Source organism: Sitophilus oryzae, unplaced genomic scaffold, assembly GCF_002938485.1.
Source record: "Sitophilus oryzae breed Bouriz unplaced genomic scaffold, Soryzae_2.0 scaffold_1576_pilon_pilon, whole genome shotgun sequence".
In the NCBI taxonomy this organism is placed as follows: domain Eukaryota; kingdom Metazoa; phylum Arthropoda; class Insecta; order Coleoptera; family Curculionidae; genus Sitophilus; species Sitophilus oryzae.
The window spans coordinates 4,200,035-4,321,930 of record NW_022146254.1 but is presented as its reverse complement, the minus strand read 5'-3'; the positions used below and the strand labels follow the sequence as shown (position 1 = coordinate 4,321,930).

The window sequence follows — 121,896 nt, the reverse complement described above, 5'->3', positions numbered from 1 at the left end:
TGGAATAAAAACGGCGTCAGCGATCGCTATGAAGATCTCTGTCATTTTATATGGGAAATGTCATCGACCGTCATTTCCCAGCCAACTGGACGCCGTTTTTTTTTCGATCATAAGGTATTAAGCATTAGAGGACTTTTAGAGAATTATTGGCTACCAACTGTTATTTCATGCGATGACGTAACTGCATTGATTGATTGATGATCTAGTACTTTAATTTTCCAACATCAAAAACCGCCAATGAGAAATATTCCAAATTGTAGTGTTTAATGGATAAGATCTCGTTAAATAAATTCAAATTGAATAATAACTTTACACCTTTGGCGTTATAACAGCAAAATATTAATTTACCACAATACACCAAGTCACTAGCTCTATTTAAAACAGATACCGTACGAATCGCTAAGCATATTAGCAACATCAGCATTATGAATTTCAAGTGTTTTAGAGTATTGTTAAATTAATGTTAAGGTGTGTCTACATGTAACGTTTTACAGGCCAGTCTTATCTGTTCAGGCTTTAAAAGGTATCTAGTAAAACATTGTGTATAGACGAAAAAACGGACATTTTGAACTGAATTGTTGAATTGAAATTTAAACCATGAATACACTTTGTAGTGAAATTTCAGCTTTTTTTCAACTTCACTAAACACAATGCTATAATTAATTGACAACTGCAGGTAAAACTGTAAAAAAAACTGTCCGTGTTGAAGAGTTTTTGATCCGTCTTATCTGTAAAATGATTTGTCTAGACGCGATCAAGACGTCTATGGAACTGCCGCACCCTAGACACTCTACCTTTTTAACTGACAGGTACGACGTTCTGTGTAGACTAAGCTTTATTTTGCTCAATTTGAATACCCCCCTTTTGAAATCCAGGTACATATAAAATTTAAATATCAGTTAAAAATAGTAAATTTTAACCAATATGTATAAAGGACACTGAATATTATACATATAACGAATATAATTTTGAAACTATCTGAACAAATATGCAAAAATATATATTTGTACAATCTCTATTTCCATTTTAAGGCCTTAGCAAGCAGCTTTCCCGATAGATATGGTCAAAGGTTAATCGTATGTACTATGATACATTTAAACTACTTATCAAGGGAATAAGTGCTTGCAACTGAGAAATAACTTTAACAACGGTGTGCCACATAACAATTTTTACCAAGGAGAATGCATTAGATGGTATTGATGGTTTTATATACGCTAATTGGGTAAAACAGAGATACCCTCGTTCGCTGTTGGTAGTACTACGGTGCTGGCTTGGGGCGATTCGCCATCAGCAGTAATTTGAATTTGATGTTGAGGTACTTGAATTTGTACGGGTATTTGGATTTGACTGTTGGGACCCTAAAATATAGTTGGATACATAGAAAAATGAAATAGAAGTGTTTTAAAGTGTACTTACCCCTGTACCGACTTGAATGGTAACTTGAGCGGTACCATTCGTGATGGGACTGCCGCTCAATTCGGTAGCTACTGCCTCCGGATTGCCGCCTGCTCTTATTATAGCTTGTGCCCTTTCTGCTTGTTCCTATTCAATATAATTATATAAATTATAAAAGTATAAGTATATATCATACGATCGGAAAAAAAACCGGCGTCAAAGACGGCTAGGGAACGACAATAATTGACGATAATTTTGGCGAGGTCAAGCCCTAGACATCATTACTTGGCCCGTACTCTTATCATTACTTTATTTTTTAGTGGCTCTTACTGAGAGTGGCCTTAAGAAGATTGAAATTTATTTTTATTTGAGTAAAAATGATTTTTAAATGGTGTAATTTGGTAAAATTCGAGAAAAAAATATGTTTTAGAAATAGATTTGTGTCTGGAAACGTTCAATCCTTCTTTAATCTTTATATAATTAGGTTAATTTTTGACAAGTTTTATGTCAATTTTTAGTAAATGATGTATAGAGGTTGACCTTGCCAAAATTATCATCGATTATCATTTCCCAGCCGTCTTTGACGCTGTTTTTTTTTGGGATCATATGGTATTTTACTATAAAATACAAGTAAGTATATATTTTTTAAAATGAACAGGTTTTTTACATTTTTAAAGGTTGTTTTATTAGGTATTTACTCTATTTTAAAGTCGATTAACTTTCCTTCTATTTTACTACTTTTACTAAAAATATCAGAAGTTACACATCTAGTGATTTATGTTAGTGAAATTTATTTACTTGGTATGCTTGGAATTGCGTAATGCAATTATAAGTACTACAATATACCGGGTGTGTCTCAAAAGTGGCTCACCCCTATAACTTTTTTATTTTTTCGAATAAAAAAACGAGATTTGGTATGTTAGTATATGACATAAATTAGGATTGATTGACATATTCAATTGTTTTCGGTTACTTTCGGTTTCACCGGAAATGAATACAACTTTTGATTTTTAAATGACACCCCCGGGTTTTTTTTTCTTTATTCGATAGAAAATGACACTCTGAATAGAATGACATATCACATGTCAACTTTTGACATTTTCGCATATGATTTATTTGAAATAATAATATGTGGTTCATAACGACAATTTGACTCGAAATACCAAGTGTGTGGTATCAAATTATTCGTAAAAAAATGCTTTTTGCAATTATGCTAATGAGCCACCCCCGGTCCATTTGAAAAAATTGAGATATGATTAAAAATACGATTTTGACATCTTTTAACCGACCAGGACAAGACACTAAAACATTAGACGATCAAATCTATTTTTCCAAGACTCTTTGAATAAATATTAGTGTTTTTAACACAGTCATGGCACTCCAGATTGAAATTTAAAATACAAATTTGTTTTAAGCGAACGTGTCAAAAGTTGACATATAATGTGTCATTCGATTCAGAGTGTGATTTTCTATCGAATAAAGTAAAAAAATACCGAGGGTGCCACAAAGGGTACAAAAATCAAAAGTTGTAGTCATTTCCGGTGAAACAGGAAGTGACCGAAAACAATTGAATACGTCAATTAATCCTAATTTATGTCATATACGAACATACCAAATCTCGTTTTTTTATCTGAAAAAATAAAAAAGTTATAGGGGTCAGCCACTTTTGAGACGCACCCGGCATACTTATCATCCAACTCAAAACTTTTCCCTTATCTAGGATATGTTAAATTCTTTCAGAAGTCACAAGACCCTTGTATATATTTTGGACAAAGAAAGTTCAGGGATCAATTAAATTGAATCAAAATGCAGAAAATTAGGTAAAAAATGCAGCATCAAAATTACACAAGTAGGTACCAGCTTGGTTGCTACAACTTTTCTTGCATGCAAGTAAAATTGCCAACTGTAAAACGGCCTTTAGATTCAGAAAGAATTAATTATTGATTTATTGTATGGCAGTTTGTGGTCCTTTACCAGTTCAAACAGGCAACAACATACATACCTTTGCTCTTCTAGTAATATGACTTCTTGTATGTTTACGTAGGTGATCTTTCCTGTAAAAACCTTTGCCACATTCACCGCATATTTCTGTTTTTTCGCCCGAGTGAATTACAAAGTGAAGATTCAGATGTTCCTTACGTTTGAAACCTTGAATAAATATACCAAATTAATACAGGGTCATATACAGGGTGGTCCGAACTGTATTCCGGAAACTTCGGCAGCATATTTTGCAGATGAAAATAATTAAAAACGTTCGTATAAATGTATGTCCTAAAATGCTTAGTTTCAGAGATACAAGGTATAGAAGTTTCATTTTTATTATGATTTTTTCCAAATACTTTCTGAAGTAACGTCAATATTTGCATGAAAATTGGTGTCTGGGAGTTTTTTGACATGAGAAATTTCATTTTGATATCTCAATATGATTCCTATTTTTTTGTAGGGGGAGCCACCTACATGTTTTAACTGTTTTGAAGAGTAATAACTTTTCATCCGTACCTGTTGGTTATAACTTTTAATTTTATCTAAATGGCTCAAAACTATGAAAAAACTTATTCGGATCATTTTCGAATGGTGACGGAGTATATGGTGGACAGTTTTTATATAGACAATTTAAAATACTTAAGTGCTGATATCAAGAAGTTAAAATATCGATTGGATACGTTCAATAAAAAGAGGGCTTCTGTACATTCAAACAAAAAGTACACCTGAACATTATGTGACTGCAATGGTAAAAGTATACAGAAAGTGGAGGGAACTAATTTTTAAGCTGTGGAGCTAACACTGGTGATTTTTAAATTATAACTAAATATGTAGGTTTTTATTTATCTATTTATATTTTAATTTTAGGCGGCATGTAAACATTATGTCATACATAACAAATAAAATCAAGAAAGGTACCACGCTATGATTTATGTAGAATGAAGGAAGATAACATCTTACTTTCTAGCAACTTTTATTGCCATTCTTGCCTTCTCATAATATTTATATTTTAAGTTCTTGTAGCGGGTTAATTGTAAATTGACTGCCCTGATATTCAGTAAGTCTTATCACCATCAAAATGTAAATTATTACAATATTGTAATTAAAACACTTTATATTTACTTCCCTTTTAATTTAATAAATTTAAAAAATAATAAAATATGTAAAATATATATATGTAATACACTGTCGCTACGGGGTATCCATGAGAGGGGAAACGATATTCTCTCGATGTTTTTCGTAAAAAAATAGACGTCTATCAATCCCCGTCCCATCAATAAAAATTCAACAAATTTGCAAGTAGCCAATAAAATGAGTGGGCGGAGCGATTTGCGGTGACGCACTCGTCAAATCGACGTATAAAATATATTGCTGTTTATTTAAATGTTTTTTGTCCGCATTCCTTTCATAGACACACATCCAGCAGATGTACTGTATGTTTCCTTCGAATCTTCCTGATATATATAACACTCTTAAAAAATAATATTTTATGCTTATATAATAAACATTATTGATCACATATTAATACATTTAATAACAAAACTTTCAAATAAAATATTTACTTGATTTTATGTAAAAAGGCACTGCATTAGAGCCTTATTTTATCTATACAATGTATTTTATTAATAGTCTTCTGAAATAACTTAACCATGAAGGTATTTATTAACATTCTTGGTGCCAATCATCTTCTCTAACTTTTCTTGGTCAGATACTAGACGTACTTTTCATGATCAGATTGTAGCGTACCTGTTTTATACCATAACTGTGAATACTGTGATTTTCCGGAAATACTATTAATCTTAGTTATCAGGAATTACATGTTTTTCAAATTAATTTTTCCCCACCTTCTTCCACATGTAAAAAACAGGCCATTAATGATTTAACAAATCAAACATAATATAAACTAACTTTGAAATGTTTTGAAATCACATTCATAGCTTAAGAGAAATTTTCTGAAAAAAACATCATTTACGATTTTCCGTCTTTTTTCGGCGCGTATAAAAACATTTTATTATAGTTACTGGTAAATGTTATCCAACAATGGAACAATTAAATTTTTAGCGTTATTGGAAATAGTTTAAATGCAAATTTAATTTAAAATCAAAAAAGTTTATTTCGAGACGAAAACCAGCTAATCATATTGGCGAGGGCTACATACGTCATAGAAGCGCGCGTAAGTGTGAAATTCAAACTTTTCCCCATTTTTTGGCATAATATTAAGTTTTATATAAAAAAGGCTAAGTAGCAAGCACTAATTAGGTTGAAATCTGTTTAATTACGTGGAATTTGAAAAACATGAAACATGCCCATTTATGTCAATGATACTTCAGGAATCGTTATTTCAGGAATTATTCGGAAAAAATCGAAATAAAACTGAAACTTCTACACCCTGTATCTCCGAAACTAAACAATTTAGGACAGACATTTATACGAACTTTTTTACATATTTTATCTGCCGAAGTTTCTGGAATACAGTTCGGGCCACCCTGTATAACGCAATGCAATTATATTACCTTTCATACAAACAGAACAAACAAAAGGTCTCTCTGGATTATGTCCCAATTTATGCCTCTCCAAGTGTTCCTTTCTCTTTAATCCTGCTCCACAAATATCACAAATAAATCGCCTTTCGATCTTGTGTCCCACGAGATGTTGTTCCAGTAACTCCTTCTCTGGGTAGGCCATGTGACATTCCGGACAACAGAACAGAGTCGTTCCGTCTAAAGCTGTCGCAATATGAACCTGTTTAAAATATTTGATGTTAGGTTTTATCGGCAAAGTTTTTAAGAAGCATTTACCTGGCCTGGCTTAGGTTTTTTCGGCTTTGGTGGTTTTTTCTTGTACTTCTTCTTTTTCTTGCCAGTTTCGGGAGTTGTTTCTTCGGGAGTTTCTTCTTGTGTCATTTCAGAGAGACTACCCATTACTAAGTGCTCCTGAAAGTTGAACTAATTTTTGGAGGAAACGAAAACCCAAAATTAAAAAAACCAAACAGGATGCAAACTAAATCAAATCGTATAACCAATACTTTGCTACATAATACAAAATATAAATATTAAGAAATGCAAACTAAAACTAAAAACCGACACCCAGATACAATATATTTATCCAGATTAGATTTATACGTATGTAATACCTACATGATCATCGGGATTGTTTAAGCTGACAGCTTCGAGAACGCCATCTTCCGTGATAAGTTCTCTCTTGATATCGTGGGTGTTGAATTTTAAAAACTGATGAAGGGAAGTCAAGGGTAAAGGCGTCTGCACCTGTTAAGGTTGCGTACAAATATTATATATTTTACCGAAAAAGAAATTTTAATAAAAAATATGAATTTTCCGAGTAGTCAGTGTTAAATGTAAACTAACTCTAAGTTCTTTAACCCTCTAAGTTTCTGTTACTACTTTTTTTTTCCATATAGGCATGACTATTGTCTCCATAAAGCACTATTCACCATAAGGCTTTATAGTGCTTAGTCTTTTCAATGATAGTTTGTCAAAAACTTTTGTACTAGATCCGAGATTGTACATGTTCTTTTACCAGGTTACTTTAAAATTCTGGATCTACTTTTCATTACAGCAACAGAGTATTTGTAGTGTTTTATGCGTGTTATACTGTTTCTGTTTTTTTTTTGTTACAAAGGTAGCCCCCCAGAGTAAGGATTCTAGTTCAAGTATGAGAGATATACCGGGTGCTTTTTTTTCCAAAGTGGCTTACGAAATTTCACAAAACGAAATCGGGATTGATTGACGTATTCAGTTACTTTCGGTCAGTTGCTGTTTCACCGGAAATGACTATAACTTTTGATTTTTAGACGATACCCATGATAGAAAATGATATTCTGAATAGAATGACATATATTATTATAGTCAACTTTCAACATATTCAATTAAAAAAAAACTGCATTTTAACAGTCTAGAGTGTCATAGCTGTGTTAAAACCATTAATTTTTAATCAAGGAGCTTTGAAAAAATAGATTTAATCGTCTAATGTTTTTTTATGTCATTTAAAAGATGTCCACATCGTATATTTAACCATAACTCAATTTTTTTCCAAATGGAACGAGGGTGGCTCATCAGCATATTTGAAAAAAGCATTTCTTATGAATAATTTGGGGTACCACCTACTTGGTACTTCGAGTCAAATTGTCGTTACATTTATGGCTATGGCACTTCAGATTAAAATTAAAATGCTATTTTTAATTAAAAATGTCAAAATTTGATAATATGTTATGTCTTTCTATTCAAAATGTCATTTTCTATCAAAGAAAGTAAAAAATACCGAGGGTACCATTTAAAAATCAAAAGTTGATGTAATTTCCGGTTTAACAGTGACCGTTGGCAGCGAATGAAAATGATCAACCAACCCTTATTTATGTCATATAGCAACATACCAAATCTCGTTTCTTTTTATCTGAAAACATAGTGGCGAGTAACTTTTGAAAAACACCCTGTATAACATATTTCATACTTTTTGTCTTTACGAGAGGAAATCTTTTTTAATACTATCATTTTGAGGAAAATGCGATACGTTAACAACAGAAAAAAATATGACGTTAATCACAATCAATCAAAATTAATAATAACAATCTATTAAAGAATGAAATCGAAATTATATTACCATAGAAACGCCTTTTTGTTTTTAAAATTCAACCATATTTTCATGTTTTTTTTCCTAATTTTCTCTAAAACGGTATGGAAATTTGGAAAAGTATAAACGGGATTACCCATTTTAGAACAAGCAAAAATTTTTTGTGAATGCATTTTTCTCAAAATATCAATAAAAAAGTGTTTCCTCTTGGAAAGACAATCCGGAGACATACTGTACATGTATCGTACTAGAAGCTCGTTATGTTAGTCGTCGCCAAAAAAAAAATTCGATTAAGTATAGTCTGTTCAATGATAAAATAATGACAGTGACAGTTATTGTCTGTTATTTTTGGATGTTGTCTGACGAAATCATCCCTTCTTTCGTTGGACAGACTTTATCCATCCATTAGTACTAAAAATTACATGTTATATTTAAGCCAAAAAAATCCGTTATTCTCTTTAAACCCAATAAAATAGTATCTACCTTCAAATCTAACCCTCATTAAAGAATAAACAAAAATGTTAGAATACTCGTTAATAATTCCTTTTAGAAAATTTGTGGTAGTTTATTTATAGAATTTGAAGACTTTTTTGTGTAGTGTATTTATTTGAATATAAAACAGAAAGATAAACAATTATTTTTGATATTTTGAATGACTTCATGTAATATTATAATGAGTATTCAATAAAAAAGGACAATTAAAAAAATAATAATAGGGACACCAACAAATATAATACTAAGATAAAACAAAACAGAAAAAACAATAATATATTTATATCATACAGTGCGTAGACCAAAAATTTCGTAACAAATGGAAATAAATGAGTTCAAGAAAAAAAGTCAAAAGTCAATTAATTATAGCCAATACCAAAAAAAAATAATTTTGTCATATTATGTCATGGGCTAGATGATAAATATCGAAAAATGTCAAAGAGAAAAGTTGTTCAGAATTCGATTTTACATCCATATGTTAATTTTCATTAATAAACAGGGACTTTCAAAATTTTTATTTTTTCGGTAATTATTCCAAAAACTCTTATTTTTTCAGATGTAAGAAAAACGGCATATATTATAAAAAACAATTCATACAGCAGTAATTTTTCTTTACTCCTATACTGCCTACACTGTATAGTATATCTTAAATAATATAAGCTTTATAAGTTTAGTATCTAAAAAATTGTAAGAGAAAACAAATATATACGTATAATAAAAATAATTCATACAATAGTACTTTTTTCATTATACTGTCTATACTACTCCACTGTATACTACTATACTATCTGTAATATAAACCATGGTAATAAGCTTAGTATGATGAATATTGTAATTTTATTTTTTAGCGATTATTTACAGTAAATAAAAATTTACTGTATTAGATTTTTAAAATATATATTTTTTTGAAAGTCCCTTTATAATTATAAAATTGTTATATAGATATAAACCGAATTTGAAACAACTTTTCTCTTTTGGTTGTACACAGTAAAATAAAGCCGGATAATAACTGAGTTTAATAATTGTTTACAGTAATTTTACTATTTTTAGCACATTCATTTTTTAAATGAATAATTCGTTTTCACATAAAATAAGAAGTTAAAAGATAACCTACTCTTATTTTATTTGCTTTTTATATGGCCTGTATGAAAGCAACTACAATGTTCCATATAACAAGTGATGTAAAATTACCAGTAATTTACAAATTGGTAATATTACCAGTAATATTACGGTAACATTTGTAATTTATAAAGAACAGTTTTTTAAATAATATTAATTTTCTATTTCAAAACTAAAAACATTACAAAAAAGACACGAACGTTTTCTAAACTTGTCAGTCAGAGTGGTCTATATTATAGTACGTAATAAAAACGTTGGGGTCGCACCACTCTGGCACTTTGTGCCATTGTATCGGTTTTTTAATCGCGGTGCGATCCCTTTAGACACACATTTATTAATACTAATATTATTCTGTAAAACTTAATGGGGTCTAATAAAGAAATTTGAATTTGAATTTGAATTTAATAGAGTGGATAAAGGTAAAGCATCCTTAATATCGTCATTTCATTTCTTTCTTCCACCATTCTTGGATGTTCTCCATAGTAAATTATAATAATTATAGCCAATATATGTAAGTTTTCCGGCCCTTTCTACGGTAAGTCTCTCTGTGTTTCTTTTTGTACTAAAGGTTCTTTAGTTTGTGGCCGTTGACGATGGTAAATTTAAATGTCTACAGTACTTATTTTCAGGGTTGGAAAAAATGATGATTTTTTTTAAAAAATTAAAAAAATCAGATTTTTTTATTTAAATCAGATTTTTTTGATTTTAATTCAAAACAATATTTAAATCGGATTAGGGAGGACTTATTTCCAATTAAAGTCCTATCCTAGATAGCTAAATCTTTATAACTGTCCGATACCGATGACATCAGTTCTACGGCGCGTATCATTTTTCCACATCGATAGGTCACCAATATATTCCGCAAAAAAAGTCGCTCGCTTCAGATCAAAAGGATTTTATTTCCAAACATCTCAAAAATATTAACTTTTGTGATTTTAACGCCTAAGCACAAAAGTACAACAATATATTATTAAACAGATATTGAGTGTCAAATTCAACGAGTGTACAAATTGTTGCTCGATTACTGTACATATTATTTGCAATGTTTAAAATTTATTAAAAATTATTTGTAATGTTTTGTAAGAAATAGTATGTTCTAATCGGAGTAAAAATGTGCCTCTCTGTAATAATCTTTTATTTTTTGTGCCTCCCTGATAATATATCGTCATCGTCGGAATAGCTTTACGATGGTCCTTTAAAGGTACAGCATCGTCAAAAAAAGTATAGTTTTTACTCATAATAAAACAATACACTATTGTTCGGAAATAGTCTTAAGTCAATAAAAAAAAAAAAATAATTGCATAAAATCAACGGCGGATGATGCATTACGGATGCATGCAAACCCACACTTGCTCTTTTTGATATTGTATCACCTAAACCCACTTTTTACATGTTCAAGGACATATTTGCCACCCTAACAGGTAACACATGACATATATTTTTTGACCATATTTTTTAGAAATACATTAATATTTTTCCCGTTTGTTGCGATTTTTTTAACGAGCACTGTATCAAAATCAGATAGGCTTTTGCTAAATCCAGTGTACTTAAAATCAAAATAAAGCAAAAAAGCATAACCATATAAAATAAAAGGTGGACTTTAAAAATACGACATAACTACACTAAAACATAAAATTTCCATATGCTCCACGAACCTACCTTTTGAAAATATTCTTGTAAACTTGTCATGTTCTGCAAATATTGGGCAGGCACAGCTATTGCTTCTGGTTCTTGCTCCTGGTCAGTTTGTTGACCCATATCTTGATCTTTACACATCTCTGTCAAGAAGAATGACAAGTAAATAACATAAAAAAAAGTTTGCTAATTTTGTTCTTTCGAAGATTGTCACACTTGTTGATGTTTTTCAATTCTGGCAAGGCATAAAATTGTCCGTACCTGTTTTTATTAGAGCTACTGGCACAGGATGAATCGGTTCTTTATCGTCGTTTTCTTTGTCCTGTTGATCACTTTGCTGCTGCTGTTGCTGCTGTTCTGCTTGGGCCTGCAATAGCTGTAAGTCTTGAGGCTGCAAAGCTGCAACTACTGTCATTCCTTCGAGAGCGCTCTGGCCATCCAGCTGGTTTATACCACAATTATTGATATAGTTCTTTGATATGAAAGGATCAATTTAAATAGTCGATAATCCGAATGTGTATAAATTTCAGAGAAATAAGTACATCTAGAGGAGTTCGAACCGTCACGTTTTTGTTTAGATCTTTCAATGTTGCTACATTTATTTCACTAGTGGAATATTCATAAATGAGAATTAACTAAGTAGTAAAATATAATTCAATATTGAATATTATACAGTGTGGTACGAATTGTATTTGGAAAACCTCGCCAAAATATCCTGCAGATAAAAATAAGTGCATATAAATTTACATCCAAAAATTCATCGTTTCTGAGATACAGAGTGCAGAAATTTCATTTTTATTTCGTTTTTTCGAAATAATTGAACTAAACTAACGTTGATACTTGAATGAAAAGTGGTGTCTGGGTGTTTTTACATGACAAATTCGATTTAGATGTTACCAAAGTTTCCTAATTACAATTCGGTCCACCCTGTATATTAGTATAATGGAAAATGTCTAGATATAGCACAGGTTATTCAGTACTAGCAGGTCAAAATCAATCAAAACATTAGCCTCGGTCCTTTTTTTTAAGTGAAGGCTCAATACAAGTAAGAACCTGACTTTTTATATAAAATAAGGGAATATCTAAGTAGGCAGCTTTGCCATGCAAATAATCGTAAGTCGGCAGGCTAGTTATGAATAGGCTGTGGATATAGTCTATCCAAAAAGAGAAGGCATGTCATTGACAATTATTGTCTGTTATTTAAGTAAATAAACCAGTCATATAGTCTATAAAATGAATAACTTTGAATTTTGACCGTTATTTTTTACCAACATGGCAAATATAAAATCCCTCTGTCAAAAAAGTTATTGATATTCTTTAAATTGAGTGCCTGAACGTATCAGATAGGTAACTCTTTTTACTTTCGTGAAATAGAAAAGGAAAATAATAAAACAAGTGACAGTTCTTCCTTTTCTTGCAAATATCAACACAAAATGTAATAATTGGAATAATTGTCAAAGGTAAAATGTCATCAGCTTTTGACATTTCTAAATATCAGACCAATGCCGTCTCTAATAGAACAGCCTCGGAGCGAGATTTATGACGTCACGCTAGTTAGATACTTACGGATTAATAAATATGCTGTAGAACATATGGAAAACATAATTATTTCTCGTATTTTTGGTTTGTATTTTAAAAATGATATAGTTTACATGAAATATACATAATATACAGTTAATAAATACCTACAATATATATACCTATTTATAGCAATAAATACTTTGGCAAATAAACTATGAACCATACAAATGCAGCAAATGATTTACAATATACATATAATGAATAGGTACATAAGATAATAGGTATAATGTAAAATATATTATAAATTTTGGGGTTCGAAAATAGATCTAATTTAACAAAAAACATTCAATATCTACTAATAGTGATGTATTATTATTTGCATTCACAAAATTTATATGTATATTTTGCAAGTATCAAAGTTCGAAAAATTATATTTGCAAATAATAAAATATCATAAAAAAAGGCGTCAGCGGTGGCTATGAAATAAAGATCGCTGTCATTTTATATGTAAAATTATTCTAAAATTTTTGATTTTTTTGGGGTTTAGGTTCGGGAAAAACGCTGATTAAGTTTTTATTAGGATTTTCATTATTTTTTTTTTGGTTAAAAAAAAAGGTTTTGGCTAACATTATAGCCTTCATCAGTGTTGTGTCATATAAAAAAAATAGTGTCAAATATAATCCAAAAAATTACATATAAAATATTCACAACCTAACCTAACACCTCATAATGTTTACTGCAATTAATAAATTAATATAAACTTGTCAAAAGATGACCACATATTTTTTAAAATTATTATTCTTAACACTAAAACTATCTACATTGACTATAGAGTACGATTTCAGCCATAATCAATGTAACCAAAAATACGAGGAATAATTATGTTTTCCATGTATTCTACAACATATTTATTAATCCATAGTATCTAACTAGCGTGACGTCATAAATCTCGCTCCGATACCGTTTTATTAGAGACGGCATTGCGTCAGCATGGCCGTAAGTTGCTAACCTAATAAAATTAACACTAGAAAAGCCCGCGCGAACTGTCAAATTCAAAGTTATTCGTTTCACAGACTATACCTTAGGTACTTCGGGCACATTTTGAGAAGAACAGATGGAGTAGAAAAAATCATAATCGAAGGGAAGATTAATGGCAAACGACCAAGAGGAAGATCTCCGACGCGCTGGGTGGACCAATCCAAAAAAATTATTGGTCACGGCCTGCAAGAGGCTTCTATAGCCGCTCAAGATAGAGATGGATGGAGAACAACGATCCGAGCAATTGAGACATGATGTCTCCATACTCTTTCGAGGTGGGGCTGCATTACAATGGCGCAAACGGATCGTGGCTATCTTGATCGGTTTCGAAGCTACAGGGGGATTCTCAACTTGGTACTTTTTGAAGATGTTCGATAGTTTGTTTAATTCAGCAACCACGGAGAAATGAATTATACATTCTAAAGGCACTTTTCTGTGCAGAATGCAGTGGCGTAGTCAGACTTTTTTCGAAAAAAAAAATATTTTTTTAGATATTAACCATACTTATGTTTTTTTGTTTAAATAGAACCCCCTGTATATTTTTAAATTTCCTGATTCAGCTTGACATGGGCTTCTCGAAAATATATAACACTATATATTTATTTTCACTGTTATTCCAATTTATTTAAAGAGGTCTATTTTCCTCTTGGTAGGTAATGCCAAATATTAAAGGAAACAAGCGAATATCTACTTTCAAATTAATCCATGTATTAGCAATTAAATAAAGTCGAACAATACAAAGCAAATAAAAAATAAGTGTGACAAGAAAAACAAAAGAATATATTCTAGTAAAAACTCAACAGGTTGCTTCAATCGGGCTTCTCAGTTAATATTTAAAAAAAAATAAAAACACAAAGACTACATTAAATGTTCAAACTGCTGCCCATTATTATCTAGACAGAGTTGGCACCGTCTCCGCACGCTGCCGCTAACAGCATTTCGAATGAGTATGTTGGTTACACTTTGCAAAGCCACAACAAAACTATCTTGTAACTCTTCTAATGTTCTATTTGCATTTCGATAAATTTCGTTTTCAGAAAGCCCCAGAGAAAGAAGTCCAAGGGAGTGATATCAGGTGACCTAGGTGGCTACCTGATTAGTCCATTGTTTGAAATCCATTTTTGTTCAAAGTTCGCGTTGAGATATTCGACTACAACTACCGCAGTATGAGCTGGAGCTCTATCTTGCTGAAAGAATATTTGTTCACCTTCCCTCAAAGGGAAGTTATCTAAAAATGGAACAATGTGTCTTTCCAAAATTTAAAGATATCAGTGAGAATTTAAATTCTCTTCGTAGATTTCATAGGCAAGAGCTCTGTTACCCAGTAAAGCAACACATACGTTAAATCCAAATCGTCTTTGTGCTACCCTGTTTACTTGTTGATCGGGATTTTGATCTGCCCAAATATGATTATTATGTGGGTTGAATATAACATCACTTGAAATTCTTGACTCATCGCTCCAGATAATCTGATCAAACAACAATTCATTTTCTTCTAACATTCCCAAATACCAATTACAAAACTCGATTCTGCGTTCTGCGTCTCGAGGATGTAGAAGCTGAGTTTTCCTTGCTCTATAGCATTTATATTTATTTTTCTTTAAACTTTTCAATGTTTTTTATGACAAACATAAGCATGGTTAATATCTAAAAAAATATTTTTTTCGAAAAAAGTCTGACTACGCCACTGCATTCTACACAGAAAAGTGCCTTTATAATGTATAATTTATTTTTCAGTGGTTGCTTTTAATAAAATAAACAAACTATCGAACATCTTCAAAAAGTACCAAATCTGTGAATCCCCCTGTAGCTTCGAAATCGATCAAAATAGCCACGACCCGTTTGCGCCATTGTGATTGTTTCAAAAAAAGAACCCAAGACTGCAGTGTCAAAATTTGAATATTTCTCACAGTTTCCTAGATACCCCATAGAAACAGCCAAAATGGTCCACCCTGTACAGACAACCGCTAACAGAAATTACGATTGCAGCCAAAAATTTGCGTGTATAACATTGCCTTATCTTTACACCAATTTTTCATTAATAATATCTAGTAATGACCCATCTATTCCTATTAATATCTTAGAACATTAAAAACAACTTCACACTAATTAAATAGACGACAGCTTATAATAGTGTTGGTTCATTTGACTACAAACCAATGTTACTTGTACATTAGGACCCCTATATGTTACCTATACTTATTTCTGTTAGATATGAAAGGTTTATGTTTGAAAAATCTAGCTTTAATATCAGAACTCTCTAAAAAGAAAATATTCGGATGATCGACTAAGATCTTAGCGGTTTACTATGAATATACTTACGATTTGAAGACCTTCCTGGTTGCCGTTGTAAGCTACAGTTAGCACAGTGGCACCCTGACCAAAGGTATGCAATGGTATTTGTGATATTTGATATTTTGGACTGTTTCCACCACTGGATTGTGTTACAGCTGGATTAACAACCTGGAAACGAGTTCGGAAACGTTATACTTTAAAATTCTCTAATAGGAATAGCAAATACCAGATTTATAATTCCTTAATTTTGATTTTTATAAAATATTACCAAAATAATTGAAAGAAAAATAAAAAAAGTCGAACAAAGACAAAAAAAAATATATATACAGTACGTCCCTGGATTGTCTTTAGAGAAGGAAAACTTTATTATATATATATATATATATATATATATATATATATATATATATATATATATATATATATATATATATATATATATATATATATATATATATATATATATATATATATATTATGGATATCTTGAGAAAAATTCATTCTTCATAAACATTTTTGCTTGTTCTAAAATGGTTAATCCCGTTTATACTTTTTCAAATATCAAGACTATTTTAGAAAAAAAAAACACGAAAATATGGTTGAATTTTTTTCATAAAATATGCATTTCAAACCGATACCATAGAAAGATAATAGAAAGAAACCAATACAGAGAAGTTATTTTTCTTGTCAAAGAAATTTGTTTGATAGAGCCATATGTCGCCTCCTCTTAGACATATTTCTTTTAAATAAGGGAATACTTAAAAATAATCATTAGTACTGGATCGTATCAACCGATTTTAAATCAGTTTGGACGATCCAAGTGAGACGGGCGCAACATCATAGATAAACGAAACAAGTTTAGATTGGAAAGTGCCCATAAGGACAATGTAAACACTATTTGGCGCTATTCTTGCAACGGTCGAGACCCAAAACTTTTGAAAATTTCGGAGCGGTTCGGCTTTTTCCAGAATTATATCGCCAAATATTGTTTATTGAAATTTATTATTATTTTCGTTTAATTTTATAAATAAAATACAGTGTGTGGCATACAAGAAACTTTATTTTATATAAGGACGCATGTATGAAATACCTATGAAACATTGGAAACCGACGTTATGCCACGATCCACGATGGTTTTTGCAGTTCACAGTTTACAGCACACCTTTTTAAGTTTTTAATGCCACTTTTTCACAATTATCACCGGTTGGAGTAAATAAAACTTGAATTAAACTCACAAGATAGCAATAATTACTTTGAAAATGGACGCTATAAACACTTTTCGGAATTTCTTTAATGAGAGCGGTTTAGATTTTGAAAGATTATTATGATTTTTGAACATAGACTAATTTTTTGAAGATTCTGACTTTGACAAGAGAAAATTATTTCTGTTTTTGTTTGCCGTCGTTCTTAGCGACCGCTATAGCAGCGCCAGATCGCGCGTATAACGGTCGCGACCCAAAATAATTTCGCGACCTAAAATTTTTACGGGCTTTCCAATCTAAACTTGTTGCGTTTATCTATGCGCAACATCCAAGTGTATTTTATCCCAGTACACTTTGACGGTGTCTACCAAGCTTAATACCTATACTACCCAATATTTCTAAATAAAATATAATATTATTTACCTGAATTTGTACGGTTTGTTGGGGATCACCAGGCTTGGCTCCGGGCATTGTTATAGGCAAAGTTATCACGGTTTGACCTTGCTGCGCGGAATTGGGAGAGTCTGGTCTTCCTGACGCAGACTGGGCAAAGATATTTGCATCCAATGGACGAATATAATGTACCCCATTTTCACCTCCTGAAAAGTAAATACTTAAGTATTCCTTTAACAGTGTAACTGATTTGATATTGATATTTACAGATGCCCCATTTTCGTGTGTTTTACATATGAGTAGAGGTACAAAGATGCGGTTTTCAAATTACTTCGCCCTGTATTTCAGGACCTAAGAGGGCTAGGACAAATATGTGTGTAGCATCTTTAATTTAATAAAAAAAGTAGCACAGTGATGTGAAAACCGCATCTTTGTATATACTCATAAACGAGAAATCTCTTAAAACACGAAAATGGAACACCCGTTATTGATAGAACTTAAAGACAAAAACATTTAGTAATATTTTAACCGGCCAAAATAAATCGCTGTAAATTACTTTCAAGTTCGAAATTTAGCCGCTAGGAGGCATTGAGGAGTTGAAATGCCAATTTGCTCTTATATTTCTCTAATTGAAGTATGTTCCTTTCCATTCCTTTCTATTTTCAAAAATTATGTGCTACGAGAAGATCAATCTTTTTTTTCCATATATTTAATTCTGATTTGGATGAATAAATTTATTAAATAATCTCTCACTATAATAGCGCTGGTTCAGAATACTGACGAAAATAATACTGATTTTCTTAAAAAAACCCAATAGTATTGAAGAAATAAAGAGCTGCGCAGTCTTATGGGCGATTTCGTGGCACAAAATATGTCAGAGATGTAGCTGGCGTTACCGTTATCTGTTTACCCGAGATTAAGTTTAGCTCTGCGCCGCTGCACGCTGATAGTCGTTTACAGCACAGCGGATAAGTTTCATAGTTATGAAAAGCAGTAAATAGTAAAATTATAGCTCCAATTTGCAATTTCCAGATTATTAACCTCATTGTGTCATTACAATCTCGATTTTTTATAAAAACTTGAAAAATATGGAATCACATAAAATTCTAAATAAAAACAATAAAAAATTTCACAGAACGTACAAGTAGCAGCATCAAACCAAACATCTGTCGATACCAGACCTTTGACCAGACTTTCCTGTGCGTTGAGGAAGCATTGTAGCATTGAATTCTTACATTTATAAAATCATACCTTGAAGAACTCCGACCACTTGTCCACTAGGCGTTGTAACACTTTGTGTTATTTTGCCCGCTGAGAATTGAGTGGCTACTGGCATTGCAGCCGACAAGGGAACTCCAAATGGTGCGAAATTCATTTTAGATCAAATCTGAAAAAAAAAAGAAGGTAAGACCTAGTAACTGCATATGTATTATGTAAAATATAATTGAAGGCTTCCCTCGAATAAGGGGCTATGTAAAGTAAGTTTTAAGTAAATAAAGAAAAACGATTTTCTACAGTTTGCGTATTGATAATCATATTCAAGTGGTACTAACATCAACTTTATTAATCCCCAGATATAAAAAGTTGAACAACACAATAATAAACCAGTATTAGAGATATACATATATAATAAACTCTTGAGTCCCGGGAATAAGGGTTTATGTGAAATGTAACATAAACCCTTATGGCAGGCAACCAATTTAGATTACATTTTTTTTGTGTACAAGTTGTACATTTCTTAACCGTTTGTTTTTAATACACCTCCATTCAGTTACATTTATTTTTCGTTTTCGACCTTTATTTAATGTTTTGCAAAGCGACGGCGTGACTTGAACGTTCGACAAATTTACGATATTGAATAAAATGTGACAACATATACCCTTATTCCATGCTAGAAAAGATGATGCCGCATGTTGTTCATAGATGACGGCACATTATCGGGTATTTATTACTGCAAAAGGATAAACTTGTCTACACAGACCCTTTTTGTGCAAAAATCCCAATATCTGAAAAATGCAACATAAACCCTTATTCGAGGGAATGCTTCAATTATAAAATTTACCTAGTTTACTAATTTAGTTTATGCTTTATCGAATTCATTTTTGTCCAACAAAAAGAATAATACTATATGCTTGATACTAACTAGTAGTTAATTTTAACTACATTATCCAATCCTTTTTCTAAAGTCTGATTATCATTAAAAAACTGAAATCATACTCTTAAACTATTTTTTGACAACTTTAGCATATGTATTGATTAATAAATTCCTATTTAACAGAATGAAAATGTTTTACAAAATGTTATTTTTCTCGTTTTCACTGTCAGATATTATCACAGCCTATTCACTAGACTTAAGAGCATTTACCTAGATATTCGCTTATCTTCTTAAGTAACAAGTCGGATTCTGAGATCCATTGCAGCTCCGTTTATGAAACCTATCTAGAATGGTGCTCTGACTACCTGTATTCTTGTATAGGCTTTATGCAGTTCAGTCGATTTAAAAAATTCCGACCGCAGCGCTCGGTACGGCAGAAATCAGAAGTTTTCGCTTGTATTTCACGCAGTTCCGAGGTTGATCGCATTGAAAAATAATGGCAAAATCGTAGCTTTGTCATAATATTTAAGTATTTTAGTCTTTAATAGTGTAGTTATTGAAACTATAAAACACTCAGGTACGAGGTTTGTGAGATGTAACGCTGTTTTGGGTAGTAAAAATGAAGCGAAAGAGAGCCCGACCCTGCTTCGCTTTGCGTTGTGACAATTTCAAAATTATCGAAAAAATGTTAACACGTAAAGGAGCATGATTACGTAGTTGGGTGCAATAGCATTCAATAATTCAACTTTCCTGGATATTCATCTCTCCCGCAACAACATTTTATAGCTTCACAACTTCTCACACCGATTTGATCAAAAGCGAAAATTGATTCAAGCAGCTCGACGAAACAAGTGAGTAAACAAAGTGCCCATTACATAATCAAAAAATTAAATAGGCATATACTATGAGAGGAAAAATTATAATTTGCAATATCAATGGTATACTTGTTTTAATCAACTAGTGCTTAAATTTTTTATGAATATCTTCTTAAATTATAATTATGTAATCGGGAGATTAATATATTTAACATAACAATTATGTACCTTTAAAAAAATCGCTATAACCGTAATAGCCCCAGTTATGTCTCCGCTAGCAAAGTCGGTTAGTAAAAAAGGGTAAAACTATGCTAGCTACTGTATTATTTGAACTCATCTAAAAACATTTATTGGATTGAATAATAAATTATAATACAAGTTAGACCTTCTGAAGATATCAAAATATTTAATTTATTTTTATTTGTAGGATCTTCGCAAATTATACTTCGTAACACTTTTAGATTAATTATTATATAATAAATTTTTCGTAAACTGGCTATTTAAACCCGTGTATTTGTATATGCGCTTTGATTTTTTAACATTCTCCGATGGTGGCAGCACTTGAGGAAAATGCACCAAGCGACCAAGTCTATATCCAAAAACTAGCGAAGTCGACTGGCTGTGATCAAAATAAGACAGTATAGTAAATTTTTGACTGTTCGCTTATTCTCTTTGACCATAGATATAATTGTATAGTGTAGATCACTGTATGTAGTAATTTTGAAATAAACATTCTTCATGTAAGTACCTAGTGTAAATATTTCATTGACCACGTCCTTGATATTTACATAATAATGATTCAGGACTCGTAATAGTAGTTCTTTGGAATTAAAATAGAAAATAAACCTTGATATCTCAAGCAAAACAGACGACATTTTGATTTGATTTGGAAACAATAAAGGACTAAAATAAAACCAATACTGTTTTTTTTTTAACTTTTCCGTAAATATCATAAGGTATTGGTGTAACTCTGTAATACATAGTGTTTGTCTTAAGAATTCTCACGAGCTTTTTCAGAAGTATCACGCTTTATTTTGCACAATTTTACAAAAAGCGTGAGAGTGTTTTCTATTTTCAGTAATGAAATACAAATTTCCCTTGTACCGCGTTATAGAGATAGTTGAAATGTTTTGGATCAATTCTCAATTCCTCATGAACCAATCCTCAATCAACATATTGTGTACAAAACAATTACTAGAATGTGTGAAAGGAGGGTTAATCACCGCGGCCTTTTACAGATCTATTCCCCTTTCTTGAGTTAACGAATTATAGCTCATCATACAGTCTCAGGGATTTGATAAAAGCCAGTATCTGAGACAGTTTCACAGAGGCTAGTTCTCCATCTCCGATATCAATTGTACCAAAGTTTATGGTACGAATGGTTGTTGTCTCGGCGCACTCAGTGATGAAGTATTCTGGTGTTCCTATAGACTTAAAATGGTGTTCCCCATTTTCCCCACAAAATCTGTATTTGCCGTTATTCTATCTAATTTACGAAGTGTTCGTTAAAGAGACTGTGTCCCGTTAAAAATCCGGTGACAATTCGAAAATTGTTCTTACTTAAATCAAGGAAAATCTTTAATTGAAAGTGATTTTTTTAATAAATAGGGCCATTTCAAATAAATTTTTGATTTGGCGTTTCCCTAAAAATTTATTTGATTCTACAAGGTGATCCAAAACCATAGTTTTATCGAATTTTTCAAAAATGGTCCCAAGACAAGAGTGTAAAATCTGTTGATGCACACTGCTTATGTGCTCATTCACGCGGCTTAGAGAGCGGATGAAATCGGATATTTCATGAGTAAAACTCGAATTTGAATGGAGTGTATATCACAATATTGTATTATATATACCAACTAACAATGTAGTTGCATACCAGATATATGACCTAAAGAATTTTAAGGAATGTTTCAAGTGATGGTTGTTAGGGCTGTAAACACTGTAAATAACTTTCTGTAAACGCTGTAAATAAAATATTGTACCAAAGTTCAGTGGATGATACATTGTCATCTGTTGAAATGACTGTATCCCATTAGGATAAAAAAAAGCACCACCAGTAAATAGTACCCTCTACACTAGTGAAAATAAGTATACTTTCAGGACATCGCCATTGGTTTTGGCACTAAAATATGTGTGAAATAGTATTTCAAGAGTCGGTTTACCATGTTCTTAAAAATAAAAAAATACCGGGTGCGTCTCAAAAGTGGCTCACATTTATAACTTTTTTATTTTTTCAGATAAAAAAACGAGACTTGGTATGTTAGTATATGATATAAATTAGGACTGATTTTGATTGCCGAAAACAATTGAATATGTCAATCAATCCTAATTTATGTCATATACTAATATACCAAATCTCGTTTTTTATCTAAAAAAAATAAAAAAGTTATAGGGGTGAGCCACTTTTGAGATGCACCCTGTATATTAATATTATTTACCCTTTCGAGGGCTGTAACTTCATTTAGGGAAAGCATTTAGGGTATATGCTCATGGACACCTTTTGTTTTATTTGCATCTGTAGAATCACCCACCAAAGTTAGATACGCCATTTTTTCACACCCTGTATATGTGAGGTATTCCAAACAGATATTTGTAGTGTTTGCCACTACCTGTATTACGTATTAAGAAAGTGCATTTCCCGATGTTATGGCACGGTAGTAGATTTATATTGAATTTATCTTATCTCTTGGCCATATTCTAGGCATATACGGGGAATGATATCAATTTTATTTCAAATAAAACTTTATCCAACACCTTTAAAATGTTACTTGTGTTAATATGAAAATTAAATTAGCATTTAGGAAGGGCAGTTCAACGATATGTTAAGTCTTAAGCTTACTACATACTAGTCAGCTTCGGAACTAAGGGGGGGCAGACCGGGGCACCTGCCCCGGGCGTCAATGTCAGGGGGCGCCAAAATCATAATATAATATGGTTGAAAATCAAAAAAATTGCTCCACAAAGCGCCTAGCATGCACCTTACCTTCTTCTATCAAGTATTCATTTTACTTTAAAACGCCCAGTTAGTTTTTGGACACATTCTAGAGTTTCATTCAGAACCTCGCAATTAGTGGAATAAATTAGCGGTTTCAATTAGCGTAGAAGATTGTCCTTTAAACTTTTTAGTTTACGATCATTCACAATGTTTAAAAAACACAATTAAAATTAATAGAATATCCTATCAACAGCTTGCGGTAGTCAGTTGTGTCCTTAAAGAAAGCCCTTAGAAAGCCAAATATTTAGCTTATAAAACAATAAACTTTTGATTTCTAACCACGATTTCTCTTGACGGATGCTAATCAATGGCCAAAATGACATTTCCCGCAAAATTTGAAGTATAATTAGTGGAAAAGTCAAAAGTTTGTTTACTTTTTCTACTAATTGAAAATGACTAGGTACCACTAATTTAGACGTTCTGAATGCTTACATTGAAATTAAAGGAACAAACTTCTTCGCTAATTGAAACCACTAATTTATTCCACTAATTCGGAGGTTTTGAATCAAGCTTAGTGGCTCATTCTGTCCCGTTTACGAAAAATGCCTACCTATATCTAGATATTTGTAAGTTTTTTAAATTAATTTATTGCAAACGCTGGAGAGAGGGGGCGCTACTATCAATTTTTTGCCCCGGTTCAAAAAAATTGTAGATCCGGTGCTGATACTAGTACATACTACAGTACGGTGTGCTATTTTTTAAATTTTTGACATATTTATATTATTCTATTACATAAATTAATGTCATAGAATATTTTTTGTACTACTCTCGTATATCTGCTATTACTGTTGGAACCTTTGGTGTTGCGTATGATCAAAAAAAGGTTTAATCCTCTGCTGATGATGCTAACATGATTAGCAAAATGCGCGTCCAGTGTTAAAAGTAAAGTGTTTTAATGTATTGCAGCAAATTAGTGTTTTATTTTGCTACATTACTATCTACTATTTTCTTCTATAAACAATGCTTTATTTTACAGCATAAGTACTGTCCCATTAAGTTCATACTGAATGTTTCTTATTTCTTTGGCGAGGTCCTTGGCATTTTCACATATGCAATAATAAACAACTGGTAACAGTACTTTTCTTAGAAATTAAATAAAATGCAACTAGAAGAGAGAGAATCTATATGAAAAAAATAGCAATAGTACAAACCAAATCATCTGTAGTCGCGTCCACTGCCGATCCAAAGGAAAAACCGAAAGTGTCGCGCCGATTCAAAATCGAAAAACCAGAGCCGATAGTACCGCCGGATACGAACGCGCGTCCTTGAGGAACCCCTGCCCTTATCACTTTGACACCACTCTTTCTCACATACACACACACCACGAATAGGGGCCCACGAAACAGGGGGGATGCTTAATACAAAATAGTAGGACCGCAACGGCGTCGCGCAGAACGACCTCTGCGTTCGGGTACCGCAAAGGGGGGCCCCGTTCCAACGGTACCCGATGCACGCGCACCGTTTCTAACGGGTCACGTGACAGCGGGCGCCGCGCTCGCTCCTTGTCTGGCGCACGGGGACGCCCTGAGACACCAACATCGAAGAGAAATCGACTCGAGCGAGACCCAGTTACCCAGATCCCGCGGCGGTACTTTCACCTTTTCGCGGCGCGGCTGTTCGTCGTGTAGATTGCGGCTTAAGTTTTAGAAGCCGTCGAATGAGGTCCATGATGACGTTATAGTGGTCGTATTCCCACGAAAAGTCTTAGGGATTAAAGGTCTTTTTGTCCTCGCTATCTTTTTTTCCCTACAGGCCCTGCAGTTCTATCCAATCACCGTTACTGATGTATTTTTATATAACGTAGCAGATAAATTTTTTTTTACAGGATCACTTTTTAAAATATCTGGATCTGCTTATTTCTAGAGTATTTGTAGAATGTTTAGGAGGGGGGTTAAACACCGCGACCTTACAGATCTATTGTGTGTTCCCCTTTCTTGAGTTATACTCATCATACAGTCTCAGGGCTTTGCCAAAAGCCAGTATCTGAGATGGCTCCACAGAGGCCAGCTCTTCATCTTCGACATCAGCAATACCAAAGTTTATGGCACGAACAGTTGTCGTCGAGGCGCACTCAGTGATAAGGTGTTCTGGTGTGTCCCCATTTTCCCGACAGAATCATTCGCCGTTGTTTCTCAGCTTCAATCTACTAAGGTGTTCGTTGAGGAGACAGTGTACTGTTAGAAACCCCGTGACAATCCGAAGATTGTTCTTACTTAAATCAAGGAAAATCTTTGATTTTTCTCGGTGGTATGTTCTGAGGAACTTCTTCAAGTGTATTAGACCGTGGGAGGATTCCTATTCCAGTTCCGCTTTAAGTTGGTTTCCGCTTGGAAAGCAGAACGGTTCTGGTCCAGTTAATGGAGTGTTCGCTCCTTTTCTAGCCGAATCGTTTTTGTTTAACCAAATTAAACCCAAAGTAGGAGGGCTTTATTTTCTTTGCTTAATTAGTGCAGCTTGTCTAAGCATTCTTCGACCAACTTCGAATTGATGGTTATTGAGTTGATCGCTTTTAGTGCTGCTTGACTATCGGATAAGATGACTATTTCGTGTTTTCGATAGTTCCTATCTAAGATAAATTGTACGCAAGTACGCATCTTTCAATAGCGTAGATTTCTGCCTGAAGGATGCTGGGGTATTTAGTTTTAGACCCAAATACTCCTATCCCTGTCCTTGCTTTGGTTTTGGAAGCGTCATTATAACACGTTATGGAGTCTTTTACATTATGAGCAAACGTTTCTCTCTTCCAATCCTTTTCCTTGCTCAATACTACAGTGATGTGTTTCCCAAAATTGTAAATTCTTGGTATGTGATTCACTGCTTATAGTTCTTGAAGGACAGAGCTTCAGTTATAAGAAGGTTGTCTTTTATATTTTTCATATAGAGGTAGAAAAAATAGTAGATAACTTTTAAATACTATTGTTTTTCGAGGTATTCTCCGCGAAGAAAAAATGCATTTTTGCATCCGTTAGAACCAATTCTGAAATCAGTTATTGCACTCGCTTGTTGGTATCTTCAAAATTCCGTTTTTGAAGACGCCGGCTGCATCTTCCGGAGGCTGGAACCTTTGACCACACAGTTCGTAGTAAAAAAAAAGTAAAAAGTTTGTTGTTGTTTTCTTGCTTTAAAAACTCAATTGTTTTTCGAGCTGTGTGGGCACTTGCATTGTGTTTTTGGATGATGATTCGCCGTTGAGGGTTGGTTTTTCGAAACTCAGCAATTACTACCGGCAAACAAATAGATATGTACCAATCAGCAGTAGCAGTTATTTAATCTTACAGATGAATTGTTGCTACATGACCCTCTGTTGAGGCAAATGTCACCACCATTATTTTGGTGTCACCATCTTTAGTCAAACTTTCGTCTGATTTGGTTCATCTCGGAGCACCCAAACAGCCGACTGACGTTACTTTTCAGATTCATAAGAGCAAATCCAGGATTTATCACTGAAAGTATTATTATGTAAAATTTTTGAGTTTTCTGTGTTAAACCGGTGTAGAGTTTTGACACCAATTGATTCTAATTGATTTCTGTTCTTCCGTCAACAGATGCGGTATCAAACGAGAAACTATTTTTTACAGATAATTCATGTAAAATTTTTTGAATTTGCAGTGGTTTAACATTTAGATGATTTTCTCGAATATGGCTCTCCACTACTTTCTCCATCGTTTTTTGTATGAACGATGTGTGACTAATAGGCCTAGATGATAGGGTTGATCCAGTCAGTTTTGCCTATTTTGTGTATGAAGATTACTTTTGCTCTTCTCCAGATGGTTGGTATACGTAATTGAGGGGTATATCCGCTGGGTATTAGCTTGGTATTATGGCGACTGGTATTAGCGATGGGTGTATCCCATCGCTAAGCTGCTTCTTGTATGTATATGTATGTATATGAAGTAAATGACTAAAATCAAAAACCTTAGATTTTAGTCATAAACTTGTCTAAGAACTCTTTTTTTTCTAGAAACCGAAAATCAATTAATATTATAGGATGTTCCATTACAAAACACACAACTTTGATGTGGAACTTTTTTTGAGAGTACCCTGTATAAATAATTTTTAAAAATGCTCTAAATTAACAAATAATACCCTAACTAAACATACATAATATGTTCCACAATATTTAGGTGCAATACAACTGTCGTTCTCCTTGGAACCTCTGCCTCCATGTCATATGGGAGGCGCCAGCCTGTATAATTGAGTAAAGATTTTTTTATGTTCTTTTAATAAAAATTTCAAATGTTAAGCCAAACTCGGTCTCTAGGCGCAAACATCGTAAGAGTGGTTGAAAGAATTTCGGTTAAAGAAACGAAGCAAATAAAATCTTAGAAAGTAGTAATGTCTCCGTATAACTCTTTCTCAGCGTCTTCAGATTATTTTGGCCAGTGTCGTGCTTGAATGCATTGGAATTCCGAAATTGTATACAGAGAATCAAGCGGTAATTAAAGGAGTTCTTGGTTCTGAACATTAGTAAGATTTTTTAAAACATTTCAGTTAACGGTTCTGTAGATTGTTCAACTACTACATATATATTTTTTAATTTTGGTTTATGGTCCTACCAAAAACATATAAACATTTGGTAAAAATATCTTCAGACATCGCATCATTTTAAAATATATTGAAACCTTAAGTAGGAATAATTTGTAATAAAATTATAAAAAGGCAAAAAAAAAGATTATCTGGTACTTTTAAAAGAGAAAGACAACCTACTTCTCTCGAAAACTTAGCGGCAATTGGTGCCAAATCTTTTAAGTATATACCGGGTATGTCTCAAAACTGGCTCACCCCTATAACTTTTTTTTTCAGATAAAAAAAAAACGAGATTTGGTATATTAGTATATGATATAAATCAGGATTGATTGACGTATTCAATTATTTTCGGTGACTTCCTGTTTCACCGGAAATTACTACAACTTTTGAGTTTTAAATAGCACCCTAGGTATATTTCTACTTTATTCGATAGAAAATGACACTCCGAATAGAATGACATATATCATATGTCAACTTTTGACATTCTCGCTTAAAAAATCGTATTTTAAATTTCAATCCAGTGTGCCATGGTTGCCCAAATCACATTTTTAATCTCAATGTTTTCAAATGAAACGAGGGTGGCTCATTAGCATATTTGGAAAAAGTATTTTTTTACGAATAATTTATGGCACTTAAAACATTAAAATTAGCGTTTTTTTTTATTGAAAATGTCAAAAGTTGACATATGCTATGTCATATTTTAGCCTATTTTTAGTTAATGTTTTTTTTAAGTTAATGTCTCTTTTTGCTGCTCAGACTAATCAGGACGGGGCCTACTTTGTTTACGCGGAACCCGAATCGCGGTCCTCGGCCATATCATTCTCAATGGCCTGCCGACTTGGCAAGTGTCTAAAATCGACTATTACGACGTATCCGATCTCATACGGCCTCGAACCGCCGTGAAAGAGCAGTGTGTATAAATAGATTTTACTATTGTCACGGAACAACAGCACAACACCACCCGTTCATTCACTCGCATCGTCTAACGTCGCTTAACGTCGGTGATCTATTGGGAACCGGTGCTCGACGTAGATGAGCACTTGCCTTATTTTCAAAGTGTTGTACAAAAAAATCAGAAAAATCAATCTACTTTTGAATTAAAATCATGTCAACTACTGTCACTGTTACTATGTCCAATACTTGGATATTCTTTTGTTGACCGGCCATACTTTGTAACTAGGGTTTCCGGAACAGGAGCTGTTTTTCGGAACCGGGAATTTCGGAACCGGGAATTTCGGTACCGCGCACCGCGCCTCTTAGGAACCGGGATTTCCCGTTTTTCGGGTACTTTTGGTACTTATTTTCGTCTTTCGGTAATTTTGGTACTGACTAATTTTTGTTCAATGGTGGTACAGTTCATCAATCAGAAAGTAAGCGATGGTTTTTGAAACTAAAATGGATAAAAAAATTGAGATTTTTAATGAAAATAATATCAAATTATTAAGTAATCAGTCATGAAAAAATTAGCGTGAACACAAGTAAAGAAAAAAGTATAGGTAACTTAAATTTCACATCAAACTCCATAAACCAACTTAACTAAATTTGAGTCAAAGTGCAAATATCTATTAAAATATAACATAATAAATATTATAAGAACTTCAAAAGAAAAAAGAAGCAAGAACAATAAGAAATAGCATCATTACTTATTTAGAAGAGTTTGTAAAAAGTATCCAAGGACTTTCTCACGTAACAAAAAATAATTTTTTAATTATTGCTACTGAGGCCCGGTTCTGTGACGGGCAAAAAGATCTGAACCCTTTAATTAAAGTTTCCAGAGCCGTACCAAAGAATATCTTAATACCCGCCGTACTAAAATATTTTCGTTCAACGATTGTGGAGTTCGTCAATTAGCAAGCAAGGGATGGTTCTCAAAAGTAAAACCGATAAAAAAATTGAGTTTCAAACGAAAATAATATCAAATTATTAAGTCATGAGAAAGTAAACATGAACACAAGCGAAAAAAAAAGAAAACACAGGTAGCTTAAAAATTACATCAAACAACATCAACCAACCTCGAAACCAACTTTAATTACTTAACTAAATTAGAAAAAAAACTTAATAATAATAATAATAGCTCCCGTATATAGCGTTTAACGCTTTGGGAGTAGCAAGGTACAGCTTGCCAAGCTAGAGCCGTTCGGTATACAAGGAAGGTAATGTGGCTAGCACTACGCTTCAACCGTCTATTATTACCTCAGGATTGTGAATCCCAAGTACTCATTTAAGGCTAAGTCGACCTAGGTAGCCAAACTATTTTTATTTTAATAAAAATAGTCGGCTGATGAAATACCGGGTGTAGGATTCGAACCCACTACCTTGAGATTAGTAGACGAGAGCCTGTACCTCTACGCCACCGGGCACCCTCCCCCCCACCCCTTAAACTTCAATAATTGCTAATCAAGATTATAGAAACTTCAAAATAACTTCAGAATAAGAGACAGCATCACTACTTATTTTTTAGAAGAGTTTGATTTCGACCGCTAGAAAGTATCAAGTCTATCGCACGTAACAAAAAATATGTTTTTAATTACTGATTCCCGAAAGTACCGAAAGAACCGGGAATTAATAGTTTCGAGTCCCGGTTCTTTGATGTCTCAAAAGAACCGGGAATTCCCGGTAATTTTGGTACCGGGACTTCCCGGTTCCAAACCCATTTGTAACCAAATCTATGAATCACAAATAATCCTCATAATTTTTACGAATTGGAAAAATTATTCTTTTCATTGAGTGTTTTCAATATTTTCACTTAGTTAACCTAAATAGTAGGAAACCTTTATAACTATACTTGTTTACCTTAAAAGTCGTATAGTTATAAAAAAAACTTAAAACATTTTTAAGCAGTTTTAAACGCAAAAGTAGACTACAAAATTGGAATGAATATTACATCTAGAAAAGTATACGTGGCAACGATGAACTCTTTCTGTATCGATCAATCATTTTTTTAGTTTCATTTTTTATTTGTGAAAAGGAAAATATCTATGAGACCACGTAAACCCCGGAATGCAAGTTTTCTTCATGAAATTAGATTTCGGATTTCGGCAAACCCCTCCTCCTAATAAAAGAATTTCCCCTACACAATCACCCCTAAATTTGAGCAGTTGGAGGGTGAAGAAGTCTCGGTGGGGGGCAACTCCCCTCCGTTTCTGCTCGAGAACAAAAATGTAGCGACGTTGCCAATTCAACACAATTTCCTTTTGAAATGTTATTTTCTATGCATACTAGATTGAAAATTTTAAATAAGCGCTCTTCCTAGAAAAAACATATTGATTAACGGAATTGACTCATAGATTAGACGTCATACATGCAAATGCACTCAATTGCATTATCTTCTCGTGCAACTAAAGAAAAAACAAAATAGTTAAGGCGTAGGTTGAATTGCGATGTGAGCCTTGCGAAATGCGTTGGCCTCAGATATTGCCTTGAAATAATTCTCCTGTAGCTATTAGGATTAGGTATATCGGCAAATAAAAACACCACAGGAATCATAGTTTTAAAATCAATAAATTTATATTTAAAATGTGTTAACAAAACAAAATAATTCAAACTGGGCTTGACTGGACTAAACAACTGTGTTGTTTGTTATTTAACAGTCGTAATACACCTGTGCAAAGAACAATACATGAATGAAATTGTTTAATTTTCAAGCATAAACCTATTTAAATTTTATAATATACCAGGGAGTAATTCTTTGAAATATTTACATAACGACAGAATTTATTTTGGTATTATGATAACCTCAAATTTAGTAACTTTTTTAAAGAGCTTTCCAGTTTTTTAGTAAAGTTCGTTCACCTGACTTCTTTGTTTAGCAAAATATTATGCAGGAATAATTATTGAAAGATGAGAATTTATTATTAATAACTAGGTAGTTCAGAATAACCTAGGAAGCAGATAGATATTTTTGTATCAGTAGGTACCTTCAACAGAGTCTAAAAATTAACAGCAATCGAAAAAATGGCCACTGGAGATAACACTTTGGAATTTCAGATTTTAGGTCGTTCACCTTGAGAGTTCCAAGCAACAAAATCAGAAAAATATTTCATCTGAGAGCCGAGCTGTATCTATGACGATGACGCTTCGCTGCCTAAACGTGGTGGAGGAAATCCACCACCACTTTCCTATCCTAAAGATTGTGGGGATGAATACGTATGTTACGAGCACCCCTTCCACAAATTTCTACATCACAGCGACGAAGCTCCCTACCCTTGGACATACGCGACCCGCGAAAACCTCTGTGTTATCTCCAGCAGTCACATCACGGTAATTTTGCTTCAGATAAAGTACTTACCGTCGTTTAAAGTTTTTAAAACACAGTCTAAATTCCATAAAACTTCACTGAAACACTACTTCATCATGTCCGCTAGTCTCCGTACATTTCCGTTCTACTTGGCTTTGCCAAGAATTCTTGTTCAAACGTCATCATAGAGGGCATTTTAACTACAGTTATTTTTCATTCAAATTTTTCGCGCGTATTCCTAAACGTATTGATTTTTTTATATTTACATTTTCTGCATCTATTTAAGCCTTTTTTAATATTAAGTTACATAAAGTTTTAAACTTTAATATCTGTAGTAATAGATATAAGGTGGTTTTTATAAACTTGAGGTTATATATTTATATTAGGTTATTTATTTATTCTAAAATAGGAAAAAATATAATGTATTTTACTGGAATTAGAATTTTAGAAATTTTTTTGCTTAATGTATTAATGTTTCTTGTAAATAATTATATTTCTAATTTAATATCAATATATGTCGTGAATATATTGCAACTAGTAATTATCTCTATACATCCACAATAACATGTAACCCTGTTTGACAAATACTTTAAAATTAAATTTCTAAAATACTAAACAGAAATAAAATTACAGAATATATTATAGTAAAATTGAGATAAAATATAAAATACCTTCCTAATACATAATCATTACAATAAATTATATTTTGTACAAAATGTCATTTATAACTAAACCTCAATATTACAATTAAAACAAACTTATTTATTGGCAGTACAAAAAGAATGTATCGATCACTTTTTACAGCATAAAAATACATCTAACACTAGTCAATAAATGGCTATGCTGTATAAAGTCACATTTTGATAATGTATGTATCTAAATTTGATGGCATCCTCTATTTAATCGTTCAAGATACATCTCATATAACACTTTATTAATATTGAAATAGTGAGGATTTTGAGATTCATTTAATGCTGGTGAATATGGAGGACTAAAATTTGATTCTATACTCCTTTCAGATTCACTAGGAGAATCTGGTAGCCTGACATTTTGTGTATTTGATGGTCCTTGTAAATTCCATTCTGCGCTTATTAAAGGTCCTTGTTCACTTAACATATTGTGAATATGTAAATTATTAATTCTCTTTGAAAGAGGCATAAACTCTGTCTCATCTTGAAAACTTCGTGTTCGCTTCCTAAAAAACAATTCTCTGTTGAAAGAAGAAAATGACAACTCTATTTCTATAGAGAAATAAAAAGTAAGTTATACAGAGTAAAATAGCACTATACTTACCTATTATGGGTCATCTTAAGTTTTTGTTCGAGTTGTTAATTAATAATCGCTAAAACTGAAATCTAATGATTTTTTGATTCAAAGAGAAAAAAATTGTTGTCAAATTTGACAGATAAACATGCTCGGTTTGTTGACAAGTAATAAAAAAGTGAATTATTTAAAAATATAATCTTTGGTTTTACGGCCTGAGCTGCCAAGGATAATTTGAACCATGATTTGAACTAGAGCCCTCAGCTATCCCACAGCCTTTGGCCTTTGGCCCAGACTTTGGTCTTTGCCAGAGCCTAAAAGTAGGTTTACTTATTCTATGGTAGGTAGGGTATTCTTTACTTTTTGCCACAGCGGGAACTAGGTATATTAGCCATAGATTAACTTATTAATATTCTAGGGATATTTATTTCAAAAAAATCAAGTTTTCTTGTTGGCTGTGTTGGTCACACTGCTTTCATTTTGGGAGGTTATTATTTATGTTTGTCAAAAGATGCGTGCGGGAAGAAAACAATAAACGTTCTTTTTTGGAGTGTAGCATTGACAGATTTCCAAAAAACGTGGGTCATAGAATGAAATAAATATTAAAGTTTAAGTTTTTAAGTGGTAGTCTGCATTCGCGTGCACAAAAATTATAGTTTTCATTCAATCAGATATCGGCTGAAGAACCTCGTTATGGCCCACAAAATGCATGAAGTTTTGGTGTTTTTAGTTAAAGAAGAAAATTTTAATATACCCAAATACAACAGAAAAGTAAAACTTAGAACAGATTATGATCCACAAGGTATAAGCATGAGAATATTCGAAATGGATGAAACTACAGAGCTATTAGAGTTTCCTGTAGATTCTAGTAGTGAATGCTGTAAAGTTGGAGCGAAGTCATACATGTTTTCATTTGACAATGAATCTCTGCTAATTAAATTTAATACTACCGAGGAAGCGCGTGACTTTGCCGTAGCAATAACAAAAATCAAATCTGGCAGAGATGCTTCAGTTTTTTCAGTTAGAACAGAAGATTCCTCTGCAACTCAGTATTTCCAGTTTTATGGATATTTGTCACAACAACAGAATATGCTACAAGACTTTGTTAGGACTTATACTTATCAGAGAGCGATATTATGTAACATGGAAGATTTTAAAGATAAAGTTGTATTGGATGTGGGTGCGGGTTCTGGAATTTTATCTTTTTTCGCTGCTCAAGCTGGTGCTAAACGTATTTATGCAGTAGAAGCTTCGACAATGGCTCATTATGCACAAAAACTAGTTGAAGCAAATAATTTTTCCAATTGTATTAAAGTTTTACCAGGTAAATAATTTAAAATTCTTTGAATTTGATCCATTGTTGATGTAATTGTGTTAATAGAATATTTGTTACAGGTAAAATAGAAGAAGTAGAACTTCCAGAGAAAGTAGATGTTATAATTTCTGAACCTATGGGCTATATGCTCTACAACGAAAGAATGTTAGAGTCTTATCTTAATGCCAAACGGTGGTTAGTTCCTGGTGGCAAAATGTATCCTTCTAGGGGTGACTTACATATTGCCCCATTTACTGATGATTCCTTATACATGGAGCAGTACAGTAAAGCCAATTTTTGGTTCCAGACCTGCTTTCATGGAGTGAACTTATCAGCAATCCAAAATTGTGCAGTTAAGGAATATTTTAGACAGCCTATTGTAGATACATTTGATGTTAGGATATGTATGAGTAAAAGTATTCGGCATGTAGTTGATTTCCTCGAAACGGATGAAACAGACTTGCACACTATCAACATCCCTTTAGAGTTCCATATATTAGAATCTGGAACGTGTCACGGTCTTGCCTTCTGGTTTGACGTGGCTTTTATAGGATCACAGCAAACCATCTGGCTTAGTACTGCACCCACAGAGCCACTTACTCACTGGTATCAAGTGAGATGTTTATTAGAACAACCATTGTTATTGAAGCAAGGACAAGTTTTAACAGGCACAGTTCTTTTAATTGCTAATAAAAGACAAAGTTATGATGTTACAATAGAGCTTACTGTTGAAGGTACCACACAAACATCTAAAAACACCTTGGATCTAAAAAATCCTTACTTTAGATATACTGGGGCCCCTGTACAGCCTCCACCAGGTATACCTACATATAATTTTGCTCCTCATATGTTTTATTTCATAATTTGTTATACATAGTTATCCAGCTTTCCAAAAAAGCTCTAAATACAATCATTGATTTTAAATATAAATATACCTAGGTTCATGTATATTGTAAAACAATGATTATTCATTTGAAGTAGTTGTGAAAAATACAACATAATGTTTTGACTCTCCTTGTATATGCTATGTACAGTGTACCTATTTAGTTCACCTTGTTTTAAAAGGAACACTGTTATATTTCTTACTAAAAAATGTCAGTAATTTGGTATTTTATAATTTTGGGAGAGCTTTAAATGTGCAGAAAATTTAGTCTAAAACATAACATAACATGGTCATATTTCAAAGACCACAAAGACCAAGAATTTAATGGCAAGTCTACTGAGCTAAGAAAATATAACATTCCATTTAAATATATACAACTACGGTTAGAAAATATGTTTGAATTGTCCGTATATTTTATAATAAGGATTGGAGTGAAAATCTCAAAACTGGAAACTGATATAGAGCTTTTTTAGAAGGCCGGCTCGCCATATAGAATATAATAGGTGACATTTTATAAAAATGTAATTTAAATTTTAGGTGTTTCTAATGTTTCACCAAGTGAAACTTACTGGAGTCAGCTAGATGCTCAAGGGGTACGAAATGCTGTAAATATGGTCAACGGAATGTCTGTAAATGGTTTGGGTGAAGTATCAATGGATACTACTCAAACATTAATCAATAACAATCTGATGGCAAATAATTTAATAGCTTTAGTTGATCCGTCACAGCATATGGGCGAAGCTCTACAACCTAATATACATCCTGGATGTATACCCAGCACAGGAAGAGGTATGTGGAATTAACTAATACATTTAATTTGTTAACGAAACATGAACTTTTTTAAATAATAACTGCTCTTCATTTAAATGATCTAAATAAGTTAAGATTTTTAATGACTATTTTTGAACCTGAAGGAATCTTAGATCTGTTAGGTCATTTATACAGGATGTATCAAAAAGTTCCCAATAAATTATTTTTTTATTATTGAGTTTTGAAAAAAAAAAATAATCATACAAAGTTTCTTTAGCACGTCCAATAACAAAAAATCGATTTTCATTCAAGGAGGGAAGAGGAGACAAAAAGTCAAAATGAAAAGTAGTTCAGAATTGATTTTACATCATGTACCAACTCTCATAAATATACAAGGACTTTCAAGAAATATCACTTTCAGTTATTTAAAAAAAAATAAAAATGAATAGAGATAATATAAAGCAAATCTAATAAAAACACAATTTTTAATGCAGTAATTTTATTTTACTATCCAGCAATAAATTGTAAAAAACACATGCCAATACTGTTGGGCAAAACCGTTATTTTTAAATAACAGATGAAACTGTTACTGTTATTTATACCGGGTGCGTGTCTCACCCCTATAAGTGGCTCACCCCTATAACTTTTTTGTTTTTTTAGTCATAAAAACGAGATTAGGTATGTTAGTATATGACATAAATTAGGATTGATTGACGTATTCAATTGTTTTCGGTCGCTTCCTGTTTCACCGGAAATGACCACAACTTTTGATTTTTAAATGGCACCCTCAGTATTTTTTTTACTTTATTCGATAGAAAATAACACTCTGAATAGAGTGACATATCATATGTCAACTTTTGACATTTTCGCATATGGTTTATTTGACATTATAACTTGCGGCTCGTAACGAAAATTTGACTCAAAAAATCAAAAGTGTGTGGTATCAAATTATTCGTAAAAAAATGCTTTTTCTAAATATGCTAATGAGCGTTCCAGTCGTTCCATTTGAAAAAATTAAGATATGATTATAAATACGATTTGAGCATTTTCTAACTGACCAGGACAAAACACTAAAAACATTAGACGATCAAATCTATTTTTTCAAGGCTCCTTGATTAAGAATTAGTGTTTTTAATATGACCATGGCACTCTAGATTGAATTTTAAAATGCAATTTTTTATTAAAGGAGAACGTCAAAAGTTGACATATGATATGTCATTCTATTCAGAATTTCATTTTCTATTGAATAAAGTAAAAAAATACCTAGGGTGCCATTTAAAAATCAAAAATTGTAGTCATTTCCGGTGAAACAGGAAGTGACCAAAAACAATTGATTACGTGAATCAATCCTAATTTATGTCATATACTAACATACCAAATCTCGTTTTTTAATCTGAAAAAATAAAAAAGTTATAGGGGTGAGCCACATTTGAGACGCACCCGGTATATAACAGCTTAAAATATGAGGTTTCTGTTATTTTTTGACTTTAATCTTAAAAATCTAAAAAACATACACATTGTCCAAATTGTAGTAAAATCATAAAAATCTTCGTATTTATTTCTTAATAAAAAAAGTAATTTATTTAAATAATAACTCTGTTTTATTTTTTAGAATATGTTTATTATATTATTAATAATTAATAAAATAATTATTTAAAAAAAATCAATATTAATATTAAAAAAAAATTAGCTGATAAGCATTCACAGTTTCTTGATATCATCATTGCTGATAGGTAAGTAAAATTGTCTTTGAAGAGTTTTAAAACGTAGCAAAAACAATGAAAGTACATGCATTTAGAAATATTAATAAAAATAACTAAGTAACTAAAACTTAATAACTAAGTAATAACTTTAAAACGTAAATAAATAAAAATAAGTTTTCAGAAAGCAAAATAGTAAAATAAACTTGCTCAAAACGATTCTAATAACAGAAGCTTATTCAAGACAATTTTATTTAGTTCAGTTATAATTAATAAATATTTTTATTCACCACGCATTATTGATGCTAAAAATACCTAGAAATCTGACAAAACAAAATCACTTTCAAACTATTGAAATAAATTCTGACTGTCGATATGTTTTAGAAAACGCAAAATACCCTTTAGTTATATTTTTTGCAAATATATGAATGTATTAAAAATTAGATAATTAAATTCTTAGGCCACCGTACACCGCGATCGACCGACACAGGCGAAAAATCTATTATTTTCCAACTCCGCTTATATCGACCCATTATGCTCGTAACAGGTTAAGAAACAACATATCTAAAATAACTGTTATTTTATATACGTTATTTTTAAGCTGTTACGAGGCCAACACGACCATCGACCGAACGTTCGCCGTAGCGCATTCCCCACTAGGGACTGTACCTCGACTGCCGATGCCGTCCGTTATCAATGATTATCAAAATAACTGAGATTTTTCATACTAGTTATTTTTTTGGATTGCTTCGGGCACCATAGCATTTCGTGGCCATGCAGGGCGCCGGCTTTGTATAACGAGCGGTCGATCTCTACGTGTCTTTATTTTATATCTGTTACTTTTTAGGAGTAACAATGGTTGCGTTATGTTATTTCTAAATAACTGTTATAAAATAACAGATAGTTAAATAACAACCCATCTCTACATGCTAACTCATTCAAAGTAATTTGATGATAGGCTTTTTCAATATTTTCATCCTCTATAGATGAAAAAATAATACATATTTGCTTACATTTTTTTTGCCTTGCATCAGTTTAGTATCTTAAATAATACAATAATTATTTACAGCATAGTAGAGAATTCGTTAAAAAAATATATACATGGTGGTCCGAACTGTATTCCGGAAACTTCGGCAGCATATTCTCCAGATAAAAATAAGTAAAAAAGTTCGTATAAATGTATGTCCTAAAATGCTTAGTTTCAAAGATACAGGGTGTAGAAATTTCATTTTTATTTCGATTTTTTCCAAATAATTTCTGAAGTAATGTCAATATTTGGATGAAAGTTAGTATTCGGGGGAGTTTTTTGGCATGACAAATTTGATATTGATGTCAATATGACTCCTATTTGTAGGGGGCGCCACTTACATTTGTTTTAACTGTTTTGAATAGTAATAACTTTTTGTGTCCGTACCTGTATAAAACTACTGAGTGAAAAAATATACATTTCCGTGACTTTTTACGTAAAAAATGTCTTTTGGTAAAAACGCTTCAAGGAGCCGTTCTCAAGATATTTAGAATGGAAATAGTCAATACATGTTATTATTGAAATTTTTATTTTTTTAAATTAATCATAATTTTTTCTGTGAAAAAATGACGATAAAACAGTTTCTGTTGAACTTTTGGCACAAAAACATTTCAAGTTTATGATTTCAGTTTAATAAATATTTAGTCAGCATGTTTAATTTATGTCAATGATGACAGGTATTGATAATTTCGATTTCAAATATCTCGAGAACCATTACTCGTAGCGATTTTTATCAAGAGATCCTTTTTACGTAAAAAACGTCGCAAATGTATTTTTTTTTTACTCCGTAGTTTTATACAGGTACGGGCGAAAATTTATTACTCTTCAAACCAGTTAAAAACTATATAGGTGGCGCCCTCTACAAGTAGGAGTCATATTGACAGCAAAATCAAATTTTTCATGTCAAAAAACTCCCAGACACCAATTTTGATCCAATTATTGACGTTACTTCAGAAATTATTGGAAAAAAATCTCTCTCTCTCGAAATAAAAATGAAATTTCTACACCCTGTATTTCCGAAAATAAGCATTTTAGGACATACATTTATACGAACTTTTTTTCATCTGTAGAATATATACTGCCGAAGTTTCCGCAAATCAGTCCGGACCACCCTGTATATTTCTTGAAAACCGTGAAAATAAAAATTGATATTTTTAAAGTTCCAAAATATTTAATATTTATGAAACTTGGTAAGACAACTTTTATGTGATTTTTTTGATATTTTGTTATCTCATATTGAAAGAGGATTTTTATTATAATGCGCAATTGCTGTCCTGCATTCGCGAATTTCGAGTTCCGGGCTTTACGCCCTGGGGCTACTCGAGAACGGTTCTGAAATGGCGCGGAACAGTTCTGGAACTTTATGACTCAATTGAATGGAGTGAGAGTATCGCGTTCTTGAACAGTTCAAAGCTGCTCAACTGCGTGAAAGGAGGACAGCAAATGAGAGTTGTCATATAACCTTATAACATAATGACAAAATGATTTTTTTATTGGATATGTCGAAGAAGTTTTGCACAAACTTTTTTAAAAACTGAAAAGTAAATCTCATTTGTTGCAAATTTTTTGGCATACCTTGTATTATGTAATGATGTTACAATATATGAGAATCTTTAAAAGGTTATCATATAATTAACTATTTTTTTTTTAATATTAATTGCTACATCATCTAGTACATATTTACTTTTCTAATATAAGTATATTTAAATAAATTACTGTGTGTGTATTTATTAGAACGATGTCTAGTATTAAACAATTAATTAATTATCCGCAATATTTGTCATTTATAAGAAACCATTATTTTCATGAATAATAATATTTATTATAACTTTAGACTTGAAAATTTTTCAACTGGTTTATAGTCTGCTTAATTTGGTAGTATACATCTGGAAATGTAAAAAATTAAAGTTTTTCTACCTACTTTAATTCAGATTTTGCCTTAATAAAATGGTTTCTGTTAGAAATATATATTAATAATGCTATTTTTATGTCCATTCACACGTAAGTAAACTAATCTAAATGGAATATTTCTTTAGAATGTTTATTTAAATTGCATTAATATTAATTGAAGAATGTATACTCTCTCTCTATTAATTCTCTTATAAACATCATCCACTTAATCTAAAAAAACACTTGGTGGCTATTACGTTATAAGTATATGTAACAAATATATAGAGCGTATAAATGTTTTTTCATTTTTTTTTATTAAATTTTTTTGTGATATTACGATATACAAACATATTGAATTGGAATTATAATTTTAAAAACTCCGTAATTTCTTCCTTCTTTAATGAATGTTATCATTTATTACATCTGAGAATTATTAGGTAATGAGCACTAACTTAGTATAGGCTTGGTGCATTCTCCGACAGTGCTGCCACCATCGGAGAATTTCGTAAACAGCCAGCTTATACAAATACACTAGCTTAAAGCGCGAGTACACGAAAAAAATGTTATAATATTATTTGCAAAGTATTGCAAGTGCAATTTGGGAAAATTCTAAAAAAATAAAAAGATAAATCTTTTGATTTGAAAAATACATGTCGACGAAATACTTGCTACAACCTAACCTAACTCCCTGTATATTTTGTAAGTCTCTTTTGAAAAAAAATTCTCCAAAATGATTTTTCGCAAAAACTATATCTACAGGGTTGTTCACCACATACGACACGGAATATTGTAGCTAAACGATTAGATTTTTACAAATTGTAAGTTTTGGGTTCGTTGATGGACTATTAGAGCTACAATTTAAAAATATTTTTACAAGATACAGAATGGCCCAAATAAATAAAAAATATCAAAGTTGTATTTTTTTAAATGGAACACCCTGTATATTATTGCATTTTTAGTTTCTACGGTTAAAATAAAGGTAAATTTGATTAAGGTTTATTACACTTAAACCTAACCGTTTTTGAAATATTTTCAATTTTGTGAAATTGCAGTATAAATTTTAAGGCTTCATTTCTCCGAGGGTATCAAAGTTTTTAATACTAAATATTTACTGAAGTTTATCTATTGATCAGTTATTGTGTTGCAATACTAAAAATTATACTACCTTATACACAGTGTTTAAAATTTTATTTTAAATAATTACTAGCTTTAAACGGCAATAACTTGTTTAATTTAAATGGAACACCCTGTATATTTTATGAGAATCAGATGCACAATTTAATTGTCTATCAAATTGTATTATACCACTTTTTACCTATCCCTTCAAGTTTTCGTAGAAAATGCATTTTCTTATAATTTAGACCTCAATTATCAATATACCCATGGAATATTGACATTTTAGATTGTTTTTAAAACAACAAATGTACAGGCTAGTATTATTATCGTTTTTAGCAAAACGATAATATTACTAGCCCATTTGTATGCAAAAAGAAAACTATGTAAATCTTTACAAAAGAGTATACCATTAATTAAATATACCACCAGTATTTCCGCCCAAATACTAATTAATTACATACTTAATTGTGTTCGTTAATAAATTATTCTAAATAAATGTGGATTTAAATCAGAAATCAATATAATAATAAGTTATGAAAATGAACGTCTTTGTTAAAAATAAGCATTTGTCAAAAAATGAAATATCATTTTTAAAGTGTTAGTTTGTTTTACCACACTGTCTAATACACATACATAATTCAGTTTTTTAGTATTTGGAGCGATTATTATTAATCAACGCAAACAGTCAATTAATGTAGTTTGAATACTGGAATCATATTAATTGGTCCTCTTTAACAAATATTTAAACAGTTTTTTAATGAAATAAACGAATTATATCGAGAATATTACTATCTGTACTCTTTAAAAATTTGGTACATCTTTAAAAATAACCTAAATTGTCAGTATTTCATAGGTATATTGATAAATGAGTTCTAAATTACAAGAAAATGCATTTTCTACGGAAACTTAAAGAGATAGGCAAAAAATGGTATGACACAATTTGATAGACAATTAAATTGTGCATCTGATTCTCATAAAATATACAGGGTGTTCCATTTAAATTAAACAAGTTATTGCCGTTTAAAGCTAATAATTATTTGAAATAAATATTTAGACACTCAGTATAAGGTAGTAAAATTTTTATTATTGCAACACAATAACTGATCAATAAATAAACTTCAGTAAATATTTAGTATTAAAAACTTTGATACCCTCGGAGAAATGAAGCCTTAAAATTTATACTGCAATTTCACAAAATTGAAAATATTTCAAAAACGGTAAGGTTTAAGTGTAATAAACCTTAATCAAATTTACCTTTATTTTGATCGTAGAAACTAAAAATGTAATAATATACAGGGTGTTTCATTTAAAAAAATACAACTTTGATATTTTTTAGTTATTTGAGACACTCTGTATCTTGTAAAAATATTTTTAAATTGTCGCTCTAATAGTCCTTCAACGAACCCAAAACTTACAATTTGTAAAAATCTAATCGTTTAGCTTCAATATTCCGTGTCGTATGTGGTGAACAACCCTGTATATGGCATTTTTTTACAAGAGACAAAAAATGTAGTAAATATTAGAAGGACCATTTTACCAAACAAAAATCTGTCATTGGTGGAGTTGGAAAATATTTATACTAAAATTTATGTAGGGGTGGGGGTAGTTTTCACCCTTCCCGTACTTATTCTTGATTTTTGTGAAAGTCAAATGTTAGAGCACCCAGCAAAACATAGTCACCCAAAATCTCATTCCAATCGGAATAACGATTCTTTAAATATCTCAAAATATGTGTTTATTTTTTGAAACTTTGATGCCCTCTAACGGACAAACTAAGCACTTTTGTATAGAGGTAAATTGTGTCCAATGAACTTATTTTGATTCCAAAAATATGTAGTAATTCTATGTCCACGGAATATTTGGACACCCTGTATACAGGGTGGTCTGAATTGTATTCGGGAAACTTCGCCAGCATATTCTGCAGATAAAAATAAGTAAAAAAGTTCGTATAAATGTATGTCCTAAAATGCTTAATCTCGGAGATACACGGTGTAGAAGTTTCATTTTTATTTCGATTTTTTCCAAATAATTTCTGAAATAACGTCAATATTTGGATGAAAATTGGTATCTGGGGATAAAACAGTTTCTGTTGAACTTTGGGTACAAAAACATTTCAAATTTATGATTTCAGTCTAATAACTATTTAGTCAGCATATTTAATTTATGTCAATGATGACAGATATTGATAATTTCGATTCCAAATATCTCGAGAACCGTTCCTTGTAGCGATTTTTACCAAGAGATCTTTTTTACGTAGAAAATGTCATAAAATTATATTTTTTTACTCACTAATTTTATACGGGTACGGACGAAAAGGTATTACTCTTCAAACCAGTTAAAAAATATGTAGGTGGCGCCCTCTACAAGTAGGAGTCATATTGACATCAAAATCAAATTTTTCATGTTAAAAAAACCCCAGACCCCAATTTTCATCCAAATATTGACGTTACTTCAGAAATTATTTGGAAAAATTCGAAATAAAAATGAAACTTGTACACCCTGTATCTCAGAAACTAAGCATTTTAGGATCTACATTTATACGAACTTTTTTACTTATTTTTATCTGCAGAATATGCTGCCGAAGTTTCTGGAATACAATTCGGACCACCCTGTATACTGTTTACTCCACGCTCGAGACGCTTCCGCTTTGAAAGTCAGACGACCTGTGTGCGGACGCTAATATTTACTACCCGAAACAGCGTTACATCACAAACTTCGTACCTGAGAAGTTTACTGTTTAAATAACTACATTAGTAAAAACCAAATTACTTAGTTCTGACTTCTGACATAACCACTATTTCAATACTATTTCAATGCGATCAGCGTGAAAGGTATTCGGGATGGCGTGAAATAAAGTAGCCGGACATTCTGATTTCTGCCGTACTGAGCATTATTGTTGGAATTTTAAAAGAGCTGTTAAAATGCACCAAGCCTATATCACTGATGAGCTTTTGCTTCTAGTTGAATTGAATGTTCTTAATAAAATATAGATTAGTTTTGATTTAAAGGTATAATAAATAAAGCATAAACATTCCCTTAATGGAAGCATATAAATACTGAATTTTCTAGGTTCTAATAATATCAAAGTCAGAAGAAAAAAAACGAAAAGGTGTTTGTCGTAAATCTTTGGAAAATCAATTTATGAACCTGTCTTCATGTTTTTATGCATTTTGGAGTGGACACTTTTTATTTGTCTTCTAATTCTTTATTATTTTAACTAGACTTTTTATATATAGAATTAGCCAAAGTTTAATTTTGACTTAAAAATATTAGCTTCATAAATAAGATAAGAATTAAAGATATTTAATTGTGTGATAGTAATGTGATTGTTAAAAATTAACTGTTATAATAAAATTTCTTTAAAGTAATACATATTGCTTTTTATTATCGGAAAGGGATTACGGCTATTTAATGTTTTCTTTTTAACAAGTCCTCATAATTATTTTCAGTCTCCTATTCTGTCCGTTTTGTAGACGCTTGTTTTTAGATTCAAGTGAGGGTCTTTTTGATTTTCCAGTGTTAAAAGATATTTGTTCGTAAATATTAAAAAATAGTCTATTAATAGTCTAAATAACTAATTAGTTGAGTTCGATTTCTTCTGGCTTTGTGCAACGTTGCCCTGTTTTTTTCTGTGTCGCAAGTCGCAAATCAATTACAGATATAAAAATAAATGAGAATTTTATTCACTTTTATGTTTTTTTAATTCAGAGACAAACATAAAGCCCGCTCCAGACATAACATTTTTCTCTATTTCTATATATTCCGTTTTTCAACGTCAATTCAGTTCAAATACACTTCCATCTTTTGGACTACATACAATGTTTTACTTGATAGGTTTTGACTTAATTATTATTATAAACATATAAATCTGATTGTGCCTAATAAAAATAAATCAGAAATTGATTAAAACTCATTTTTGTCTCCTTACACGAGTGCTTGACACCGATGTGTGCATCAAGAAATAATTTATTAAACTATATAACAGCCACTACACTAATCGCGAACCAAGCCGAAATAGATCAAAGTCGACTAGTGAAGAGGCTGATTTCGTATTTTCTTGTTTAATGAAAATACAAGCTTTTTTCGGGTTCTTGTTATTACCGATTCTGAACCGTCCTAGAACTCTGCAGCGCATGCGCAAATAAAATAATGTCTTCATATTTCCTTCTGCGCATACGCATCACAGTTCTAGGACGGTTCAGAGTCGGTAATAACAAGAACCCGAACAAAGCTACAATTGACATACTTCGGGTTATTTCGCGAACAGTGTAGAGAGCGTTTATGACATTGGAAGAATCTTTAAAATTATTCGGGAATAGCAAGCAGACAATACAATTCAAAAGTTTAGTGATCAAGTGTGCTTTGAATGATGACAACTAAAGAATTCTTATTTATTTATTATTTTTTATTAAACTTTTTGGATCGTTTACTTAAAATAGAACATTTACTCTCAATATTGATGAAATATACGTCACTAGTAGTGACTAAAGGTTAAACGTAGTGACTAACGTGTCACCACGCCAATGCTTGTCAAGTCCATCGAACCAAAAACATTTATTTGCTAACATTGTCAGCTACAGACACAGCAGGCGTGCGAATTACTATCAAGGTAGTGTTGATATATCCCCCAAGTTTTACTTGTTACTTACACTGGCAAGCGGTACCATAACCATAACTGCACATTATGGCTTCGTCTGTAAATCCTATTAGCTTTAGATGCCGATTCAGCATCTACAGACCCACTACAGGTTTAACTGTCTTTCTGTCTTTGCTTATCAGTTCTGCCGTGAATTTAGGCGAATGCTCCACCATTCTAGAGATTTATTGGCCAGCGATCGTTTTGTGGCCATCCACGTGACTGGTCTTGCAACGCCGCAGAAGGGTTCTATAAATAGTATTGATGGGCCTTATTTGGCCATTTTATCAGTCTTTTTGTTACCATTTGCTGTCCTCCTTTCACGCAGTTGAGCAGCTCTGAACTGTTCAAGAACGCGATACTCTCACTCCATTCAATTGAGTCATAAAGTTCCAGAACTGTTCCGCGCCATATGGAGGCACCATCAGGCTATCGCGCACCGCTCCGGTATTCGGCAATTTGTCGAGGTTGCCGTGGACGCGCATCACGCGTTGCTTTGCAGAATATATTTGCAATTTTATTTTAGATTTAGGGAGGAAATGGGTTTGATAGTCGATGTCGTTAAACAGGGATGGGGCACAACTAACGATGGAAACACTGCGAGAAGATTTTCCGAAACTTCGAAAAGTCATAACAAATTACAGGAATCGATGAATTGATTGCTGGAAAGACAATATACATTACTCCAAGTTTTGGTTTCAGGAAAAAAAAAAATAAATGCCGAAAAGTTTAATAAATTTGCAAAGAGACTGCAGAAGAGTTAACCTTTATGGATGGTATTACATACCATCTTCTCTACACAAAATGTTGATACACGGAGCAAAAATCATCAGCAATTTTTGGTTTCCGATAGGGCATCTGTCTGAAGAGGCCTCAGAGTCTAGGAATAAATATTTTCGGAAATATAGAGAATGCCGTTCAAGAAGGTCTAACAGAACTTTTGCAAATGAAGACATTTTACATAATCTTTTGTTGTTTTCCGATCCATATATAACTGATATGCGTAGCTGTGATAAAATTCATAGCGATTTAACAGAGAAAGCAATATCTCTTTTGTTATAATATTTTTGTTTTCTTTTTTATTTAGAGATTAGTTCTTTTGTGAGTCACCCTGTATATTTTGTTAACTATTTGGTACAAAAGGCCATATTAATTTAGATTTAACAGAGAAAGTAATTTCTCATATGTTATAATGTTTTGTTTTCTTTTTTGTTTATAGATGAGCTCTTTTTGTAAGACACCCTGTATATTTTTTAAAATATCTGGTACAAAAGGCCATATTAATTTAGATTTAACAGAGAAAGCAATTTCTTTTTTGTTATAATATTTTTGTTTTCTTTTTGTTTAGATATTAGTTCTTTTTTTGAGACACTCTGTATATTTTGTAAACTATATGGTACAAAATGCCATATTAATTTAGATTTTTGTTGTATTTATTGAAGTCGTACATAAAAAACAGTAAAATAAAAGTATTAATTTCGAAATAAGTCAATGTCCCTATTTTCCTATGCTTCGATCCATTGTGCGTCGCCCGGCGACAACTGAAATCCAGTTTTAATTGTATTATAATCGATCCTGACGAATAAATGAATTTGATAAACGAATGAATTTTATAAATGAATGGTTTTTGCTGTCGAATTACTAGAATACAATATTTCAAGGCAGATGACGCATCTATTCGATAATTTTTATTCGAATAGTTTTCAACGAATGTTTTCTTACTAGCTATCGAATTATTCGAATGAATTGCAACTATCGAATGTTTCGATAGTATTCATTCGATAGTTCCCACTACTAGTGGTAAGTTCCACAAAACTTCCATCACATTTGTGGGAGTGGTTTGGTCATGGCTCCCGTTATACACAGACAAGCAAGCCTTTGTGTGGAACTTAATAGCCTTAGCGCGTTCACTTGCAATACCTTTGTCCACCACACCACCGACCCGTAGATTATCATGGGTCTTACAACCCTTGTGTATAAATTGCGTTTATCTTATCAAGAAGTTCGAAATCGACAAAACATCAATATACAACTTTTAATCGGCATTAAACATCCTACACAATTTTGGTAACAAGAGAAAAAAGTCATTGGCGCACTTGTTTTTTTTAAATATTCCAGTAATAACCCATATGCACGGCCCTGGTGAATCTGTTGACTTTTTTAGCATCAAAATATGTTACACTTATAGTAAATTTTACCCTCAAAAGTTCATTGGAATCACTAAAAGCACTTGGCAGAAAATTATAACTAATCGGAAAAATATGAAGACCTTATAACCCCCTGTAGCTGCGATACAAAGTAGAATCGGACCTATGTTGATATAGAAAATAAGTCTTATTTTTACGTGAGGAATCTCCTCACGAGAGATGGCATAACACCCTGTATATTGAAAGGATACAAATACATATTTCTGAAAAATCAATTATTTCTTTCTCTATCACTGATAAGTCGATTTTTGGTACAGCCAAGGGGAACTTTAACTTTACTTATTATTTTGTCTTCTTTTAGGTCGAGTTGCCGCTAGTCCCACGTCCACTCATACCGCCCAACTGATCGGTGGCGCCATCTCGCCGTCGTTGTTCACATCGCCTGTCGCCGCGCACGCGCAGCAACAACAACCACAACCGATCGTGATGGCCAATTACCCGGTAGCCCAGAACTTGATGATAGGCGATTACGTCAAACCAGGAAACGGAATGGTGTCGGCGGTGTATCGCCAATAATTTAAGTTAGGCTCGTGTAAAATAAATCGTACGCTCAACGATACAGGTAAAAAAAGATGGCCTACAGCTTTCGTAATGTAGTGTAGCAAAGGCCTAAGGAGTATTTATATAAATTTTGTTCGTGAGTCGTGTTTGTGATAAATAATCTGTAGAGAGGGCATTTTAAAAATATTTTTGTCTTAAGTGAAAGAATTAATTTGTACGTTGATTCGTTGTACTGTAGGCCATCAATATGATTTTTTTTTATTTTACTGTGTAGATCTGGCAACTTTTAATTTGTTTTATACGTCCTTTTCTATTTTGTGGATATTATGAAAAATCGCAGAGACTAGTAATTGATCAAAATTATGATATCACTTTATTTTGTGGCATAATTCTTATAAATTCAATACATATATGTGATTGTAATAAATGTAATACAGTAAACTATGAATTCTCTCTCACATTTTGTTTTTAAAATGTATCTATTGAAACATACTGACCGGTAAAAAACGGACACCGTAAAATTTTCATGTATTTTAAAGTTCAATATATTTTATTCCAGTGGACCGATTTTGATAATATTTTAAGAATGTTATAACCTTGTAGCCCCTTTTTACGAGTTTTCAGTGACAGTGACATTACAAAAATAATAAACTATTTCATTGGTTTGTTGACGAAGACTAAGCTTACACGCTTACAGGAAGAGCAAAACAGTTTTAGTCAAAAACTTTTTTGACTAAAGGAGTTTTCGTGTAATGTGATGCTTCAATGCAAATTAAATGGGCTAGCACACACTGATCAGTCACGAGCTTTAAGAAAGGTTTAGGCTCGTTTAGTCACAATCAAGCTCTGAATCCACACATCGATGTCGAGCTCTGGATCTTCGTTTTATGATAAAACATTTTTAGCGCCGCACGTTCTGTATCCGCTGCCATATATATTTGATTGTAAATAAAACATTTTGCTTCTCTTCAAAACATAATGTTTTTATGAAAGACAAAAACGTTTTTCACTAAAACAGTTTTGCTCTTTCTATGTGCGTCCAGCCTAAAAGCAATGACATGCTTTTAATGCTAAAATTCCTGTAAATCTTTTAGTGTCTTCTGATTCTTCAAAAGTCTTCTAGTCTACTGATTCTTCAAAAAATTCTTCTAATTAGATGAATCAAAAAATAATATATTGAGAAAGGTGACATCTTGAGGATAAAGTAGACTTTGGATTCATTTCTTTAGAAAACCATTGCACAGGATGTTTCAAACTTTCACCAAAATACAACATTTTGTTTCCTTTGTATAATATACAAACGAGGACTTCAATTTTCAATTTAAAAAATAGCTAAAAAGTAATATAATTTAGCTTCAAATTGTCTAAATTATCATCAAAATCGGCCCACTAAACAAAATATATTTGTAATTTTTTTTTATAACTTTAAATACATCAAAGTTTTAAAGTGTACGTTTTGCGTGCGATCAAGCTTGCGACAAGATTGAATTGTAGTTTAGTTTATGCATATATATATATATATATATATATATATATATATATATATATATATATATATATATATATATATATATATATATATATATATATATATATATATATATATATATATATATATATATATATATATATATATATATATATATATATATATATATATATATATATATATTAGACTATATCGCTAGTCAGGAACAGAAATTCAAGCCAAATTTTTGAGATGGAGCTGTACAAAACCGACATGTCAGACCTTTTGGTTCAACAACTTTCAACTACGCAAGCGTGAGAAGTCTTTCGCGATTAGTTGATTTATTTCACACTAACCAATACAAGTAGTTTACATAAATCATTTTAGCGACTGTTCGCCCCTTTACTTAAAAATTTAAATTTAATCTCCGACACATTTAAACAAAAACAAGATACAGATAGATATATTTACATTTCAAGATTATCTAATATAACAGGTTGAAATGATATTATTACCAAAAAAATAATATATATTATTAATATTTAGAGTTTAAAGTAGTGAGCGATCAGGTGACAGCCGGTGACAGCGTTCAGTAGTGATGTAAACTTTAGTTACTTTTATGGACTCGTAACTACTAGTTACTTTTGGTAACAGGACTCGTTACTTTGGACTCGTTACTTTAGTTACTCGTTACTTTGGTACTTAGTATCGTTACTTTATAATCGTCGTTTTGTGTACAGTTTGGAAGACTTGGGCTTGACTTGGAAAAAATCGAAATAAAAATGAAACTTCTACACCCTGTATCTCCGAAACTAAGCATTTTAGGACATACATTTATACGAACTTTTTTAGTTATTTTTATCTGCAGAATATGCCGCCGAAGTTTCCGAAATACAGTTCGGACCACCCTGTATATGTATTAATAAAATTAAAAATAAAAGAAAACAAATCAAACAAAGAAAATATGTGAATAATACAAAGTATTTTTTTATTTTTCTTTTCTCTCTCTCTCTTTGTATTTTACATTAATAATTATGCAAACATTAAAGAGTTAAAATTAAAAAAAAATGTATATATTTTTGTTAAAATGTAAAAATATTTAAAAAATGTCTATTCCTCTGTGACGGATTCATCTCTTCAAAAAAATCCTTTGGATTAACGCCAGCAGTGTTTACTAAAATTTACTATTTTTATTTTGTAGATTTTCTTACTGGGTAAGTGGCGAAATATCTGTTCTTTTTTGAAGAGGAAAAATATTTCCTCTGCTTTTTCACATGTTACCATTTTTTGTGAATAACGTGAATCCATTTTTAATCAATATCTAAGACATGTTAATCTAAATGAACAATTCTATTCTTCGCCCACCGAGCAACTATAAATAAAAAAATAAACACACTCTACCCCTAAATAATATCTTATATTACTTATTTCAACTAAAATTGAAAAAACGTGCGGAATTACCTAAATAAAAAGCGACAACAAATGGCAAAGAAGACCACCACCGGGTCGGCATGAACCAATCCATAATAATTGTAATAAAAATATCACACATTTGCGATCCAAAACACCGGCCGGTGTCAACTCAACTCTTTAAACATAAACATATTGATAACAACTAGACCTACGTCGAAGTAACGAATATTTCAGTCTCGAGTTTCGAGTCCTCGGTTCGTGCATTTCCAGGGATTACGATTACTGCCAGCGCAAAAGTAACGAATTAGTTTAGTAACAAGTAACGAGTCCTAAATTCAAATGGTAAGCGTTACTTTACTAAGTAACTGTTACTTTGTAACGATTGCTTAGAATTTTTACATTACTAGCGTTCAGCAACGAAGTAGACGCATCAGATCATTTTATTTGGGGCGTGGGCATAAAAATCGTGTTGAACCAAAAGGATAGACTTATGCAAGATTGATATTCCCATTTCATTTCTTTGCCTTCATTTTCCACTCATTGAGTAAATGCGGTATTAACGGTATGTTCTGATATGTATATGAGTTTATGCCAGTTATCAACATTCTTATTCTATCTTAAAACGGCAAAAATAATCCAGCTTTCTGTTTTAAAATGTAGATTGGAACAGGATCTAAGCTGTAATTCTACAAATATCAACTGACAAGTAGAATTTTCTAAAAAATTGTCTTAGAATAAAGAAGAAACCAAACTGCGATTTTATTTCATAATAATTTTAAGATAGAACTGAATTTTTATTATTTAACACTTTTAGAACATTAAACGTCTACGAAACTTCACAGTTCCAAAGTTGTGATATTCGAGGTATTTTTTTCTATATTTAGCGCCATTGACGGTCAAGATTAAATATTTCGTTATTTTGTGGTAGTTAATATTTAATGACGTGGCGGTATAATTAATTATAGGACTTTCCAATTTAGTCTTTCTATGTGAAATACCTTTTTTTCATTTAGATCAATTTCTTTGTCTAGTGGATATGACTAGTTTATTTATTATTTTACATATTGTAGTCGGAGGCGTTCTTCCAACGGATCACTTTTATTTTATTGAAGTCATTCTGTTCTTTTTACACTATCTTTTTTTTTATATATTTTAACGGTACCGTTGTCGCATGAGATTATCTTTGTAATAGTTTAGATTTTACGTACAAACATTGCCAGAGGGAGGCCTCCATTTTGGCTTTTATTTTCGTGTGATTTTATGTTTTAAGTTTTTACAAATAGGTCGCGGATATTCCTTTTTGATAAATCGCGTTAACTTAGGATAATCGTATCGAGTAAGACATTTAGTTTTAATTATGCCGAATGAATGCGAATGAAAATAATCCAGTCATCGTGATCGATCTTATTTCTGTCGATAGCGGAGTATTATAAAGAATGAGTCAGTAATCGTAGTAGGCTTGGTATTTGTGATGATTTTAAATTTTACCTTAATCATTTAAGTTTTATCTTTCCTCTAATAGGAAAATTACAACACGGATCACCTTTTAACATTTAATTGTTGCTATAGGATGGCTAAAATTGACAATAAAGATTTGTTTTTTTTGTGAACTTGTGTGTTGCATCTTGTTTATAATATGAAAATTCTGATAATATTTAGTCTGCTGCCTATGAAATTAAATTATATTTAGATTGGTGATAAAGCACATAACACAATATAAAATAAATTTTATGAATAGAGGAGATCAAAAATATCTTAATCTCTGGGATTTCCCTCGTGTTGATTCCCAGGAGTTGTAGTGGAATTTAATAGCCCATATATTTCATTTTGATTTAAACCTTAGTATTTTATTGACTTTTGTCTATATATTCTTGTTAAATATATACAGGTGTGTTAAATACATAGTTAAATATTATATTAAATAAGTCTTTCAAACGAAAAAACTATATTTTTTAGGATTTTTTTTGGTATTTAAGAAATTTTAGAACTGTTTAAATAAGAATGAAGTTGCTTGGACTTACTATTTAATTAACCTATAATAATACATTTATTTCTGATGGAAGCTAGTAAAATTACTGTATTGTAGCATTAATGAAAGAGTAGTTTTAAAGTTTTAAATTAAACCATTCTTGGCACTGAAATTAGATAAATGGGTAAAAATATTCGTTTTTGTTCATTTCATATGAAGTTTATTTACTGATTTTGTTTGCTAAAAATTTATGTATTTTGTATTTGTGATATTTTTTTGGCATGCCTGTTAGAAAATATCCTTTAATTTTTTTCTAACAAAAAAAGAATGCAAATTTTAAACCAAATTTTTTGGTTTAAAATTTGCAGTTTGGATACAATTATTGTTGCTTAGAAGATTTTAATGATCTACCTTATTATCACTTACTCTTGCTGCTACTTCTCAGCTGTAAACTGTTTTTTTTTCATAAATCAATGAAAATCGCTAAAGATGAAAAATCCTCAGAAATAAAGTGAAACTTTAAAATCTAATTTAATCGCTTTTTACTTTAATCACTTGTATAAATTATTTTATTAGAATCATTAGTGTTCTTACAAATGTCTAAAGGATGCTTAAAATAAGTTTTCCAAGCTGCTTGTTATATTTTCTCAGTGTTGGATTAAAGTTATAGCTACCTCGTCATCCTAAGTTCGTGGTCTGGATTTTAACACTTGAGAAAATGAGTGAGAAGATACCCTAATGGAAAATCAAATATATTAAAAAGAGAAAAACAATATGCTCATTTCTTTTATACGATATTGCACTCACGATATACACTGCATCTAATAATAATAACAATATACTGCATAACCTGTTAGGACCATTAGCAAGATTTAGTTATCTTAATACCTCACATGGCTCATCTTTAACTCTACGTGCCGCCCATAGAGACTGGCAACCCTGCATTTGTTTGTATCTCTACTGGCAAAGGGTTATAAGAAATATCACCAACGTTTATCTCTTATCTTATTACCTTAAAATACAGACTACGGATTGTTCAGGATTATTGTATTGTGTTCTATTAATATCGTAACTAGTTTTTATAGAATTATATGATTAGGACGGATTTCAATCTCAGATATTTTTTATCTTCTCTATAATATGTGCTATGTCCAAAGATTCAAAAATTGGCAATAGAAAATAGAAATAGATGCTTTTGGTGCGGCAGGGATAATTAAACCGTCTATCTTCTAGTTCATCAGTCGGTTAGACTTTAAAGACTGCTATAATTTGCATACGTTTAGCCCTTATTCAACTTAGTACTAATTATCTATACCTCGGAAAAGCAATAAAAATGTATTACACAAAATAGACACAATATTACAATATATAAGGTATAGAGTAAAAGTGACTGCCTAACTTTGACATTGACATTGTGATAATTTTAAATGAGATATTTGTAATTTTGAATGTTTTGTGTCAGTTTAGGTAGATTTACATAAAGCGTTTTCTAGAGTACTTGTAGTATATACCATTAAAAATAAAGATATTTTCTAACTTTGACATTCAGGTATTGTTCGAATTGATTTTGAGTGACTTTGGACCATGGGACGATTTAGCTAGTTTTTAGAGGTTAATTACAGTTGAGGGTTGGAACCTTTGGTGTTACACAGCAAAATAAAACACCAAATCACCACAATACACCAAAACACTTTTACTTTTACACTGGACGCGCGTTTCGCTAACCATGTTAGCATCATCAGCAGATGATTATAAACTTAACTAAGTTTATAATCATCTGTGTGTTTTGGTGTATTGTGGTGATTTAGTGTTTTATTTTGTTTAGAGGTTAAGTCACGTGATGGCGGTCGTTATTTTGAAGGGTAATTATGGTGAGTTACCACCAGAACATCGAACTCGTCTCAAAAACTGAATTGTTGTTCATTTAATTATCCAAAAAAATATTTTGAAGTGTCGATATTAAAATCATGGGCATCTTTTTTAGCGATCCCACTAGATGTATATATAGTAGAGATATAAAGTGACCAGAGGGCACTAAAATTTGAAAGAAAGATATCTGCATGTTTTAATATTTTTACTAAATCCTTTCTTTTTTTAAGTTGAAAACTTTATTTATCAAAATACACTTTTTTACACAATTTGTTATCTAATAGCAGTCGTCCAATAGTCTTTAAACAGTGCTTTCTCAATTTATAATCTTTAGTCACAGTTTTACTGCACTGGCATATTTTGTGTAATATATTTTTTGTTGAAATGCCATAGATTCCAAATCTAAATATATTTTGTACTAGTTCAATTAATTTTACAAGTCTGAAAAAAATCAAATTTTGTTAAAATGTATACTTTAAATTATGAATATGTCTATTTATTTATTTATTATTTAACATTGTTTGAATATCTTTTCAGACTTATCACACTAATAATTTGTGACTTTTTCATATAAGGGCTTAGCATTATTTTAATTGTATAAAGATGTAGGAAGCGAGAAGTCCATATTAATTTAAATCAAATTGTGTTCTTCAAGTAATTTGAATTTAGTGTTTTCATGATTAAGTAACTATGTACAAATAAGGTTCTAAAGGAAACATCAAATTTCTGCCTAGTTCTATTATTACTTGAATTAATTTTCTTTTGTGTAAACTTTTGCAAAGTAATATGTTTTAAAAATTGATCGATTGTTTTTCAACCCCAGTATGTGTTTATATTTAGTCAATTTGTCTTTATTTATTTGTCAGTTTTTGATTTATATGCTCGATATTTTTTATTTGTATAGAAATTCTCGAGTAACTTTTAGATATCCTAAACGATCACATTATTTATTTTATAACGAATTGTATTTTTTTCTCGTCATTTTAAATTGATATTTTGTATGCCCAAAACAACTGTATATTTTGCATTATGATTATTCATCGTGGTATACATTTGTAGGTTTATAATGATTGGCTAATACACATAAAATAGGCTAAAATTTCTATTAGTTTTATTTAAATGTTAACCAAAACCAATTCGATAATAGGTATTAATAGGTATAAAGTATTTTCGAATCTCTGCCTAAAAGGAAAAGTATAGTAAAGTTTTTTCAGTTAAAGTCTCTTTTTTGCTGTTAGCGCTAATCTGGACGAGACCTACTTTGTTTACGCGGAATCCGAACCGCGTCCTCGGCCATATCATTGTTAATGGTCTACTGACTGGGCGAGTGTCTAAATCAACTCATAATCATGAGATATCCGATGTCATGCGATCTCGAACCGTCGTGGATGAGCAGTGTGTGTCAATAGATTTTACACTCTTGCCATGGAACAACAGCACGACAGAGTTAATGATTAAAATTATTTGATTGAGACTATTTTATTTAAGATTATGTTCAGATTTTACTTATTTGGGGTGGGATGCGTATCTAATGTTTATTGTTAAATTTTATTGACTAATATAAAAATCAGTGCAATTACTTACTTACTGCCATTACTCGATGTCGAGTATTTGACACGCATCAGAGGGTGGCAAGGCGCAAGGCGTTTTCTTTCATGAGCTTTTCTGTGACTGAAAACCCCGATACGTAATGTTATCTCTCTTCCGCACTCCGGACATTCAAAAATCTCATTACTTTGTTGCCTTTTTACTTTTTGGTTGCCGTTGTTAACTGAATTTACAATTCTTCTCCATTGCGTTCTATTGTGCGCTACTTCCTTCCACTGATTCTGCATTCATGGAAAATATCGTTGTACCTTTTGAGTTGTACACCCGGTTTCCTCTCACCGTCTACAAGCTCACCTTAAAGAAAATATTTTGGTAGGCGGTTTTCTTGCATCCAGCATACGTGACCAGCCCATTTTAAGCGGGATTTAGTAATCATGACTTCGGCGCTCTCGGAGCTAGCTTTTTCACGGACCGATACGTTTGAGACATGGTACTACCATTTAATTCTTTACATTTGTCTAAGCTGTCTCTGTTGCAACTTGTTTAGATAATTATTAATTATTAAATTAATGCGTTCGTGTGCCGGCGGTACGGCACTCAGGTTTCGCTTTCATATAACATGGTGGTGATTATTATTGCTCGGTACACTGCAAGTTTCGTTTTTGTACTCCAATCATGATTGAAGAAAACCCTGTCTTTTAATTTCCAGAATGCTCTTGAGGCGCGGCTAATCCGGTGCTGAATTTCAGAATCGATGTTGGCCTTTTGCGAAATCAAGCTGACGCGCCGCTGAGGTTTGAATTGAGGTTGAATATGAATGTTTGAATTGAGGTTGAATATGTAGCGGAATTGAATTCCGCTACATATTCCAATAGTTCTTTTCCGATGTGTATAGCACTGTTATGATTTTCCGGGGTAGTGCACATGATTTGATTTATATCAGTACGCACTTATAAAGATTCCCTCTATAGCCTTCAGACGATGACGTCACGTGTAAGGCCTTTTATAAAGCAGGTGTTAGCTTTATCTGATATTAATAATAATTGACTGTGTTTCTAAGACTAATAAGATTGTGTTTCTAACACATTTAAATAATGGTCCAGAGGGCATTTGATATTTATTTAGCACACAATTTTTGTAATGAAACTACATCTAAGGCTACATAATGTTTTTATTTTCAAGTTACACAAAAGCATATCATAGGAAAAGCCTCCTCCGAATTTACAAAACAAAACGTATGAAAACCTACAGGGAGAGACTCAGCCTTTTACATTTCCACATGATCTTGTCCGAAAACAAAATATATATGACAACTTAGTTGGCTAGAGTGGTCGCAACTAAAGAACGAGCCAGGAGCGTCATCAATATCCTGCCGGCGAACGCCCCTTCGGCGTTAAACGGTCGAAATATTCTTAACTTTAGAATAAAAATATCTAAGCTGGCGCTCATGGATCACCGAACCGTCGAATCGCAAGCAAAGGGCGGTCGCTACGCAGTCGCGTCATTGATGACGCTCCTGGCTCCTTTGGTTGCGACCACTATGCCTATTATCCTAACTCTCCTGTAAGTCTTTTCCCAACATCACATAAAAAACTTAAATCACAGTAAACTGGTTCACACTTTCGATATTATTTCTAATACTTATCTTAGTATTAATCTTAATATGAATAGACAATAAATTATATCATTAGCTTGGAATCATTGGTCCCGGTTGTAAGAAATCCTAAGAAAAAAAATCATAATTTATATATTTTTGGGGCAATAATAACCAGTTTATGTGTACCCAATATTTGTGTTTTTTATCATTTTTAAATTAAACCCCGTCTACACATAACGTTTTATCTGTCAGTCTTACCCAAAACGTATTAAGCAATATACAGGGTGGTCCGAACTGTATCTGTATCTGTCGGAAACTTTGGCAGCATCTTCTGCATATTCTGCATTGGCAGCATATTCTGCATATAGATAAAAATAAGTAAAAAATTTCGTATAAATGTATGTCTTAAAATGCTTAGTTTTGGAGATACAGGGTATAGAAGTTTCATTTTTATTTCGATTTTTTTCAAATAATTTCTGAAGTAACGTCAATATTTGGATGAAAATTGGTGTCTGGGAGTTTTTTGACATGAGAAATTTGATTTTGATGTCAACATGACTCCTATTTGTAGGGGGCGTTAGTTACATGTGTTTTAACTGTTTTGAAGAGTAATACCTTTTCGTCCGTACCTGTATAAAACTACTGAGTGAAAAAATATACATTTCCGTGATTTTTTACTTAAAAAATTTCTCTTGGTAAAAATTCTACGAGCAACCGTTCTCAAGATATTTAGAATGGAAATAGTCAATACATGTCATTATTGACTAAAAATAAATATGTTGAGTAAATAGTTATTTGAGTTAAATGATAAATTTTGGAACTTTTTATTTTTTTAAATTAATTATAATTTTTTTTTGAAAAAGTTTCTGTTGAACATTTGGCACAATAACATTTCAAATTTATGATTTCAGTCTAATAACTATTTATTCAACGTGTTTAATTTATATCATTGATGACAGGTATTGATAATTTCTATTCCAAATATCTCGAGAACCCTTACCCGTAGCGATTTTTACCAAGAGACCTTTTTTACGTAAAAAAACGTTGTAAATGTATATTTTCTACTAACTAGTTTTATACAGGTACGGACGAAAAGTTATTAGTCTTCAAACCAGTTAAAAAATATGTAGGTGGCGTCCTCTACAAGTAGGAGTCATATTGACCTCAAAATCAAATTTCTTATGCCCCCCCTCCCCATGTTTAACTGGTTGTATAAAATACCGAGGCCGAGTACGCAAGAAAAGACGATAAGTTACGGTCGACGCGTATCTTGCCGCGCTAAATAAATTTCGTTAGATAAATAAGTTTGATAGTTTTTAGGCATTTCTTGTTCTGTTAATTAGTGTTAAATAAATTAGATTTTTTTATCCACAAGGAACCGAGTCAAAAACGCAACAATATTATACAAATGATATTTAAACCATAAATACACTTCTGTAGTAACATTTAGTAAAATATTTTTTAACGTCACTAATTATTGTAAACACGATAACATGACAGGTAAAACGTTATGTTTATACATCTTTAAGACGAAATATCGTCTACAGAACTGCCGTCAATTTTCTAGGCGGTATTGCATTTTAATTGATAGCAAAACGTGTTGTGTACGCGGTGCTTTCGTGTGAAATAAATCCCAGAGTTTATTTTTAAGAGATAAAATTATTGTATTTTTTTTTATTTAATAATTATCTAAACAAGAAATTAGTAGATCTACCTCGACAAAGGAGCATTCCATAAAAAGTCATACAAAAATTAATAAAAGTTTAAAAGTTTTATCTTAACAAATTTTTTAATATTCCTTTTTAGGATTAATTTAAGAATAATATTAGAGCTAATATCTGACGCAAGAACCAGTGATTAAACATAAAAATATAGAACCATGTGAATAAAAAGTTATAGAAGCTTAAAAAACAAAAAAAAAACAAGGTATAAACATTAATAGCCTTGGCTACAAAAGAAGTAATAAGTTATTTCTTCTTCTGTACCCTTGGCTATTAAAGTTGGAGCCTTTAGCTTTCGTTAGCACAGTGAATTATAACATTACTTCACCATTTTCAAATAGTATGTACTACCCTTCTACAATAGAGACATAATATAAAAAGACCGGAATTGCAATAAAAGGTGAAAGTAAAGCTATCCTATTTCTTCATTTTACATGAATAATAGCACAATAATACCTTCATAAAATATGTCTGAAACTTTCCCTCAACCTACCTGAAAATTTTCCTCTACGATCTGAAAGGTTTGTACCTTGGGAAGAAAAATTACAATCTTACACCTTTTATTATCGTTCTGGCCTTGTTTTAATATCTCTGTTATGCCTAATAATATCTCCTTTTTATTCACTTGGCTTATTCAACAAAAATATAAACTTATATGATTACATGTATAAACGAAACGAGTAAAATTACATATTCATAATTCAAGATCAACTGTTTACTGACACAATAAAACTTTACATTTAGACCACATCCGTAATGACTATCAGAAAAATATAAAATTGTATACGATTTGAAAGCTTTCATACGTTCCTCTGTCCAAGCTACTGTTCTACACCTAAATATATAATAATATTGGCAGACTTTCGAATTGCTTAATTTTTTCGCTTCAATAAAATTTTTATCTCAAGATTTTTAACTTCTAGAAATACTTGTAGTATTGCATTTGGTTTGTCACGTATAATCTATATCCCTACATAACTAAATAGGAAGTATTTGTACTTGTGTCTTTGTTTTCAGGAAGATGGGGAATTCTTATAAATATAAATTATCTTTATCTAGAGTGGTGCAAAACTTATAATTAAATAAATACATTTATCAAATGAATATTTAAGTTGAACATAATATATCGAGACTAAAAAGAATATAAACATATAGTTTTTCCAGTAAAAATCTAGAAAATGTAATTGTTTTGCCACCCTATAAAGATCATACAGAGCGTTCATGGTATTAATAATAATAATTTAAATTAAAATATTTTTTTGGTAAAAAGTAGTGGCCATAAAACATAATATACCAGTATACTGTACGATCAAAAAGTTTTATAATCAAGCATGCTTTGTATGGCAAAAAAAAAGATTCTTATGGGAACAGAATTTTATCTGTCAACGACCAAATTCAGCTTGATCAATTTTGTCGTACTGTACAGGGTGTCCCAAATTTGAGGCCTATTCATCGGGATCTCGGAAAATAGAAGAGATACGAGATCGGTTAAATGGAGGCAAAATTGCAAAATTTGATACTGGCGAAAATGTCACTTTAAAAAGCTAAAAATTCCAAATGCTTCTGGAGATTTTTGGAAAAAAACGAATATTGTACGGGATTTGTTAATTATATTTTAATTTATATTTCATAGTTAAGTATAAGTTTAACAGTTATTTTAAAGATTATATTTGAATAGTTAAGTGTCAAAAATTCAATTAGATTTTTGAATACCTAATTGCTTTGTGAAATTAAAAATGGCAGTTTTTATTGCGAATTTTTGGATAGTACGTTAAGTTTTATGTTAGATTCTTCAAATGGCGAAAGCTAACAAGAGATAGATTTTTTTAAATATTTGTGGCGCTCTACGGCCAAATATTAATTATGGAGCATTTTGATGGAGATAATATGTGTGGCATAGAAATTGCAATACCCAGTATATGCTTAGCTATATTTATAATATTTTGTCGGTTAACTGGCTAACATTAACGATGACATTTTTAGCCTCAGTCTGTTTGCAAAAAATAACCAGAGTATTTAATTCCAATAAAAGAACTTTTAATTTTATTATTTTTTTGCGAATTTGTTTCGAGACATTGAGTTTTATTACCTTTGGGATATTGAAAACCTCGTTGTGTGTGTGTTTATGGATCTATGTAGCTTTTTTTAACTAGTTAAAAAGGAATTATTTTTGTTTAACAGTAGTAACACTTTGAAATTTAAATTACAATTTTTTAAGCTAAAATGTTTAAAAGTTGACATATCATATGTCAAAAATCTTCTGAGGTATTCAAATTTTTAAACTTTTAAGATGACTTTTTATACTTTGCCTCCATTTACCCGACCTCGTATCTCCTCTAGTTTCCGAAATCCAAATAATAAGGCTCGAATTTGGCACACCCTATACACATTCGTAATGAATGAGCATTTATTACATTAATTACGTTAGTCCATATTATGAATGAATAAACATATCAATAGATCTGTTGTCTGTTTGGAATATTTCACAAATTATCTCGGTCTTCAAATATCACGATATTTTAATCGCTCTTAGTTTAAAAAATAGACCACTATCTAATTTAATAATTAACAGTAACGGTTTCTTTAAAAGCAAAGGTGAATAAAAATATATTTAATATCTGTTTTTATTCACTGCACGCGCATGTTATAGATAACTTACGACTCTTATATATCTGATTTTTTCGATCTTCTGAAATGTTTAATTTTATTTCTTTAGATAAAGAGGGGACTATTAAAGAAAATTGGATTAAATGAAGAGTTCTTGGCTGAGTGAAATTTTACAGGTTGTATTTTAAACTATTTTTATTTATTTATTAAAGTTAATTTAAGAACGCTCTGTTGTCATTCATTGAAAAGTTCGTTCAAATACAGAATACAGTTTCATTGAATAATATATAAATAACATTTGTCAATAAAACTAGACATCCATGTCATAGTGCAATAAAACTACACATCTTCAGGCGATGAACGATTGCATTTAAGAGAAGGGTTTAAACCTTAATCTAACCGGGGTTTAAATCTTAATTTAACGTTTAAACCGATTATTTGTAGAGAGGGATTCAAAATCATACAGGAATAGTGTAATTATTTACGCTTAAGTCCAATAGGTAAATATACCGATCTGGTCATTGAAACTACGTGGTCTGGATTTTAACGTCTAAGACAGTGTGGTAGACAGCTTAATGGAAAATAAAATGTATTAAAAAGAGATAAATGTTGGGTTGATCTACATTTCTTTGTTGCGGTATTGCCGGATTTTGCATCAAAATTTCAAACCGCACAAGTAGCCGTTTACTAAAAATGTTGCGTCTAGGGTTGGAAGTTTATTTTTCACAATTAGTTACTCATTTTACCACAGTTTTAATAGATTATATTTATCTAGATATATTATCTTCATTTCAGTAGTATATATGAAAGTTTTTAAAATATTTTTTTTCTGCACACATTTTCCTACAAACGTAAAAACATGGCAACACTGTATGCCGCTTTTTATTGTGTCTCTCTGTCTGTAAAACGGTCATTTATACTTATCTCTGTCGCATGTATTAAAATACAGACCACGCAGATGAAGTGACCAGACCTAGTATAGCTGGTTGATGATGAAGATTGATGATATAGAAACACTTCTTATTCTACGGTATCTGGTATATATTTTCGAAAGGCATTTTAATACTAACAATTTTAATTGACTCTATTTTATTCTTATAATTAATTGTATCCAGTTTAAGAATCTATTATATTATTTACTGTTGGAAATATACACATCAAACGCTGTAAAATTTAAAATTATTACAGCATTAAAACTATTCAGCTATTTAAAGCTGAATAACAAAAGGGGAAATACTTGAAAACAAATATGTATTGACAAATGATATTTATATTTATTCTGAATTTGATCGTACTTTACTTTTTACATACGTATCAACTTTTAAGCAATAAAACAACTTTAAAAAAATAGCCAGGACAAATTATCATCCCACAAAGTAATTTTAAAAACATTTGTACTGCATTGTTTTTTTTTAAATAAACGACTAGTTTGAAACGAAATCACTTCCAAATCAGGAGCATTTCACAGAGTACAAAATATTTTTATCACATTATAAAACTGAGGTAGTCTCTATATAATTTTAAGGTGATTTTTTTTCTCGCTCTAAACGTTCTTGTACTCTGTATATGCCGGTGTAGTTTTTGTTATACTAAAATTAGAAATTCCACTGTCTAATATACTAATCGAATATCACCAAAAGTTTTGTATCCTTAGCCGAAAAAGGGCATTTTATGCCTAAATTTTTGTATATACAACCAATACCTATTTGTCTTTTTAAATCACAGCCCAAATTTTACACAATTTTTATCTCCATTCTAAATAATTTTGGAGTTATTAAACAGTAGAATTTTAAAACTTCCTCTCGAATTTACTTATAGACAAAAAATAGATTGTTTCATCAAAAATGGTAATCGCATTTATCTACTATCAATATATTTCTTTTCTGAACAACGAATAATAAATATATTGAATAATTGATTGGAAATATTATAACTACGATTGGACTTAAAACTATTGTGTCGACAAGATTGGTTCATGACATCAAAGCTACATAATATTTCAAAAAATCTTTGTCTTTTGAATGTCATTACCTTCTGTCTTACACGTCTGAATATTGTGACATAAAGATAGATTGGCCATAATGATAGATAGATAATTTAGTTTATGAATTTTGATTTTTTGAGAAAAAAACGCCATCCAGTTGGCTTGGAAATAACGATCGATGGCATTCCCCATATAATTGAAGTGAAACTTCTTTACGCGCGCTGGGAGTAAAAATTCAAGGCTGTGACATACGAGTTAAGCCGGAGTCTCATGCATCCGAAATCCGATGGTACGACATCCGAAATTTGAAGTTATCGTGTGAAATAAAAAAAGCCTGTCACATACATCCGAAAGTTCGTTCCGAAATTTGACAGTTTTGACATTTAGACCTGTCATTCCTATGTATTATTATTATGTATTATTCCATGTATTATTGGAGAAACACTTATAAAAATAACTTCCTCGCCAAATATCCCGAAATTGCCCACTTCCCACTAAACTTGATTTTAAAAACCAATGTTTTCAAAAAAAGTGAGGTTAAAAAACACACGATATCGTACAAAAGTTAAACAAAATTTAACTTTATACGACGTCGGACGATTAGTTAAAAATATCGGATAAAAATTGGTGTCAAAATATTTCGACCAATAGGAGCACCGTCGGATCGTCGTGTCATCGGATTTCGGATGCATGAGACTCCGGCTTTAACGTCATCGTCACGACATGCGTCACGAAAAGTGGTAATGATCGAAAAAGTGGTAAGCCAATGAGGAAGTTGAGATGGGTCTTTGGAGCCATATTAGGGAGGATCCTTGAAATTTTGCTTGATTTTTTAGGGGTCCGCGATCTCAAAAAGTTTATATCGAATTGTTGGACCATCCTACATACAGTCCCGACGTAAGTCCTAAAGACTTTTTGACTTTTCCAAAAATTAAGAATGAACACATCAAATCTATTTTTCCAAGCCTCCTTGAATAACTGTGGCACTCTATATTGAAATTTAAAATACAATTTTTTGAAAGCGTAAAAAGTCAAAAGTTGACATATGTCATTCTATTCAGAGTGTCATGCCCCTCGAATCTTGGAGGACTTACAAAATCGTGATATTTTGTCGCGGTATTTCCCTGGAAAGGTCGCGAAAGTAACGCGGCACATATGTGGAACCGGTATTTCCATCACTTTGTCATCATAATTTGCCATTAAATACATGCGAACATTCGGTCGGGGATTTCCTGATCTACACCCGTGAGTATAGTGAGTATAGTATATAGTATATGACCCGTGAGTATAGTATATGGCTCGTCAGCAAAACTATGTTCAATAATTTAATACCTCTAATTTATTACAATTGGGGTTGAAACCTTTGGTGTTATAACAGCAAAATAAAACACTAATACACCAAAACACTTTACTTTTGCTCTTACTTGTTTTATCACATCAAATTGCATTCGTTTTTCGATTTAAAAATATTATTATAAGCTTTAAAAAATTGATGTTATAATTTTTGAGGCCTTTTTAGAGCTGGGGCCCTTAATACTCCGAGGGCCAGGGCCCATCAGGTCCCTACGTAAAGACGGCACTGCTGATGAGTAACATATTTATATCTATATGGATTTTTATTATAATTATTACAGTATACAGGGTGTCCCAGGCTGAGCGTGTATTAGAAATTTCTAGAGAACCACAATATCTAGATCGAAGGTTTTTCGCACATCATTGTTTTACAACAAGATCTATCGATTAAAAATATTTTCAACATGGCGGCACTTCCGGAAATACCGGAAGTTGACAGCAACTTTCTTATTTTAAATGGGTGCCCCCCTATTTTTTATTACATACTTAAATTCTATGAATATTGATGTTAAACACTCTATATCTAACATTAATCATTTTTGAGAAAAAAATATTTAAAATTTTTAGACGAAAAAAACTACCTCTCAAAAAAATGTGTACAGCCTAAAAGTCAAATTTAGTGATTATCACAGCCACTGTGACATAAAGAAAAGACATGTGGCTATCTATTACAAAAATTAAATTGTTCAAATGTCATATAATAATGGCGGTAGTTGTCATGGAATTGAGCGTTTAAAAATTATCATAAATATTTTTTTTTCAAATGGAAACCCACTTTTTTTATTTCACTAGTGAAAAGGTTTTTCAATTCGTTACGTTTTAACTATACATATTCCTATACCTAAAATAAATCGTTTTTAAGTTATTTAAGATTTACTTTGAAAACGTAAATTTTTCTTGATTTTATCTAGCTTTTTTTTTTGACAGTTGTGAAATAAAAAAAAGTGGATTTCCATTTGAAAAAAAAATATTTATGATAATTTTTTAATCGCTCAATTCCATGATAGCTGCGGCCATTATTATATGACATTCGGACAATTTAATTTTTGAAATAGATGATATGTCTTCTCCTTATGGTACAGTGGCTGTTGCAATCACTAAATTTGACATTTAGGCTATATACATATTTTTGACAGGCAGTTTTTTGTGAAACAATGATATGCAAAAAATCTCGGATGTAGATATTGCAGTTCTCTAGAAACTTCTAATGCAGGCTCAGCCTGGGACACCCTGTAAAAATACTTAAATTTTGTCTACCATTATACATACGTCATTCAATTTTTACAAAATGTGTATTAGAAGTATATCATTATCTGAACAGACCGGCTACATTTAGCTTCGCCGCCCCGGGCCCCCGACAGGCTTAGTCCGCCACTGCCTACACCACCAGATACCTTCACGAGAATTATATCTTTGTGGTAATAAATTATGAATTCAGCCTGCTACAAGGTATATGTAAAATTTATTCTACAGGCTGCTTATACTTTGAAAATTCATCTCGTTGCAGTTCATCACAGTTGTATATAGTTCAAGAAGCACTAAGAAATATGGCTGCCTTTGAATAATATAACATAAAAAAGTTTCAGTCGGAATACAATAAAAAGTACGAGAAATACATTTTATATTAAAAACAAAATAAAGGCAGCTTAAATATAGTTTGAAGCATAAATAAAGGAGTATTTGAAGTACTGTGTGGACGGAAGAGGGAAATCAATCGCAAAATTCATAAAATGAATTTAAAGACCGAGCCAATCCTAACGTTTGAAGCAACCATACATACACTACGAACTGTTCTGCAACTATATATACACGACGTAAACTAGCACCATCTATAGTGGGCCGAGTCGTCAATTTGTAATTTAATGCTCCATAAGAGTGACTGGGCTTTCTTTTTCGATATTTCAAACTACACTTTTCGAAACGTGTCCTTCAAATCCTTCAATTTAATAGTTGTTCCTTCACTGTTAGTAAGAAGTTTCACTTCAAATATGCGCATACAACTTTTTTACATATACGATGACAGCTATCTTCATTTCATAGCCATCGCTGACGCCGTTTTTTTTCGATCATATTGTACAATTCTTATTTTTTACAGTTTTGCCACGACTGTTTTCTAAAAACAATAGATAGTTTAAACAAATAGATGTATCAAAATATTAGAAAATTTAGGTGTGTTATCTATATTCGTCAATTATTTAACAAATGTTTAAATACGATTAACATTTTTGAGGAAATCCAACTTTTCTTTGCTGCTAAGTTTATAATCACTTAAAACTTTTTTTCCTTAATTAGATTAACAGCAAAATCAGAATTTCTGATAATAATTGCTTTATTTAACTCTTATCACTTTTCTTAGAATAAGTATGTTGGTGTATATATTCTGGTTTGAGCTTAAAATGACTAGGAAGAAATATGAACTCCGTTCCCTTGTTGGGACAACTCCGCCTTAACTCTCCTCGCAATGTGGGATCGGGTGTGCTTCCTTAAATGATCCTTTCTATAGAACCCTGTAGATTATTATAGACATTAATTTAAAAAAAAATTCAAAACCGTTTCTGGATTTAGTAAATACTTACTAAAGTTGTCTTTTGCGAGAATAGATATCAAATAAATTATTTTTTTTTTGGTTTAATTCCTTTGACCTGGTATACTATATAATTTGTTCTTTTTATTCTTGGCTTTAGGTTGTTGGGGTTTTAAAGATGTTACTCGATTTCGTTTATAATTTTATTTTCATTAATCATATGTCTTTTTCAAGTCTTTTTAAGTACATAAAAGACTAGTCAGTTAATAAAATCAAAAAGAAGATGTCAAAATAAAATCTAAATCTTTATCGGTATGTTGATGACTGTCTAACAGCCATACTCACCATACCAAAAGAAAAAATTAATTAATATGGAAGAATATTACTTTGCATCATACCAATCAAACCATAAAAACCGAATGGTATACAAAGAAGGTCTGGTCTTCAAGATATCTCAATTATTTATCCAACCATCCAGCTAACCAAAAAAGATCGGTTATAATTGGTTTGGCGGGCAGATTAATTTGTATATCCGACCCAGAATATAGAGATGCTGCAATACAAAAAGCAAAAAACGCATTGAAAGATAATAACTATTCACCAAAAACTAATAAACAAAATATTTAAAAATAGATACCAAAAATTCTCAAACACACAAAACAATCAAAATCCAATGGGAAAAAGTAAAGTTTGGATACACGTTGTATTGCTCTCCCCTTCGTAAATGGGTTGTTTCCAGTGGCGTGCATTACATATAGGCAAAAAAGCATTGCCTACCCTTCCATTTATTCAAGACAGACGCAAAATAAAAATATATTTACCTGATCAATTTTCATTATATATCTACCTACAAATCCTACAAGGACCTACATTGTTTTATTTTTCTAAATAGTATGTTAGTAATGTGTTTATTACGGTTGCAAAGCCGGAAACATCATACAAAACAAACGCCACCTGTTCAACGTCTTATTATTACCTAAAAAACGCATCCCAATTCGAAATCGAACGCACGGCCGCAACTTAATATTACATGGACACAACATGGATATGGACAAGCAACAGCAGTGCGTTACCGCAGCACGGATGCTTTGCACCCGATGTCTCGATGCCGCCGATGCAGTATTGCCAGTTCCGATGTTATTACAGATCTATGTAAGAAACAGTCCATGTTATTTTAGACGATCAATTTTAAATAACTGTTTTAGAAAGATTTGTATTATGCAGCAAATTAGAAATTTGCTTGTCTGTTATCTGTATTTGTATCTTATCTGTATCCAAATTATTTCATTTATTATTTTATTTGACTGTAAAATCATTTTGGCACATAAAATCTATTAGGCAGTGGCAATTGGTAATCTGGCAATATTGTGTACGGTTATTGTTTTAGCTAATTCGCCAGTGACGACACTAAAACTCACGATACCCTAGATAAGGAAATTAATTACAATGTTTATATTCTTCCGAATTCGTGGGATTAAATGTCTAAGGACAGGCAAGATTAAATAATTTAACAATAATTTCGTTAGAAGCTGAACTTTTACAAGACCTAAAACGGACCACACATTTTTATGATGATGTATTGAAAGAGTTTTTGAAAAAAAACGCCGTTACTTAAAAAGTCTTCAAAAAGACATATGACTGTCCAAACGATGTCAATGAAAATAAAATTATAAACCTAGTAATCTAGTAAAAATCTAGTAACATCTTTTAAACCCTAACGAAAAATAAATGATATATTTACCTTTTCCACATTCGCTACAAATGTGCCTCTTTTCTCCTGAGTGGATGACGAAGTGCAGAGTCAGTTGCTCCTTTCTTTTGAAGGCTTTGAGGCATACAGAACATACAAAGGGTCTCTCGGGATTGTGGCTCTGCTTGTGCCTGGTCAAGTGGTCTTTACGTTTCAGAGCCGCTCCACATATATCGCACACGAATCTACGCTCCATGTTATGTCCCATCATGTGCTGTTCCAGGAGGTCTCTTTCAGGCAGAGCCATGTGACATTCCGGACAGCAATATAGAGTGGAACCATCCAACGCAGTAGACAATCGAATTTCACCTATAAACATGACTGTGAGTGTATTTTACTAATTTTTATCTAGCGACTTAATAGTAAAACATGTTGTTTTTGATTGAACAGCCCACTGATGAAATATACTTGATATGTGTGTATTTTTTTGATTAGATATTCTAAAAGATTCAACATGCCTGCCTAAAAGGTACATCACAATTGCCCTGAAAGTTTTTAACCGCGTTAAGCCGGGTCCAGACCAAGCAGACAAAACAGCGACAAAACAGAAACATTCATGTTTTACGATAAAGTTGCGACAAATCCAATACATTTCTGCGACATGTTTGTCTCATTTTTTTGTTTCCAAATTCGGAGACTTTCAAGTTCAAAAAGTCTCTGTTTTGTCGTGTATTTTACGACAAGTTGCCGGTTCAGTGTGGATGTCGTGCGTTGCCAAAAGTAGGAAACCGATGAAATCACACAGTTAATACTGTGGAGTGCTGGTACTGCTAATATATGACATTAGTACCGTGTGATCGAAAAAAAACGATGTCAGCAATGGCTATGAAATGAAGATCGCTGTTTTTATATGTAAATTTATATGTAAAATGTCACCTATCGTCATTTTGCAGCCAACTGGACGCCGTTTCTTTCGATCATACGATATGCGGTGGAGTGCTCCATCTTTATAGAAAAAATGTCAGAAGTGAAAAAATTCGGAAAAAATGGAACACCGAAAATACCTGCAAACAAATAGAGCTTTATCGAGCGCATTTATTATTATGGGACCGTAAAAACAAGGACTACAAAAATTGTTACAAGAAAGCTGATGCATTGGAGGAGATTTGTTTAGCATTAAATATAAACTCGTTTGATGATGTTAAGAAGAAAATAAGAAATATTAAAGCTATATAGTATACGAGAGAAATAAAAACAAAAACATTTGGGGTTTCTTTTTGCAACATGGGATGGCGAGTCTGCTGACAACACTACTGGCTGTTAGTAATATATCTTTAACTTATTCCTGCTGGAAAGGTCACATGATTAATAAAACTGATTCGCATACACTGAACTTTGTTGTAGTTTTATCCTCGCGGTATAGACACTTTGTCTCAAATTTGTCTTGTCTGAATTTCTCATTTTTGTCTAGGGTTTGTCTTGTTTTTGTCTCAAAATCGTATTCACTTTCTGTCGTCTTGGTCTGGACACGGCATTAGAAACATAGCTTTTGTCGACTTGTTTACAGAAAGCTGCTTTTCGAGTATCATCGGTAACATTGAAATTTTTAACATTGAAAATGTTTCTGTTATCCCATATAAGGGAGCCCAAATCGAATTAAAATGCTACATTTGCCACACCATGACGTCATATATACAAGGGTATAGGAAATCTCGGCGCAGCGGCGGCAGTCGGCCAGCGCGCGCAAAAACCATTACATCGCTAATTGTTTATTGATATATCTTTATTAGTTTAAAAGCAAAAAATATGGGGTTTGCTTTGACACCTTGTCAAGACATAAGCGAAACTTTTAAATTGTTTTTTTTCATTTAGGCCTTCGTTTTTCGTTAAATGAAAGTTATATTAAAAAAAGTCTATTTTTAAACCAAATTTTCGCATGATTGAAATGAGTTATTCATGTTTAAAGTTTTTTTGGTCATAAGCGCTAATGGAAATGTTTTTTTGTAAATAATTATAAAAAATTACTCCCTACGAAGACTTTATTGTGTACTGAATCAAAAAATAAGTATTTGTTTTCTCTATACGCTGGTATTAATATATCGATTTTTGATGATAGTGCCCTTTTACCCGGTCTAATTTTGTACTACTTTCGGAATAAGGGTCCCCATATCATGTACTGTACTTCCATCCCTGAAAAATTCAGCTTGTGACACCGAAGTGAGACGTAAAGTCAAAATAAGCCTTAATCTACCTACATCATAGGTAGGTGTAGGTACTCTAGGTATATTCTACCTAGACAGCAGCTGACAGTAGTAATTAATTTGTTATCCGATAAGTAGTTGTCATTATATAAGTTTAATCATCTTATACCTCCTATAACTGTAGGTTTTGGATTTTTTCCTGATTGGTTTGTTAAACAAAAATATACTGGGCATATAAATGTCTAACACAATACATGTATTGAATGTACTTATTTTAACCAATGCATTGTTTTGTTTTTTTAATCTCACAAATAAGAAATGTTTTATAGTTTTTATTATAAAAACAGTGATTATACAATTTATTTGCACCCCTTACACTGTTTTCTGTAAGGGGTGTAACCAGGAGTATATTTCATAACCTCTTACGATATAAGAGGGCACAAAGTGTTTTATTACTTAATGCTTAGATTAAAATTTAATAATATATTTGTACATAAAATAAAATAGACTAGAAAGTCAATTAATTAATATTGACGTAATTACTAAATAATTACAAGATTATTTTCTAATTATTTTAGTGTATTTTTAGTCACCTAATTATAAAGGAGAGATATCCAACCATTGCATTATTTTACTCACAAATAAATGTTTTATGGTTTTTATTATAAAACAAAGATTAATTTATTATACACCCCTTAACCCAAACACTCCAAGGAGGATATTTCGTGACCCATTATTTAAAGTGGACAAGCTTTATTAGTCAATGTTTTAATTACCCAGCGTCTTTAATAAAAATCTAATGTAATTTTTCATAGAAATGATCTGACATAAAAATCAAATTTTATCTAAAAACTTTTTGATTATCTACAAGCAGTAAACCGCTGACAAATGTCTCTATACTAATGCCAAAGTAATGCCAAAAATACAAATTAAATACCAAAATTTCTCATATAATGCCCCACTAATGCCAAGCTGATTCCAATATAATACCACTAATACCACGAATAATATGTAACACATTTGTTTAACGAATTAACCTGTAACAATAGTGGTAGGTACGTGCACAGATTTTTTCCTCGGTAACTTAAAAGTCGTTAAAAAGTCTAATTATATTTAAAGAAGATATAATTCCAACTAATTGCACTATAAGGCCAATAATGCACAAGTAATACCATTAAAATTTTAGCATCTTTAATTTGTGTAACATATTTCTTTAAAAAATTAACCTGTAACAATAGTGGTAGGTACGCGCACAGATTTTTTCGCTAGGTAACTTATTAAGTCGTTAAACAGGCCTATAAAAGCTATAACAACATAGGTAACTAATATTTATAATTTCATTCGAGTTTTAATCTCAAATAATAAATGTTTTACTGGTGTTTTCTGAAGTGTTCATTATTAAAAGTAGATATTCTTTCCGGTGAGACAAAGACAGAGATAATGTTTCCGGTGAGACCGCGTATATGTCACCGGATTCTGGTTAGTATAAAGACTTTTCTATAGAAAGAGTTTTTTCTATATTTTTCTTTCAAAATAAGACTAATTTCTTCTTATTCTTTTAAATATTACAGTGTTTCTTTTTCCTAAAATGTTATACTTAATTTTCGCTTAAAATTAAAAAATCACAAATGGAGGAAAATATACATTATTGAATAAAGTTTATACAAATCACTTTACCATAACAAAAAAGTAAAAACATGTCATGGCGGAAGATATTCAGGTGGCATTTCACATATTTATCTATTAAAATCGAGATTAAAATTAAAATTTAAAAAAAATTAAAATAATAAACTTGCGTAACATGTTATACACGACATAGAAAGTTTCAGAATCGATTAATACGCAATACGCTACGCAGTCAACTTGTTCCTATGCGCGGATGGACACGGTGGACTACGATATTGGCGAGTCTGAATACTTATAAAAATTTGCAAAGTAAAATATGTTGGAAAAATAATTAATTCATACATATATAAAAGCTCAAAGGGTTTTTTTGTTGCATTCATCCCCCCGAAACCGCTTCACCAATCTTGATGATTCTTTTTTTAAATGAAAGGTATATATTTGTAGATTTGTTATGAAGTATTTTTATAGTGCTTAATGGCTATTTCTTTGTGTAAAACGACTAAATACTAAAACATACCTGAAAAACACCTACACACAATACCCCCAGAAATAAATTATTTGTCATTGTCAGTGGTGTGTCAGTTAGATTATATATTAAGTTTTTAGATATTTTAGGAGTGAGTTCATACCGCCAGCTTTAGATACATAAATATTAGCACAAAGGTTCGTTTAAACGACATTAGTGAATTAGCTTCACAAAGCGATTTTAGGAAATTCATCCTCTTAGAGAGTAAAATTATGTCGGAACAGTTTGTTGTATGAAAATTCCTTACTATTTGGTCTAGAAGAATGAAATCCTACAAAAAGAATTAGAAGACATTTTTGAAGTTCATCAATCAAATGGGTAAAGTTAGTAAAAATTTATATAAAACTTGGTGACCTCTGGATTATACACATAAAAATTGGCACAAAGATAAAGCGAATTTATGAAATTTATACACTTAGGGAGTAGAATAGGGAAGGGAATAAAAGTTTGCTGTACGAAAATGCATTACAACATTATAAACCAGACAGTATAAAATTTTATACAAGGGTTTATTTAGTGACATCATAACGAAATATATCTTCCTCAATTATCCTTCAAAGAATAAAAAATAACCTATAAAGAGAGTATTAGTGCTCTTAAATAAAAAAAAGATGAAAAATAAAAAAAAATCTATGCTCACTAGCTCTCTATAAAGAAGTAAAAAATCATTTAAATCAATGCATGAACGATTCGAGGTGTAACGCGAACGTAGTCGCGGGAAAAAGCTAGTAATTTATTAAATTATTTTATTTAACTGATTAATTTTCATTGAAAAGATTTTTTTGTAATTCGCCACTATATTAGTTAAAAACTAAGAAACTCATATCAAATTTAAGTTTTGCGATTTTGACTTATACTTTTTACAAAATCTGAACACATTTTAAAAGAAAAAAAGCTTTTGATAATATTTGTGTAGATTGACTAAAAGTTGTATAACATAAATTTCTACGACCGGTCTACCTAGTGGTCTGCAGCATCGCCTTGTGGTGCAAACGCGGGCCTTTTAATCTGACGTGACGCACAACAGCCAAGAAAAACAGAAGCGTGGCTAAGAATTTAGTAATTTAAAAAAAATGTCTTTTAGATACAGCAGTAGGTATTAAAAAGTTTTGTATTTAAATGGGGTTTGCCTTTAACAGTTGAAAAATTATATCGTAAAGTGTAACTTTCCGTAAGAATTCTTTATCTGTCATCATGTTAACCTGATGTTTTGTATGTTATTTTGTTTTTTTGCTTGTTTGTTTTACGGATAGGTGCGATCGCATAATTATTATTGATAATGTTTTATTTAATGTTAACATTACTACTTTTTCAGTGAATCTTTAAATCTGTTGTTTTTTGTTAAGTTCGTTATTTAAACATATGTATGTAATACACTCATATTAACACTAATCATATTTTTACGTTTTTATTCATCATTTTCAATGCCCCCCCGGTTGCATCTTTGTAAAGGACTGTGAATTTTTTTCCGAGAGAAACGTCTTCGTTGAGAGAAACATCGTAACATAAAATTGGGAAATAATTAAGAATTAAGAAATATTGATAAATAAAATCTAAAATTATTATTGTCATATTGTACAGGGTGGTCGGAATTGGTCTGTTTTAACAGAGAAAACCTATTTCGTGACTAGATAGAGCAAAACCGACATAGATGTCATGGGCTCGATTTCTGAGACACGTTTAATGGCGTAAACCGCCTGTCGATATTTTCACTGCCAACTGAGATACGGGGCCTTTTTGAATTTTTTACCATTTGGAATATTGCCCATAACTTTTGTATTTCACGGAATAATAAAATTCCGTAAAAACGTTCTTAAGACACTTTTTTAAGCACGATCCAGTGGCGTAGTCAGTTTTTTTCTATACTTACTCTTTTTATCAGAAATAATAAAAAATATAATTTTTTAAATGGAAATCATAGTTGGCTATGACCTTAAAAAAATGCTGGCGTTTAACCCTTTCCAACGATATAAAGTTATGTGTATTTATTTCTAACAATGAGAGAAATATTAGTTGCCTTACTATTATTAATATAATAATAAATACTTACTTATTATTATTAGTTGCCTACTATTATTTTTTTATCAAAATTTAATATTCTCTATTATTATTTATCTGCATAATTAAAAACTTTCGAAAAGGTAAATCAACATGTATTACCAATTACAATTAAAACGCCAGGGTTACAACCGAACTATTAAATGGAGAATTTAGAGGGAATTGGGTTGGAACAAGGGGCCCATATCTTGGCCTACTAGGTTCTGTGATTTAACTCCTTTCGACTTTTTTATGGGGGAAATTAAAAGACTTTATATATAAGGGAAAATCCATTGGGGCGAAAGAAGAATTGCATAAGGCTACTATAGGCAAGCTTTTGGACTTAATAGACCAGTTTGCCTAATAAATCGTTGTAACTCTGTGCGCAAATGATGTTTATTGTGTATTCAACAAGAAGGTGCTCAGTTTGAACATCTTTGATTTTTTTTTAGAAAACCATATTCGTCACTCAAAAAATACGTTTCTTTAGTTTTGTTCTTTGTTTATTGTGTTGATTTCAGTTGTAATTACTAATATTAATAATATATAAATAGAATGAAAATTTACCTTTTCAAAAGTATTTAATTATGCAGATAAATAATAATATAGAATATTAAATTGTGATAAAAAATAATTAGGCAAATAAGTCAACACAAAATCAAAGCCCGCTTCGATATAAAGATAAAAAACCTAATATTTCTCTTACTCTTAGAAATAGATACCCATAACTTTATATCGTTGAAAAGGGTTAAATGCCAGCATTTTTCTAAGTTCATAGCCAACTATGATTTCCATTTAAAAAATTATATTTTTTATTATTTCTGACAAAAAGAGCATGTATAGAAAAAACTGACTACGCCACTGGATTGTGCGTAAAAAAGTGCCTTAAGAGTCCATTTGCGCTACACCGCTCGGGTCGGTTTCAGGGGTCGGGTAGAGCGGGTGTGCTGTGGAAGGCGGTCCGTTCACGATCCCCCACCGCCTGATTTTTGGTCGGACGCATTCAGTGTAAATCACATCTGAATATTTCCCATATTTATTTCAGTGGAGTAAAAACGATATCAAAATGTGTCAAAATTTTTTTTGGAGGTATAACTACATGATATCTATACAGGATTATCAGTTAGGCCTTTGTGCATGTGAAATAACTAATTACGACCTTTTTGGGGGTGTCAGAAATTTTTTAACTAGCAAAATGTCAAAAATGTATAACCATGTTTTTTATCTTTCCTACGTGATAACTCTAAACTAATCAACTTATTCACAAACTCTTTTTTTAATCGATTGAGAACACATAGGCGGTGATAGCTGAGGTAATTAAAATTCCATAGTGAGTGTATTTTTTTGGAAAATGGATTAAACTTCAAACATTAACTTTATTGTATCATGATTTTCGGTAAGCGAGAAACTTTTTTATTTGAAGGAATTTTTACATAGTATCTGCGTATGAAATAAAGTAAAAATATTGAAAAAGTTTTTGAAACTTGGTACAATTTTCTAATGCTAATACTTTTCTTGTTATCCTAAATTAAGTTTACGAATAGGCCGCGCGCGAGACCACTGGGGCCTCGCCGCCCGAGACTTTGATTTTATATGGCGACAAGGCGGACGCGATGTTCCATAGGCCTATTTCTGATTATTTGTATTGTACCTGCAATTTGAAATTTAGTTAATTCAGTACGTTATAAATTATTTAGTTATCGACTCTTTAATTTGCAGAAAAACTATAAAGAAAAATGATAGGTTTTTTTAAATCCTATTATAACGAAACCTAAAAACTATCATAATCATAAATGCTGCGGAAAAAGGCAAAATGATGTATGCTTAATATATTAATTAATAATTGTATATATATTATATTAACAATTATGAATATATTATATTAACAAAAAGAAAACTAGTTAAATAGAACGGTTTTGATATTATAATATTTTTGATATGTGATAAAATAGGAAAAAAGGGCAAACATCACAAATTAACATCTAGACAAACAGGTATCTTATGTTGTAACCTATTTTAATAAGATTTTTTAATAAATTCATTGATAATAAAATTGATATGATCGCTAAAATTCCATAGTCAGTATTTTTTTGCCAATAGAGCTGAATAATTTATCATAAACCAGAATAATTTTAATTATTCTTATTTACCGTAAATATAAAAATAATAATAATAATAATAATATAATTCCATTACATAAATAATTCTATATAATTCTACAGAATGTCCCCGGATTGTGGAAAAACAAGTGGAAAAACTTTTTTATTATTGACATTTTGAGAAAAATGTATTCTTCATAAAAAATTTTGCTTGTTCTAAAATGGTTAATCCCGTTTATACTTTTCCAAATTTCCATACCGTTTGTATATTGTTGAATTTTTTCAGTCTTAAAAATCAAGGGGCGTTTCTATGGTAATATAATTTCGATTATATTCTTTGATAGACGGTTATTATTAATTATTGTTTTATTATATGTAAATTTATATATGCATGGGAAATATTGTTGATCGTCATTTCCCAGTCAACTGGACGCCGTTTTTTTTTCGATCATACGGTATATTATGTATTTCAATAAAAGCGACAATACTTAGGCAACAATGTTTTCGATCTAGCGTGGTTTAATGACAAAAGGGGCTCCCTGTAATCCTTTTACCTGTTCAAATTAATTGATTAGTATAATGAGACAAGTCGCTGATTCCTACTATTTAGTGGTTTTCATATTTTATTGCAATGAAAATCGCAGTTTTACGTACACAAAACGCAGATTTAATTTAATTTTTTTTTAAAAACTCAGAGCAAAATTTAAAATGTCATATGTCAAATAGAAAAAAAATATTACAGTCGAAAGTGATAAAATATCCGATTTTTAAAGAAAAATCTCAATGCAATCGGTAATATTTGCCATGACTACCAACATAAAGCTTTTTTAATCTGCCAATTCGTTTATTTAATCAGGAAAGTGTGCTCAAAGGTTTCAAAAAAAAGAATTTTTATTCATTTCCGATAAAGACAATTAAAATAAAAATTCTCCAGCTTTGGCAACATTTGACTTTCAAAGAAATTTTTGTCTATTTTAATTTCTACACCGGGTGCGTCTCAAAAGTGGCTCACCCCTATAACTTTCTTATTTTTTCAGATAAAAAAACGAGATTTGGTATGTTAGTATATGACATAAATTAGGATTGATTGACGTATTCAATTGTTTTTGGTCACTTCTTGTTTCACCGGAAATGACTACAACTTTTGATTCTTAAATGGCACCCCCGGTATTTGTTTACTTTATTCGATAGAAAATGACATTCTGAATATAATGACATATCATATATCATATGTCAACTTTTGAAATTTTCGCTTAAAACGAAATTGAATTTTAAATTTCAATCAAGTAGCCTTGGAAAAATAGATTTGATCGTCTAATGTTTTTAGTGCCTTGTCCTGGCCAGTTAGAAAATGCTCAAATCGTATTTTTAATCATATCTCAATTTTTTCAAATAGAACGAGGGTGGCTAATTAGCATATTTGGGAAAAGCATTTTTTTACGAATAATTTGATACCTCACACTTGGTATTTCGAGTCAAATTATCATTATGAACCGCATGTTATAATTTCCTTTATAATTTCAAATAAACCATATGCGAAAATGTCAAAAGTTGACATATGATATGTCATTCTATTCAGAGTGTCATTTTCTATCGAATAAAGTAAAAAAATACCGAAAAGACTAAATATGCCATCAGTTTGCTTAAATAGAACAAGTAACATATAATTTACACGAAACTGACGATATGACCACAGACAACAAATTGCAGAGCTTCGCAATTCAGCATAAAAAATATTTATTAAAAAATAAATTAAATATAACTGTAATCAGAAAACCTTAATTTATGTCTGTATTGTAACGGAATTTTAACTTATAATACTCTTTCCAATATAGACATGTCTTATAAACCTTATATTTTGATGACGTGTTGAACGATGTGGGGTACCGATTAATTTTGAAGAAAAAAATATTAAACCCTGAACTTAAATTAAAATTTATTTTTAAATTATAAGAAAGTATCGCTTATAATTAAATTAACTATTAAATTTATTTCAATCAATATATATAGTATACAGTATAATAAATACAACTTTGTTTGACCATCAAAATCTCAAAAATGGTAGATAACAACCTATTCTCAGACCTATTGAATAGACATATAAAATTTAATCAAAATCGGTCAAGCCGTACAGAGGAGTATGGTAACACAACATTAAAAAAAACAACCCCTATTTGAAAGTGAAAATTTAGTGTTGTATGTATTTTTTAATGTCACATCGTAAAAAAACAAAAATTAAAAATTTTGTCCAAAAAATAATAAAATTGGGGTGGGCCCCCTTGTCACTTAAGGGTATAAAAATAGATAACAGCCTATTCTCAGACCCACTGAATATACATATAAAATTTCATCAAAATCGGTCAAGCCGTTACGGTGAAGTCGGGAGAAGTATGGTAACAAAAAAACAACCCCTATTTGAAAGTGAAAATTTAGTGCTGTATGTATTTTTTATTGCCACATCGTAAAAAAACAAAAATTAAAAATTTTACCCAAAAAATAAAAAAAATTGGGGTAGGCCCCCCTTATCACTTAAGGGTATAAAAAATATATAACAACCTATTTTCAGACCTACTGAATATACATATAAAATTTCATCAAAATCGGTCAAGCCGTTACGGAGAAGTACGTAACAAAAAATTAAAAAAAAAACCTATTTGAAAGTGAAAATTTAGTGTTAAATGTATTTTTAATGCCACATCGTAAAAAAACCAAAATTTAATATTTTATCCAAAAAATAAAAAAAAATTGGGGTGGCCCCCCCTTGTCACTTAAGGGTATAAAAAAATAGATAACAAATAATTTCAGACCTACTGAATATACATATAAAATTTCATCAAAATCGGTCAAGCCGTTACGGAGTAGTACGTAACAAAAAAATTAAAAAAAACCTATTTGAAAGTGAAAATTTAGTGTTAAATGTATTTTTTAATGCCACATCGTAAAAAACTAAAATTAAATATTTTGTCCAAAAAATAAAAAAAATTGGGGTGGGCCCCCTCTTGCCACTTAAGGGTATAAAAAAATAGATAACAACCTATTTTCAGACCTACTGAATATACATTTTAAATTTCATCAAAATCGGTCAAGCCGTTCCGGATATTCGGGAGAAGTATGGTAACAAAAAATTAAAAAAAAAACAACCCCTATTTGAATGTGAAAATTTAGTGTTAAATGTATTTTTTAATGCCACATCGTAAAAAAACTAAAATTAAATATTTTGTCCAAAAAATAAAAAAAATTGGGTGGGCCCCCTTGTCACTAAGGGTATAAAAAATAGATAACAACCTATTTTCAGACCTACTGAATATACATATAAAATTTCATCAAAATCGGTTAAGCCGTTACGGGAGAAGTACGTAACAAAAAATTTAAAAAACCCTATTTGAAAGTGAAAATTTAGTGTTAAATGTATTTTTAATGCCACATCGTAAAAAAAACAAAAAATTAAATATTTTATCCAAAATAAAAAAATTGGGGTGGGCCCCCTTGTCACTTAAGGGTATAAAAAATAGATAACAAATAATTTCAGACCTACTGAATATACATATAAAATTTCATCAAAATCGGTCAAGCCGTTACAGGTAGTACGTAACAAAAAATTAAAAAAAACCTATTTGAAAGTGAAAATTTAGTGTTAAATGTATTTTTAAAGCCACATCGTAAAAACTAAAATTAAATATTTTGTCCAAAAATAAAAAAAAAATTGGGGTGGGCCCCCTTGCCACTTAAGGGTATAAAAATAGATAACAACCTATTTTCAGACCTACTGAATATACATATAAAATTTCATCAAAATCGGTCAAGCCGTTACGGAGAAGTACGTAACAAAAATTTAAAAACCTATTTGAAAGTGAAAATTTAGTGTTGTATGTATTTTTTAATGCCACATCGTAAAAAAACAAAAATTAAAAATTTTGTCCAAAAAAATTTAAAAAAATGGGGTGGGCCCCCCTTGTCATTTAGGGTATAAAAAATAGATAACAACCTATTCTCAGACCTACTGAATATACATATAAAATTTCATCAAAATCGGTTAAGCCGTTATGGAGGACTACGGTATCTAAAACTGTGACAAGACAATTTTTTATATGTATTAGATTTCAGAAATCTGCCTAAACCTTAGCCCGATCCTGTCGTGTTAAGCCACACCCATAATTCCAAACGCACGTGCTTTCAGCGAAAAAATATAATATTTAAATTCCTTAGATTAGGGCTTGCAGAGCTTCAGCATTTGCCATAAAATAGCGAGCAATTTGTTACAAAACCATATAAATTATATATCACTGTAATCACAAAACTTCAATCTATATCTCTCCTGTAACAGAATTTTAAATTATATTTTTATTTTCCAGAAAATTTAGTCCAAACATAAGGTTTATTTTGTTGATGTATGACCATCAAAATCTTAAAAATGAACAAGTTATCTAAAAATGTACCACACGACGGATTTAGTATAATCCTTTATCTTTAATTTTCTTCTTCGTTTGTGTAAAAATACCTAGCCAGTTTGACATAAAACGTTAAATGCCCAACGCTTATTTTGCTACTTTTTCGGACTAGTGAAATGGACTCTTAAGAACGTTTTTACACAATTTTATTATTCCGCAAAATATAAAAGTTATGGGCAATTTTCCAAATGGCAAAAAAATCAAAAAGACCCCGTATCTCAGTTGGCAGTGAAAATATCAACAGGCGGTTTACGACATTAAATGTGTCTCAGAAATCGAGCCCATGACATCTATGTCGGTTTTGCTCTATCTAGTCAGGAAATAGGTATTCTCTGTTAAAACAGACCAATTTCGACCACCCTGTACATCGTAATATACAGGGTGTCCCAATTTTCAGTGGACATAGAGCTACTACGCATTTTTTGAATCAAAATAAGTTCATTGGACACAATTTACCTCTATACAAAGTGCTTCGTTTATCCGCCAGAAGGCTTCAAACTTTAAAAAAATAAACACACAACAATTTTTCAGATATTTTAAGAACCGTTATTCCGATTTGAATGAAATTTTGGGTGTCTATGTTTTGCTAAGTGTTTTAACATTTAACTTTCACAAAAATCAAGAAACTGTACGAAAAGGATGAAAAAACTACCTCCACCCCTACATAAATTTTAGTGTAAATATTTTCCAACTCCACCAACGACATTTTCTTTTCGTCCTTCTAGTATTTATTACATTTTACAACGCCACATCGCATATATAGTTTCTGAGAATTTATTTATCCACAGCAAACCCATTTTTACAACAAAATTTATAGGGAGTTCCAATATTCCGTGGACATAGAACAACTACATATTTTTTGAATCAAATAACGTTAATTGCACATAATTTGCCTTTATACAAAAGTATTTCGTTTGTCCGTTAGAGTGCATCAATCAAAAATAAACATGAACGTTAATTTAAAATTTATTAATTCTTTTAAGTTTTTTATGAAGCTTATTGTCAAATATAATTTGTGATACTAACATAAAATTCCATATCTTCACCAACTAGATTATTAGAGCATAATAGATTTTATGCGCCTCCATAGCTTCAGAAGTCAGCTTCGGAAAAATATTTTTTTTCCTCAAAAAGTATGTGCGGTGGCGTTTTTTTATTAGAGACAAAAAATGTAGTAAATATTAGAAGCACCATTTTACGAAAAAAAATCGGTCGTTGGTTGAGTTGGAAAATATTTCTACTAAAATTTATATAAGGGTGGGGATAGTTTTCACTCTTCCCGTACTTTTTCTTGATTTTTGTGAAAGTCAAATGTTAAAGCACTTACCAAAACATCGACACCCAAAATCTCATTCAAATCGGAATAACGGTTCTCCAAATATCTGAAAAAATGTTTTTATTTTTTTAAAGTTTGATGCCCTCTAACGGACAAACGAAGCACTTTTGTATAGAGATATATTGTATCCAATTAACTTATTTTGATCCCAAAAATATGTAGTAGTTCTATGTCCACGGAATATTGGGACACCCTGTATACCGGGTGCGTCGCAAAAGTGACTCATTCCTATAATTTTTTATTTTTTCAGATAAAAAATCGAGATTTGGTATATTAATATATGACATAAATTAGGATTGATTGACGTATTCAATTGTTTTCTGTCACTTCCTGTTTCACCGGAAATGACTACAACTTTTGATTTTTAAATGGCACTCTCGGTGTTTTGTCGCCTTAAGGTAAGTTTATATGCATCCGTAATGCGTCGTCCGTCGTTCCGTTAGTCCAATCATATTCAAGTATGAGCTGTCATTTTTGAAATAAACCAACAAAATTACATAAAATCAACGACTAATTACGACGCATTACGGATACATGTACACCCACACCTATTTGAAAGAAAATGATACCCTGAATAGAATGACATATCATATGTCAACGTTTGACATTTTCGAATATGGTTTATTTGAAATTGCAACATGCGATTCATAACGACAATTTGACTCGAAATACCAAGTGTGTGGTACCAAATTATTCGTAAAAAAAATGTTTTTTTCCAAATATGCTAATGAGCCACCCTCGTTCCATTTGAAAAAAATGAGATATGATTAAAAATACGATTTAGGCATATTTTAACCGGCCAGAACAAGACACGAATAACATTAGACGATCGAATTTATTTTTCCAAGGCTCCTTGATTAAAAATTAGTGTTTTTAACACAGCCATGGCACTCTATATTGGAGTTTAAAATTCAATTTTGTTTTAAGCAAAAATGTCAAAAGTTGGCATATGATATGTCATTCTATTCAGAATGTCAGTTTCTATCGAATAAAGTAAAAAAATATTGAGGGTGCCGTTTAAAAATCAAAAGTTGTAGTAATTTCCGGTGAAACCGGAAGTGGCCGTAAAGAATTATTGAATATGTCAATCAATCCTAATTTATGTCATATACTAACATACAAAATCTCGTTTTTTTATCTGATAAAATAAAAAAAAATTATAGGGGTGAGCCACTTTTGAGACGCACCCAGTATATAAACCAAACCAAATTTTGCTCCAAGTTACCTGGTTTTGGTTTAGGTTTCTTCTCCTTTTCGGTCTTTTTCTTTTTCTTCTTTTTAGGACTAGTAGTAGTTATAGGGTTGCTTTGTAAATGGGCAGTATTGATAGTCGTCAAATTGGTAAGCGTGCTGACATTGTTTGTACTATTCCCTCCATTTCCGATATTCAGATGATTAACATTGATCGCACCTTAAAATACAACGTTTAACTTGATTACAACTTTATAAATAAAATAAATATCAAACCGTTGTTCAGCAAATTCAAACTGGATTCACCGTTGCCTGGCAACGCGATCGGTTGACTGATTGTAGGGTCTTTCTTTAAGCTCTCGGCAGAGTACTTCAAAAATTCGTGCAAGCTAAGAGGAAGAGTAGAGGTCGGAAGTTGTGACAGATAATCCGCCACGGTGGTAGTGGATGCGGTTAGACTCTGCCAGGCATTGGACAGCACAGTTGTTGAACTAGGCGCGTGGTGGTGGTTATTGTTTTGGATAATCTGGTGGTGAGGTTTCAAACCTACATCTGGCTCTTTTTTCTAAATTCATATTAAAAACATTTCGGTGAATCAGAAATAATGCTACCAAGGTCTGGCGAGCTTGGTCTTGGTTTAGCATTTTGTGAAGACTAGCGTTTGATCTGCAAGACTATGGCCAAGACCGACCAGTGCAAAAGTTCCACAACACCAAGACAAAGCATGCAACAGTCTTGTGCTCTTGCATTTTTTTACGTTTATACAGGGTGTCCCAATATTCCGTGGACATAAAACTACTACGTATTTTTGGAATGAAAATAAGTTCATTGAACACCATTTACCCCTATATACAAAAGTGTTTCATTTTTCAAAGGGCATCAAACTTAAACAATAAACACCTTTTTTCAGATATTTTAAGAGCCGTTATTCCGATTTGAATGAGATTCTGGGTGTCTATGTTTTGCTAAGTATTTTAATATAAGACTTTAACAAAAATGAAGAAAAAATACGGGTGAGAAAACTATCCCCACCCCTACTTAAACTTTAGTATAAATATTTTCGAACTCAACCGACAACCGATTTTTTTTGTATTTACTACCTTCTAGTATTTACTACATTTTTTTTCTTTTGTAAAAAACGCCACAGCTAATACTTTTTGAGGAAAAAAAATATTTTTCCGGAGCAGACTTTCAAAAAATATTTTTGTCACATCATGCTATTCGGGCTAAAATCTATTAGGCCCTAATAGTCTAGTTGGCAAAAATATGGAATTTTATATTAATATTACTAATTGTACTTAACAATAAGCTTCATAAAAAGCTTAAAAATATTAATAAATTTTAAATTCATTAACGCTCGGGTTTATTTTTGATCGATGCCCTCTAACGGGCAAACGAAGCACTTCTATATGAAGGTAAATTATGTGCAATTAACTTATTTTGATGCAAAAAATACGTAGTTGTTTTATGCCCCCGGAATATTGGAACTCCTTGTATATTTTACGAAAATAACATCTGTCGTCGGTTGGAGAATGCAGTTGGAAAATATTTATACTAAAATTTATGTAGGGGTGGGGGTAGACTTCACCCTTTTCGTACTTTTTTTTTGATGTTTGTGAAAGTTAAATGTTAAAGCACTTAACAAAACATAGACGCCTAAAATCTCATTCAAATCGGAATAACGGTTCTTAAAATATCTGAAAAAATGTGTTTATTTTTTTTAAGTTTGCCTCCTAGCGGACAAACGAAGCACTTTTGTATATAGGTAAATTTTGTCCAATGAACTTATTTTGATTTTGAAAAATACGTAGTAATTCTATGTCCACGTAATATTGGACCACCCTGTATCATATGATATAAGAAGTTACTTATTTGTTTAAAATATAGGAACAGTATGTGTTTGATGTCTGAATTATTAAAAAGAACTAAAAAAGGTATTATTTTTTTGAACCATACACTAGCAGCTTATTTTTTTAAAAAATATTTTAATAACAACATTGTCAGCAGTGTGTCTGGCAATAGAATAGTCTCTTCTATCTATATATAGACATGCAATACAGTCAGATAATTATACTATAGATATTATTTCTTTGAGAGGTCATGTCTAAATAATACAATTAATTATATTGACATAACTTATTGAACGTTGGGATATGCATAAAACAATGCAATATATTGTACGACCACACATGATACAATTACAATATCTGATTGCATTTAAAATTAAGTGATTATTTTTTACTTACTTTATTAAGATCGCTATTATTGACATTGAGTTTCTCCGGATTTCTATTCTGAAACAGTTCAAAACCTTGTTGTTCAAATCCCTGCCTTCGAACAGAATTCTGTTGAGTATAAATATTCTGGGTATTGAGGTAGTTTCCATTGCTCTTGGTGGAGTTTGGGATCACTTGTTGAGCTGGATGGTGATGCTGTGTAAAAGTCGGAATGCCGTTGGCGGTATATCTACAAAAATGTCAATATATGTTATCCATATACGGTGTTTTTCAAACCACATCTATTAACAGTTATTTAGGAGCTAATTTAGATACAAATTTGAAAATTTTAAGTCAATGATATTTCGAATTTTGAGGTGTACTATTAGTACGAGAGCTATCAACGTCGGAAAAACAAGTATTTTAAGACGTCTGGCTCTTTGATATATCTTTTACTAAGATGATGATGATGATCTCTAGAACAGCATGCGGCCCGTCAGGCTGCCGGTAAACCTTGCGTTCCCTACTGCGCATTGAAAGAAGATCCTATATTTTTATTAGTCCTTTAAATTCTAATATTGAATATAAATCTAACAGGTCTCCATAGCGCAGTGCGTAGAGTTTCCGACCACGAACCGATGATTCAGAGTTCGAATCCGGGTCAGGGCAAAAACTTTTTTATTTTATTTTCGTTTATATTTTGATAGTAAAGTATTAAATATTTGTTTGTTTTTTTAAATTACCAGAATTATGTGGTCGGAAACTCTACGCACTGCGCTATGGAGACATGTTCGATTCATATTCTATACTAGAATTTATAGGACTAAATTAATAAAAATATAGGATCGTCTTCCGATACGCAGTAGTGAACGCAACGGGTATCGGCAGCCAGACGGGCCGCATGCTGTTCCAGAGAGCATAGTAAAAAATATATAAAAGAGCCAGACGTCTTATAATACTTTCTCGAAAACGTTGCTAGCTCTTAGACTATATATTTTGGTATTGAAAGTACTACTGGGATCATTTTGTTGTATTTTAGTAGAGAGTGGTTCGCATAATAAACAAGATTAATTTGTGTGTATTCTTTTAATGTTTGGCAAATGTATAATTTTGTTGAATGATTAATAATTTGTGTATATTCTAATTGTTTGTCACTTAAATAATAATTTATGTATATTAATTGTTTGGCAATCCTTATAGTATAGCAATGTATAGATGGATGTATAGATCTTTGTTACTCGAACCCTAGAAATCAGTTTGATCAATTGAAAAATGAAACTGATAATGTTGCAACTGCGTGAAACTTTACAGCACGAACTAGTAGTAAAAGAATAAAACGATCAAAACTATATTTTGATGAAAAAAAAAATCAAAATGTTCTCGAAACAAAGATTTTTTCGATTTAATGTATTTTACAAAAATTTTGATATTATATTAAGTCAAATTAACAGGAGATTTTCCGGTCTATAGGAAGCGGAAAGTAACTTTTAAACAGGGTGGGTCAAATTCGACGCTTTTAAATGGAAACACCCTTTTCTATAGGAGTTACGGGGTGTTTTTCAAAAATGTGCATTTTTAACAAATCGCTGTAACTTTTTTGCTATGGAAAATTTTGTATTTCTATGAAAACATTTCCAAAGCACCTTTTTACATAGAATTTAACGATTTAAGAGTTATCAACAGAAAAATTAATTTTTTATTTGGGACACCCGCTATAGTTTTAATTAACTGAAAAGAATTTAAAATTACCTTTCCAAAAATATAGCACACTTGATATTTTGTTATAATTCCCTTCGAAATACAGAATTTTTAAAAGTTCGCCACTTTTAACTAGTAGGCTTTTGACCCCTTATTGATGATATGCCCTTAATGGAACTCGAAAACATATTTTTCCAGCAACAAGCGGCACCGCCTCAGAACGCTGAAGTTATCAGCAAATTTTTGCAGCCAATTTCAAGAATAATTGAATAGCTAACCAAGATCCCAGCCGTTGGCCGTCGAGGCCGCCTGACTTAGTGCCCATGGATCTAATCCTATGGATATATTTGCGGAAGAATAAAGGTTACTTATTCTTCCGTATAATCTAGACAAGAATTAAAAATACTTGGTAGTTATGAGAGGGTATCTTTCACCCCTACTGAGTTAATGAATTCCGCGAGAAATGTTCAAAAACTGCCCCGTCTGTCCATAACAGAAGACGGTCGATATGTCGAACACCTGTAGCAAAATCTCATGTCTTAGTTTGCTATTTATTTTTATTGTTATTAGATATAGTTTAAATGTGTTGATGTTGGTTAAATATATTTTAAATTGTTATAAAATTCTGCATCTCTCATAGCAAATATTATTTTCGTTTTAATTGATGCTCACAGCTAGAATTTTTTTGCATTACAGCCGGTGCCGTTCAAAGCCTACTTATTTAAAGCGGGCGAATTTTTATATACTCTATTTCTCAAAGAGGAATCGAGCAAAATATCAAGTATGTTATATTTTTGGAAAGGTAATTTTGAATTCTTTTCAATAAATTAAAAATATACAGGGTGTGCCATATAAAAAATCAAATTTTCTGTTGATAATTCTTAAATTATTGATTAAAAAAAATATACTTAAACCATTAAATTCTACGTAAAAAGGTGCTTTGGAAATTTTTTCATAAAAATACAAAATTTTCCATAGCAAAAAAGTTACAGCGATTTATTAAAAATGCACATTTTTGAAAAACACCCCGTAACTCCGAAACGGTAACAGATATCGATATGCGGTTTTCACCATCATGTTTTTGACAAAAATTGAACTCCAGACACCGATATTAGTTTTTGTCTATCTCCTATAGAAAAGGGTGTTTCCATTTAAAAGCGTCGAATTTCGCCCACCCTGTACTTTCCAACTATTCATGTCATTTTTACCTATATGTTTTATGTGAGAAATATAACTATTGCGTTTCTGTCAGAAAAAATATATATTATTATAATATAAAGAAGTGTTCTGTTTTTATTAAAAAATTAGAACAAAATTCTTATTTGTTTACGGCGCAAGAGGCCCAAAAATATTTGAACACGGGACCGCGACTTCCTCGCTACGCTACTGGTATTGACTATTTCCATTCTAAATATCTTGAGAATGTTGCTTGTAGCGATTTATACCAAGATATATTTTTTACACGGAAATGTATATTTTTTCACTCAGTAGTTTTATACAGGTACGGACAAAAAGTTATTACTCTTCAAACCATTTAAAAAATATGTGGTGGTGCCCTCTACTAGTAAAGTCATATTGACATCAAAATCAAATTTCTCATGTCAAATAACTTCCAGAAACCAATTTTTATCCAAATATTGACATTACTTCAGAAATTATTTGGAAAAAATCGAAACAAAAATGAAACTTCTACCTGTATCTCCTAAAGTATGCTTTTTAGAACATACGAACTTTTTTACTTATTTTTATCTGCAGAATATGCTGCTAAAGTTGGCGGAATACAGTTCGGACCACCCTGTAGAATCCAAAAAGGGTCAAAGTTCTTGAAAAACAAAATTATTTAAAATAAACCAAATTGGTAGCAATTAAACTTGAAGTGCGTGGAAATTTAAAAATTAAATATATCCTAGAGATATTATTAACCTGAAAGTAAGATTTGGATCTAAATTATAGCTTAAAAAACCTTTACTGGACTGATTGTGTGAAATCTTCTGACGCAGTATGGATAACTGACCTGTTGTTGGTAAGTAAGTCCTCTTGGGGATTTGAAAAAGCCGTCGAAGGAACATCTTGAGACAGCTTGGCAGCGAATTGATGAATACCCGGTATGGATGAGGAAAAGTGACTTCCGAAAGGAGAAAAATTCATCCTTTTTGGTTATATATTGTCTAGAAAATTAAAATAGCACCTCAATTACATATAGATATAATAAAACTCTTTCGTTAAATAATTCGAATAAATTAATTTACAGATATTTATTTTCTAAAATATATAATTAAATTATAAAATACCTTTACTAACAGATTTCACATAAACCGGTTCAAAATAGGGTGTACTTACCATTATATACTGTAATATTTCAGCCTTAGTGGCATATATCAAAAATATAATTCTCGTGGGTCAGCCATTTAACGCAATTCTTGATGGAGTGTCGCCCTAGTGCGCAAGGGACCGATGGCAAAGGGTTGCAGTAGGGGTAAAAAATAATCCATAATTTGCGCCCGTTCAAATTTTCCCGCCACAAATGGATATGTAGGGTATTTCATTCCCTATTTTATTTTATTTTAAAATAATAAGTATAAACTTATAAAATGAAAAATTAGTAACTATAAAATAATTTATAGGTATTACCAATACCGTATGATCGAATAAAAACGGCGTCAGCGATGGCTATGAAATGAAGATCGCTGTCATTTTATATGTAAAATTATATGGGAAATGTCAGCGATTGTCATTTCCTAGCCAACTGGACGCCGTTTTTTTTCAATCATCAATAACACCATGCGTCGTCTTATGGAGTTTGCTGGTGGTCGTATTATGATGTGCAACAAAAGTTATTTTAATTTCTCCATTCTCCGCCGGTGCTGCCACCATCGGAGAATATCGTAAACAACCGAAATACACAAATACACGGGTTTAAATAGCGAGTATACGAAAAATTTATTACATTACTCTAAAAGTGTTAGGTAGTTTATTTTCTAAACACCCTGTATGATTTAAGATTACGATAGCTTTCTAAAATATAAAATACCTAGCGTGTACCCGCGATTTCATTCGCGCGAATTAATCATTTGTAATGGTGATGATAAAGCAAAGCAAGAATTTCCATTAACGTACAAACTGGATAAAATTTTCTCACATTTATGTCAGCATGAGAAAAACAATATGGCGATATTATTATATAACTTGGTAATATTTGAGCGGTAGTTTCATCTCGTTGGAATTTGACTTTCGAAAAATCCGTTTCCCAAAAATAAGCTTTTTACGTCAAGCAGTTTAAGCAGAATCGTGGTTAATCAATTACCCAACTTTTGGAACACACTGTATGATTTTTTTTAAAATTTCAAAATATGTAAAAAAAAACAAAATAAATTATGCGTGTCCAAGCGTTTTCCCGGAAGACTAACCCTTTTATAAATAACAAATATTGTAATAACTGAGGGGCGTTTTCACCCTCTTGGAATTTGAGATTTGAGAAACCTCTCCTTATCGAACCTCTACACCCCACAGTCAATCCGTTTACCAAAAATCAGCTTTAAACGTCAAGCAGTTTAGGCAGAATCGTGATTACTCAATGGTCATATTTTATGAAACACCCTGTATAAATTTTTAAAAAATCTTAAAATATGTAAAACAACAAAATAAAATATACGAGTTTAAGAGTTTTTCCGAAAAACTCACCGGTTTTTAAATAATATTCTAATATTTGAGGGGTGGTTTCACCCCCTTAGAATTCGAGTTTCGAAAAATCCCTTTTCAATCCGTTTTCCAATAATGCGCTTTTTACGTCAAGCGCTTTAAGCAGGATCGTGGTTAATCAATGACCAGATTTTTCGAAACACCCTGTATACATTTTTAAAAAATCTTAAAATATGTAAAAAGTACAAAATAAAATATACGTGTTTAAGCGTTTTTTCGGAAACTTAACCGTTTTTAAAATAAAAAATATTGTAATATTTGAGGGGCGGTTTCACTCCCTTGGAACTGGAATTTCGAAAAATCCCTTCTTATCGAACCTCTACACCCTAGAATCAACCTGTATGCCAAAATTGAGCTTCTTAAGTTGAGTGGTTTGAGCAGGATCGTGATAATCAGTATGTTTTTCTTTCTTTTTTTAAATGGAACACCCTGTATATTATTATTTTTTATTAGATAGGTAACTTTGATAAAAAAATTACTGTTGAAAATGCCATATATGAAATATAAAACCGCGAATATTTGCGAAACCGTTAACAATTTTAAAATACTCTAAATATAAAAAATGTTTATTTTTTAATTCTCCATGTAACAAAAAAATAACATACAGGGTGTTAAAAAAACGACGAAAAATTATTTTATATTTTAGAAAATTTGGCGTAGAATTTTGGACATCCTGTATGATTTACGATTACCATATTTATAGCAAAGTAAGTCCAAACTATCTAAAGTAAATACCTAATATAGTTTTGATTTCAGGATAGTTCTTGTATTTTTTTTAATAATTTTTTAAGAAAGACTGAAAAATATAATATTTCTAATTTATTAATTAATATCTCTGAAACAATCGAAAAATATTTACTCATATCTTAGGATTATGTGAAGTGATATGAAAGAAAGCCAAAAATGCAATAATATACAGGGTGTTTCATTTAAAAAAGTCATCCCGATCCACTCACACTTTTTTGAGCCACTCTATAGTAGTTAAAATATTTTCCTGAAATACATTCTAGTACATACTTTAGGTTTGCACTTAAACAAAATTCCCAAGTTTTTTATTCTAGGAGCTACAGATGTCCGACGCACTATTGCCGGACCCCGTAGCGTTTTGTCACCCTGGATCACCCTGTATACAAACAATTTCGTCTACTTTTAATGACGTCCGGTGTAGGTACGTATTTTCAATGAACTTCAATGTTATAAATCTTATCTTTCGTTCATTCAGGCATTGGTAATGGCAAAGTAATGGTACCTATTTACACATTTTTTTTTCTTTATTTATACAGAGCGTTTAAAGAGAGAACGAATGATTGTATTTTTAAAATGAACTGTCAGATAACATTATTCTGTAATCGTTTTATTTCGGTACTGTCATATATTTTGCATTACTGTTGGGCCCCATTCTATGGCTGGCACCAAGTTGGCGCATTGCGCACTCGTTCTCCGCGTCCCCGCTTGGTACTGCCGGTACTGCCTCTTGATGTGTCTTGATTTAGTACTTTCTCAGGCTATTTATTTATTAGTCGATACTACAGCCGCTGAGTGACACGTGGTCGGGTTTTCACTGTTTACATATTTTTTATATTATCCTTAAATAACATTACTTTAGATTCAATAACAATAAAAATGAGCGCGGAACACCAGAAATTGAAGGCTTTTGCTGTTGAACTGTTTCAAATCAAAGCAGTTAAATTTGGAGAATTTAAAACTAAAGTAGGACTTATGACTCCAGTTTATTTCGATTTACGTGTTATTGTTAGTTACCCCGAAATAATGGTAAGCTTATAAATTAATATATTATTAAATTTAAATTAGCATCATTACTTTGCATGCGACCTACTATTTTATTGTATAGAAATTATGATAAAGAAAGCTCCATTACGTTGTATTATATACTTAAGTATTTATATAAGACTTTAGATTATAGTATATTAACTCAGGAAGCCTTTTTAGTCGCTAAATATACAGGGTGTCAAAAAAATAGTGTATCTAATTTCGGTGGGTGTTCTAAAGATAAAAATGAAACAAAAAGTTTCTATAAACATATGCCCTAAAATGCTTCCTGAAGAAGTTACAGCCTTCGAAATGTTAAATAAAAAATATATTTTCTTTATTTTTAATAACATTGCTAAACCGTTTTTTTCTGAAATTTGGTAGGTAGTCTTACACATATTTTAGTGCCAAAGCGAATGGCGATAATGCAAAATTCGCTAACAGCCCTCAAGGGGTACTTTCCATTAGGGTAGAGAGTACTACTAGTGGTACTTTTATCCTTATAGATACAGTAATATCAACAAATGAGAATTAAAGCTAGGACTTTTTATGGGAAAAAGGTGCTGTTCGTTTAGTTTAGGGTGAACGGTTTTCAAGATATTTGCGATGCATCGATTTTAGTATTAGAGTTATCAGGAGATTCATTTATTTAAAATTTCTTTACATTTTATCATTTCTCTAATAGGCTAATACTAAACTCGATGCATCGTAACCTTTAAACGCAAATATCTTGAAAACCGTCCACCATTTCGAACTAAACGAAGACCACCTTTTTTACGTAAAAAAGTTCGAGCTTTTTATGTCATTTATTGAAATTACTGTATCTATATAAGGATAAAAGAAGTACCATCAGTAGTACTATCTACCCTTGGCTTTGGAATTAAAATGTGTACAAGAGTACTAAATTTCAGAAAAAAAAACGGTTTAGCAATGTTTCTTAAAAATAAATATAAAATATATTATTTTTATTTAACATTTCGAGGGCAAAATAAAACACTAAATCATCACAATACACCAAAACACTTTTACTTTTACACTGGACGCGCGTTTCGCTAACCTTAATGTTAGCATCATTAACAGGTGATTAAAATATTTGCATGATTGCAACATTTGATGATGCTAACATGGTTAGCGAAACGCGCGTCCAGTGTAAAAGTAAAAATGTTTTGGTGCATTGTGGTGATTAATTGTTTTATTTTGCTGTGTAACACCAAAGGTTCGAACCCCCAACTGTAATGTTGAGTGCTGTTTTTTCTTTGGGAAGCATTTTAGGGCATATGTTCGTAGGAACTTCTTGTATTATTTTTGTTGTTATTGATTCACTATTTCTTTGACACCCTGTATAAAAATTATAAGATATTTATGCTGCTTTTATATCTATTTTAGAAAACTTTGTCGCATCTTCTTGTGGATATATTGAAAGATATTAAAAATATCGATATTCTCTGTGGAGTTCCATACACTGCTTTGCCGATTGCGACTGCTGTATCTTTAGAAACAGGACTTCCAATGGTAATGAGACGAAAAGAAGCTAAAGATTATGGGACAAAGAAGCTAATCGAAGGAGTATTCAAAGAAGGAGATAAATGTCTTATAGTCGAAGATGTTGTCACTTCTGGAAGCAGTATATTAGAAACAGTTAGAGATCTTCTAAATGAAGGTAACTAAAAGTATATTTTCTCTATTCCATAATATACAAAATTTTCTATTGCAGGAATTAAATGCAAAGATGCGGTTGTGCTCTTAAACAGAGAACAGGGTGGTGCAAAAATCCTAGAAAAAAATGGAATTAGAATGCACGCTGTATTGTCTTTAACAGAAATCATTCAATATTTAGTAGAAGCCAAGTGTATCGATTCAGAAATGCAACAAAAAGTTCAAAAGTATTTAGCTGAAACTCAAGTTACAGATGCAGTTCTGAATAAAGCACCTCCTGCTAGTAAGTATACTATACTAGTTGATCTACACATCATTAGTATATATCTATTAATTTTATTTTTGTAGATAGATTAAAACTGTCATTCATAGAAAGATCAAAACTAGCAAAAAATCCGGTAGCAGCTAAGTTATTTGAAATTATGTCTGCAAAACAAACAACTTTATGTCTGGCAGCTGATCTTACAGATGCAACGAAAATTTTAAATCTTGCTGAACAAGTAGGTCCATATATATGTGCCTTAAAAACACATATTGATATTATAGAAGATTTTCATAGCAATTTTATCGAACCCCTGAAAGATATTGCTAAAAGACATAATTTTGTATTGTTCGAAGATAGAAAGTTTGCTGATATTGGAAAAACAGTAGAATTCCAATACAGTAAAGGGATATACCAAATTTCTTCATGGGCTAGCCTTGTAACTGTACATTCCTTAACTGGCAAGGGTGTATTAGATGCCATAAAAGGTAAGCAAGCACTATTAAATACAATATGATCGAAAAAAAAACGGCGTCGAAGACGGCTAGGGAAGGGCAATCGATGAAAATTTTGGCGAGGTCAAGCCCTAGACGTCATTTACTTTTTATTTTATTTTATACTATTACCACACTATTACGCTGTACTCAGTTCGGGCCTCTCTGAGGGATCGGGTAAAGCGCCGGGTGTGTGGCCGAAGGAAATATACAGGGTGGTCCGAACTGTATTCCGGAAACTTCGGCAGCATATTCGGCAGATAAAAATAAGTAAAAAAGTTCGTATAAATCTAGGTCCTAAAATGCTTAGTTTTTGAGATACAGGGTGTAGAAGTTTCATTTTATTTCGAATTTTTCCAAATATTTTTTGACATGAAAAATTTGATTTTGATGTCATATGGCTCCTACTTGTAGAGGGCGCCACCTACATATTTTTTAACTGGTTTGAAGAGTAATAACTTTTCGTCCGTACCTGTATAAAATTAGTGAGTAAAAAAATATAAATTTATAACATTTTCAACGTAAAAAAGATCTCTTGGTAAAAATCGCTACCAAGGAATGGTTCTTGAGATATTTGGAATCGAAATTATCAAGACCTATCATCATTGACATAAATTAAACATGTTGACTAACAGTAATATTAAACTGAAATCATAAATTTGAAATGTTTTTGTGCCAAAAGTTCAACAGAAACTGTTTTATCATCATTTTTTCGTAGAAAAACATATTATTAATTTAAAAATAAAAATTTTCCAAATTGATTATTTCAGTCAAATAACACTATCTACTCAACGTGTTTATTTTTTTGTCAATAATGACATGCATTGACTATTTCCATTCTAAATATCTTGAGAACGGTTGCTCGTAGCGATTTTTAACAAGAGACATTTTTTACGTAGAAAGGCACGGAAATATACATTTTTTCACCCAGTAGTTTTATACAGGTACGGACGAAAAGTTATTACTTTTCAAAACAGTTTAAACACATGTAGGTGGCGCCCCCTACAAATAGGAGTTATATTGACATCAAAATTAAATTTTTCATGTAAAAAAAAAACAGATACCAATTTTCATGCAAATATTGACGTTATTTCAGAAATTATCTGGAAAAAAATCGAAATAAGAATGAAACTTCTACACCCTGTATCTCCGAAACTAAGCATTTTAGGACATACATTTATACGAACTTTTTACTTATTTTTATCTGCAGAATATGCTGCCGAAGTTTCCGGACTACAATTCGGACCACCCTGTATATTATACTAATTGAAGCCTGGCGCATCCGCCACATCAGGAAAAAAAAATACTTTTTATTTTTTTTCAATTAAGTGAAAAACAAAAAATCCGGATCTTTTAGTAAAAAAAACAACTTTCTAGAGCAAGTCGTTACTTCAGTAGAGACGACACAGATAAACATTAGCATTTTAAGTATATAGAAATAGATATCAATATATCAGAAATCTGCCTAAGGCTTAGCCCGATTTTGTCGTGTTAAGCCACACAAAATTAAGGTTTGCAGAGCTTCAGCATTTGCTATAAAATAGCGAGCAATTTGTTACAAAACCGTATCAATTATATTAGTGTAATAATATGTATCAGTTTAATCACAAAACTTCAATCTATTTCCGTATTATGTCTTTATTTTCTAGAAAATTTAGTCCAAACATAAGGAATATTTTGTTGATGTTTGGCCATCAAAATCATAAAAATAAAGAAGTTGTCTAAAAATGTGCTACAATACGGATATAGTTCAATAAGTTTAATTTCCTTCTTCATTTGTGTAAAAATACCTAGCCAGTTTTACGTAAAACGTTAAATGCCGAACGCTTATTTTGCTACTTTTTCGGACTAGTGAAATGGACTTTTAAAAAGGTTAATTTATTTTTATATTGAGTAAAAATGATTTTTAAATGGTATATAGTTTAAAATTCAAGAAAGAATAATTTTTGGAAATAGATTTGTGTGTCTGGAAACGTTCTATCCTTTTTAAATCTTTCTATAATGAGTGTTAGTGTAGTTAATTAAAATACTATTTTTTAATTGTGTTCTAGGTGCTACTGGAAATCCAGAGAGAGGCGTATTTTTATTAGCTGAAACTAGTGCTGCAGGAAGTTTGATAACAGACAGTTATACCAAGTCTACATTAAAACTGGCATCTGAATATCCTGACTTAATATCAGGAATTGTTTGTCAAAATCCACTATTCCTAGATAATCCAGGATTGATCCAACTTACCCCAGGCGTAAAAATAGAGTCAAAAGTGGACAATTTGGGACAGCAATACAACACGCCTGATTTAGTTGTCGCTGAAAAAGGAGCCGATGTTGCCGTCGTTGGCAGGGGAATTACTGAAGCATGTGATCCTGTTGCTGCCGCACAATTGTATAGAGAAATGTTATGGAAAGCTTACTCTAAAAGAATAGCAGTTTAAAAAAAGCTAAATTTTTATCTAAGAACAATATTAATTATGTTTTATACAACCTCATTGCTGTGATAAATAAGACCACTTTAATAAAACACTGGCTCCTTGTCTCAAATGAATATGTCGTATTATATAAAGTATATTATAAGTATATATAGGTATATATGAAAGTTTAATATTTGTTTTTTTTTTACCATAATATGCATGAGTAATAAGTATGTTCATTAGGGTGATTAAAAAAAATCTTGCAAACAGGCTCAAAAGTTTCAATTTGACGTAAAAAGATACCAGTTAAAATTTGATTTACCAGTTAAAATTTGAATTTTTAATATTAATATTAAGACTGCCCACATCACGTTTTTCTATTCCATAAAAATACCATGGAAAAATTTTGTTCTGCACCTATAAATTTTATTGCTAGCCTGTCGTGTGTCACAAAAAAGATCCTTTTTCTTATTTAGTAGAGAATTGAACGTTCTACCAAAAAGGGCTCTTATGATTTTTCGAGAAACCCAATCATTTAAGAGTTATTTGAGGTCAAAGTTCAATTCATCACAAATTTTAAGGTTTTTGATGCATTACAGAAAATTTTATGGTTTTATTGAAACAAATTAATCAACATCAAACAAACCTACAACAATTTCAAATAATTTTTTTTAGATAATTACAAAAAACCTAATTTTAAATAGTTTTAACATCCTGTAACTCTAAAACTATGCATCTCCATACCCAGTTTATAGGACTTTTTTTATAGTTTTGATGAGGAATCAATTACTACTTATTTAAAACTTTAGCGAGTTAATGATATTAATTTTTTTATTTTTTAAATGTTGCTATATTAGACTTGGAACAAAGCAAATTAATAAAATTGCGTATCTCATGTAGGAGGCCGAAATCGACAATAGACAATAGACAAATCGGCATTAAATTGCTTACACTATTTTGCTAACAAGAGAAAAAAAGTGGCGTACATGCTTTTTTAGAAAAATATTCCAGTGATAACCCATATGCACGTCCCTGGTGAATATGTCGACACTTTTTAGCATATGTCGCATTTATAGTAACTTTTATCCGTAGTATTGAAAGACGAAAGACATCGACAATCTATACTTAAAGTTGTGCTCTGATTTGTTACCTTAGCAATTCTACATTTTAAAGCAAAATCTGTTATATACTGGTTTTAATTTTTGCGAATAACTCCTCCATATCAATTTTTATTGACTGCAATGCTGCCATTAAAAACTATACCATATTTTTTTAGAGCAATTTAAATAAATAATACATTTTTAAGGGATTTCTTGGAAATAGTAATAAATCTATCGATATCTATAATTTATTTAAAAAAGGTCGAAATAAAGGCTTTATATAGCCTTTAATATTTTCTGAGTTCTGACAAGTTTGGCTTCTGGCTTCTAGCCTAGTGTATATTTCTTTTTTTAATGATTACTGAAATTACCGGTCTTTGAAGACGATTTACCGGTAATATTTTACTGCGTTTTTAGTGCATTTTAACCGTTAAATTGATAAATCGGCAATGCATTCCCTAAATAAAACACTATTATACTTCAAAATAAAAACACTAAATCACCACAATACACCAAAACACTTTTACTTTTACACTGGACGCGCGTTTCGCTAACCATGTTAGCATCATCAGCAGATGATTATAAACTTTTTTCTTTAGTTTATAATCATCTGCTGATGATGCTAACATGGTTAGCGAAACGCGCGTCCAGTGTAAAAGTAAAAGTGTTTTGGTGTATTGTGGTGATTTAGTGTTTTTATTTTGCTGTTTAACACCAAAGGTTCCAACCCTCAACTGTAAACTATTATACTTAATTTGTTATCGAAATGTGCCATAACTTGCATTGATGTATCGAAATAATAATTATAGAAAATGTTCAAGCGGTTCAAATGTCCTGTAGCGGTCGGATTTTTATTGTTTACTTACTTTTTATATTATCAGTCAATAATATTATGTTGTAACCCTGCTTATGATTTAGTTATATTAGTAGTATTAGTTAAGTATTATTAATAATATAGCAGCGCATATTCAAAAGGTTACCCTACTGTATTAAGATTTGTACGGCTTTTTATTGCCAACAACGGGGAATTTCCATCATAAAGCCAAGCTATACATAAAGCCCATTATCCCTTAAGCTCACACGACCCAACAAAATTTTCAGAATTTCTAAATTTTAACGATCGTAGAGGAAGTGGGGCGGGGCCGGGTTGAACCCGACAGGCTCGGGTGGCATATTGTGAGTTAACAATATGTGACAGTTAGTAGCTATTTTCAAAATCGAAATTAGTTTATGGACTTTATTTATATTTATAGGAGTTTACTTTTATTTAATTTACCTACAATAGACAGAATATTTAATTTACCTACAATAGATAAAATTTATTAAATATGTATTTATTATGCTATCAAGAAAAACGAAGAAGTAGTTCTTTGATTTATTTTACGATTACTTGTAGATATAATATGGATTTTCTATAAAATAGCCAATTACGGCAAATTCATTTTCTTGACTTCAAACGACAGGTTTCTGCCTAATAGGTTTTTTATAAACCACACCACCAGCTCTGCGAAATAGGGTCAGTAGTTTTTCAAAGGAACGCTTATCAGGAAGATTCTTATTTGGATATCTTTGAGCATAAGCCTTTGAGGCCAAGAAGCAATTTTCTGCACAAAATAAAATCAGTAGTAACATATCCATTCGTTCCGCTAGCAGATACTGCTTTATTTTTCTTGATAAAATAATGAATACTTCCATATTAAACTATTGTAGGTAAATTTAAGTAAACTGTTAAAAATCTAAATAATAATGTCCATAAACTAATGTCGAATTTGAAAACAGTTACTAAATGGTTACGACAGTTACTAACTGTCACTATAAAATTGCTATGGCGACACCAGCCATCTTGTTGCCATTTTAATGAAAAATCCCTTTTATTCAAATATAGGTAGTAAGATAGGTGTATTCTAGATAGGTATAGGGAAACCCTAATATAGTTTGAAGGAGTATTTAAATCTGCTTCGACTTATTTTAAAAACACAGGGTGTTGCGTTCAAAATAACGTTTTTATGTAAAATAAATATTTAAAATAGATCAGCAATTTTTTTTGGTGCTCCTGTATAAATTTAAGGTGCTCCAATAAAATTTTTCAGTAAAGTTCATTTGTCTACTTTTAAACTCAACGCAAGAATTAATTCTGAAAAGTAATGTACAGGGTGTTGATAACCTATTCTATTGTAGCATGCATATTTAAATATCTTTAAATATCTCAAAAACCAAAGATTTTAAACATATTTTACTTAACCCTTATAATGAATACCTTTTTTAAGCAAAAGAATCCAAAATAAAATAAAATATATTCCATAAGAAAAAGTATAACTTACGGACCTTAGTTCTAAAACACCCTGTATATTTCAAAATAATTTTAAATTGTGCACATTGCCTTCCCACATATACCTATAAAATATTTTGTTTCTATATCTTTCTCTTTTAGTATAATCAACCAAGGCGAAAGAGGCCCAAGTAGCATATAATATGTGACTTCGAACTAAATCTGACCTGAAGCGACGTCAGACTTTGTGTAAATTTAGGTCGGGTGTTGGTGATACGACTGGTAACGTCGCTTTCCTATTAAAAGTGACGTCGTTGGGTCCAAGTCGGTAAATCCAACGATCTGTCGACGTACAAAATAACAACGTACCATTTTTATTAATTTCCCAACGTCGTTCCAACGTTGGCTTGCACGACGTACCTATACTTGAACTAGCCCGACGTCTACCCGTTGTCCGAATAGGATACGTCTCACTGATAATCCCTAAAGTAACGTACAATTATATTTTGTTGTATTTTATGTTCATATTTTTAAATTTACGTATCTCTATTTACGTCCGTAAATACAACCCATTAAGTAGCATTTGCGGCCTAATAAACATCATGAACATAACCTAATAAAAAGTTTTTGTAAACAAACTTTTTTTTTATTATGCCTAAAAAAACACTAAAAAGGCATTTAGACATTCATCTACATTTTACAGAAAGAGGTCGAGGCTTTTGCAAAATAATAATAGTAGTAGTGATGTCTTCCCTCCGCCCACGAATGCTTTTTATGCGGAAAAGATGCTGCATTACACTGGTGCATCTTAATTTTATTTGTTAGCTTAGGAAACTAGCAGACCCCATCCTCCTCCCACATGTGAGGTACTGGTTCCAATTCTTTTAAATTTTGTATATACTATCTTAAAAAAGTGGCTGCCCATTGTTTTAAAGAGAAAACAAAAACTAAAATATAGTTGCACAAATCACTGTTACGCAAAGTGAGGTTACGTGGCGTACGTTGGAATTATATACGTCATAATACGATTGCCGGTTGTCCGGTTTGATGACTTCGGTCGTGTGAGACGACTAATGTTGGACACCCGGTCGGAATCGGTATATTGGTAGTTCATATTAAGTCGGACACAGAAATCCGCCATTCTTAACAGGTATCCGATTGTCAGCCATTTTAAAATCTTTTTTGTTTTTAAAATTTATATTCACATTCCGATTTCTAGTAGAATAATATTGATAAGGTTGAGTTTGGGGGGAACCACAATACAGTTTTATGATTAAACCAGCTAGAAAATAAAAAAAATATTTTGCGAGTTACTTTTTTATAGATATTTTTATTTCATAAATCTACCTACTTTTGAAGGCGCTCGTTGTTTTCCGGAGTATTTTAATCAGATATATCAAAAAAGTGACTTCCGTTGACAAAACTGATGTCTGGATTAATGATTCAGAATTATTATAATATGAAATTAGATAGGCACTTATAGTTCTATTCTAGGAGTGATTATGAATCCATTTGTAATTAGGTAGTTTGGTTAGGTTTTTATGTATTCTTGGTAGCAAATATGAAACCAAACGTAACGTAAGTGCTTAGCGACGAATTTTAAGTAACTAAAATCCAACGTAATATGACGTTGGTAATTGGTAGAATTACATTCCCTATTAGGTCAGATACCGACGTCGAGGCGACCCGAATATGTATTCCCCATTTAGGTGCAAATAAGGGTCGTCAGGCGGTCGAACCGACGTTGGTACCCGACGTCGGGTTTATTGAACGCGACATATACCCGACGTTAGATAACGTCCAAATGCTACTTGGGGGTGCGCCACCCTGTATATGCACAGATTATATAAATATTTTTTAACTGGAATTATAAGCTAAAGTTTAATGGAAAACCTATTTCTTAAAGGATAAAACATTAACTGAATGAAAATTGTGATTGTATTTCAGTAATTTATGTTTTTAAAATCCTTAAAAAATACAAACATTCTTTTAACGCTTAGTATTACTATTGTAAGGATATAGACTCTGAAATGCTGCAGAATCTTGTGGAGTGTCATCATCACTTCCCGATTCTCCATCAGATTCAAAGGTGTTATCTGGAATATCATACAGACGAATCATGGACTTGTTTGGATCTTTCATAATTAGGTATTTTCCATCTTTTTGCTTCATTACTATATCAATAATGCATCTAAAATAAGCCGATGAACATATTAGTAATTATGAATTTAAGAGAGAATTAATGCAGACCTTAAAACACCCCAGGCATTATCCATATTCAAATTAATTTGAGTTGCAAATTCAGCTGGTTTATATTGCTGTGTGCCAAGTATAACATGCTTGTTGCTGTCTCTAACATGGGAACGACTCACATAACTGTAAATATAACATAAAAATTAATGCCCTTATATGATATTTAATGAAATTTCATACCCAAATTTAATTTGATCACTACCGGCTAGTAACGCTTGTACTGTCCATTTGGCCAATTTGCAAGCATTATTTCTAAGCTCGTTAGCTAAAACTGCACCTCTTTGAATGTCAAGCTTTTGGCGCCATTCTACACCATTAGCTATTTTGGAATCCCATTCGTTCAATGCTTTAATAGTAAGGAACTGTAATTCTCCACTTGGAGACTGAACTACTGCATCATGTTCGCAACGAGCCACTAATACCTGTTAAAGTCTTTTTATAGTCAAAGAAATTATTTCTAAAGCTTATTGAAACTTACAATTCCCCCACCCAAGTCCCATTTGCGATATCTATAAGCAACACTTGCTACTTCGCCTTCTTCCTCTTCAGAAATAAAAGGATTAGGCTCATCGAATTTATAGCGTGGTTCATTAGCTCCAGTTTTTAAGACCTACAAATAAAAAAAAATAGTTCCTCATATATTAAATGTTCCCTTTAATACAATACCTGCTGGCTGAAGTTATGATTAATGAAGGTAGCTTCTAAAGCTAAATTCCTTGGCGAATTCAGAGAATTTCCATCATCTTGTGGTGGTTCTACTGATGTTTCATTTACAGTCAACAGATCAAACTCAGTGTTGTCTCTCTTATCAAAGAATAATTTATCCCCTAAAAATAATGGGCCATCAGAATTACTTCTAATTGACTAACATATTTATCTACCAATTTTTTCAATGACAATGTCCCATGAATAGTTTGATCTAGTGCAGCACATAATAGTTGCCAAAATAGCATCAGTAGCATAGACATTACCCTCAGTTTTAGAGAGTTTACGAATGATAGGATCATCAGTTGTTGTAACCTAAATAGTATAGTAATACAATAAATAATTCAATAAAAAATTAAGATAAATACTTACAGTATGGAAAATACGATTAACACTTTGCAATGGTTTTTCATTTTTAACATTAACTCTGTCATAAGATTTATCATAGTATTCCAATTCTCCACAACATACAATATCCTCTCCTAAACAAAAAGGACATTACAATGACATTAAATTTTCGATATTATTATTTAATTACCTTCTTTGATGCTTGGTAAAGATAACTTCCCAAGACGTGGAAAATCCATTTCCTCAATAGTAGTCCAGTCTGGTTTAACAGTAACAGATGCATCTCGTATTTTAATTTGAGGCTGTAACATAACAGTAAGCTTAACAAAGAACTAAAAATAATTTATTTTTCATACTCTTCCTTGCCATTTCCTAACTTGGCTCTTCTTGTAAGTATCCCTTGTTTTAAGCCCTTTACCTAACGATTGCATACCGCCACCTTGAACATTACTACGACCCCCGCGTCCTCTAAGATTCCTTTGGTTGGCACGGAATCGTCCACGTTGGTATGGAGGCTTTTGTACACGAGTTGTATCAACAAGGTGAAATGTACTTTCATCCTCATCATGATAGTAAGCATACTGGCTACCAGAACCGAACTGGGAAGCATATTTGTCTTAAAAGAAATTAGGTATGTATTTTAAATTTTAATTTAGAAAAGAAAAAAACTTACTTGCATATTTTTTATCTTGAAAAGCTGCTCCCGTCCAGTCACTAATTTTCCCTAATCGGTCTCCTTTACTGAAAGGTTGATATGGCATGTCTTTAAACTGATCCGGCAGTTCACATGGCCCCCATCCAGTTGGATTGTCCTGAATAACAGGGGCAACAAAATGCAACGGTTCGCTTGCAGACTGATTATCCGTCATGGTCATTTGAAATATAAAACTGTAAAATCAGGCTACAATATGGTAAACCTTTAATTAATAATTTATTCGAAATAACCACACCGCAACTAAAATCTAAAATCAAAATCAGAAACGAACTGACATTGACAATTGACTATTGACTTGACACTTGACACATTTGACAAGGACATTTTTAAAGGACACGAAAATGCTTATATGATTCATATTTTATAATTTATAACAATTCTCATATATTTTAAACAAAAAATTAGAGAATACAGTTTTTATAATAAAAAAATAATATATTATGAATGTTTAGTTGCTCTTTTCGTACACCGCCCTTTTAATTTTACCTTGTATTGTCTTTTCTTTTAACTTTTTATTCTAAAAATAATTTTTCTTAGATTATAATATATGATTTAGTTTTCTTTAAGCTTAGGCAACTAAACATACCACCCTTACAGGGTGAGTCTAAAATAATAAGTCCAAATATTTTTTGTTGCGGTAGGAATAATATTTGAACAGTTAACAGTAAAAAATACTAATTTAAATAACACTTTCAATTAACAAATATATTATGATAATAAGGCTACATAGGACAGATTACATTTAGAGGAACGAGAGCACAGAAAAAATCCAGTTCTCAATATTTAAGCAAAAAATATTGTTTTTATTTATTTAAATATCTCTGCCTCTGCTATTATGAACTTATTTGAAAAACGAGAGAGAAAATATTACCTATATTTCACTCGCCGTTTCAACAACTTTGCAATTAAGCGAAAATACATTAGTGGATATTTTACTTTTTTTTATTTTCTGTTATACATATATATATATATGTTTTTAATTTTCTGTTATATATATTTTTTTAATTTTATTCTTTTTAATATACGTATATTATACTTCATATATAATTTAAATTTTACATTGGATAAAATATGCACCTAAATTTAAACATTTTTTTTAAATTCTATTGCTAAAAAATGTTGCTATTATGCGGTCTGGCCAGAGGGTCTGGCATACATTTGAATGCTTTTTTATTTTGATATGTGTCCAGACAGTATAAAATTACTAAAATTTATATTCTTATAGATGACTAGAATACAAGGATATCTGCAGCAGAATTTGTAATGTTACAGCGCTTTCAGATGGAGCGGACCGTCCGCGACTTCGTGCAAGTACCATGAGTTTATATGAACAATTTCACATGGATCGCGTATGCTCCGTCCGGATGATTTCGTCCGACGGCTATCTTGAAAAACACGAAGGACGGTCCGCGCGGATGTTTCTTCATGATAGCTCATCCGGACGGAGCATACGCGACCCATGTGAAATTATTTATACAAGCTCATGGTACTTGCTCGAAGTCGCGGACGCTCCGCTCCATCTGAAAACGCTGTTAGACGTCTTTTTGTTGTTTGCAACAAATGAGTCAATAGAGAACAACGGCATACGGTCGAGTCGGCCGCTGCTGGCACGTAGACGTAGACGTAAAGAATCTTTTACGTGTATAAAATATAAAAATATAAGAAATGCGCATGCGTACGTAAACGTTTACGTGTTTGTAGGCCGACTCGACCGTATGCCGTTGTTCTCTATTAGCAGGTCGGCTCATCAGTCATCAGCGACAATTTTAGCGATTTTTAATAGTTTGTGTGTAGTGAACTTTATACAGTACATCTGCTGGATCTGTGTCTATGAAAGGAATGCGGACAAAAAAAACATTTAAATAAACAGCAATATATGTTATACGTCGATTTGACGAGTGCGTCACCGCAAATCGCTCCGCCCACTCATTTTATTGGCTACTTGCAAATTTGTTGAATTTTTATTGATGGGACGCGTCGTCTATTTTTTTTACGAAAAACATCGAGAGAATATTGTTTCCCCTCTCACGGATACCCCGTAGCTACAGAACGGGCAGACGTACTACTGTACTGGGTCGGCATTTCTTGTCTTGGGTGCCGGTTTTCATGTGTACGAAGAGTACGGCCAACATGCTAAGTAAAATAAGATGTACTCTATGATGTACTCAATAAAGACAGAAGGCGAGTATTTTCCCAAGCGCATGGAATCTAGCGTCAGATTAAGTACAGTACGTCTGTCCGTTCTGTGGCTACGGGGTATCCGTGAGAGGGGAAACGATATTCTCTCGATGTTTTTCGTAGAAAATTAGACGACGCGTCCCATCAATAAAAATTCGACAAATTTGCAAGTAGCCAATGAAATGAGTGGGCGGAGCGATTTGCGGTGACGTACTCGTCAAGTCGACCTATAAAATATATTGCTGTTTATTTAAATGTTTTTTGTCCGCATTTCTTTCATAGACACAGATCCAGCAGACGAACTGTAGTTATGTAATAAATACTTCGTATTTTTGCTTACTCCGACTTACTAGATTGCCATAACGACTCACTCCTATACATGTAAACACCGACCTAAAGGTTCGCTTGCCAGCGGGGTATAACTTTATTACAATGGTGATTAGTTGTTCAACTTTCAAGTGTATACGCCGCCACAGCGATAAGAAAGAACCAATAGTTACGATTCCATAGGTAAATAAACAGCCCACTCCATTTTTTAGCGCTTTTTTTTATTGAATTCGATAATAATTATTTTTCTGATGTTATATGTACTTGATATGTGCTAAAGGTTGATACTATAGTTTTGTACCTTTTGTTAACATTTTAATACGTTTTTTTTCGTAATTAATTAGTATGATACCACCGCATACATAGGCATAGTCAAAACATTTATCAACAATATAAATATTTCTTCTAAGGGGCTATGTTAAGAAAAGTCAGTGCCACGGCACTGTTTGGTGGTATGGTAACAATTTGGTCGCAGATGTTATTCGTCCTTGTATCTTGTTGGTTAGTCACTGGCATAAAATAATAAATACAAGAAGAAGTGTCAAGCATAGATAAATGAAACAACTTTAGATTGGAAAGTGCCCATAAGGACAATGTAAACAATATTTGGCGCTATTCTTGCAACGGTCGCGACCTAAAACTTTTGAAAATTTCGGAGCGGTTCGGCTTTTTCCGGAATTATATCGCCAAATATTGTTTATTCAAATTTATTATTATTTTCGTTCGTTTATTTCTAAATAAAATACAGTGTGTTGCATACAAGAAACTTTATTTTATATAAGGACGCATGCATGAAATACCTATGAAACATTGGAAACCGACGTTATGCCACGATCCACGATGGTTTTGCAGTTCATAGTTCACAGCACAGCTTTTAAGTTTTTAATGCCACTTTTTCACAATTATCACCGGTTGAAGTAAATGAAACTTGAATTAAACTCACAAGATAGCAATAATTACTTTGAAAATGAACGCTATAAACACTTTTCGGAATTTCTTTAATGAGAGCGGTTTAGATTTTGAAAGACTATTATGATTTTTGAAGATTCTGACTTTGACAAGAGAAAATTATTTCTGTTTTAGTTTGCCGTTGTTCTTAGCGACCGCTATAGCAGCGCCAGATCGCGTATAACGGTCGCGACCCAAAATAATTTCGCGACCCAAAATTTTGACGGGCTTTCCAATCTAAACTTGTTGCATTTATCTATGGTGTCAAGTCAATGTTAAATTATGGAAACAGCGTGGCTGCCTGGGTAACTAATTTTCAGATATGGCGGCTGGGACATTTGACATGACATAGACATGACAATTTCAATTTTATGAAATTTATTTCCGTTTCCGGTTTTTAACGACGGGCTGTTCAGGAGGTTTAAATCAGGGTTAATATACTTTTTACTCTTTCTAGTAGTAAATAAAACAACAAAATTACTCAAAAATATTTATTTGGAATTTAGAACAATGTAAATATGCAAATCAACACAATTAAAGAGCTATAAACACATAAACTACTGTATCAATATCAAAATATTTAAATAACATCAGAGATGCTGTGTTAAAGTGAATTAGTAAAGTAACAGTGCACTGACTTACAGAAACATGAAGATAAATAAATGTTTTCACAGCTTCACGGGCGTAAAACTAACTAACTGGAAGCAGGAAAAAGACAACAGGAACCCACACAAAACCTGGAATCAAAAAAATATGTAAAAACATAAATATAGGTACATAAGACTTTTGTGAATTAAATCAAACAGGACTTGAATGAAAATAAAATGAATAAAAAATATGATACATATACATCTAATACCTCATTTGTATTTTAAAAATAATCTACATACATAGATTTATAGCATTATTGCTATGAAAATACATAATAGGTACCTATGTGATATGTAATTACGCATTTCTGTTCATCTTGTAGAAAATTAATGTAGGCTAATAATAGTTCAATAATCATAATTTACCTTGTATAACTTGCTTTCAATTGCTCAAAATCACCGATCAGTCTTTAAAGTAGAGATACGGAAAAATCCTTGGCAAAGAATATCCCAAGATCCTTGGGTTTAAAGTTAAAAAAATATAAAAACAGTTAATATATTACCTATTTTTACATATAATATGGCCCATACCTACTACACGCAGAAACGTCGATTTCATCATTTTCTTCATGTAATTAATATCATATATACTTTATTAAAGTGTTAACAAGGAACTTTATATCAAAAAACATCTTTGTACTTATAAATTTCAGCCGAAGCCGAAATATCAGAAACAAACTTCCAATCAAATCTAAACGGCAAAAATTAAAATGGCGCCCGACCTTGCTAGAGGCCTCGGGAGCTGACGCTGACACACAGACAAAAGACAAAAGAACAGGACGCCGACGTGCATAAAAATGTTCCGTAGCAGAAATTGACAGAAATCATATAGAAATATTCAGATTTTTGTCTAGGACAGTCTAGAAGGCCATGCTTTCTGCCTGGGTAGAACCGCGCCACAACTGTTTCCAATTTTCCGGTTTACTGTCACCCCCCTGCGCGCCACAACTGTTTCCAATTTTCCGGTTGACTGTCACCCCCCTGGTCACTGGTTCCTTTGAGCACAGAATATCTAGCTACGCAGATATCTTGCGTAGCTAGATATTCTGTGCTTTGAGTAAAAAAATTAACTGGTTCCTATAATAGAACAAAGACAAGTATTTCGGTTTGTGTTTTATTTCATATTAAAATATTTATTCTTTGAAATAACTTCTGTTACAATAAATTATATCATAATTACTTATAAATATACATGATCAAATTACTTTAGAGAGAGATAACTTAGTATAATCTACCTATACTTAAACTGATATATCTGAACTTTATTTTGACTAAAATTGCGACTGTAAACTGAATTTATTTACAACATACTGTCGGTAACTTCGCCCGGATTTTCTAAAGCTGTTTTTCGCTCGTTTATTGCATTGACCAATTTTCTATAAGGTCCTAATGGCAAGCTGAGGCTTTTTAGATCATTCTCGGTAAGAATTAGCAGCGTTTCCAAGTCGATCTTCTGCTCCACGAATCGGGAAAGGTATTCTCCCAGTCCAAAAGCCGTTAAAAATCTTTCGAGAGGAGCATTCGGATTTTCCTCCTCTTCACTAGATTCGGATTCTAAAAAAAAATTTAGAAATTATTTGCCCAAGCATTTGAGATATTTAGGCCCTGTTGTACAGGGTGTTAAATTTTGGTTGATATCATACAGTATCTCCGTTATTAGTGAAGATAGAAGGGTGCGGTTTGCACAAACCTGTCCCACTTTTTTGTCAAACGGAAGATGCTGTAAACAAAATTTTAATAGAAAGAGGGCTATTAAAATTTTGTTTCTGAGCGCAAGAAGGTGAGAACTCTTTATTGTATAACTTTTTACGTAGAATACAGTGGCGTAGGCTGTCGTTCTACGAAAATAATATTTTCGAAGATATGAAATAAAGTTAAGTTTTCTTAAATGGAACACCCTGTATATTTATAAATCATATGATCTGGCTTGCCATAAACATGTCAAAAATATATATTGCTGTATAAATACTACTTACTGCAATATTTAAATGTTTTTATTAAAAGATCATATTATTTATTAGTAAGCCATCATTATAATAAAAGACACTAAGGAATTATTAAAAGTATACTGCTACCTGTCTCTTATTTTATTTTGAGAGCCACTAATAAATTCTTTATATATCAAGGAAACTTAACTTTATACCGCTATTTGTAAATCTTGGAAGCTATCGTACCGGAACTTTCCCTTAGCTACGTTTACGTGAAACTTTAATTAATTTACGTGAAATTTACTTTCAGCAAGATGGGGCTTCCCCTCATAACTTTGAAAATATTAGAATTTTGTTAAATTACTATTTCCCAAATCAATGAAATGGAACCAATGCAATGGATCCATAATCTACACAATCGCCACCCTGATTCCTGGGTTTGTCCCGTCCCGATTTCTGTATTTAGGGATTTTGAAGACCTGGAAGATGCTATCAGGCAAGCTTTTATATATTTGCAAACCCCATCTTGTTATAATAAATCCCTTTATAAAAAAAACGGAAAATATATTCAGATATTCACTGGTAACAGTTCAAAAGTAAAATATTTTCCCAAATTTATCCCAAATAAAATTTTATATGTGTATAATAAATACCATTTTGATTGTTATCTATCACGGCCTACTAAGAAGAAAATGATATATTTTGAATATTGCAGTAAATAGAGAAAATAAATATAAAGTGTTATGTATTTTTGAGAAGTTCATATCAAGCAAGACGGATCATATGATTTATAAATATACAGGGTGTTCCATTTGAAAAAACATAACTTTAGTTCATATTTTCAAAAATATTTTTTTCGTAGAAAAAAACAGACTACGCCACTATATTCGACGTGAAAAGTCCTACAAGAATCACTTTTCACCTTCTCGATATCATGTGATATCATCCACAATAACGGAGATACGGGGGCTGTCCCAAAATTGCAAAATTTTCGAAAAGACCCTGTAGCTCAGGAACTATGAGGGCTATGAAAATTTTGTTTACAGCATCTTCCGTTTGACAAAAAAGTGGGACAGGTTTGTGCAAACCGCATCCGCCTATCTATACTAATAACGGAGATACCGTATGATTTCAACTAAAATGGGACACCCTTAACACAGTAGCGGATCTAAGAGAGGGCTTTGGGGGCTCAATCTTCGGCCGATTTTCTTTCCGTATAATGGTCTCTATAGTATTTACTACATTTTTTGTCTCTTGTAAAAAAACGCCATTGAGCATACGTTTTGAGGAAAAAAAATATTCTTTCAAAGCTGACTTCCAAAAAATGTTTTTTGTCACATTAAGTTATAGAGGAGCATAACATTTATTACGCTCTAATAATCTAGTTGGCAAAAATATGGAATTTTATGTCAGTATTACAAAGTGTTATGTATTTTTGAGAAGTTCATTGCAAGACGGATCATATGATTTATAAATATACAGGGTGTTCCATTTGAAAAAACAACTTTAGTTCATATTTTCAGAAATATTTTTTTCTGTGATATGATATCACAGTGTAATTAATTATGATAATTATTATTATTTTACCTGAAAGCTCATCATCTGTGATGATTCTTTGGCTGTAACTTTCCCCTGATCCAATTGAACTCTCTTCCGGCCTAACGGGAGTATTTTGGTAAAAGCCACCAAATGAAGTTAAACTCTTCCTAAAATACAAAAAAGTGTGAATTATATACCGTGTGATCGAAAAAAAAACGGCGTGAAAGTCCATTTAACACAATTTAAAATCATTTTTACTCAATATAAAAATAAATTACATCCTTCTTAAGGTCAACTGGGAGTATAAGCGATATTACAAAATAAAGAAGAGTACGGATCAAGTGAATTACGTCTAGGGCTTGGCATCGCCAAAATTAACATCGATTGTTATTCCCCAGCCGTCTTTGACGCTGTTTTTTTTTCGATCGTGTGGTGAGTCTTAAATAAGTGCAGATATTTTCAGGTCGATAAAAAATCTTGATAAAAGAAACATATTTTCTCTTTAGTGTTTTTCAAATAAGTCCAAAATAACCAAGATATTTTACTTTAAATATGTAAAAAAATGGATTTTTGGCTTAAATTTTGATAACCATTGGATATTTTCTGGGTTTCCTTTCTTGTAAATTTAATCTACTACCTATGTTGTCATATTATGAAGATATTTATGTTCTTTAACTAAAAATTAAAAAAAAAATCCAAATTTTCAAAATTATTTTTTCGCGAAAAAGAACTCATAGACGTGTTTCTGGGGTCGAAATATACTATCATATCTATGAAATATATATGATATCTATTTATTTACCTGATGACTATGCTTCCAATGCCCGGTCTGATAAATATACCGGATGTTTCGTTTTGCGGCTTATCCGGATTATTCTGCATCTCGGCCAGAAAGTCCGGCTGCGAAATGCTCCTAGTCAGTCCGTTGCTGGGCGGGGGTGGTACGGCACTGTCCACTTGTTCCGCCTCGTTGAAAATCCCATCCAGTCTTCCTCTTCTGTAGGGTTCGAAAGCTGAACGTTGCAAAGTGCCCCCGTACAACACTTCCGAGTCCCTTCTAATACCGGAAAGTTTCGATATCGATGCTTTCCCATCTTGAATTGTCGTTACCTAGAAGTAATATTAATTTTTTAATATTTTTTTTGATTCTGATTTTGATTAGTACGAATTGATCATTGGTACCTTAAAATCGTCTTCATCATTTTGTCCTAAACGGTTATTCTTATTGGCTAGAATTTTTCTCTGGACCGTACCCATTGTTTTATTGCCTTTGACTGTTCCGCCCATGACTAGATTACTGAAAGTGGTACGTCTCTCTGGTGGCAGATTCGATAAGTTGGTCATAGAACCGCTTTTGATACGAGCCTTGATTGTGTTGATCATGGAGGGTTTGTAATCCTTCGTCTGTCTTCGTTCTAATTTTTCTTGGATGTGTTCCGTTTTTGCTTTTCTCTTATTGTATTCCTAAGGGATAAGGAAAAAAGTTTTGTAACTTCTAGGTACATATACAGTAGGGTGCACCAAAAAAAAAATGAATATTTTTTTTCTTTTAGTTACCGTGAAAATATCGTTCAGGATGACAAGAAAAAATTCTCGTAAAGTTCGAACTTTTAATATTAATATTAAGAGGTGCCTCATCGTGATTTTCCATTTCCCATTTAAATGAGACGGGGAAACAATTTTTTTTTGGAATTTTATTGCGTTTTAACAAATCAGCGTTTGGTAAAAATCTATATATATATATATATATATATATATATATATATATATATATATATATATATATATATATATATATATATATATATATATATATATATTCTTGTAGAAAATTGAACGACTTTCAAAAAAGGTCTGATATAAATTTTCATTTAATCGACTCGTTTGAAAGTTATTGAAGGTTAAAGATCAACTTCAAATCGTATATGATAACTTCTGTTTTATATTTTATCACAAAATAATGGCTCAAACACCTAAAATATCATATTTAATGTTTTTGAGCCATTTCGTGAGAAAATATAAAAAATTGTGGAAGGTATCATATACGATTTAAAGTTGAATTTTAACCGTCAATATCTTTCAAACGAGTCGATTAAATGAAAATTTATATCAGACCTTTTTTGAAGACCGTTCAATTTTCTAGAACATGTATTGATTGCTGATAACCATTGCTGATTTGTTAGACGCAATAAAATTCCAAAGAAAAAAACTTGTTTCACCGTGTTATTTAAATGGGAAACAGAAAGTCACGACTAGGCAAGACCTCTTTATTAATATTAAAAGGTCACACTTTACCAGTTTTTTTTCCATTATCCTGAACGATATTTTCACGGTAACTAAAAAGATAAAAATATATTTTTTTTTGGCGCACCCTAGTATACAAGGTATTGTTCAAACCTGAATTTCCCGTTTTTTTCGGTACCTTCGGTACTAACTAATTTTTGTTCAATGATGGTGCAGTTCTTTAATTAGGTATGATTTTCCAAAGTAAAATCGATACAAAATTGAGATTTTTAATGAAAATATCAAATTATTAAGTGATTACTTCATAATTTGATATTTTCTTCTTTGCTTGTGTTCATGTTAATTTTCTCTTGACTGATTAGCCAAGAGAAAATTAACATGAATACAAGCAAAGAAGAAAATATGGGTAACTTAAAACTAAATTTGAGAAAAAAGCCCCACATACAAATACAAATATCTATTAAAACATAACATATACATTAATATAACCCTTGATATAACTAATGTATTGACCAATATTATACTAAATAATAAAATATCATATTTATAAACTTCAATAATTGCTAATAAACATTATAGGAATTTCAAAAGAGAAAAGAAGCAAGAACAATAAGAAATAGCATCATTCCTTATTTAGAAGTGTTTGATTTCGACCGCTAGAAAGGACTTTCTCACGTAACAAAATTTTAAATTATTGTGACCGAGTCCCGAATGAACCGGGAATTCATTACGAGACTCGGTTCTGTAATGGCCAAAAAAATCCGAGAATTTCCGGTTCTGAACCCTAATTGGGAGTATTAATTAGGTTTATTTTAGGGGAATTTCGGTACAATGCCTCTAAGCAACCGGGATTTCCTGATTTTGTCGGTACTAGCAATTTTTTTTCAATGATTTTGCAGTTCGTCAATTAGCAAGCAGGGGATGATTTTCAGAAGTAAAACCGATAGAAAATTGAGTTTTAAATGAAAATAATTTCAAATTTTTAAGTAATATAATAAATATATAAGTAATATAATCAGTCATGAAAAAATTGACATGAACACAAATAATGAACACAAGCGAGGAAAAAAAACGAAAAAAAACCATAGATAACTTAAAATTTACATAAAACAATATAAACCAATTTAACTAAATTTGAAAAAAAAACTACATTTTGAATTAAAAATTTAAATGCCTATAACATAAACATAACTTAGTACCATTTAGCAACATTATACATAATATATTTAAACTTCAATAATTGATAATAAATATTATAGGAACTTCAAAAGAACTTCAGAAGTCAGAACAATATTATAGCACGAGTTTGATTTCGACCGCTGGAAAGTATCAATAGCAATTTTTAATTATTGTTACCGAGTCCCGAAAGTACCGAAATAACCGGGAATTAATAATTTCGAGTCCCGGTTCTTTAATGTCTCAGAAAACCGGGAATTTGGGAAAGCTAGGCTAGAACCGGAGGAACTATGCTCCCATTCTATCAAGGACCTGCATAAGCTAGTGCAGGGCACAGGGATAGGAGAATGGGTGCAGATATAGAAAGGGGACAAACACAAAAGGCCTCACAGGTCCCAGTGTTTCCGGCAAAGAACGGCCCCTTGTTATGGAAAAAAAACGGGAATTCCCTGTTCTGAACTCTAATACAAGTTTGACAACACCATTATTGGGATCTCGGAAACTATAGGAAATACGAGGATGGTTAAATTAGGGCAAAGTTGTGCATTAATGTGTCTAATATGCTTAATAATAAATTAGAACAAGAGAGTTCCCTTTGGTGGTTTGTGGACTGTTTATTCCCAGTGAGTTAAGAATTGACAAATTATATTTTACAATATTTGTGATACCTTTACTCTCTTTTTGGCATTTTCTTTCGCTTTTTCCTTCATAGCTTTGACTTTCTTCTTATCGCTGGCTTCCATTTTAGCGGTGACTCCATCAAGAAATCTGAGAATATCTTCTCTGTTGTTTATACCGGCCAGTTCTTGTGCTGTTTTGCCATCGATGTCCGTATTGTAGATATTGGCGCCAAAATTTACTAAAAACGTTACTATGCGCATATGACCCTGCGCAGCTGCTAGGTGAAGGGCGGTGTTGCCGAATAGGTCCGCTTTGTCCGGATCTCCACTGAAAAAGTTGATAGTTTTCGGTAAATCCGGAATTCAGACAATCGGAGATAAGACATGCTAATAAAAAGAATGGAATTTCATTCTTGTAAATTTATTCTACTACTTATATTATCAAGAAATTATGTTTTTAGATAAAACCACAAAAATCCGAAAATTGAAATTTATATATAATATATTATATATCATTAAAAAAATAATTGACATTCATACATATATTATTAAGTTATGATATTTTTTATTCTAAATTTTTACAGTATAGTTGTAGAGGTTGTAGTTAAAAAATACTAAAATAATTTTATTTAGTTATACGTCACTCTATTCGGAGTGTCATTTTTATCAAATAAAGTGAAAAATAACCGAGGATGCCATTTAAAAATCAAAAGTTGTAGTCATTTACGGTGAAACAGGAAGTGACCGAAAACAATTGAATACGCCAATGAATCCTAATTTATGTCATACTAATATACCAAATCTCGTTTTTTTATCTGGGTTCTCCGCACCCGGTATATTGTACTACAGACTAACTAAAGTTAGTTTATGATTATACGTAACTTAAAACAGATTGATAATCTATACTAATCCAATAATCATTTAAACTTATCTTAAAAACTTACTAGAATCTGTACATTTTTCTTTGGTATAAGTCTATTTAATTGTATTTTTTTGTTATTTCAAAAAATAATTATTGTTGCCACTTCTGAGATTAGATTTTTTTAATATTATATGTAGTTGACAATTATTTAGATAATAATTTCTCTTTCCATTGTTTCATGTACTTTAAACTGATAAAGAATAGAATAATATATAAGGAAACATCAATAAACTTTCTATTTTTGCGGGATATTCTTATAAAGCGCCGCCGGGTCGGCATGAGCCAATCATAATAATTGTAATAAAAATATCATACATTTGCCATCCAAAACACCGGCCCGCGTCAAGTCAACTCTTTAAACATAAACATATTGATAACAACTAGACCTACATGTCGGAGTAACGAATATTTCAGTATCGAGTTTCGAGTTCTCGGTTCGTGCATTTCCAGGGATTACGATTACTGCCGGCGTAAAAGTAACGAATTAGCTTAGTAACGAGTAAACGAGTCCTAAATTCAAATGGTAAGCGTTACTTCGAGTCCTCGTAAAGTAACTGTTACTTTGTAACGATAACTTAGAATTTTTACATCACTAATTCTTATTAGTTATTCTAATTTTCAAGGTATTTAAAGCATATAATCAACTCTAATGAAAAAATTTGTAATAAACGTTTAGAAATTTTGAAAAAAAAAAAAACGTTGCCTGTTACTGAAAATAATTGTGTTAATTTGATATAAATCCAAACATAATTATACCTACGATTTGTATGCATATTTATTTTGGATAAATGTATGTTTTCATAATTTTAATTTATATTCTTATTTTTTAGTTCTTCGTTTAGTTAATTCAAAAAAATATGTATCTTAACTAGCGTGTACCAGGGACTTCGTTCGCCTCGAATTAATCATTTGTAATGGTGATGACAAAACAAAGCAAGAATTTCCATT

The 121,896-nt window shown here is 31.6% G+C and overlaps 7 protein-coding genes across 19 annotated transcripts in view; 2 read left to right on the top strand and 5 right to left on the bottom strand.

Annotated features, from left to right (window-relative positions):
* Positions 1-377: 377 nt before the first annotated feature.
* LOC115879221 (zinc finger protein 467-like) lies at positions 378-32,686 on the bottom strand. 4 transcript variants are annotated; one of them, XM_030895922.1, is made up of 12 exons: positions 32,381-32,686; positions 18,912-19,047; positions 17,691-17,866; positions 16,093-16,233; positions 11,473-11,653; positions 11,236-11,354; positions 6,516-6,644; positions 6,177-6,311; positions 5,892-6,120; positions 3,398-3,543; positions 1,417-1,542; positions 378-1,358 (listed from the first exon to the last, which is right to left on the bottom strand). In XM_030895922.1, the coding sequence occupies exons 2-12, from the start codon at positions 19,033-19,035 to the stop codon at positions 1,215-1,217; spliced, it is 1,650 nt and encodes a 549-aa protein (XP_030751782.1). In that variant the 5' UTR covers positions 19,036-19,047; positions 32,381-32,686; the 3' UTR covers positions 378-1,214. The 4 variants fall into 4 exon arrangements, with proteins under 4 accessions (XP_030751782.1, XP_030751780.1, XP_030751781.1 ...); XM_030895920.1 differs by having other exon boundaries at positions 6,177-6,323; positions 32,381-32,685; XM_030895921.1 differs by lacking the exon at positions 32,381-32,686 and adding an exon at positions 24,717-24,962 and having other exon boundaries at positions 6,177-6,323.
* Positions 32,687-33,012: 326 nt separating this feature from the next.
* Positions 33,013-33,766, bottom strand: LOC115879225. Its single transcript, XM_030895926.1, has 2 exons — positions 33,623-33,766; positions 33,013-33,524 (listed from the first exon to the last, which is right to left on the bottom strand). Exons 1-2 carry the CDS (start codon positions 33,634-33,636, stop codon positions 33,206-33,208), a joined length of 333 nt encoding a protein of 110 aa, XP_030751786.1. The 5' UTR covers positions 33,637-33,766; the 3' UTR covers positions 33,013-33,205.
* Positions 33,767-34,086: 320 nt separating this feature from the next.
* On the top strand, positions 34,087-71,735 carry LOC115879220 (histone-arginine methyltransferase CARMER). 10 transcript variants are annotated; one of them, XR_004049676.1, is made up of 6 exons: positions 34,087-34,916; positions 34,988-35,725; positions 36,328-36,579; positions 49,418-49,660; positions 63,919-63,985; positions 71,644-71,735. XR_004049676.1 is itself a non-coding variant. In XM_030895916.1 (5 exons), the coding sequence occupies exons 1-4, from the start codon at positions 34,286-34,288 to the stop codon at positions 49,630-49,632; spliced, it is 1,836 nt and encodes a 611-aa protein (XP_030751776.1). In that variant the 5' UTR covers positions 34,087-34,285; the 3' UTR covers positions 49,633-49,678; positions 63,919-65,930. The 10 variants fall into 10 exon arrangements, 4 of the variants coding, with proteins under 4 accessions (XP_030751776.1, XP_030751775.1, XP_030751779.1 ...); XR_004049673.1 differs by having other exon boundaries at positions 49,418-49,678; XR_004049674.1 differs by having other exon boundaries at positions 71,578-71,709.
* On the bottom strand, positions 69,227-93,152 carry LOC115879223 (zinc finger protein Gfi-1b-like). The gene is made up of 7 exons (XM_030895925.1): positions 93,079-93,152; positions 92,753-92,906; positions 89,071-89,290; positions 87,101-87,389; positions 86,859-87,044; positions 71,412-71,729; positions 69,227-69,653 (listed from the first exon to the last, which is right to left on the bottom strand). The coding sequence occupies exons 2-7, from the start codon at positions 92,884-92,886 to the stop codon at positions 69,547-69,549; spliced, it is 1,254 nt and encodes a 417-aa protein (XP_030751785.1). The 5' UTR covers positions 92,887-92,906; positions 93,079-93,152; the 3' UTR covers positions 69,227-69,546.
* A 2,763-nt stretch (positions 93,153-95,915) lies between these two features.
* Positions 95,916-101,217, top strand: LOC115879222 (uridine 5'-monophosphate synthase). Its single transcript, XM_030895924.1, has 5 exons — positions 95,916-96,210; positions 97,594-97,867; positions 97,922-98,146; positions 98,212-98,613; positions 100,671-101,217. The coding sequence occupies exons 1-5, from the start codon at positions 96,061-96,063 to the stop codon at positions 101,048-101,050; spliced, it is 1,431 nt and encodes a 476-aa protein (XP_030751784.1). The 5' UTR covers positions 95,916-96,060; the 3' UTR covers positions 101,051-101,217.
* Positions 101,218-106,315: 5,098 nt separating this feature from the next.
* LOC115879319 (eukaryotic translation initiation factor 3 subunit D) lies at positions 106,316-108,720 on the bottom strand. Its single transcript, XM_030896088.1, has 10 exons — positions 108,375-108,720; positions 108,058-108,317; positions 107,892-108,003; positions 107,726-107,835; positions 107,530-107,668; positions 107,315-107,475; positions 107,127-107,258; positions 106,829-107,070; positions 106,646-106,771; positions 106,316-106,586 (listed from the first exon to the last, which is right to left on the bottom strand). Exons 1-10 carry the CDS (start codon positions 108,574-108,576, stop codon positions 106,385-106,387), a joined length of 1,686 nt encoding a protein of 561 aa, XP_030751948.1. The 5' UTR covers positions 108,577-108,720; the 3' UTR covers positions 106,316-106,384.
* A 4,899-nt stretch (positions 108,721-113,619) lies between these two features.
* Positions 113,620-121,896, bottom strand: part of LOC115879280 (Usher syndrome type-1G protein homolog) — an 11,821-nt gene continuing 3,544 nt past the window's right edge. Inside the window, exons 3-7 of the mRNA XM_030896020.1 lie at positions 120,075-120,354; positions 117,169-117,450; positions 116,789-117,096; positions 116,035-116,153; positions 113,620-114,073 (exon numbers count right to left, since the gene is read on the bottom strand). Coding sequence (XP_030751880.1) covers positions 113,820-114,073; positions 116,035-116,153; positions 116,789-117,096; positions 117,169-117,450; positions 120,075-120,354 — 1,243 coding nt within the window. The 3' untranslated portion in view covers positions 113,620-113,819. The remainder of the gene's footprint in view (positions 114,074-116,034; positions 116,154-116,788; positions 117,097-117,168; positions 117,451-120,074; positions 120,355-121,896) is intronic.

Coding starts and splice junctions, on each gene's coding strand:
- LOC115879221 (XM_030895920.1), bottom strand. CDS start 19,035: ATGAATTTCGCACCATTTGGAGTTCCCTTGTCGGCTGCAATGCCAGTA. Junction 11,654..16,092: donor ACCAGGAAGGTCTTCAAATC/GTAAGTATATTC, acceptor GGTATAAACCAG/CTGGATGGCCAGAGCGCTCT. Junction 6,121..6,176: donor AAAAACCTAAGCCAGGCCAG/GTAAATGCTTCT, acceptor TATTTTAAACAG/GTTCATATTGCGACAGCTTT.
- LOC115879220 (XM_030895916.1), top strand. CDS start 34,286: ATGGCCCACAAAATGCATGAAGTTTTGGTGTTTTTAGTTAAAGAAGAA. Junction 34,917..34,987: donor TTGTATTAAAGTTTTACCAG/GTAAATAATTTA, acceptor TATTTGTTACAG/GTAAAATAGAAGAAGTAGAA. Junction 35,726..36,327: donor CCCTGTACAGCCTCCACCAG/GTATACCTACAT, acceptor TTTAAATTTTAG/GTGTTTCTAATGTTTCACCA.
- LOC115879223 (XM_030895925.1), bottom strand. CDS start 92,886: ATGAATTTTTCTCCTTTCGGAAGTCACTTTTCCTCATCCATACCGGGT. Junction 71,730..86,858: donor GAAACCTAAACCAAAACCAG/GTAACTTGGAGC, acceptor TCATGTTTATAG/GTGAAATTCGATTGTCTACT. Junction 69,654..71,411: donor TTGTAGCGAATGTGGAAAAG/GTAAATATATCA, acceptor AATAATCTACAG/GGTTCTATAGAAAGGATCAT.
- LOC115879222 (XM_030895924.1), top strand. CDS start 96,061: ATGAGCGCGGAACACCAGAAATTGAAGGCTTTTGCTGTTGAACTGTTT. Junction 96,211..97,593: donor TTAGTTACCCCGAAATAATG/GTAAGCTTATAA, acceptor TATCTATTTTAG/AAAACTTTGTCGCATCTTCT. Junction 97,868..97,921: donor TAGAGATCTTCTAAATGAAG/GTAACTAAAAGT, acceptor TTTCTATTGCAG/GAATTAAATGCAAAGATGCG.
- LOC115879319 (XM_030896088.1), bottom strand. CDS start 108,576: ATGACCATGACGGATAATCAGTCTGCAAGCGAACCGTTGCATTTTGTT. Junction 108,004..108,057: donor TTAGGAAATGGCAAGGAAGA/GTATGAAAAATA, acceptor GTTATGTTACAG/CCTCAAATTAAAATACGAGA. Junction 107,836..107,891: donor TTTACCAAGCATCAAAGAAG/GTAATTAAATAA, acceptor CTTTTTGTTTAG/GAGAGGATATTGTATGTTGT.